The 143,092-nt window shown below is 43.6% G+C and overlaps 1 protein-coding gene across 4 annotated transcripts; it reads left to right on the top strand.

The window, feature by feature from the left end:
- Positions 1–28,502: 28,502 nt before the first annotated feature.
- DICER1 (dicer 1, ribonuclease III) lies at positions 28,503–95,203 on the top strand. Of its 4 annotated transcripts, XM_030883463.3 has the most exons (29): positions 28,547–28,768; positions 45,730–45,793; positions 47,091–47,191; positions 51,088–51,276; positions 51,923–52,085; positions 53,066–53,196; positions 54,115–54,249; positions 54,709–54,869; positions 56,730–56,898; positions 58,194–58,666; positions 64,404–64,536; positions 65,768–66,010; positions 66,590–66,744; positions 69,300–69,432; positions 70,404–70,479; positions 71,145–71,284; positions 73,532–73,711; positions 73,940–74,153; positions 74,357–74,510; positions 75,496–75,678; positions 75,957–76,062; positions 76,500–76,675; positions 77,640–78,420; positions 81,234–81,389; positions 84,406–85,291; positions 87,250–87,518; positions 90,005–90,167; positions 90,259–90,334; positions 90,687–95,203. In XM_030883463.3, exons 4-29 carry the CDS (start codon positions 51,133–51,135, stop codon positions 90,850–90,852), a joined length of 5,766 nt encoding a protein of 1,921 aa, XP_030739323.1. In that variant the 5' UTR covers positions 28,547–28,768; positions 45,730–45,793; positions 47,091–47,191; positions 51,088–51,132; the 3' UTR covers positions 90,853–95,203. The 4 variants fall into 4 exon arrangements, with proteins under 4 accessions (XP_060151231.1, XP_030739323.1, XP_030739327.1 ...); XM_030883467.3 differs by lacking the exons at positions 45,730–45,793; positions 47,091–47,191; XM_060295248.1 differs by lacking the exons at positions 75,957–76,062; positions 76,500–76,675; positions 77,640–78,420; ... (4 more) ...; positions 90,259–90,334; positions 90,687–95,203 and having other exon boundaries at positions 28,503–28,768; positions 75,496–75,682.
- The last annotated feature ends 47,889 nt before the right edge of the window (positions 95,204–143,092 follow it).

The raw sequence follows: 143,092 nt of genomic DNA, 5'->3' as shown, positions 1-143,092 counted from the left end.
ACAAGGACGTTGGCCTTCACCCTGAGTGAGCTGGATCCCCTGGAGGGTTTTGAGCACATGTTGACTTAACATTTTAGCAGGCTCACCCTGGCTGCCATGATGAGAATAGACTGGGGAACAAAGGCAGGGCATGGAAGCCAGCTAGGAGGCCACTGCAACAGTGCAGGGGAGAGATGACGATGGTACAGACCAAGATGGGAACCGTGGTGGTGATGAGCAGTGATTAAATCTGGATATATCGATACTACGAGAGCAGACCCTCTGGATTTGCTAATGGGTTGGGTGTGGGGTGTGACAGAAAGGGTCGAGAAAGGCTCCAAAGTTTGGCTTGAGCAGCAGGAAGGGTGGAGGTCCTCTGGGCTGAGACGGGGGAGATATATGAGGAAGAGGTTTCGAGTCTGAACTTGCCACGCTAAATTGAGATGACTGGTAGATGTCTCCTTTCCCAAGTGTACACGATCCTACAGTGTGGGGAATGCCCGGGGGTGACTGACCACCTGCCAACCCCGGGATGGCCCGGCCCCGATGGCCCCTAGCTGCTCTGCTGCTATGTCACATTTGAGGCTTGGGAGTCCCTGATGGGTTTTGGAAGCCCAGGTCCCCAGTGTACCAGGAGGCCATTCCCAAGGAGCCCCCAGACTGGGTGCTCTCTCACTGCCCCCAGCTCTGCACCCCACCCCAAGGCAGGCCTTCCCTCTCCCCCTGCTGTCTTTAATCTTTCGAACACAGATGCCAAAAGACCTGTGATAGACCTCCCTTGACATGTGCAGAAGCTGGTCCGTGCTTGAATGGAGAAAGTGTAGGGTGAAAACACATCGAACTATCTGATCATATTAAAAAGGGGGCGGGAGGGTAACATAATAGGAAGAGAGACCCTGCAGTTGTTTCGCTGAAGCCTGTAACCAGCTGTGCATAATCATGTTTGAACTTGGGGGCTTGAGTCTTCATTTGGGCAGGGTGGCGATACTACGGAAAGCTCAAATGAAGGTGGGGTGATGTTTTAATTTCCATTAATTGTCTTAACACGTAGGATTAGTTTTAGCTGCCTCTGACAGAAAACCCACAAAAGCAGTGGCTTAAACCCAATGGAAGTTTTACTCTTGCCTCTCTGAGAGAGCGGCCATCGATCCAGGTTGGCTGGACAGCTTCTCGTCCTTCCCGCGGCCCCCAGTGTTCTAGCTGCATCCTCCCTAGACCACCATCTTTGTCCTCGTGGTCCAAGATGGCGTCTGTCCATCCAGACCACACATCCGTGTCCTGTGCTATGGAATGGGAGGAGAGGCAGAAGTGGGCCACCCCGCCGGTAAGACTTCCCAGAAGAACCACACATCGGCTTTCATCCCATTGCCTGAGCTGAGTTCCCGGTCACAGCTGCCAGAGAGGCAGGAAGTGGCTCCTTTGACCAAACACTCTGCTCAGTGAATTGCTAACAGGAAGAGGGCTGTAGGACAGCTGGCAGCTTTGGTGACACTGGGCTCAGTCCTGCCTGTCAGGTTGGGCCAGATGTGGGCAGTTTCTTCCTTACACAGTCTTGTATGGAAGCCCTTCTGGGTCCACGGGGCTAGGTGTCAGTGGTAAAGACAGGAATGAGGGCTTCCCTGGTGGCGCAGTGGTTGAGAGTCCGCCTGCCGATGCAGGGGACACGGGTTCGTGCCCCGGTCCGGGAGGATCCCACGTACCGCGGAGCGGCTGGGCCCGTGAGCCATGGCCGCTGAGCCTGCGTGTCCAGAGCCTGTGCTCCGCAACGGGAGAAGCCACAACAGTGAGAGGCCCGCGTACCGCAAAAAAAAAAAAAAAAAAAAAAAAGAGAGGAATGAGATCAAGTCCATCCTTGGAAGGAGCTCTCTGTGGAGCCAGAGAGGAAAGTGATGCCTATGGAGGGCAGCTACCGTTTGTTCCTTTCTTTCTTTTTTTTTTAAATAATAAGCATGAACATTTAATTGCATTGGAAAACATGGAGAAAAATTACACAACTGGATAGATGGTATCACTAAAAAATCATGATTAGCATTGCCAAATGGGCACTGCTACCATTTCTGGAGCGCTCTCCCAGATGCTGGACTAGGAACTCATTGCACGATCATAAATCTTTCAGAACATCCCGTGGGGTGGTGGCCACATCCTGCCCACGAGAAGGGGCAGGAAAAAAATGAAGGTGGGGGAAACGGGGGGCAGGACAAATGAGGGCGGGAAAAATGATTTCATTCACGTGCTGCCCAGCTGAGTGAGAATAAGAACATGGGGCCACCAGTCTTTCCCATCACGTCAGCCTGCCTTCTGTGCCTCCCAAGAAATGGCCCCCGAGAGAACGTGAACTGAGGCACGGGGTCCACGGCTGCTCCGTGACGGGGCTCACAGAGGCCCCGAGGGACAGAGCAGCTGCCAGTTCCGGTCTGAGGCCCACATCCTGCCATGGGAGGAGGAGCTTCCCTGGCCACCCTGTATCAGGGTCAGCTCTCCTAGGGACCCCAGGTAAGTCTCAGCGTTCCCAGGCCTCAGTTCCTTCAAATGTGAAATAACAATAACAGCCCCAAGGTAAGGCCTGAAATGAGATACTGTCTGTGAAAGTACCCAAGAAATAACCCAAAGGCAAATGTTCATGATATTAGAAGAGCATCCTTCTTTCTTTCTCCCTTAAGCAACAGAGTCCTAAAGTTCCAATTGCTTTTGTCTTATAACTCAGCCCCCTCCTACCCAGTATTCATCATTGGCAGACTCTTTTGTGCCACTGCCGTAACCCTCGAAATGTCCTGACAGCTTCAATGTTCTAGCTAGACAGCAGCATTTCTACCCTACAGTTCTCTCTGGGCCTGGGCAGCGATGTCCCAGCTACTGAGATTTGGCATGAAGGGGCAGAATGAATTCACGTAGAGAGCTCCACCACTGCCGACAGTTTGAGAGTCCTTGTGTTAAGTCAGCCCTACTGGGTTATACTGGCCGGTCTGCAGTGACCACAAAAAGAAACTAAAGGCTGAGTGTAGTCTTTCATCTTGTAAGTTGATGGTCTCTTTGGGGGCGGGGGTGGGTACAGTTAGCCTTCAAATCACATAGGTGCCATTTTATGTGAAATTACTCGCTAAGAAATACCAACATTAGCTCAGTCCCTCCAGACGACACCCCTTGCAGGAATGTGCACCCAAAGATGGAGCCTGGTGAGCACCGTGGACTGGAGCCCTGCCCATCTGAGCACAGAGTTCCCTAAAATCAAAATCTAGGCCTTCCCAAGCTATCTGGTAAAGGACATTTTAAAAATGTATTTATTTCCAGTCTATCATAGACCAACTTTTGTAAAATACAATACAAATTAAATACCCCAAAAATGATGTTAAAAAATGACGTAAAGAATACAAGGCCTAATTTTTTATTATTAGATTGAATAGACAAAAAATTATCCTGTTGCATCTCTGGAAGATGAATTTACCTCGTAGAGGCCCAGGTACCTGCAGGAAGCCAGAGACAACGTCCATGAGTAGCACTGCCTGAAACCACCTGTACCTCCTGTCTTCTAAAGGGAAATTATCATCTTTGTTTTTGTCTCAATGCAAGCACATAGTTTTTCATGAATAGTCACTACTTATCTAAGCTTCTAGGTCACAGCTGACTGGTTTACTTGCTAATAATTTTCAGTTTGCTTGCAAAGAGTACAAGGCACTTGAAGACATGGGGTCTAATTTTGTTTTGATGGTATCCCCCTAAGTTTCACAAAGGCCTGTGGTATTTCTTATTTGACTGATGGTATAGCTGGACTGAGAAAGGTCATTTGATTTGATGAAGAAGAGGGACGAGGGGCAGCCCCACCGCAGCACCCACTTGAGGTAGCCGACACCACACAAGCCCATCCCCACCAGGGCTGCCCAAGTGCCCCGGGAAGTGGCTGATGAAGGAGTCATAGGAGTTTTGTCCCAACCAGCCTGGACCGGTCCAGCCATGAGCCTCCTTCACCGAACACAGCTCTGGCAAGCAGGCCGGCCCGCCACTAGGAGAATTACATCCTGCCAGGGCGAGGCGCTGTCTAGGGCCCGTGGCTACCAGAGATGTAGGAGATTTTGTCCACCTGTCACCCTGCAGACACAGGTGAATGCCTGGCTTCAGTAAGCCTGCATCCTCCAGGATCATCAAGGCACCAGACAGGACTGAACCAAACCAGACTTCTCCCCACCTTTTAAACACTCAGGGAGGCCTGGACACAAACTGGGGAGGGGGTCAAATCCCGAAATGTCCTCCTATGTACGTCATGTGAAATAGTAGCTGATGTTGTGCTCCAGGGACCAATGAGACCTGTAACCAGGGATGGACACCCCAGTACATAGATGCTATGGGAAAGTGTTTAGTTTTTCTAAATCTATCAAAAAGTAGTCAGCTTTCACTTTTACCAACTGTGTGGTAAGTGGGATAAAAGTCTAGGCTGCCCTCCCCTTCTCTAGCACATTCTATAACTCATGTTTCAAAGTCATTATTAAGAACTAATTCATGAACTTCCCTGGTGGTGCAGTGGTTGAGAATCCGCCTGCCAATGCAGGGGACACAGGTTCCAGCCCTGGTCCGGGAAGATCCCACATGCCGCGGAAGAACTAAGCCCGTGCGCCTCAACTACTGAGCCTGTGCTCTAGGACCCGTGAGCCACAACTACTGAGCCCACGTGCCACAACTACTGAAGCCCATGCGCCTAGAGCCCCTGCTCTGCAACAAGAGAAGCCACCGCAATGAGAAGCCCGCGCACCGCAACAAGGAGTAGCCCCCCCCCCCCCCGCTCGCTGCAACTAGAGAAAGCTGGCACGCAGCAACGAAGACCCAATGCAGCCAAAAATAAATAAAGTAATTAATTAAAAGAAAAAAACCTAATTCATCCCTGGGTCTATGGTAGATGTGGTCTCCACATCATTTAGGGGCTACATTCAGCTGCGTGTTAATGGAAATCTGGCTATGATGCTTTCACCACACAGGGTTAATTTCTCACACAGGACATTGAAGCAGTTGGTCCTGAGGTGCAGTGGCTCCATGATGTCATCAAGGGCTCAGGTTTCTTCCATCTTCTATTCTGCCATCATAACATGTGGCTTCCCTGTCACGGTCTCTTCTGGTCACAAGATGGCCTCTGCAGCCCCAGCCTCACATCTCTGTGCCAAGAAAGTAAAAGGAAACTACAAGCAGAAAATAAAACAACAGACCCCACAGACTCTCATGTAAAACCCATTAGCCGACACTGTGAAATATGGCCAGCCCTGGGCTGCAAGGGAGGTTGGGAAATGTAGTTCTGTAGCTAGGACCTTTGCTGCCCCGTGAGAAAGAAAAATCTGTTAATAAAGAAAGGAAGAACAAATCCTGGGGAGGCAGCTGATCCTGTCTGCTCCAGCCTCCTCTTGTCCATCTTGGGAAATGGATTTAGCTCATTATTTTCCCATTGGAACAACTGATGATAATGACCACTAATTAAGTATCTATTATAAACCAGAAAGGTTGTCAGACACTTCATGTTCATGTTCTCCTTCAACCTTCACAATAATAACCCCGAATGTAGATTATTATCCTCCCCTTTTTATAGATGAAGAAATAAATGGAGACTGAGAAATTTCAAGTGCCTCGTCCAAGGTGGCACACAGGCAATTGACAATATCTAAATTTTAACCCTGATGTCTCTGTCGCTAAGATCTAACTTTCCACTGTAGCTGAACATACATCTAGATGATTGCTTCAGAGGAAAGGCTTGGGGCTGAGAGATTTTCATGCTGAAGATTATTCTTCGAAATTCAGCATCTTTTGTATCCTGGCTATGTTCCTTTGCTGCCTGTCTCATGGGTTAACTCACTGATATAAACGTTCCGGTACGCAGTCTCAGATGGCCATCTACTTTATTTTGGTTTCCACAGATATTTTTGTAGCAAAACTCCTGTAAACACAAGTGCTTGAAAATTCAGTTGTCTCTTGGAGTCCAGTGGAACCTGAGTCTTAAGGAAATTGATCAGTGAGAAGTCTTAGTTCCAAGCAAAAGAAATTTATTCTGGATGATTAAGGAGAAAGAAGTAAATTAAGATGATAGGGATGGAGTAGGAATAATGCTGGGGAGGGGCTGGGAAGGGTGTTGTTTGCTTATTCCATTTGTATAATTAGCCATAAATTCCTCCAAAATAAACTAAATAAGTAAATAAAAGGATATGGGCTTGTTCATAGAATTGTTGGGAGGGGTAGAGAACCAGGTTTGAGCCTAAAGCTTGGAGAACAATACCCAATTTGCTGAGAAAATCTCTGCAGGGGTCCTGCCCCACTGAGCCCTCAGGAAAGGCACCAGCCCCTACCCCCCGCTGCCCATTCAACATGAGGAGCTCAACCTTGCAGGCCCCCACCATGGTTGCCTCCCCCAAAGCCAGATGCCCCCACCACCACCACACCAGCAGCAATACAAGAGCCTGTTTTCTCACTTTGCCCACTTCCAAATCAGTTTTACGTGGGTGTGTCCATGCCATACGCTAGCTTCAATTCTCATAAGAGTTCTCGTTCTTATATTGGGAGCAGGACTCCATAGGCAGGAATTTCTCTAGGTGTAGAAAGACCATTCAAAAGATGGGGGACTTGGGCTTCCCTGCTGGCGCAGTGGTTGAGAGTCCGCCTGCCGATGCAGGGGACATGGGTTCGTGCCCCGGTCCGGGAGGATCCCACGTACCGCGGAGCGGCTGGGCCCGTGAGCCATGGCCGCTGAGCCTGCGCATCCGGAGCCTGTGCTCCGCAACGGGAGAGGCCACGGCAGTGAGAGGCCCACGTACCGCAAAAAAAAAAAAAAAAAGATGGGGGACGGGTAACACGAGGGATCCTTGCAGTGATGGAAATGTTCTGTATCTTGACTGTATCAATGTTAGTATCCTGGTTGTGATATTGTGCCATAGTTGTGCAAGATGTTACCATTGGGAAAACTGAGCTGAGGGTACAGAGGAGCTCTCTGTATTACATCTTACGACTCTGTGTGAACCTACAATTATCTGAAAATAAAAGTTTAACTGTAAATGGCATTAAGAGAATGAAAAGGCAGGCCACAGACTGGAAGAAAATATTTGAAAAACGTATCTGTTAAAGGACTTGTATTCAAAATATACAAAGAACTCTTAAAACTCAATAAGAAAACAAACGACTCAATTGAAACTGAGAAAAAGATCTGAATAGACACCCACCAGTGAAGATATACAGGTAGTAAATAAGCATATGAAGAGATGCTCAACATCATATGTCATTAGGGAACTGCAAATTAAAACAACATGAGATACCACTGCATACCTATTAGAATGGCTGAGATCCAGAACACTGACATCACCAAGTGCTGACAAGGCTGTGGAGCAACAGGAACTCTCATTTGTTGCTGGTGGGAATGCAAAATGGTACAGCCACTTTGGAAGACACAGTGGCAGTTTCTTACAAAATTAAACATAGTCTTACCATAAGATCCAAAAATCATGCTCCTTGGTACTTACCCAAGTGAGTTGAAAACTTATGTCCACAAAAAAAACCTGTACATGAATGTTTATAGCAGCTTTATTCATAATTGCCAAAACTTGGAAGCAACCAAGATATCCTTCAAGAGGTGAATGGATGAAGACACTGTGGTACATCCAGGCAGTGAAATATTATTCAGCAATATAAAGAAATGAGCAGGAATTCCCTGGTGGTCCAGTGGTTAGGACTTCATGATTTCACTGCTGAGGGCCCGGGTTCAATCCCTGGTCGAGGAACTAAGATCCCACAAGCCATGGGGCAAAACCAAAAAAAAAAGAGCTATGAAGAAATGAGCTACAAAGTCATGAAAATATAGGGAGGATTCTTAAATGCATATTGCAAAGTGAAAGAGGACAGAATGAAAAGACTACATACTGTATGATTCCAACTACATGACATTCTGAAAAAGGCAAAACTATGGAGACAGTAAAAAGAACAATAGTTGGCAAGGTTCACAGGGAAGGGGAGGAGGGGTGAATAGGGGAAACACAGGGGATTTTCAGGGCAGTGAAACCATTCTGTACAATACTCTAATGGTGAATATCTGACATTATACATTTGTCAAGACCCATTGAACTATACAACACAAAGAGTGAACCTAGTGTAAACTATGGTTCATCAATTGTAACAAATGGATGCAAGATGTCAATACTAGGGGAAACTGGAAGGGGGAGTAGAGTATATGGGAACCTCTGTACTTTCTCCTCAGTTTTTCCCTAACCCAAGAACTGCTCTACAAAATAAAGTTTACTAACTTTTTAAAAAATTTAATTAAAAAAAAAAGATGAGGAACAGCCATGATGATAACAGGGAGTTACTACAGAATTACCTAGAGGGGTTAGAGGGGTGCAGCATTTAGAGGATTAGAGGATCCGAACGATCAAGTCACATAAGAGAGAGCATGAATTGTAAATAAATGCGCCGGTGGAAAGGGCAACCGAAGAAACGTAACAAGTGCTACTTTAAGCATGTTACATTTATAAAATGTAAAGAAAGCTATTATTTTACACTTGCTAAATTAGCATACAATTTCAAATGCGCCCTGGTGTTCACCAAGCTGTGAGGAATGTGACAGGTTGATAATACCTAACTAGTGGCAGTTAGGTAGGTACTGAAGAAACACTTCTGCTTGTAAGTATCGTGAGCAACAGCCACACAGATGTTCACGCCCTTGGACCAGAAAATTCTAGAGGTTTATTCTAAAGAAGGTTTCCTGAGGACCTAATTCCACCGAAATTATCAGCTTATTGTGGGATATTATACTCAGGAAAAATGGCCTTGTCTCTCTAATAAATTGATGACATTTTAAAAAGCAGGTGTTGGGGAGATGTTACAGCATAAAGGAGACTTATAACAACAAAATGCAGTGTATGGACTTTGTCTGGACTGATTTGAATGAACAACTATAAAAAGCCTGGTGGGGTTTTTTTTGTTTGTTCGTTTTGGGTATCTGGGGTAACTTTAATATGGACTGGAAATTAGATGATATTAACAAATTATTAACATTGTAATGTATAAAAATGGCAGACGATTATGTTTTTAAAAATCGTTACCAGAGAGGCATTGTGAAGTATTTATGGGTAAGATGGCACGCTAAAGATAATCCAGCTTTTATGTACATACACAGTTGGCCTTCTGTATCTGCAGATTCAACCAGCTGCAGACTGAATTCCATCTGCGGTTGGTTGTATGCACAGATGCAGAATCCACGGATACAAAGGACCACTGAACTATGCTATTTTATACAAGGGACTTGAGCACCTGTGAAGTTTTGTATCCATGGGGATCCTGGAACCAATCCCCAGTAGATACCACGGGACTGTAACTTACCACAATTGTTTTTTAAATCCAGAAAAAAACCTGTAGGGGGTGGGGAAGTGAGCAGGATGAAGCAAGGTTGGCTAACGGTTGAAGATTTATGATGGGTACCTTGAAATTCATTATACGTCTTTTTTTTTTTTTTTTTTTTTTTTGTGGTATGCGGGCCTCTCACTGTTGTGGCCCCTCCCGTTGCGGAGCACAGGCTCCGGACACGCAGGCTCAACAGCCATGGCTCACGGGCCCAGCCGCTCCGTGGCATGTGGGATCTTCCCGGACCGGGGCACGAACCCGCGTCCCCTGCATCGGCAGGCGGACTCTCAACCACTGCGCCACCAGGGAAGCCCCATTATACATCTTTTATATGCTTGGAAATTTCCATAATAAAAAGTTTTAAAACATCCTATTGTGGCATACTACTAGCAGTACCTTACTATCTGTTGTAGGTATTTAGCTCAGCACGTCGCCTCTGAGTAAAGACAATTTCCCAGCCTTCCTTGCAGCTACGTTCAGCCTTTCCTGTTATCAACATCCTACACCAGAGAGGTACATTTGTTACAACTGATGACACATCATGATCACCTAAAGTCCATAGTTTACATTAGGGTTTATCTCTGGCTTTTAATAATGTCTATTACTTGTTCCAAATGCTTTTAATCAGAGTACAGTTTTTAGGGAACCTCTTCAATAACATTTTCTAACAATTTATAGCTAACAAGGATAAACAGGGCAAGTGAGTTCCATGGCTTTTAATTTATTTAAGCAAAAAGAACTGATTAGTAACTGCCGACATGTTAATAATTTCACATGATATATGAAGTACAGAGTAGATCACAGTGGAAATATATAGCTCCATCTACTGTAAATACTTTGAATTGGATATCTCTGGGTTTTGTACTTTATGGATTTTAGTTTGCTTTCATGATGAATTTAATTTAGGAGTTTTGTAAGTGATTTCATGCTCTGAGCATTTTGCAAGACTCTGAGAGATATAAACGTAATTAACACGAGGATGCTGCCGTCAGGAGCTCTGAACAGTTGAACAGTTTTAAGGCAGCCTCTAGCCCAGGCTGACATTTGGTGATCTGCCGATCCTGTGTTGCCCAAGAAGGGCTGAGGTTTCAAGATATAAAAGGAATTACTCTGCTTTCCCTAAAGCCACAGTCATTGGGATGGGATGAAATTAAATGACCCTCGAGAGGGGAAAGGACTTTTGGAAAGTGTTGGAGAGGTGAGAGGAAAATGGAAATCTAGGGGTGAGGGTAAGGCGAGGCCATGGTGTTCTCAGTTACCCTCAGCTGACCAGCGTTTCAGGGTAACAAAAGGACATGGTCAGAGGTGATGGTTCCACGCAGGGCCAGGTCACCATACCCTGTAATAAGTGCTGGAATAAAAGTATAGGCGATGTGCCTTGAAAGGAGAGAGAAGGAAGACTTTGTTCTGCCGCAGGGAGTAGGGGCTGGAGCAGAGAGGCATCAGGTCTCAGAACGGGGTCACCTCAGGAGGCTTTGTAAGGGCACAGGAAGAGAAGAAGGGCATTTCAGGCAAGAGGAACAGCATGAAGGACTGCACAGAGGTGTGAAATTTCATCATGCGTTTAGGAAACGGTAGGCTGCTTGGCCGAAGCTTAGTAAGACGGTGGGGCAGGAAGATACATAAGCAGGGACCAGCTTCTGCAGGACCTTGAACTCCAGGGTGATAAGTTTGCAAACACTGGGGAGCACTGAGAACTTCGCAGCAGGGCAGAGACGAGAACAGTCATCTGGAAGCAAAGCGGAGACAGATTGTAGCGGGTTAAGACTAGAGATCAGAGAGACTGGTTGGGAAACTATTATAACGAGTTCAGAAGAGAAATAGAGGATCAGAACCAGGGCAGTGACAGTATAAAAAGGACAAAACGGAATCTCAGAAGGAGTTCAAATTCGCCTCTGCAAGGGATGGCACTAGGCCACTAACTGGACTTGGGTGACATCTTAAACAGGACAGGATGTTCAGAGAAGGAGTGATCAGGCATCTGATTATGATCCACCTGTTGGCACAGTAAATGGCACATAAAAAGTGTTCTATCCATGTAATCTACTATTATTACCGCTATTATTATTATTCTTACTTATCTCAAAAACTACGTCATCTTTTGTTGATTTTTTCAGATACTTATTTTCATAGATACTTTGTAGGAAAGTTATATAATTGGCTTTCTTTATATTAAGCAAAATACAATCACTAGAATCACAGAGATCTCTAGAAAACCTGTTTTATTGCATTCAAGATCATTAAACCTTAAATCAGAGCCTTGGTAACTTAGTCTATGCAATGTTGCCCCATAAAGCAACTGCAAAGGATTAGGGTAATACTACACCTGGTTTACCTTCATCTCCTGCCCTCACGCTGGACCGAGAGCTTCCCAAAGTCAGACACTAGGACTTATTTGCCATTGTGTCCCCGGTGTTTAGGGGAATATTAGAATATGGCCAGCGCTCCAAAGACTTCTGTTGAAGAATGAATGAATAAATAAATGGATGGATGGATGGATGGATGGATGGATGGATGGTTGGTTGGATGGATGGATGGACCAGTAAAAAAATTAAATCCTTGAAAAAAAACCCCTTCTTTTGGATTAAATATAATGTGTGTCATACTTGAAATTGGTCAGATGATTCAGCAGAGGGATGAGTGGAATGAATCCTTGCCAGACACGCTGGAACCCACAGTGAACAAGGGCCAGTCAGCTGCCCACCCAGGAGCAGCTGAAGTAAAGCCACCCACATCCCCCATCTCCAGAGCAGTTTTCTCAGCTAGCAAGATTCATCAAAGAGGGCAGGTTTTTGCCCAAATAATTTAGATTCAGTTTCTAATATTGTTCATATTTTTCTGCAGACTTCACAGATTTTTGTATTGGGATATTGATACCTCTACCAGAATAAAACCCCAAATGCCAGTGATCTAAACAAGGTACAAGGTTATGTTTATCACCGAAGTTTAGACTCAACGGTGGCTCCAAGATACTGGGATTCCAAGTTCTTTCCATCTTGAAGCTCTGTCATCTTCAACATGCAGCTTCTATCATCTTGTCTAAAACAACAGATCTGGTTCCCTACCACTGTATGCCCCACCCCATTCTAGTCCCCAAAAAGGGAGAAGAAAGGAGGTCATGCCTAAAGGTTTGACCCAGAAGTTGCACACATTATTTCTGTTCACATCTCGTTAACCAAAACTTGGTCACATGGCCACAACTAGCTACCAGGGATGCTGGGAAATGAAGCATTTAGTTGGCTATCCATATGCCTCCCTAAAACTTCTATCATTCTAGAGCAGTGGTTGTTAGCCTTTCTTATGCCATGGACCCCTTTGTCAGTCTGATGAAACTGCTTCATAGAATTCTCAAACAAAATTTTTAATTAAAAAACGTTTAAAATAGTTGCATTAAAAATAATGTGGAAATAGTTGCAACCGTGCTTCTTATTATTGCATTGATAACAAATATGGCAGCAGGTTTTTTTTTTTTTTTTTTTTTTTTTTTGCGGTACACAGGCTTCTCACTGCCGTGGCCTCTCCCGTTGCGGAGCACAGGCTCCGGACGCGCAGGCTCAGCGGCCATGGCTCACGGGCCCAGCCGCTCCGCGGCATGTGGGATCTTCCCGGACCGGGGCACGAACCCGCGTCCCCTGCATCAGCAGGCGGACCCCCAACCACTGCGCCACCAGGGAAGCCCTAGCAGCAGGTTTAATCACTACTATAACTTCAAAGTCACGATGAGCATAAACGAAGCTTCAAGGTATCTGCAATCATAATGTGATGTAAAAATATCTGTGATTCCTTCTGGTGACAAAGTCACAGGCGGTATTAATCCTACTGTGACCATCACCTACATTGATAACTGAAGGAAATGCTAAATTTCAGTTAGAGGGTAGTCAAAACAAAGATGTGATTTTCTCAGCCTGGTGCACAGACACCCTGAATTCTACTCAAAGTCTTTTTGGGGTCTGTGAACCTAGTTTAAGGACCCTCACTAATAGTATAAGAGAATGGAGACTGGGTGGCATTAACAGAGTGCGCCACAAGCCCCATTTCAGTACATGCCCGGGCTCTGTGATCAAACTCTCTGTATTAATGAGGGTTCAGTGAGGAGACAGAAACCACAGAGGAATTTGAAAGAGAAATTAAAAAACAAATTTTTTTTTTAGTTTTGTAAATTTATTTATCTGTTTATTTATTTTGGGCTGCGTTGGGTTTTCATTGCTGAGCACGGGCTTTCTCTAGCTGTGGCGAATGGGGGCTACTCTTCATTGTGGTGCGCTGCCTTCTCATTGCGGTGACTTCTCTTGTTGCAGAGCATGGACTCTAGGCGTGCAGACTTTAGTACTTGTGGCACGCGGGCTCTAGAGCACAGGCTCAGTAGTTGTGGCTCGCGGGCTCTAGAGCACGGGCTCAGTAGTCGTGGCACACAGGTTCAGTTTCTCTGCAACATGTGGGATCTTCCGGACCAGGGATCGAACCTGTGTCCCCTGCATTGGCAGGTGGACCAGGGAAGTCCCTGAAAGGGAAATTTTAATATAAAGAATTATTAACTATAACAGGGATTGGTGTCACGAGGGATTGACTATTAAGAAGAGAACGCTAAAGGATTGAGGAATTGCAGGTATAAAAAGGGGTGAGAGCTGATATCTGGAAATTGTCAGAGGGCAGGCAGGCTTACTGGATGTCAGAGTAGCTGCTGTGGTGTCACACTGGCAGAACTTGCTGGAAATCCATCTTTTACGTGCTTGGGAAAGCTGTTCTTGGAGAGGTACCTCATGGAGGCACTATGAAACCACCAGTGGAAGGTGCTGGGTGCTAGGTGCTAGGTGCTGCTGACCACTGTGTCCTGCAGAAGCCACGCTCTGGGGAAGCTACTTACACTGTGAAGGAAACCAGAACGTGTCTCCCCAAAATATGCCACTTTGGCATATGGATTATTTTGAATTACAAGCATTCAAGAAACAGCAAGTATAAGGACATGCTGATCCCCCTTTTTTCTTCCTAAAAGCAGGAGATAAAACTCCTATGTGAAAGGTACCCTCCCTGGATGAGGAGGAAAGAAGACATTCTTATCAGTGCAGAGGTAGCACCAGAGGAATCTGCAAACGAACATCAGTCTATGCATTTCCTCCCATGTATTTACCCTCCCACCTTCCAAGTTTGCCTTCCTTGGGAACCTGAAACTGCTTTCCTTTGTCCTGTCATTTCTCTACAAATTTATTGTTTTTTATTGAAGCTGCCATATCTTTGGAATTCTAAATCACCACTTTGAGTTACTTTTGGTTTGGGTTTCTCCCACGTGATGTGTGCTGCATGTTTTGACAAACTATCTGTTTTCTCTTGTTAATCTGCCTTTTAGTACAGGAGTCGCAGCCAAGAACTCAGAAGGTAGAAAGAAAATTATTTTTCCTCCCCTACAGCTGCCAGGCTGGGCACTGGGAGAGCTGGGAGCTGGGGGACCTGCCTGCTTTGCTGTAACTGGTAATGCTTTAAGCTAGATGGCTTGTCAATAGTCCTTGTTTGATCACCAATTTGAAAATTTGCTCCATATTCCAGCCTTGTTTGCCCCCAATCTATGGTTCTGGGCTTCTGCCCAAGTTCTTGGTTTGTCTCCTGGTTCTCTAAGCAAAGGTTCAAAAACAGCCCTGGGGGCTTCCCTGGTGGCACAGTGGTTGAGAGTCCTCCTGCCGATGCAGGGGACGCGGGTTCGTGCCCCGGTCCGGGAAGGTCCCACATGCCGCGGAGCGGCCGGGCCCGTGAGCCATGGCCGCTGAGCCTGCGCGTCCGGAGCCTGTGCTCCGCAACGGGAGAGGCCACAACAGTGAGAGGCCCGCGTACCGCAAAACAAACAAACAAACAAACAAAAACAGCCCTGGATCCTGCCAACTAGGCTAGAACTTGGCTATTTTGCTCAGCCTTTTCTATCTCATTCCTTGGAGCCCCACACTATTATCTAAGTATCCTCACTTACCAGTTGGAATCTAATCACAAACTAGAAAATTATGTGAAGTGATGCTGTCTGAGAATCTTATCTGCTACTGGGCCCCATGCAACAGATTTAAGTCCTGTTGGACCAAGCCCAGACCTGTCAACATCTTTTGCATCCTGGGAACCTCGCTGACTCTAGTTTACAGGTGCCCTACTCTCACAACCCCCGACCCCATCCAGTTCCTACTCTGCCTTTTCTCGTTGGTCCACTGCTGAGACCCATGATGACTTGCCATTAAGGGCATCAGATAGCCAACAGCAAAGGTGGGAAGATCCAAGACTAAGACTAGCCTTCGGGAATGCAGAGGAGTTTCTACTGTTGTGGTTTTTCATGAGATGTATAGAAATACCTCCACCTAAAATATTCTTTCCTTCTGCTGTTCCCCTGCGTCATCATTCCTCCACCCCAAACACACACCTAGCCCACAGGCTCTCTCAATACTGGAAATACTATCATTTGTGATTTTCTCTTTTGGAGTGAAAATCATTGTGATTCCAGAAATCTCTTTCAGAATACTAATACATACCCCTGAGAGGGAATGTATTATCCATCATTATCCGTTAAAACTTTGCAGTGTCCTATTTCCTTCTTGCTTTCAATGAGCTGCCTGCAAATGGGGCCCTGAGGAGAGAAATCACAGAACACACAAGTGTGCGTTGACTATACACCCAGCTTGCCTAGGACAGTGCCAGTTTACAAGTATCGTTCTGATGTTATTTTTAATAGTGTCCTATTTCACTATTGCCCAGGTTTTGACAATAATTAAATAGTCACCTTAACGAAGTGGGATGAGTCAGGATCATGTGTTTTTATTTGGGGAAGGGAAATCTGGAGGAAGGATTGAATTTACCAAGGAGCGGCATGAAGTATTGGGAAAAGGTTGTTGGAGAGGAAAAAATGTCATAAAGAGTGTTGAAGACAACTTTGTCCACTTTAGAATTTGTCCTTACAAATCTCCCAGTGTCTCCCATATGTCAATGAACCTGGAAACATTATGGATTGGCTTTGGGAGAGCATAGCCTAGGGATAAAAAGTCTAGTGACTCAGCCCTTGAAGTCAGTCTTGGGTTTAAATCCCAAGTCCACTACTAACTGGTGTCTGACTATGTCCTTAATTACCAAATCTTCTATTGATAATCTGTGTCCTTGTCTATGAGCCAATTTATTTGCAAAATTGGGATAACAATAACAGCCGCTCTTAAAGCAGCAGTGAAAGTCAAATAAATTAATGTATGTAAGGTATTCAGCATAATGCTTGGGGCATAGCCATCACTTGATTTCATCAGTTGATACCACAGGAGTGGGTATCTTTGGGATGATTTGTCCACCTGTCATTCTCTGAAAACCTATCTCACTGTGGTAGACTGAATAATGACCTCCAAAGATGTTCAAGTCTGAATCCCTGGAACCTATGAACGTTACCTTAGGTGGCAAAAGGCACTTTGCCGATGAGTTTAAGTTAAGGATCCTGAGATGGAAAGATTATCCTGGATTATCTGGGTCAATGCTAAAGGTAATTATAAGTGTCCTTACAAGAGGGAGGCAGAAAGAGATTTGACTACAGAAGAGGAGAAGGCTATGTAATGTTGGGAGCAGAATGATGCCCTTTGAAGATAAATGAAGGGGCCATGAACCAAAGAATACAGGTGGCCACTAGAAGTGGAAAAAGGCAAGGAGATGGATTCTCCCCTCAGAGGTTCCAGAAGGAACCAGCCCTGCCAACACATTGGCTTTAGTCCAATGAAATTGATTTCAGACTTCCGACCTCCAGACTTGTAAAAGAATACATTTCTGCTGTTTGAAGCCACTGAATTTGCAGTAACCTGTTACTGCGGCGATAGGAAACTAAGACACCCACCTATAGTGGGAGACTCAACAGCCCTGGTTCTTTCACTCGGTCTAAGAGTGGACACATGACTTAAGCTGGGCCAATCAGGTTCTTTCTCCCAGGTCTGTGGAATTTTGAGCTGGGACTTGTGGGTGTTAAGTCACATACATGGCAGAATGCCAGAGAGATGGTGTGCGAACTTCTGCGGCCAAGGTTCTCATACCTCTCCTGCTTCCTGCCCTCCCCCCAGATTATTCAGCAATCCTTCGGATACAACAGGGATATATTGTGGGATTTAACAGTATCCTTCCAACAAAATCCCTTTGTCAATTAAGGTAGCAAGTTTTGGTTTTTATTAGTTGCCACCTCCCAAAATTGATTGATACAGACAAGCTGTAATGAACAATCAACTAAGAAAACAGCATGTCTGCAACAAATCACCGGGCTGCAGCCTTTCTGGCAGCACCAGTTCAGGCTTCTGTGGCTTTAAAGCAGACAGCAATGGCTCCCGCCAGAAGATGCTCTGCAGCACATCTGAGCTGCAATGCCATTCCCAAAGCAAAACTCCGAACAATGCTGGACTGCTGAGGAAATAGCTCACCTTGGCCTGGCACAGTCAAAGGGGGCCTGGTGCAGCTCATTTTGGGGGGAGGCCTCAAGGAAATGTCAACTTGAGTCAAGGTGCACATTCTTGAGACGCTACTGGATTTTTGCTGAGAGACCGTGGGTGGGAAATTGGAGAAACATTTCCACTGCCCAGTCGCCAAACCGCACGGGAAAGACAAGACGTGGATAGTTTCACCACCCTAAAAACTCATGGTTCCACAGAGCACGCGGTAGAGCTCTTCAAAGTGGGTCTACTTCAGTGAAGAAGCCTGCAGCTGAAACCTGGGGCTCCACGAGAGGCGGCCACAGATGAAGCCTGTGGAAATGCATTTGTTTCTGCTTCCAGCCTAGTCTATATTATTTGGTATCTGTTCAAAAGCCGGTTCAGTGATGGTCACTTCGAAAGGACAGATGTCTTTGCCTTCAGGGTTCATTTGTTCAGCAGGATTTTACTGAGCTGTTGCTTTGTGCCTGGAATGATGCAACGTGCATGAGGTACAAAGAGGAATGTAGCACATTCCCTGCTCCCAAGGGGCTGCCAGCTCAGGTGGGGAGACATAGCGCGAAGGGAGTGGTGAGTGCCACTCATGCAAAGACTTGAATTCTCTTCTCTCTCTCTCCCTCCTCGCTCCCCCACTCTCTTTCTTTCTTTTTACTTTTGCTGTGTGTGGACTTTGGAGATACAGGGATGAGTAAGACACAAGCACCACTATTTGTGTCCTTGAGGAGCTCGGCTTAGCGGGGAAGTGGGCTGGGGGACCAAGGAGGAAGCATGAACTCGCTTTGGGGGAGAGGAGTCAGGGAAGTGACGTGATGAGGTCATAATCAATCAAAGTTTGGAAGAACAAGGAGCTCTGCAGACAGAGACAAGGGGAGAAGGTTTTCCAGCAAGTACCTAGAGAATAACTCCATTAATAAGTCAAAACACAGGGACCCAAACACCCTGCCTTTGGAAAGGAGAGTGTTTTCCCAGCAGCACGAAGAGGTCAGTGTTGCTGGAACCTAGGCAACAAGGAGTCCAGGGAGCAGGATAGGAGGCCAGAAACCCAGATCGAAGCTGGGTCATGGGGGGCTTGAGTGCCATGCTCAAAAGTTTGGATGAGGTGCAACTGAAGAGTTTGAGCAGTGGGACGAGCTAATCAGATCTCTGTGTCAGAAAAAAACTGGCCTAGAAGCAATGTGGTATATGACTTAGAGACAGGTGCCCCTAGATCTGAAAAGAAATGAGTTTTTAGGTGCTAGAGATTTCAGGGAATTCACACCTAATAGCCTCTCTTTCTCCTCTGAATTATTAAGTAAGAGAGAAGGTGATAATAGGACACTGAACAAGCAAAGGAGGTGACTGCCACCAGTGTTCAGGTCAGGATGGCATTCCGGGGGTCAGTTATGTGCATCCTGAGACCTTATTGATGGCAGAAGCATTGTATAGTGTTATGGGCTGGACTGTGTCCCCACAAAATCCATATGTTGAAGCCCTAACCCTCAGTACTTCAGAATGTGACTGTATTGAAGATAGGGCCTTTAAGGAGGTGACTAAGGTAAAATGGGTAAATAATGGTGGGCCCTAATTCAATGAGTGGTGTCATCACTAGAAGAGGAAATTAGACATACAACAAGAGACACCAAGGGTGTGGTACACGGAGGAAAGACCATGTGAAGACAAAGGGAGAAGGTGACCACCTCCAAGCCAAGGCGAGAGGCCTCAGAAGAAACGAAACCTCCTAACATCTTGATCTTGGACTTCCAGCCTCCAAAATTTTGGGAAATAAGTTTCTGTTGTTTAAGCCTCCCAGTTTGTAGTATTTTGTTATGGCAGCCATAGCAAGCTAATACAGTATGTCAAAATTCTCCCAGATACTGGATGTACATAGGAGAGTCTTAGTCTGTTTGGACTACTATAACAAAATACCACAGGCTCGTAGGGATGACGAGAAATTTATTCCTCACAGTTCCAGAGGCTGGAAATCCAAAATCATGGTGTTACCATGGCCAGGTTCTGGTGAAAGCCCTCTTCTAGGTTGTAGACTGCTGATTTCTTGCTGTGTCCTCACATAGTAGAAGGTGAAAGCAAGCTCTCTGTGGCTCCTTTTATAAGGACACTCATCTCATTCATGAGGGCTCCACCCTCATGACCTAATCACCTGTATAGGCCCACCTCCTAAAACCCATCAACTTGGGATTTCAACATACAAATTTTGGGGGACACAAACATTCAGATCACAGCAGGGAACTACCCTGGTAGTATTTTTATTCTGATTTGCTTGGCTCGTGTCACACGGGGAAGATGTAAGAGAATTGCATGGAAGAAAATCTGTGAGGGTGAGAACTAAGAGGAAAAACCATAATAAATTTAATTTGTCTAAGAAAATAGGTTGGTGAGGGGTAGTGAAGAGAGAAAGAATGATAAAGTTATTTAAAATCAATTTTAAAGTCTGTAGTTTGGTTTAACCACATTAAAAAAAATCTGGGCAAACTTGATTTTGTAATTCTTAGCTCCTTTAGAAAATCATTTATCAGAAGTACTAACACCGCGTGAATGTTGTTTACTAAGTAAAATGCAATATAAATTAAGATTACGTGTTTTCCAAATGAAAAAGAGCTGATGCTAAGGTAGAGGAAAATTGTTTTATTCCAGTTGGTGGGAAAAGTCAATCAAATGCTGTGACACTGATGTGAGTACCACATGGCTGTAATTTTTCTGTTGTTTTATTTTCCCCTGTAGGAGTGAAAAGATACTGAAACTCTGTAGGAGAGCTATTCAAGGTACTGGGAAAAGCAGAAGGTAGTTTTAGATAACTTCCTGGTAAAAGATTGCACACTCTGGAGGTAAAGGTTCTTTAGTTCTAAATTAAACAAGCCTCAGGGATTCAGTACTGATGTGAAGGCAAAAGACATCATTGGAGTAAAAGTCGACTTGAAAAAGGAGATGCCAAGAAATACTGAGTTAATTTCACTTAAGTCTAAAGAGAGGCATGACATAATTATGATCTGGGGCAATGAAAAAGATATTGAATGTGCCCCAACTGGTATATTTTTTCCCCACATTTTATTCTAACTGAAGATGCTATTTGAGTAGATTAAGTTTCATGTTTAGCTGTTTTAAGTATTTTGTTAAAAACAGAGCAAAATAACAACAAAATTTTAATCCTGTGACAAAGACTGCTAATCTTAATCACAGTTAGCAAGGCTTTTTGGTCAGGTGGAAAAGCTCCACTGCCTGGCAGTGTTCTAATTGCACCTTCAACTTTCTAGAAAATAGAGCCTTGGTGGTCTTGAAACCACAACTATAAAAAAGGAGAGTAAGACACTTACATTCTTGCCCCCCAAATGTGTCTAACTCAGCTGCATCTCTCTCCCGTTAAGCCTAACCTCATCAAAGCCACCACGCCTTTCACACTACTGCAAACACACACTTCCGTTTTGCTCTTCTCCATTTTCTACACTGGCTGAATGAAGTTGACTTTTTCAAACGTACATCTGATCACATCACCTTTGGCTTAAGAACTTTTCTATGGTTTCTATGAAACAGTAAATCTTTAACATGATACACACGTCCCTTTGTGTTCTGCTGCCATTTTCCTCTCTCTCATCTCTTGCTCTCTGTTTGGGTCAATACTGGACTTTTCAATTCCTTGAATGAGCCATAACTCCTTGTTTTTGGGGTTTGGGCATCCTGTTCCTTCTACCTGGACTGCTTCCTATCCTTTACCTGGCTACTAGTACTTCAGTTCCCTGGAGCCTTTTGTAGTCAAACCTCTCCTTCTCACCTTTTGCCCCTAGCAACCACAGATGCGATTTCTTTCCCTATAGTTTTGCCTTTTCCAGAATGTCCTATAAATGGAATTCTACAGGATGTAACCTTTTGTGTCTGGCTTCTTTCACTTGGCATAATACTTCTGTGGTTCAACAGTGTCATTGCCTATATCAATAGCTCGTTCCTTTTTTTACTCTTGCATAGTCTTTCGTTCTCCGGCTGAACCACAGTCTGTTTCTCTATTTGCCAACTGATAGACATTTGGGTTGTTGCCAGTTTTCAGCTACTGTGAATAGGTTGCAATAACATTCACATACAGGTCTTTATGTGGGCATTTGTTTTTATTTCTTTAAGGTAAACATCTAGGAGTGAGATTGCTAGGTTATATGGAAGGTATATATTTAATTTTATAAGAAATTGACAAACTGTCTTCCAGAAGGGTTATTTGCATTCCCATCAGCAATGTATGAGAGTTCTAATTGTTCTATATTCCGGTCAGTCCTTTCAGCCATAAGGTTAGTTTTTTTTAGCCATTCTAGTAGGTACGCGATGTAGGTTTTTTTTTTTTTTTTTTTTTTTTTTTTTTGCGGTACGGTACGCAGGCCTCTCACTGTTGTGGCCTCTCCCGTTGCGGAGCACAGGCTCCGGACGCGCAGGCTCAGCGGCCATGGCTCACAGGCCCAGCCACTCCGCGGCATGTGGGATCCTCCCGGACCGGGGCACGAACCCGTGTCCCCTGCATCGGCAGGCGGACTCTCAACCACTGTGCCAGCAGGGAAGCCCCGCGATGTAGTTTTAACTTACATTTTTCTAATGACTAATGATGTTGAGGAACTTTTTATGTTTTTGCTGTTTGTATATTTTCACAGATAATGCTTCTGTTCAAATATTTTGCCCATTTATTTTAGTTGGGTTGTCTTTTTTATTATTGAGTTGTAAGAATTCTTTATATATTCTGGATACAAATAATTTATCAGGTACATACTTCAGAATTATCTTTCCCAGTCTGTGCTTGCCTTTCATTTTCTTAGCAGCATCTTCCAAAGAGCAGAAGTTTAAAATTTTGAGAAGTCGGATTTATCAATTTAAAAACTTTTCTGGTTTACAGTTTTTTCGTATCAAAGAAACCTTTGTCTAACCCAAGGTTACAAAGATTTTCTCCCATGGTTTGTTCTAGAAGTCTTACCCTTTTAGGTTTTACATTTAAGCCAATGATCCATTTGAGTTCCTCCTCCTCCTCTTTACCCTCTCCAATCCCCCTACTCTTCCCTCTCCTTCTTCTTTGTCTTTAAGTGTCTAATTGTCCCAGCACTATTTGTTGAAAGGACTATCCTTTCTCCATTGAGTTGCCTTGCCATCTTTGGGAAAAATCAATTGACTATATATGTATGGGTCTTTTGTGTGTGTGTGTGTGTGTGTGTGTGTGTGTGTGTGTGTGTGATGTTCTGTTATTTTCCATTGATCCAGATGTTTGTCCTTACATCAGTACCATACTATCTTGATTACCGCAGCTTCATAGTAAGTCTTGAAATCCGGTAGTTGCATCTTCCAACTTGTCAACTTGTAAACTTCTACCCGAAAAAAGCCTGATGGGATTTTGATTGGACTCTATAGATCAATTTGGGTAGAACTGACATTTTCATAATACTGAGTCCATGAACATGGTATCTCTGATTATTTAGGCCTTCATTATTTTCTCTCATCAATGTTTTGTATTTTTCAATGTAAAACTTGTGCATGTTTTGTTAGATTGATCCCCAAATACTTCATGTGTTTGATCACTGTGATATTTTAAAATTTCAATTTCCAATTCTTTACTGATGCTATATAGAAATACAAGTGATTTTTGCATATTAACCTTGTATCCAGTGATCTTGGTGAACTCATGTATTAGGTCTAGAAGGTCTTTTGCAAATTATTTAGAACTTTCTACAGTTTTCCTTGCTTTTAATTTTCACTTTTTATTTGAAAATAATTCCAAACATAAAAGATGCAAAAAATTTGTGATGTTTAATTTTATGTGTCAACTAGACTGGCCTAAGGGATGCCTGGAGAGCTGATAAAACAATGTTTCTGGGTGTGTCTGTGAGGGTGTTTCTGGAAGAGATTAGCACTTGATTCAGTAGACTGAGTAAAGAGACCCCTCACCCTCACCAATGTGCGTAGACATTATCCAATCTGTTGAGGGCCCAGATGGAACAAAAAGGCAAAGGAAAGGCAAATTCCCTCTCTTTTCTTGAGCTGGGACACCTACCTTCTCCTGCCCTAGACACTGGAGCTCCTAGTTCTTGGGCCTTTGGACTCTGGGACTTACAAAAACAGCCCCCTGGTTCTCAGGCCTTTGGACTCAGGCCGAATTATACCCCTAGCTTTGTTGGTTCTCCAGCTTCAGACAGCAGATTGTGGGAGTTTTCCATCTCCATAATTGCATTATGGAGCCAGTTCCTAGAATAAATCTCCTCTTATGTCTGTCTATCTATCTATCTGTCAATCGATCAATTGATCTATCCATCCATCCATCCATCTATTATTCTATATCCTATTGGTTCTGTTTCTCTGGGGAACCCTGACTAATACATAAGAACAAAGAACTCTCATATGCCCTTCACCCAGAGACTCCATTCACCTTTCACCGGTGATGTCAATAATATCTTTTAGTGCAAAAAGTGCCAAACCAGGATTATACTTTGTACTTGTCATATACCTTCAGTTTCCTTCATTCTGAAACTGTTTTTTAGTCCTTTTTTGACCTTCATAATCTAAAATTTTTGAAGATTATAGGCCAGTCATTTTGTAAACTATCTCTCAATTTGGGTTTGATGTTTCCTATTAAGATTCAAGATATGCATTTTTGGCAGAAATACTGCAGAAGTGATGCTATAGCACCAGGTGTCGATTTGTCCCAACCCTTGTGACATTAATGCTCAGAGACAAATCTGCATGTCTCTGGAGACTCGTTTCCTTCCCTCTTTTCATAGCAGAGGTGAGAGCTGGCTGAGCTGCACTGAGCAGGGCTGTGGGGAGACAAGACATCTGGGCTGGGTAGGCAAAGCTCTTCCTAGGACCCTCTGAGCAGACCTTTGCCCTTGGTATGCTTATTGCACTGGACACAGGGTTTCCCTTGATGTATTCCTTGCTAGAGAAACTGGGAATTCCCTAACCCCAGTTAGGCTAACATATAAATATTAATGCAGTGTGGGCGTGGGGCACGCTTTCTGTCTTGGGCTCTGGCTCTGTCTGTCCATCTGGCTGCTGGCTAAGGCAGGCCTCGTCCTGCTGGAACTGTGGCCTGGAAACTTGACCGTGGTACACACACAACAGCTATGCCTGGACTCTGCTGCGTCATAAGGAAAGTTCAGGGGATTGTGTGCATCCTGCCACTTGTCTGCATGTAAGTTTCCCTCAATAAGCCCCAGTTATAGCTGCACCACATGGCACTAGTGGGGTGTGTGTCTGCGACTCCTTGTATGTCAGTTGACTTTGAATACTTGAGTAAGGTGGTGTCTGCTAGATTCTCTTTTGTAAAGTTCTCATTTTTTAAATAAGAATTTTATGGGGAGATGCTTTGAACCTATGTAAATATCTCATTCTTTGTTCAACTTTTACCCACTAAATTTAGCAAACACCGATACTTCTTGTCTGATGATTGCCAAATGATGATTTTCTAATTCCATTATTCCTGCTAAATTTATTAGTTGTGATCTACTTTAAGCAAGAGTTATCTTTTCCCCCTATTTGATTACTCATTTAAAAAACATCAGTGTGGACTCACGGCTTCTATTTTATTCCATGGGATAGAATCTCTTACTATCATAATTTTGATGCTAAAATTGTCCCATATTTGGCCATTGGGAGCCCCTTCAAGCTGACTGCTTTGTCCTTTTGAAATTCTCCATCATTACTTGAGCATTTTCATACTTTCTAGCACAATAAGGTGTTCCAGGCCTATTTATATATGATGCTTTCACATGTATATTTATTTTTATATCTATATATATTGAAAACTTTGAATTCACATCAATACTTCCAATTCTGATCCAATCACTCAAGTCTTCTTGCTGTTCCCCTTTCTGCATTTTAACCCCCTTCTCCAACAGTGAGAAATCTGGCTCGTCTTATTCTTAACATAGTTTTTCTTTGTGAAGTCTCCCTGTACATGATAAGTCACCTGACTTTGCTGGACCGACTCCCCGCCTTGTTTGGGCTCTGACGCCCACACTGAGCTGACTTCCTAGCTGAATATGGGGGTGCCTATATTCTCCTGTGTAGATAGAAGAGTAGAGAGAACCAGTCACTACAGAGGGATGCACAGATGAGACAGGCACACAGAAAATAATCACAGAAGAAGGACACAGAGAGTACCTTCTGGGTTCCTGGAAGCTTTCCAACTCCTGGTTCTAGCCTTTTGCTAAGGTGCAGCTGTATGCCTGCTCGCAGCTTTTGTGAGAAGCTCCTACATCCTTATGATAAATTCTTCCGTTTTGGTTAAGCTACTTCAGGTTGGTTTCTGTTACATGCAAATAGAGTCTTAAACGAAGGTATATTTATATCCTGGCTTGTTCTACAAAAAATAAAACAAATTGTGGAAATAATCAGGGAAAAGGGAAAATAAAAAATTAGCCCACAGAAAACGCATACCACATGGTACTGTACTGTTGCTTAACATGCACTGAAATATTAGCTCTAAGATTTCTTGTGATCCAAACGAAGTGTGAAACACTATCCCTTACAAGGTTTTACGTCTACAGATTTAAACAAACCAGCAACTGGAGCATGAATAGATAGACCACTGGAAGAAAACACAGAATCTAGAAGTGAACTCTTCAACAAATGGCCAATAAACGGCAAACTATGTAGCCATCTGGAAAAAAAAAAATTGGATTCATACCTCACACCATATACTGAATCAGGTCCAAGAGGATTAATGTTTAATTGCAAAAGACTGGAAGTCAAAACATCTTTCAGTAGAGAACTGGTTAAATAAACTATGGGCATATCCCTGCCATTAAATGTTATGGGGACTGAAAAAAAGAGCGAGGAGTTCTGTATAAATTGCTACAGACACGTATTCTTGATATACTAAGTTAAAAAAAAAAGCAAGGCATAGTAAACGTGTATGGCACACTACCACTTTTGTAAATGAGGAATGTCTTGGCTTGTACTGCATAAAAAAATTCTCTAGGAGAAGGAGCAAGAAACGGTGGTTACCTGTTTGGAGCATGGGGACAGGTGTGGGGAGAATTCTTTTTACTGTATACCTTTTTATGCTTTCTAATTAATGAACCATACACATGTACTTCTCTTTTTAAAAATTCAAAAAATGGTTGAAAATCAGACAAACCTGTTGATGGAGAAGCTCAGCTAGTCTTGACAGATTGAGACGACTGTAGGAGGGGATGGGAATTTTACCTGCCCACAAATTTCCACTGTAGTGAACCCCAGTGCCTATTCCCACCCTAAGAGGCCATCCTTCTCATAAAGGATTATATCCAGAAAGGCTTTATTTATATTACTGGGGAGGTCTTCTGCCTACAGTGCAATATAAGTGCTGTATATACTTAAGAAAAGTTATTTTTATGGAGGTCCGCCAAGTGCATTCTGACTACTTCCTAATTTTGCCCATGAACATTCTGTTTATGTGAAACGTCTTGCCAATTCACAGTAAATATATGACCAAAACGTGGGCGTTGTAGTGATTGAATACACCAGCCCTGAAGCCAGACCGCCTGGGTTCAAATTTCAGTTGTTCGCTTATTAGCAGCTTACTTGCTGGAAGTTATGAATTGTCTTCATCTGTTAAAATGGGGGGGCAATCAGCATCTACTCACAGGGTCCACATATCAATCAAAGCTTAGAACAGCCTGTCCAATAGCAATATATACGAGCCACAAGACATTAAAAACTTTCTAGTATTTACACTGAAAAAAAAAATGAAACCCATATGTAACCTAATATGTCAAAAATACTATCACTTCAAAACGTAATCAATATAATAAATATTAGTGAGATGGTTTACATTCTTTTGTGGTAAAGAACACATACATCTGATTTCCAGCTATCATATCTCGACCAGGACTAGCCATATTGGAAGTGCTCAATAGTCACACGGAACTGGTGGCTGCTGTATGGACCAGCGCCGCTCTAGACATGTCCAGCACGTAGTATGTGCTAAGGGCTAACTCTTAGCAGAAGCATGGTCGCTGTTACCATACCTCGCCTGGAGTAAAGCAATCTATCAGGTGAGTCATCCGGAAGACAGGCCTACATTTGGGGATAAATTAATAGAATTTTCTTTTAGCCAGTCACTTACTGGATCTCTGTATTTTAATTCACAGCTGCAAGATAAAATACACTGTTCTGACCTACGCAAATGAACAATTTACATAAATGGGGCCGCTGCCCCCATCTCATTTTCTGGTTATCCCTGTTCCGGGGTGGGGCTGGGGGGGTGGGATTAGTTGTCTCCCCACATGTGGAGGGCCCTGGACCACTAGCAGGGGAAAAGCAGGCGAGGGGGTCGGTCCTTTAAAAAAGGTGCGGGGGCGGCGAAAGGAAATCCGAGCCCTGCGCACAACAATTACGACCATGGGGAAGGGCCTCGTTTAGGGGGCCGGGGGCCGTGGGTGCCAGAAGGGGCAACAATGCAGGCGGACGAATTCCGAGAGCCAGCAGATTCTGCCGACTCAAGCGAGCGTCCGCAACCCCGACGCGCGGGCCCGGGATGGTGGCGAAGGTGCCGAGCGGCGGGCAGTGGAACGTCCGGGTACCGTCCGGGTACCGTCCCGGCTCTGGGCCGCAAACACCGCCTGGGCCTCCGCCGCTCGCCTTCCACTGTCTCCCGGCTCCTGAGTGGCTGGGGGGCCGGGATTAACCTTTCACCGCCGAGCTCTGTCCAATCACAGGCTCGCTCTCATGCCGGCGCGGGGCGAGTGGAGCGTGGGGGCGCGGAGGGGGCGGTGCGGACGCCGGTCGGATTCTCCAAGCCGCTGTGCGCAGTTGCCGCAGGCCGTGCGCGGGCTGCGGGCGAGCAGGGCGCTGCGCAGTCTCCGCAAGCGCCGGCGGGAGGGGTCGCGGCGGAGGCGCGGCGCAGCGCGGCGCAGGCTGCTTCAGGCCCAGGTGAATGGAGTAACCTGACAGCGGGGACGAGGCGACGGCGAGCGGGAGGAAATGGCGGCGGCGGTGGCGGCGCCGGGCGGCAGCGGGAGGCCTGGGCTGTGACGCGCGCGCCGGAGCGGGGTCCGATGGTTCTCGAAGGCCCGCGGCGCCCCGTGCTGCAGGTGAGGCGGGATTCCGCGGAGCCGCTTTGTGTCCGGGGAGGGGAGCGGCCCCGCCTGGCCCCGCGCCTGCCTGGGCTCCGAGGCCCGCGTGGGCGCCCGGCCTGGGGCCTACGGTGGCGAGACTCGCGCGGACAGATGGCGCGGCCTCGCCTGGTCCCGGGCGACGCGGCCTGTGGGCCGGACGTCCACGCCGCCGGGCTTTGCGCCTCCCCGACCCCAGCGCCCATCCTGATTCGGTGCTTCCCAGGGACTTTGTGCGGTCGCCCTGGCACCGGACGGGGACGGGGACGCGGGCGCCTCCGCTCCCGGAGTGGAGCGGGTCCTCGCAGGTCGCTCCCGGCCCGCGGAGAGTGGGGGTTTGACAGGTCCGGTTACGCACACGACGGTGGTACGGAGTCAACCGCCGCGTCTCGGGAGCATCCTCGGGAGCCTGCTTGGTGGCGGTGGCCGCGTTGGGCCTCCTGGGTGGACACCTTCGAGGGGGCGGGAGGAAAGGAAGCCGGGCCGTCCGCGCTGGCAGGAAAGCGCGAGACTTCGGGGCGCGCCCGGCGAGGATTGTTCGTGTTTATTGGCAGGTGACCAGATCTGGGTCCCCAGGGACGGGTGGCCGAGGCCATCTTTAAGCCCCTCCTCTCCGGTGTTTTTGTGCCAGCACGCCTGGACTCTGCAAAGGGGCTTTCTTGAGGGTTTTCAGTCTTTGGGGAAATCAGTATATGTTTTAAGTTGGCACGGCAGATTTTTTGTAGATTTTCCGGAAAAGCTGAGCTGCCCGATAGCTTTGCCCGCAGTACAGAACTAACAGACCACTTAATGTATCTTTAATGGCCTGAAGATTTGCAAAGACAGAGATGAGTGGGGCTCCTTGCTGTACAGTGTTTAGTCAGTGCTTTTGTGAAGAAAGTCATGCTTATGGGGACACGTTACTTAACCCAGATGATAAGTCTATTGTTGTGACTATCACGGTTTAAAAAATACTCATCTGATTAAAGAATATTACTTTGAAGTCTTTGCTTCTTGACGTGCTTTGGTCTTTAACTTTTCTGAATCTTCACAATTCTGATTTTCAGTTGTCTTCGTGTTGCTTCTTTTTCAAATGCAGCACACTCAGTGAATGGAAAAGGGTACAAATTAGGAGTCACTCGGAAAATACTTTTAAAAAATGTGCTTCAATAAAAGGTTAACTCCATTGCAAATATAGTGTCCTAAACATTAAATTTTTGAAATAAAAATATCCATCTTAACCCAGAGCTCCAATAATTTATTAGAGGGTGGATGATGGTACAAGATGCTGAATGAGGCTGCTAGTGAATAGTAATTTTAGTATTAATATCTTTGGGAACTAGGTTGCCGTAATCAGCTTATTTTGCAGTGTTGTCTTTAAAGCTAGCTAGTAGCTATCTGTGGCATATGTATATTATATGTAATATATGCTGTGTATACTTACATATATAATTATTTCAAAATTTTATTTTAGGACATAGTTTATAAAACTTTAAAGATTAGAAACACTACAAAGATTGCTTTTAATATGATCTTTATGAACGTTTAAATGGCAGTGTTGGATAATGGACTTACTCAAGGCATCAAAATGCTGATTTAAGAAAAGATGAGCACATTTAATTTGGGGAGAAAAGACCTTCTTTTCCTGTAGTTATTTCAATAAGGGCTTGTTTTACTTTTTATGCTGTCATCTCATGATTAAAGGTTAAGTTCTGTCTGCTGTATTATATCTGTGGCACTGTGTATGTGTTGTAAAGTGAGGTGGTTTTGCCATTGCTGAATTTTATTGTCTTGATTTAGAAGACATTGTATTTTGATGTGGCTCATGATTCTTATTTGATAGTGATTTTGTGGTAGTATATAGTGGGTAGTACTTTCAGTGTAGTGCTGTCTTCAAAGGAGGATGACTTTTATGGCATTGAAAGATTTATTCCCTGCCACTGTCTGATGTGTGAGATGCTTGTTTCGTTTGAGAAAATAGGTATTTCATCAACATTCTCTCCCTTGTGACCCTAACATCCTGTGGTCATTACTTGTGGCAGAGGAGAGAAGGGAAAACATTTATTCATAAGAAGTTCCTCCTTAACTGTGTGCCAAGATGTTTCAGATGCTTTTATGTGTGTTCTTATTTAATCCTCACCGTGACCCTGAGACAGACTTGGTATTGTCTTATTTTACATGCAAGGAAGCTAAGACTCAGAGAGTTATGAATCTAGAAGTGGCAGAGCCAGGATTGAATCATGGTTTGATTTAAAAATCTTTGCATGTGGGCTGTCTTCCTTACGTTGCATTGCTGTTCCAAGTGGATTTTAGGGAAAAAACCTGTGTAACTTGCAGGTAAGTTTTTAGTTAATACTTGTTTAATGAATGGAACTCTGTCTTAAATGTTCAGGTGACCTTTGGTTATCTGAATAATTAAGATTTTTAACTTTTTTTGTGATAAAATATAACAAAATGTACCACTTTAACCATTTTTAAGTGTACAGTTTTGTGGCATTAATTACGTTCACATTGTTTGCCTGCCATCACCACCATCCATCTCCAGAACTTTTTCATCTTTCTCAACTGAAACTCTGTAGCCATTAATCACTAACTCCCCATTCCACCCTCCTCCCAGGCCCAGGCAACCACCATTCTGTTTTCTGTCTCTATGAATCTGCTACTCTTGGAACCTAATTGAAGCAGAATTGTACAACATTTGTCCTTTTGTGACTGGCTTGTTTCACTTAGCATTGCATCTTCCAGATCCATTCACGTTGTAGCATGTGTCAGAATGTCCTTCCTTTTTAAGGCTGAATACTATTTCATTCTGTATGTATGCACCACATTTTGCTTATCCATTAATCCCTTGATGGACACTTGGGTTGCTTGTGCTTTTTTGGCCTTGTGAGTGATGTTGTTATGAACATAGGTATACAAATACTTGCTCGAGCCCCAGCTTCTGCTTCTTTTGTGTATACCCGGAAGCGGTCGGATTGTTTCTAGATCATCAGAACACTAGTCTCAGAACTTACTGCAGTATGAGTTTTCTCAGGGTTTTTCCAGGTGGTTATACTTCCCTACAAATAGGAACTTTTTATTAATAGAAGACTTTAATCTTCCTGAGGCCCAGGATTTACTTGTTTTTATGATCTCGGTTCCCACCAGTGTTTGGCAAGTAACTGAATTCATTCAGTTGATCCATCATGGAGCTATGTTCTGCTCTGTTGATGTCAGAGGAAGGTACTGGTCAGGTCCCTTTTTAACTTGTGTAAATAGTTAAGTTGGAGCCAAGTGATTTATCCTTGTGCTCTGCATTTTGGACATTCAAGAGTTCAGCTCATTCTCAAAGCCCGATGGATGTATGCGTTTTATTATTTGTCTGCTTTGAGAAAGGATTTGAGATGGTCTTACGATAGATGTTTGAGAGGACAGTGAAAATAGTGGTGAAGGTTGAGGGGTAGAGTGTGGAGGGAATTAGATGAGAAGCTCAGCGCAAGGATAATTAGCGTCTGCATGTCACTAAAGTTTTTTTTTTTTAATATTTTATTAGTCAAAGCAAAAGAGGAAACAGGACTAATTATAGTTGGTATTGATTGGTGAAAGGAAGTATAGCAGTTAATCAGGAGAAGCAGACTTTTCTCTTGTATGATGAATAAGCATTTGAATTCTTATGTAAAATGACATTAACAATATATGGAGAAAACGTTTTACATTTTATAAATGATGGAGAAATAGTTTTCACATGCCCTTTTAGAGAAACTGGATAAAGGCCTCAGACATAATGGAAAAGTGTTAGTAATGTAGGTATACACGTTCTGGTGATTTGATTCATGACTTTAGTTAATTTCTCTTTCAGACGATGTCCATCATATATCAGTTGTCTCATTCAGGCTTTTGACAGACGCTGAGTAATAGTCCATTCACAATGTACTCTTTTCTGGATAGTACAGGCAGTCAGGATTTTCCAGATTCTCTCTGCCTGTCTTTAGGAATTGTGTGTTGGTCTAAAAAGCAGGATTGCTTGTATAGTGGTATAGCCTTATTTTTGAGGTCCAGCTGATGAAATTGAAATTTTCAGTCATGTAAGAAGGCCTTTGTTAAAATAAATTTTGAGTACAAAATGGCTTTCCTATTTTCCTAGAATTGTCAGTGGATTGTTGGTTCTCCTTTAATATGCAAATTTGCTATACATTTTAAGTAGGTGGCTAAGAAGATGCCACAAGAAAACATTGTCTGAGGCTGTCAGTAAGACTTACTAGAAATAAGACACGAAAGACTTGAATTTTGGCCTTGCTGTTCTGATGTTTGAAGCTCATCGTGACACTAAATGTGCCGTGTCAAGGTTTATGGAATGGTAAGGATAGTAAGGGTAGAATAGAGCAGTGCTGGCGTAAAGACAGTGCTCATCTTTGTTGAGTGAATAAATTACTTTTATATTCGTTTTTAAAGGACTTAGAAGCTAACAGTTTTATGGAAAATAATATTGCTTGTATATTAAGGCTTTTAAAAAGATCATTACTGTTCTGATTTTGGACAGATCATGCTGCCTCATTCTTCATTAGTGAGGACTTACTATGTACACAGAGACATTGTGGATGGAGAGAAGAATTTCATAGAAGAAAGTTGCTGTGAAATTGGGAGTTTTCCTGGTATTGTAGGCTTTCTCATGCCGAAGCTGGCTAACCCTCGGTTCTTTCTCAGGTGACGGCTCAATGTGTGCAATAAAGTAAGAATTTAGAAAACACATTTGGAAATTCTTTTTTGATTAGAATATGTCAGCACACCAGTTCAGAATTTTAAAAATAATGTGCTTAAAGAACTCAGATAATGAGAGAAGGATCTCAATTTAAGAACTGATCTTTGACATGATGTAGAAAGGTTCTTTGATTAAGGAGTTAAATCAGTAACTCTGCTTGAAGGGAAAGAGAAAGGCAGTAGACTTTGAGATATTTTTTTTGAGAGGGCGAATTTAACATGCTGAGCCCAGAGCTTCACGTGGCCTCTCCTCTCGCCCATCCTGCTACACTGCCATCACTCATGGGTAGCTCTGATTAGTGGTATTTTAAGCTTTTTCCATTTTGCAGAATTAAATATTAGTATTTTATCGAAGCATTATAAGGACGTTTAAGAGCAAGTTTTTGGTGTCAGAGAGACCAGGGTTCAAATTCTGATTCCTCCAGTTTAGCTGAGGAGCACAGGGTGTCTGGCAGCCTTTCTGAGTCAGCTCCCTCATCTGAAATCCGCTCATAATAATAGTACCTACTTCTTGAGGTTGTGAGGAAAAAGTGAGTTTCTTAAACTCTTAACCCAGTTCTGTCACATAACCACCATTTCATAAAATTTAGCTGATGTTATTTTGCTTCAGATACGTACATTAGAGGAAATTTTGCTCAAGAATATATTCTTAATGTGATTTGATGATATTGTGATTTCCCCCAAAATTATGAATATTGAGATGTTATGCTTAGCTTTATAATGGAAGATGAAAAAGAAAAGAGGGCTTGAGTGCAATATTTCACAGACAGGTATTCTATATGAGGATTGTCTGTATTGGGTCAAATGGTTCAGCTACCTTAGCTGGGTCTCTATAATAGTGACCAAACATAATAGTGCCTTAAGTATTGCTCAGTTTCCCTATATAACTATCATTCTTCTATTATGTATGAATAAATGCATCATCCTTGAATCTATATTTTGAAGCAGCATAAACTTTATATATATATATCATATGTACTTGATATAGTCCAGTGATTCTTATTCTTTGGAGACTCCTGATTTGACAAAAGATACGAATCTTATCCCCAGAAAAATGTGCATGTGCATATTCAGAATTTTATATACAGTTATAGGAGGTGCAGGGATGCCTGCTGAACCCCATCTGTACACGCTGATGTAGCTATATGAACACAAATAAAGACAAGTAATAGGTTAACCAAGGATAAAAAAATTTCAAATAATTGAGGCAGACATGATTGGTGGAATGAATGAACAATGTAAAATAACGAGTGGTTAGGAAACCTGTGTTCTAGTTTGGCTTTGCTTCTAAATAACTACATATGTTAAGGGCAGGTCGCTCTGGCCTTTCTAGACTTAGTTTTGGTTTTCTCACTTTTAAAATGAGAACATTTGTAAGACTCCAGGCTGTCTTATAGTCGGTAATCTTTGAAGCATCTGTATAATTCAGGGACTTCTCCATTTCAAGCTGAATCTAAACTACGTATGAGACTTGGAAAAGAGAGGCTGCATTTACTGAGCATTGAGGTTTGTATGTAGTGACTGTAAGAAAGTAGGTGATGGAATTGTGAGCTGTTCGGAGCAGGAAAGGTAAGGTGAAAACCATGGGAAGTAAGGCTTGGAAAGTAGGTCAAGTTGGATTGTGCCTTGAAAGGACGGCCAAATCTTTCAGAGACAGTTGAGTCTTTTCATCTTTTATCTCTGCGTCTAGTACAGCTTAGTGAATGATTGTGAATGAATGAGAGTCTGATGGGAACTGTTTAAACTCTTGATCTGATCAATATGATGAAGAGCAAGTAACCCACTGAGAGGCCTCTGGTACTATTAAAGACGAAGAAAGTATTTGATAGGCACCTTCGTATTTTAATTGTAAAAGCTTATTATATTTTTGTATGGGACTTCCCTGGGGTTTCAGTGGTTAGGATTATGCGTTCCAGTGCAGGGGGTGCGGGTTCCATCCCTGGTCAGGGAGCTAAGATCCCACATGCCTCGTGTCCAAAAGGCCAGAACATAAAACAGAAGCAATATTGTAACAAATTCAATAAAGACTTTAAAAGTGGTCCACATTAAAAAAAAAAATCTTAAAAAAATGCTTATTATATTTTGTACATAACACTACCGGGATTACCTGCCTTTTCCAAGGGTCTTGTATATTGTATAGCTAAACATTAAAAAGAAAAAACCCCTAATTTTAAAATCTTTATATGTACCTGTTACATATAATAAACTCAAGTAATTTATTTATCTTAGACCAAACATAATTTTGGTGTTCAGAGGAAAATGCATAATTTGTTGATTAAAAACATACGAACAAATAATAGAACAACCTAAATTAGGCATTTAAATGTAGTGTGTAAATTCTACTGGAGTTAAGGCAAGCTATAATTTCCAAATGCTATTAGTGCTTAAAAAGAGTAATTCTTTATTGCTTACATAACACATGGACTTCAGTTTCCAAACCTTCTTCAATAAAATATGTGAAATGAAGCATTGTCAAAGGGTGCTTTCTTTTGGGGATAATTTGTAAAAAAAAGTTTTTGTTGACATATGACAGAATTCTGAAGGAGAATATTTATTGTTATTATTTAAAATCAATCTTTGTACATCTCTAGCTTTTCTGTTGCTGAACATTAGGAGAATTCAGGGAAGTTTTTTTTTTTTTAGATTTATTTATTTATTTTTGGCTGTGTTGGGTCTTCGTTTCTGCGCACAGGCTTTCTCTAGTTGTGGAGAGCAGGGGCTACTCTTTGTTGTGGTGCACAGGCTTCTCATTGTGGTGGCTTCTCTTGTTGTGGAGCACGGGCTCTAGGCATGTGGGCTTCAGTATTTGTGGCACGTGGGCTCAGTAGTTGTGGCTTGCGGGTTCTAGAGCGTAGGCTCACTAGTTGTGGTGCATGGGCTTAGTTGCTCTGCGGCATGTGGGATCTTCCTGGACCAGGGTTCAAACCCGTGTCCCCTGCATTGGCAGGCGGATTCTTAACCACTGCGCCACCAGGGAAGTCCCCGGGAAGTTTTTTTACATATGAATTGGGTCCATATTTTGGCCAGGAGTAGGGAAAAAAATAATTTTCCTGAGGCCTCTTTAGCATGCACACGCTTATACATGTGCACGTGCATGCATGTACCCACACATACATGTACATATGCAAAACATAACTTATACCTACATATATACATGTATGAAATCTGTGTCTTGCCTCAGCAGCAAATGCTCTGGCAAAATGCTTACCTGTGTTGTCTATATTGAGTGAAGAAAAAGTTACATGGTACATTGTAGTTTCTATAATATTAATTAATCTAGTTTATTTCACTATGTCTGAACCCCCTTTATAATGATCTGTCTTAAGGTAGCACTTAATTCATTTCACTAGAGAAAGAAGTCATTATGTAGTTTCTGTGTCAAGCAGTAAATCATGTTTAGTCTTCAGTTAAATGTAATAAAGGTATTGAAAAAAATGGTGAGATACATAGTCTGTTATTGTGTATTTATTGAGCACCTAAACTAGAAAGGCCAAGAGAAATATCCATAGTCAGGGCTGATTTCAGTTGCTAAGGCTTTATAATTAAAGCAATATTTACTTATATGTGTTTATGCAGATTCAGTTAAAAGTAAAATATTCAGTGGGCATCTGTTAATCTTAAAATGGATACATTCTTTTTCAATCCCCTGAGGAGATCAAGGGGAACATATCCAGATACATATTTTGACCGGCAGATCAGTGTAAATGGGCACTTCCTTTGAGACCATAGTGTTTTGTATATTGTGAAAATAAAAATAGGAATCAGACAAAATTTTAAGCAGAATTCTACCTCTCCCATTCATTAGCCACATGGCCTTGGGCAGGTTATTTCAAATCCCTTTAAAATGGAGATGATAACTTGTCTTAGTGTTGCTTTGTGGATTAAACCAGATAATAGAATATAAGTGCTCAATAAAGGTAAATTTTCTCCCTTTCCTTCTTTACTCTGGGGGCTTTTGATATTTCATACTTGCCATGGTATATGAAGAATTTTTACACATTGTATTAAGGATTGTTTACTTCTCTTTTATTTTATTTTTTATTTTTAATTTTATTTATTATTATTTTTTGTGGTACACAGGCCTCTCACCGCTGTGGCCTCTCCCGTTGCGGAGCACAGGCTCCAGACGTGCAGGCCCAGCGGCCATGGCTCACGGGCCCAGCTGCTCCGCGGCACGTGGGATCTTCCCGACCGGGGCATAAACCAGTGTCCCCTGCATCGGCAGGCGGACTCTCAACCACTGTGCCACCAGGGAAGCCCCATAAGCAGTTTTTAATTAAATTTCTTTAAAAGCTATAGGCTTCTCCACATTTTCTCTTTCTTAGATGGTAATTTTGGTAAATTGTATTTTTCAAGAAATTTGTCCATATCATCCAAAGTGTTCTCCAGAGTAAGATATAATTGATATTAAAACATAACCAGGGCTTCCCTGGTGGCGCAGTGGTTGAGAGTCCGCCTGCCGATGCAGGGGACACGGGTTCGTGCCCCGGTCCGGGAAGATCCCACATGCCGCGGAGCGGCTGGGCCCGTGAGCCATGGTCGCTGGGCCTGTGCGTCCGGAGCCTGTGCCTCGCAACGGGAGAGGCCAAAGCAGTGAGAGGCCCGCGTACGGCAAAAAAAACAAAAACAAAAAACAACATAACCAGATAAAACTTTGCTCTGTGTGGAAAAAATTACAACTTTTTAAGAGAGTCATTTAATGATTTAATATAAATAAATACTCTTTGTTGTGGTGTATGGAAGAATAGAAGTGTTTAATGTCACTGAAATTAGGTTTTTTATGTCCTTAGAATTTAGGCACAAGTATGATTTATATGGACAAATTTAGTTCCCTGAAAACTAATAGAGTTAGTTTCATGAAAATGATATTCAAAAGCTGTCAGTATGTGACATCTTTAATTAGATTGGAAGCTAAATTTTTAATCTTTGGCCAAAGTTCACTCTGGATAAATTTGACTAATGAATTATAATTTAACATATTCTTTGTTGTTCTTGGAAGGATTGTTTCTAAGTGATAGTAAATAAAAATAAGTAGTTAAGGTATGAAACAGTAGTATTTTAAAAACCTTCCAGGAGGTGGGGGGCAGTCAGTATTCAAATGGCCTCTACCTAAGAGTTGCCTATTAGTGGTGAGAATTGTCAGCCTTTCTTCATGTATTCAGATAGATCCTGCTTGTGCCTGGTACTCGGATTGGTTCTGGACATATGGATTATATATATTACATTACTGACTTTTAACTGATATTGTTAACTTTGTGAAAATGTGACACTGGAGCTGAGACTTGAAGATTGAGGAGCAGATGGCCAGGGGATGGTGTGTGCAAAGGCTCTGAGGTAGGAAAGAGCTTGGTGGAGGGCCTAAGGCCCTGTGACTAGTGGGAGACGGGGGAGTTACCCAGCCCCAGTCAGGGAGAGGGAGAGGCAGGGTCACACATAGTAAGGATTTTAGATTTTATCCTAAGTGCAAAGGGAAGTCATTGAAGGTTTTGAGCTGTCTTGCTGTCCTGGTTTGATTCATCACGTTTCTCGTACCCAGAGTCACCTGGAGCTTTACGCTCCATGAGTACTATACTTTTGATTTTAATCCCTTTGTTTTTTTTCTGGAACTGATGCTTGTTGGTAGTCCTTGGTGAGAGGTTGAGTTTGGCAAATGACAGCTACTACTTCTGCTCTTAGTGTTGGATACTGTGTCTCAGTCACATTGTCTGTTTGCCATTCAGACAGTTTACTTACTGAGTAGGTCCCTTAGAGGTGCCAGACTTTATCTTTGCAATCATGTGTAAGCAGATACATATGGGGTATCCTCGTGGCTTTGCTCATGTTCAAACAATGTAGGATTAAAAGCACTAGGATACGGTATCCCTGCAGGATACGGTAGCCGCCAGTTTTGTCCTTTGGTCCAGTGTGGGCACTTGCCTGTTTTTTTAAAGAGGACTATAACAATTCTGAAAGGTGGGACCAGTTATAGTTTTGGTTCTTGCTCTTCTTCCCATTCTCAGTAGTCCCCAGATTTGTGAACCATGTAGCATACTCTTAATTGACTCTCAAGGAGAGGCTCTGAGAGTCTTTTTGAGCATGGTTCCCGCAGTCTCTCACCTCTTCTCTCCAATATGTGCAATTCCTTTTTCCAGAACAAACATCTTACCTATTTTTTTTTAGTGATTTGTGTAGTTGACTTACGCTAGAGTTAAATGTGTGTGTTGTGGATTATGTAGGGAGAAGGAGGAGCCAAGGGGCTGCCATCTGTGTAGGTGCCATTGTAGAAATGAGGTCGTTTGCCCGCAGTCTTAGAGCTAACGGGCTCATTCACCACTGTGACTTCGGAGCCTACTTCCTTTCCTCTCTTACCTGGATTCTTTCTATAATATATGTATATTGGGTTTAATTGTAACATAATTGAGTGAAATCAGAGCTGTTACCTTAGGAGACTGCATTTATTTTGATGCTGCTTTTCTTTCTTGAAGCATCTCTGGAATTCCTGTAAGAATGGTTGTGTGAGGGGGTGTGTTTTTAATTGTATTTAGCAGTAGCAGATCTTCATCTTTCTTTTTAGATTAATTGAATTTTTGGAATTTTTGGAGAAGTTCCTTTGATCTCCAAGTGGAAATGTACTGTAGGCAGTCAGGGATAGTGAATGGGAGCTAGAGATGGGGTGACCAGCCATCTTGATTCTTCCGTGGTTGGACTGGGTGGGTGGGTGGGTGGATCCTGGGACAAGGGATTTCAGTGCACCAACAGGGACAGCTCCAGCCAAACCTGTATTCGTAGAGGCAATGATTGTAACCAGGAAAAAGAATGTCCCCTGTAAAGGAAAGAGTAAAGTTCAGGAGTCTGTTACTTTGTTGTATTCAGATGTTCTTGTCTGTGGGCCTTGATAGAGAGTCATTCTTAGGCTGAGATTAGGTAGGTGACAACCCTTGGTGTATGCTGAGACTAAAAAGGCCCACAGGGATTCTAATCCCTTTAGAGCTGTGTATAAGGCCCTTTATGGTCTCGCCCCTGCTTATCTTACCACTTTCATGGTCTTGCTGTTGTCCTGTGGGACACTGCGCTGCAGCACACAGCTTGTAATTCCCTCAACTCGACTTGCCTGGTTTCTGTTTAAATGCTGCTTCACATGCTGTCTCCCCGTCCCCACGATGTCCTGTATTATCTTCTCCCTAACTAGTGCTAATACTACACATTCTTCAAAACTGAACTCAGGTTCTCACATTCTGCAGAATACGAGTTTGCATTAGGGATGTCTTGCTTGATTAAATATGTGTTGAATGAATGAACAAATAATTTGAGGGGCAGGAGGTGCAGTGAGAATTTTTTAAGTGGGGAAAACCACTTTAAATATCACTCTTTATACTACTCATCTGTGGAGGCTGTGATACACTCGTCGTGGAGTTACAGGGAAAGCAGAGAGCATGAGTGGTTGCACGTGGCTGTGGTGTAGGCTCTGCCTCTCACCTGGAACTTTGATGTGTTTGCTTCCTGACTCAACATTGACTAAGCGTCCATCCATAATCATACGTTTCTTAGGCTCATTTTGTCTCAGAACTGACCTCTCTTTAGTAGTGAAATGTTCACATTGTAGCATCTTAAAGCAGCTTGACATAGAGAGTTGTGGACCCTTTTCCCTCGTGGATGTTCTTATGTGTTGTAAAAGGTAGAATTGAGTAACATTCTAGCACTTGTTGAACAATATTTTTGAGTAAAGTACAGAAACTTGGAATCAAACATTAACCTTAAAACTCACCTTGGAAGCTAGTGATGTATTAAATATTTACCTTTCTGAAAACAAAATTGCAAAGTAAGGTCATTATAGGTGACTTGAAGGGCAGGGGCGGGTATCTGTGCCATTTTGATGTGTTGGAATGTTGTCTTTTTAAGAAGTATTCCAAGTAAGTGGGCCATTGGCTGGCAGCCTAGAGTGACTTTCTATATGGAGATTTTGGTGGATGGAATTTGTTAAAATGGTATTTGACCTGTATTCAACTTCAATTTTGGACAAATCCCATTTTAGGCATAATTACATGGAAATGTAAATATAATATGTTTATGCTACAGATTTTAGAGAAATGCAGAAATTTGTTTGGGTCATAGAGTAGTGCAGGAAAAGAAGGCTGGTGAATTTGTGGTTTAAATTGTAGAAACTGGGGTAAATTTTACCACATTCAGTGGCTTAAGAAGGGAGTTTTTTCCCCCAGTACTTAAGACAGAGTCATATATCTTTATTGTCTTCATCCTCAGTTTAAGAGTGTGTTTAATTCTGAAAGTAATAAAGTGTTCAAATTGTAGGGGATTTTAAAATGCAGAAAAGTTTTAAGGAGAAAGAAATTACTTATGGTAGTAATCCCAGCCTCAATTTTGGGTGCAATTTTCTTTCCCTCCATTCCTCCCTTTCTTCTTTTCTTTAGTTTTTAACTTGAGGACACAATCAGATCTTCCTGCAAATGAAAGTTTTTTCATTGAATCCCATAACGTAAGCATTTTTGTTTATTATAAACTGTCATCATTTTAATAGCTCAGTTGAACTGTAGTTCATATAAAGTGAGCCATCCATGGTTTACCAAACCATTCCCTCACTCATTGTTAGACATTTAGAGTTTTTGGGGGAGGTGGGAGGGACATTTTTTGCTATTATAAATGGTAATGCTGAAGGGTGCATATCTGAATGTAGTTTGTGTTAATGTTGTAAGCTAGATTTATATGCAAGGATTTCTAATTAATAATGACAGATATGACAAAAGTGAAAATGGAAATATTTCTTTTGTGCTGTGTATTTAACTACCTAAGACTAAAAATTCCAGTGTTTAAATTTTTGAAATTATTATCCCTTTTCTCTTTGGTCTGTCACTCTTTGGTTTGACCTTAGTCATTTCATAATCTATATTCACCAAATAATAGTTGATAAATCCTTGAAATATTTATTTTATGTACAATGGGTATTTTGGATGTTTCCTATCTTTTTGTTTTCTCTTTTCTTGCATTTTATATTTTCAAAACTTGTCTGATGGTGATGATGATGATGACGACGGTTACTTGCCCAGCTGTGTACCATTTCATTGCCTAAGAAACAGTTCAGTCATGTTTGCAGTGATGCCTGGGGAGCCAAACAGAAGTAGCACGTAGTATTTTTTTGTTTTTGCTTTTAAAGAGGACTAGTGGACACAAAGGTGTTTAATTTTATTTTACATTATATACCATGTTTTGTGATTTAAATTTGTTTGATTTTCATCGTACTGGAAATTCATAATGACTAGGTAGTGTGGTTTTTCAGGTTCATCTGATTAAAAATACTGTATAAAATCTTGTATAGTACTTTAACTTTGTATGAGAATAATTTTTTTATATTGAATCTTAGGATTGATACAACATTTTAGGTTCTTTAAGGAGTTCCTTAAAGTCTTAAGAATTGTATGACAACAGTGGTTGTAGATAGAGATGGTATTGTGGTTTCTTTAAAACTATCTTTTTTTGAACATTTTCTGTGCAAGGACTTTTGCTCTACCAAGGTTATTATGTGTTTAATTACTTAATCGTCATAATAGGTGCTCTATTTTATAGGCAAGGAAACAACCTTAGAGAGAGGTAGTAGAGTCTGATAAACCTTGGTCTTCCTGACACTGGACTCTGCTAGCATTCAGATTATTTTAAATGAAAGATACTTAAAAAGAAAGAAAGAGAAAAGACTGCTTTCTACATCCCCAGTGGCCTTACCCAGTGTCCCTCCCACATCAGAGGGCCTCGGTGAGGAGGGAATGACTATATTCCAAAATATTAAGAAGTGAGAGCATTGGCTTGACTTAGGAATTAACTTAAAACAGCCTCCTCTCTTTCTCCTCTAACTTCAGTTTAGAAAAGGGAGGTTGTTTGGAGTTATTTGTAAATACCTTGGATCCTTCTTGTGTGCAGATTCCTTTTTAGGAACAAGAGGAGGTGTTTGCGCACTTAAGTTCTATTTTCATTTTTAAAACTGCTCTCTCCAGTGCAGTTGAGCAGTATATTTTAGGATTTTTCTACTGTTTTAAGTTTCAAGAAGTGGATTTTGTTATTTGGCGTGAATACTTTTTGAGAATTGGACTATTTTTTTTTCTTTAAAGCTAATGTTGGGGAAATATAATTAAAAACAAAATCTCCTCCCAACCCAGAAAATCTCTCCAAAAATGTAGAAGGGAAGGAAGAAATTTTATTGAGTAAGCATTAAACTAGAATGTGATGTGTATCTCAGGCTATCCACTAAAGAGATTGCAAAGACAGAAACCTTATTCTTTTGTATAGCTAAGTGGTTACAACACGTTACACCCATGTTTTCAAGATAAAATTGCTACTTTTCTCGTATCTTTATGACTGGTGGTAGGTTTTGCAGTTTGGAGTCAGTTGCCAAATTAGGCCATCCTAGGAAACTGGGAGATTGGGCATTATCTTTCTTGGTGATGACATATCTTAAGGAAACATTCCTGAGAAGTGAGACTGGCTAGAGGCTTATTTGGCTTTTATAAAGATTCAAGTACAGCACAAAAGGACTGAAAAAGAAGTTCTGAAAAAAAAAAAGGAGGGGAAAGAGTCTCTTTCCTTTATTTTCAAGTGGGAGAATTGAACCGCTTATTTTTAATTTGCCCTTATGTCAGCAACCTGTATTATAAACCTGTTATTTTATATCCATAGCCAAGGATGCTCTTAGCATTTAGGCTTTGGCTGGAGTTAAAGTTAATGTCTTGGATCTCCATAGCATATTTGTTACTGTATTAGAGACTAAAAGCTCTTCAGACGTTTTTTAGTTTTATCTGTTAGCTTCCAGGAGTATTTTTGACAGTGTTTTAATGTCACAGTATTGATGTTGTGTGGGTGTGTTCTTTTGTTCACTGTGGAACTTCATGGTAGTTGCGCATTTTGGGCTTCATGAGAGTAGGAATGAAATCTGGACAGTAATATTTGTAAAGTTAGTAGTATCAGAATCTGTGACACATAATAAAATGAATGAGTTGGAAGTTTTCTGTTACCAATTTTGAAAATATGTACCAGGAAGCTCTAGATGCCTTTAGACTTCAAACTAGGAGGGTTAGCTGTCTGTTGTTACAAGCCTTTGTCTGAAAGAGTACAGCCATATATGGGATCTAGATGCTAAATTAGGTTAAGTTTGTTGGTTTATACTAGAACTTGACTGAGCATCTGGTATGTGGCATGTCTTTTTCAGAGTTATCTTAAAGGGACCTATCAAACATGAGTCATGTATGTAATTTAAATCGTAGTCATCAATTAAAATGAGAAAACTTGACCTGTTGGCTCCGTAGTATGAACATAAGTTGTCATTGTACTTGGCATGTTAACTTTCTAATTTATCTCTATACAGAATTGTCTAGGGAAGTAAGTTGGATAACTCAACAATAATTTTGTAATAGTGGAGTTGCATTAAGTTTTAAAGGATTATCAGCTTATTATTTTGGCTACGGTGTTTCTAGAAAAGAGGTGAATATGAATTGGAAAGATGTCGCGTGTGACACATCAGGCCAAGTTGGTGTATTGCATTTGCATCATACTAGGTGGCAGTACAGAACGGAATTAAAAGTCAAAGCATGAGGTAGTTTTTGAAAACACGAACTTACTCATTAGGAGAGTAAGGGGTTATAAGTTCATGTAAAATAAAGCATGGTACTGACTTACTGTAGTCTTTTAGTATTTTTTTATTTTATTTTTTTTGTGGTACGCGGGCCTCTCACTGTTGTGGCCTCTCCCGTTGCGGAGCACAGGCTCCGGACGCGCAGGCTCCGGACGCTCAGGCTCAGTGGCCATGGCTCACGGGGCCCAGCCGCTCCGCGGCATGTGGCATCTTTCCGGACCGGGGCACGAACCCGTGTCCCCTGCATCGGCAGGTGGACTCTCAACCACTGCGCCACCAGGGGAGCCCTCTTTTAGTATTTTTAAAGCCAGATTTTACTGGGGGGAAATGTAATTTACTTCCAGGAATTCTCCTTATATCTAATTGGATTGTACTAACAACTCTTAAAAATTCCCAATTGTAATAGAACATAATAAATACTAATTTTTAAAGGGCAGCCCTTTCATACATACACTGTTTTCTTGATTCCCAATAGATAAATACAAAAATTGTTTTTATCAGAGATCTTATTCTGATAAGATAAATATCAGAAAAGTTTGTCAAGTAGGAAATTTCTTAAAGTTGTTTTTTAAAAATGAGTTGTATGTTCTAAAATATTCTCTCTGATTGCTTTTAGGTTACCTAGGGTATGAATTAATACAGACTTGGAAACTGAAAGAACTTAGAATCAGCATTTGGAGGTAAATATGTACATACTAAAGTAGTGTTAAGGCTTCCCCATTCTGCGTTGTTACCTTATTAGCAAAACCAATTTGTGTATGAAATGAGAAAGTTTAACCTCCATGCACGCACTGTAGACTAGACTAGACTAGACACAAATAAGTGAAAAGAAACCACTGCCAATTTGTTTTTCCTGAGCTTGTGGTAGTAGAAGCATTGCAGTTAAGGAGCATAAATGAAATCCGGTATCAAATCTAAAAAAAGCAGCATTTGTTGATTAAATCAAGCTTTTCACCTCAGTACTTTATGCTTCCTCATTTATTTTTTTTATTAATTTATTAATTTATTTTTGGCTGTGTTGGGTCTTCATTTCTGTGCGAGGGCTTTCTCTAGTTGTGGCAAGCGGGGGCCACTCTTCATCACAGTGCGCGGGCCTCTCACTGTCGCGGCCTCTCTTGTTGCGGAGCACAGGCTCCAGACGTGCAGGCTCAGTAGTTGTGGCTCACGGGCCTAGTTGCTCCGCGGCATGTGGGATCTTCCCAGACCAGGGCTCGAACCCATGTCCCCTGCATTAGCAGGCAGAGTCTCAACCACTGCGCCACCAGGGAAGCCCTACGCTTCCTTATTTTTTGACTTATAATTTTGATTTTGATTTATAATCTCTTAGGATTATTTAGGACCACCCCTAAATTTAAATTTCTCCACAGTATTGACATTGTTGAACTGTGTTCTTAAATTTTTATTCATAAATGAATTTTATAAAAGAGTTTATCATTAGATTAAATTGTTCTTTGAGTTCGTATTTTTAATTTCCTTTGAGAAGTTGAAATTGCTGATAGATTTCATACTTGTAGTGAAAGCTTGCTGCCGGGTGATGTGGATTACTCAGCCAGGTACTCTTCTGGTGATCTTCTTTACTTCTTTTGTGTGTATGAATTTAGGAAATGACACATCTCTGTCCTTTTATTTATTTATTTTTTCCATTTCCCTAATCACTGTCTTTAGAATTTATGTACTTTGTTTGATTTCCTTGCATTCATTTTTAAATCTTTCCTCTAACTTTTCTCAAGACAGCCCACGCCCCACCCCAGTCTCTGGGAATTAGGCATGCTATTGTTATAGCTCATTCTCTTGTTCTTTGTTTTAGAATACGACTTAGTATCCTAAAATAACCCAGATGTCTTTTGTTTAAATTTTAATCCAAAGTAATGGCCTTTTATTCAGCTTTTCATATCCATAAGGCTTTCTTGTAGATGCGTTTATATTTAGTTTAAGTACAGGAGTCTTAAACTTGGCTATTTTTGCATTTATTTTTAGAGCAGAAGCTTGGGTATGCTGTGATTTTCCAATAAACTGCTATCACAATGTCAAAATGCAGTTCAGACAACAGCAACACAGAGATCTCAAACATTAAGACGGTAAATCTGGGCTTTATCGTATGTGGAAAGAGGAAGAGAGTTTTTATTCATGTGTTTTACTAAGTTATTTCTAAATGAACCATATAAAAGCTATGAAACAACCTCACAGCTTTCATGAGTGTTAATTGTTTGACCAGAAATTTGAAATCTATGATTGGAAAATAGTCATGTGGATTACTCTGTTGGCTCTGCTGAAGCAGTTAACCATAGTCAGTTAATCTGTGAAACTATAGAACTTTCACTTACCAGCAGGGATTCAGAGCTTTTCATTAAGACCAAGTTAAGAAAAAAAAATCTATTTAAACATGCCAAAGAAAGTAAAAATTGGCAAAATTATAGGTTTTTCAGTTTTCACATTATTGGATTACTTGTTGAGTTTTTTAATGTTGGATTTGCTTTCTTCAGATAGATAGTGTATCGCTGGGGCCAGTCACTGTGTACTAAATGAATGAAAATTAATTTAAATATTGTGACCTTCTGGAAATGTAACGGGCTGGGTTCAATTGCCGTCCTCCATTTCCCTGCAAATTCTCTGTCTTGTATCCACCCTTCAGGGTGAGTAGGAGTGGTGCGGGTATGGATTTCCAAACCAAATACTGTAGAAATAACTTTTGAACTATGATTCTGTTCCGTATGGTATTGTGTGGACATTCATGAATCTCTGATTCAGTTCATCAGATATTTATTTAAATGTACATATGGTACATTATACCAGGTAATAAGAGCTGCAAAGAATGAGACACACATCTAGTTCTCGGGGAGCATGTTTGCCAGTGTGCCAGTAAAAGGATAAGTCGTGTATGTATGTGTCTCTGTGAATGTCTGCAATGTGATGTAAGTTATAAAAGGCAAATAGAAACTGTTTGAAGGTTTTCATGTCACGCACATGGACAATATTTGCATTTTACGAACCTGTATTTTTTGTTTGCCATGTCTGGGGTGTGATTTGGTTCAGTAGGTGGTAGGAATATGTGTGAGACATACAGCTCTTGTACTCAAGGAGATCCTAGTCTAATGGGTAATATTTATTTATTTACTTTTTAAAACTCTTTATTTGGAAGTAATTTCAAACGGACAGAAAATAAGATTAGGACAAAGAATATGTGCTTTACCTATTTTGCCCCATTTGCTTTATCAGTTGCACCCATTCTCTCTCTGTGTATCTACGTGTAGTTTCTTCTTCTGAACCATTTGAGAATAAGTTGCATACGACATGACCCTTTTACTCCTAAATATTTCACTATATAGTTGTCAAGAATAAGGATGCTCCCCTGCATAGTCATGGTGCGGTTATCAACTCAGTGAATGTAACACTGCTGTATCTACAGCCTTATCAATGGACTCTGTAATGGTCTTTATGGCATTGCTCTCAGGAAAGGATCCAGTCTGAGGTCAGTTACTGCATTTAGTTGTCATGTCTCTAGAGTCTTCTTTAATCGGGAACATTTTCATAGTTTTTCTTTGTACTGATACTGATAATTTTGAAGAATATAGTTCCCCCTTAAGAAAATGGAACAACAGCAGCAAAAAAGGAACATGCTTCTATTTTTTAGACTATTCTAAAAATAGACTTTATTTTTAAACTACTTTATATAGTCTATAATAAATTTTTAACTAAATATTTATAAATAGAGTATTTTTAGACTATTTTTTAGACTGTTCTAAAAATAGAACATTCATTTACTTTTTAGACTATTTTCTGGCACTGTCATTATTATTAATGTTGTCTACATGAAAAGAAATGATGACAGTGATAGGAAGGAGGGTTCCTGCTGTACATGGTTTCTGGAGGTGGAAGAAGTGTGTTTGGGGATTTACACTGCTGCCCTCTTTTCTCCTTTTAAAATTTCCATCCACCACCAGGATTTAGGCTTCTTTCCTGATCCCTTCCACCATGTCTTTGTTTGGTCTTGGATTAACATTTGGGTTGGGTGAAAAGTGAGGTGTCAGGCTTAACAATGATAAATCATCCTACCAGTAAGCAGCCTGGAGTAATGAAGGAGAAGTACAGTTGTCCTTCAGTACCCACGGGAATTGGTTCCAGGTCCCCTGCAGATGCCAAAATCCGTGGATGCTCATGTACTATGCCCCCTTGCATAGTGCAGTTGGCCCTCCGTATCTTTGGATTCATCCAACCAAGGATAGATTCGACCTGCGGGTGTGGAACCCGTGGATAAGGAGGACCGTAGAGATATCCCAAGAATGGTAGGCAGGTGGGAAGTGCCTGCAAATCTCTTGGGCCTTCAGCGTGGCCTGCTGGGTCTTCGGAGGTTAGGTATAGCCTTCCGCTTCAGGTTCTCTGCAGCGGCGTTAAGAAGCTTGAATGATCAACCTGAGGGTGTTTATCCTGTGGGCCTGTAGAGTTGGGAGAAGTGAATGCTGAGTGTAAAAGGGGTAAAAGGAAAGGCTGTTGGGACTTGATTCAGTAGAGGGTGAGCACATTATTTCTCATGAAAGACATAGTTCTGCTTGACCCAGGCAAAATAATGACTTGATAGTTTTTCATAATGTACTCTGGAATGCTGTGCTTGCCATCTTCCTCTGAGAGGGATAATGAGAATGGTTGTGCTGTCTGGTCCACGGACACGCCTGCCTTGCTGAGGTCCTTGGCCCTGGAGCCATTTGCCCCTTTACCATTTACTTGAGATCCTACTTGTATTAGCTGGATGTTGAATTCTTGTCAACTGAATTGAGCTCTGAAATCAGAATTTGGTATTATACCTATGCATAAAAGAGACTCTACTCTTGAGACTTCTTGTTGGATTAGCTGCAACAATTTAAGTCACTGTGTTGTACAATGGTTATAAATTTAACATGTCAAGAGATTCAGAGTTTTTGTTGTCAAGGAACAAAGAGTGGGGATTCTTTCTTTCCAGTGTCATAGAGTAATAACAATGAACACTGCAAAGCAGTACAAGGGAGAAAATTCCCTTCTACAAGGCAGGTAAATTCTGATGATGATGGACTTTCACGTAGAGATTTGAAACCCTAACCCTCTATCTGCAGGTTAGGAATTTTAAAAAGACTGAATTATTATTTTCTCATTTTACATAATCATTTTTATCTTTGGGGAAGAATATATGCAATATAGAAGAGTGCTTAGATACCATGAAATAACTTTTATTTCACAGAATGGTGTTGCCTTGTTTTAATTTATCTAGGATATGAATAATTTTAAAGATACATATGTAAATAGTTGAGCAGCTGTGCAGTTGTGATAGGTTATCAATTGAGAAGAATGACCTTCTGTGTTTATGGTCCTTCGATAAAATGACCAAACGTTGGCAGGCATTTGAATCCTTCCTGTGTGCAGGCACAGTGCGAAGTGCCTTCCGTACAGTTTTCTCATTATTTTATCAATAGTAGCATCATAGAATTTACAAAGAATGTTTGAAATATATTTACGTATGTATTTACATGTTTTGTATATATACACGTTATTTTAAAGGGCATCGATACTGTACATATTTTCTCTTAAAGGTATATTATGGACACAGTTCTGTGTCAGTAAATACAGATCTGTCTTATCTTATGGATTTATAGTATTCTATTTTAAGACTAGACCATAATTTACTTAGCTAATTTTTGATTAATTCATTTTAAGGTTATTTCTTGTTCTTAAGTAATAATGCAGCAATAAATATTCATGTGTTTACCTCTTTGTGCAGCCGCCTGATTCTTTTAGACAGGTTTCTAGGTGTAGAATTGCTGGGTTGGCGAGTACAGAATGCTTGACTTTTAAAACGATCCTCTTAGATCACGAAAAAGCTAAAACAATTATGAAGAGTTTGAAAAGGCCCATAGGAATGATATTCTGATGTTCCTCTTGTTTCCGTGCTTTCTTTTGTTTTTAACCCTGCATGGTTGTGTAATGGTATTCTTTTTCCCTTTTGTAGTAAGCTGTGCTAGAACAAAAATGCAATGAAAGAAACACTGGATGAATGAAAAGCCCTGCTTTGCAACCCCTCAGCATGGCAGGCCTGCAGCTCATGACCCCTGCTTCCTCACCAATGGGTCCTTTCTTTGGACTGCCATGGCAACAAGAAGCAATTCATGATAACATTTATACGCCAAGAAAATATCAGGTACTAATGAGAACACTAATACTGGAGCATTTTCACTAAAATGGAATAAATTAGCATACAGTTGACACAACTTATATAAAACTCCTTTACCTTTTCAAGCTTTCCTCTTCTGATTAATTTTCTCATTCCAGATACTTTTTTTCTTAATAGTCCTTTTCTTTTCTAACATCTGCTGGGTAATTGATTTGATAGTTTTATTGGTGAAATTTCTTTTTCTTTTTTTTTTTTCCCCCTGTGAAAACTTCACTGTTCCTTGGTATCTATTTGGGTGTGTCTGTCCTCATGATCTGGGTAGGAATTGAGATTGGTTTGAACAACCTTGGACTGGCAGAAGAACCATGGTTATCGTCATTTCAGTTCATATTATTCTAGAGAAGTTTTCTGTCCCTGTGAAGATAATTCTTAAAGAAATTGTAAGTGCCACTTCAACACATTTACACAGCACAGCTATGTGTAACCGGTATTTTAATGCCTCTGATTATTATTCTCATATAAAGATGTAGAACGTATGCTCTTTGAAGGGGCAGATTTGTTGGAGGAAGATTTTAGAAAACAGTGAAATTTTCTGAATTAAAACAAATCCAATTTTGTAAATTCTGTACTTAGATAAGAAGTGTATAATCTCTTTTTCCCACTGTATTTCTAGGTTGAACTGCTTGAAGCAGCTCTGGATCATAATACCATAGTCTGTTTAAACACTGGCTCAGGGAAGACGTTTATTGCAGTACTACTCACTAAAGAGCTGTCCTATCAGATCAGGGGAGACTTCAACAGAAATGGCAAAAGGACGGTGTTCTTGGTCAACTCTGGTAATAAAAAATTATTTTATCAAATTGTGTGGAGGAAAACTGGATGAGATTTTATGGTTAAGGAGATTTTTTCTGTGGGTATTAAGTTAAACTCTTGAAAGTATAGAGAGGTTGATGAATAATGTTTGTTGAAGCAGAAATATCATTCTGTCTTATTTCTTAACTTTATAGTATTTCTCTTAAATGTTAGTCATCTTACTTCATAGGTGTTAAACTTCAGCTTTTTTCTAAAACGTAATTGCATTTAATTCCGATTCTGCATTTTTTTGAAGGATTACTTTCGGAATATAATCTGATCTAAGTAGTTATTTTTGTTTTTGATGTTTTAGCTTCACACAGTGTATCAAAAGGTGCTTGATTATGAAATAGGTAACTTTGATTTATGATCTTGCTATACCAGTTGTAGAAAGAAAGTTAGATGCTTAACTTAAAAGTTAGATATTCAGTAAGAGTTTAAAGTACTGGGTTTTATGTGTTTGGGATTAGATATTAAACTAAAAAGTATAAAATGTGAACATAAACTGCTCGGGTACTAATATAACCATGTCACTCCTCTTCTTTTTTTTTTTTTAGATTGTCTCAGCATGTGATGTTCTCATGTGCTTTAAATACATATTAGTCTGTCTTATTTCTTGGTGATACAGTCTGATTTTATTGAAGAAAATAGGAAGGGTGGATCTGGAGTAGTTGCCATTCCAACCTAGAAATTATATTCTTAGATTGGGGAAAAATCACCTTTAAAGAAGGAAGGTGGTATAAGGCTCTCTGAAGTGAATGACAGAGGGTGGGGTGGTGAGTCTAATAAGTGTGTTTTGGAGATTACTGTGAAAATATGATTTTAAATTGGCTATCTAAAAAATTGGTGGTCAGGTGTAATACATAATAATAAGGATTTCCTTAACTGTTTAACTGTTAGTAGTCCAGAGAGCCATTTAGGGAAGAGTTCTCATATTTACACGGAATATTATATTTGTAATCAGCAAACCAGGTTGCTCAACAAGTGTCAGCTGTCAGAACTCACTCAGATCTCAAGGTTGGGGAATACTCAAACCTGGAAGTAAGTGCATCTTGGACAAAAGAGAAATGGAACCAAGAGTTTACTAAGCACCAGGTAAGACTTGTAGAGAATTTTCACTTAATAAATCTGTACAAGTCCTTGGTTTATAAGATGATCTGTAGCCTTGGTTGTCTGAATTAGGTTTGAAAACTCTACTTTTCTGTACTTTGTCAGCCTAGAAGCTAGCCCTCATGTGTTTTCTTACTATAATCTCATCCTAAAGCCAGGTAAATTACTGACATGTATTGCTCTTATGCGATAGAAAAGAAACAGCTTTTACAGTATGATTTACTTGCTTGAAAAACACAAATTCCTATGACCTATTTCCATCTTGCAGATAACTTGCTTTCACAAAGTTTATTCTTGAGTTAAATGTCTTGAAACTGGAGACGTTTCTTGGTTGAGATCTTAGCGTCTTTGATGGAAGACTTCCTCGTAGACGTTTCCATGTAGCCAGCTTGTGTTGAGGGCCTTTCGTGTGTTGGATCTGAAGTGGTTAAGAGATGCTTCCTAACTAACCTAAGCAGTCCCCAGTTTGCTAGTATGTCTTACATATTGGGGTAAAGCCCTCATTAGTAAAGCACTTAAAATCCACAGAATGATAAGCCCCTGTCTGCTTCCAGAAAACCTTGTCAGTTTGATGGGGAAAAACTGTGATAAAACTGATAGGTCTTATCAGTCAAAATTATGGCTCTAGGAACCTAAAAACCTGAAGTAGATTTAGTAGATTTATCATAAAAACATGATCTCCATTATCAAAATTTTCTTTCTTGTCTCTTTCCGCGTTTTCCTAATTTTACACCTTGGTTCTCAAGTACGAGCTTCCATACGTTGAGGATTTGGGTTTTAATTTTTACTGATGAGTGTCTTAATCTTCACCTAAAATACAGGGGTTTCATAATCTGATTTCATAGAAGTGTGTCCAGGCAGGTGAATGGCATGTGTTGTATACTGATAGCAGCTTTATTTTAGGTTCTCGTTATGACTTGCTATGTCGCCTTGAATGTTTTGAAAAATGGTTACTTATCACTATCAGACATTAACCTTTTGGTGTTCGATGAGTGTCATCTTGCAATCCTAGACCACCCCTACCGAGAAATTATGAAGGTAAGTTTTTAGATTTTATCAGTCTTAATAATGCAGGTCAAATTACTGAGTATAAGCAATGTTTTTATAGATCAAAAGCAGTATTAGTTACCAGTTTGGGGAACTTGGTTCCAGTGTAGGAATGAATGAATGAATATTAAATTAATGTTCATTTAAATCTATAACCTATAATATTAAACTGTAATAAATTTATAACAAGTTCTAAATCTATAATAAAAATTTAAACATAATATAAATCAATAAATTATATGATCTATCATAAGTGAATTCATAATCCATCATAGCATATTTAAATGTTCCTTTTTGATAAACTGATCTTTTAAACAAGCTACAGTAATTCTATAAGTGATAATTTTAGTATTTGTTAGGTCTTCTTGACATGTTTTATTAGGATGCTGTCTCTTTGGTTAGGGCCTTGCAAAATGAATCCCTTACTGTCAGTATCTTTTGTTTTGTTAGCTCTGTGAAAATTGTCCATCATGTCCTCGTATTTTGGGACTAACTGCTTCCATTTTAAATGGGAAATGTGATCCAGAGGAATTGGAAGAAAAGATTCAGAAACTGGAGAAAATTCTTAAGAGTAATGCTGAAACTGCAACTGACTTGGTGGTCTTAGACAGGTATGCACTTCGTATTGACTTGGCTTTAATGAGACCTGCTATGACAGTTTTAGGCCTTCAGTCTCAGTGCTTTGCAGATAGTCTCTAAGAGAACAAATGGCTATTAAAAGGAAAGAGCAAGGCTAAGAATTCCTTATCAGGATAGTCATCTTCGAATGCAAGAATCTGACGTTATTTCCACAGAGAGTAACGGAGGTGTTTCTGCCTTAAGAGGAAATGCCTCATAAGCGCGGGCCCATCCTATTTGCTGGTGTTGACGAGGACTGGGGAACTCAGGAAATCGGCATCCTTTTCTGCAAGTGTGGACACTTTGTTGTTTTGACCCACGTGTCCCACATGATGCTTTGAAAGAGCATTTATTTATTTACAGGATTCAATATTTTACAACCTGCTTTAAAATAATAGGAAACACCCTCTAGTTTTGAAAGTGGGTGTAAATTTCTGAGAAGATGTTTATGACTTTGAGGTTTGTCTCTTTTCGAAGGGGTTGCTGTTTCGAGTTTCATTAAAACGTGCAGACACAAACAGCCTTTTTGATCTAAGTTGGTGGAAGTGAGCCTATATAAATGAGGTTTTTAAATAAATATAACGAATTCAATTCATATTAAAATACCCTTATTAGATATAGCCTTTAACAAGGTTAAAGATTACCAAGCGGTGGTTCTTAGAACAGTTATAATAGAGATGACTTATTTCTCAGGTTATGAAGTTAAGTCACACATGGGTTTTGAGTACTGGCTCCACTAATTGTAAGCCATGTGACTTCAAGTGAGTCATTTATTGTTCCTGAGCCTGTAAAATGGCATTAGTGGTTTCAAGGGATTCTTTGATGGCATGGAAAACACCTTGTGGTGTACCTGTCATTTAGTAGGATTTTGGAAAGAGTTCTCTTTGTGGAGTGAGGTGAAAAGGTAACTTGTAGATTCATAAAACTTATGAATCCAAATGTAAGGTGAAATACAAATCTCATGGCCTTAAGGACATGCTGTTTTCTGATTTTCCTGAGCTAAGACAGTCTGTGATGTAGAAGTGAAAGGCTGTACTTTTGCTTTTATCTGACCTGAATTAGATTGGTAGGCCTGTACTACTTGAAGTCTTTAGGAGAAGCAGTGGTATTAGAGTGTTTGGGTAAAACTGGTAAGTAATCTATTGAGTCTGGCATTACCTAATTCTCAAAATGTGACTCTTAAAAATTCTCTTTGGGAATAATGAAAACTGTAGTATTTAAATATGTCTTTATTGTGTTTCTTTTCCTTAATTAATTATTATATGTGCTTTTAGGATTTTGTGTGTTGTTCTGGTTGTCGTATTATGAAAGTCATGAAAGATCCAATTACGTGAATGATAATGTAATTGACTGAAGTTTGGGGGAGGTTTCCTTATGAAGATATGTTAAAAACACATTAAAAATAAAATTGACATTTGCAAATGCTAAACGTTTTCAAATAGTGTGGAAATGGATAAATTTAATGGTAACACTTCCTCTCTATGATCTTCTCCCCTCCCCCTTCCCTATTTCTGCTTCTGAGAAATCATCATTATTGAGTTTCTTGAGTATTTTGACTAACATTGTTTCTCAGTCTGGATGATGCCTAAGGGGGCAAAAGATGAAAGGCTAAACCTAAAAAACCAAATGAAAAACCTGGGATAATAATGCAGTAACAAAATTCATATTGAGACCTAACAGGCAATCACAGTACGGATAGAAGGAGTACCACTTTAGGAATGCTTGTTGTGAGCCTGCTTGTTACTCCAAATGAAAATAGGAAGTTTCTTTTTTGGTTTAGATACATAATGGATTGTAATGCTGGAGTGAACTTGTGTATTGTGTGTTGACAACTTTTGTTTCTGATATTAAAGATATACTTCTCAGCCATGTGAGATTGTGGTAGACTGTGGACCATTTACTGACAGAAGTGGGCTTTATGAAAGACTGCTGATGGAATTAGAAGAAGCACTTAATTTTATCAATGACTGTAACATATCTGTACATTCAAAAGAAAGAGATTCTACTTTAATTTCTAAACAGGTAAGCGTATACAAAGTAAGTATGGGGAGTATAATAAAAGGCTTCTATTTATTTTTAATGTTGAAATGAATATTCTTCTAATGAGGCTGTTTTATATACATTTTAGTTTAAGGCCTTACCTTCTTATCTCTGGACATTTTTTGTTGAATGTATCGCATTGGGTTGAGTGTACTATTACCCGACAGACAGTTATATTATTAAATATAGACCTCCCTGGTTTAAGGAGATGTCATGATTATTTAAGTATAAGAAGTGAGTCCAGTTTTTTTTTTTTTTTTCTTGGTCAGATGAATTAGTTCCTGATCAAACCCCCGGGCTGAATGAATTCTTCGGCTCTTTCTTTGTATGTGACTGGATATGAGCTCGTCATCCCTGAACAGTGCAGCTTTGAGAAGCAATTCCTTAGGACGGTGGCCTTCAAAGTGTGGGCCCTAGATGAGCAGCTTCCCTCTGGAACTTTTTAGACATGCAGATGACAGGCCCCACCCTTGACCTGCTGAATTTGAAGCTCTGTGGGTGGGGTCCAGCAGTCTGAGATTTGACAAGCCCTTCAGTTATCCCGATGCCATTAAAACTTGAGAACCATTGTCCCAGGACTTTGCAGCCAGTTGGGAACGGTAGCACTGTACTGAATCTAAGTCTTAATTCTCTCCTGCTGGTTTTCTTCTGGAGCAGCAGTGCCCAGGCTCTGCTCAACACTTGTCTTCTCATTAAGTCCATGTTCAACCCAGTGTGTCTTTTACTTGCCTGCAGAACTGGCAGTCCCTCAGTTTTTAGCTTTAATAAGGATTTACATTCTGCTCTGAGCTCGGCTTGTAAGATGTGGCACTCTGGGCATAGATAAAGTTCAAGGAAAATTGTTTTGTTTTTCTTTGATACCTAGAATAAAATTACATACTCTGTTGCATTTGCATGTACATGTATATGTATATTCTGCTACATAGTTCTTTGCATATTTACCTAGAAGTAAATGACTCAGTTGTACTTTGAACTAATCACAGTTCTAAAATTGCTTTATTAACTGTATACAGTTGCATCTTTTAATTTCTCTTATTTGATTATTTTCGCTGGGGAAAACAAAAGGATGGTTCTGGGCATATATATGAAAAAGTAGAGCTTGAAAAGACCATTGGCCCTTCCCCCTAACCTTGGGGAATTAACCTCAGTGTTTATATTAGAGGGGTAAATTTATTTTGAAGGGGCAGACTAAAGACAACTTAAATCCCAGTTAAACTCCATATGAAAATAACTACATGATTATTGTTTAGCATTTGGGCCTTTACATTGTTTTGTAGATACTCTCAGACTGTCGTGCGGTATTGGTAGTTCTGGGACCCTGGTGTGCAGATAAAGTAGCTGGAATGATGGTAAGAGAACTACAGAAATATATCAAACACGAACAAGAGGAGCTGCACAGGAAATTTCTATTGTTTACAGACACTTTCCTAAGGAAAATCCATGCACTATGTGAAGAGCACTTCTCACCTGCCTCACTTGACCTGAAATTTGTAACTCCGAAAGTAATAAAACTGCTTGAAATCTTACGCAAATATAAACCGTATGAGCGACAGCAGTTTGAAAGCGTTGAGTGGTATAATAATAGGAATCAGGATAATTACGTGTCTTGGAGTGATTCTGAGGATGATGAGGAGGATGAAGAAATTGAAGAAAAAGAAAAGCCAGAGACAAATTTTCCTTCTCCATTTACCAATATTTTGTGTGGAATTATTTTTGTGGAAAGAAGATATACAGCAGTTGTCTTAAACAGGTAAATCTCTTAAGATTAACATTTTTCCCATAGTAGAACAGGCAGCTCTTTGTTTTGTGAAGTGATATGTTGTAATAGCTTTAAGAGCTACCAGAAGGCTTTTATGTAAGTGTCCTGTACTTTTGGCACCATCCTCGTAACTCATGTGTTACGCTCTACTGGGATTGACAGGATGTTTATATATACAGTAGCTTTCCCCGAAGGCTAGATTTGATATGACTGAGGTTTTTTCCCCTAAAGGGTGCTAATCTTTTCTAATCCATTAAAATAGAGTGCAAGTGTAGAAAAATTGTTACATTACAGTAAAGCATTCCTTGTTTTATATTAATTGTTAGATTCAGTTAGATATTTACTAACCTGTGACTATGATGTGTTAGGCATTGTGTTGAGCATTTCACACCAAGCTTTCTCCTTCAGGTAAATCTTAAAGATAAATTTTATCGGGGTGTTACTGTGGCTAATTTTTCTGTGTTAGCTTTTTTCCTTACCAAATGTCGATTCAAGTTGGCACGTTTGCAGTGAAAAGTTTTCAGCAGCTGGATTTGAAATTTGGATTGGTTCATAGACTACATATTAAAATTTTCTGAATCAGAGGAAAATAAAAATGTTAGGGAGGAATTCAGAGGATATTGGCAAAGGTGACAGCGAATGCCAATTAGGTTGTGAATTCCCACCCTACTCCCTTCTTCAATAGAAGTGTATTTTTCCTGAATATAGACCCAGCCAGCTGAGGAGCTACACTTCAGATTTGTGTCAAATGGTCACTTACTGTGTGGTTCTTTTGACTTGTGGATGGATGCTCTACTGTTTACAAGGGCCAAAAAGGGTCCTTATTTTGCACTTCAATCTACTTTTCTACAAGATCCATTAATTGGCCAAAGTTGATCCCTAAGAGCCTTTTCTGCAAGTATTGATCTCTGAGGAGAAATTAAGCTTTGTTTCCTGAGGTAATTTGGGGTTTTTTTTTTTTTTTTTTCAAACTGCTCTGACTGTTTGGGGGCCTCGAGAACTTACTTGAATAACGAGAAATTGGACTCTGGGGAAGTCATCTGGCGGTTTTCGGTCTGGTAATTTTCATAGTCATTGGGCCTGATCCTTGTGATGAATAGGACGTAAAGTAACTTCAGGTAGGGAATTACATTGGAATCAGAAGTTTAAGGTTGGAAAGGGACTTCACTGACTATCTAATCCAAGCCACTTACTTTTATAAAAAAGAGAAAGGCCTCAGGAGGAAAAGTGATTTGCTCTGAGTTAAATTGCCAGTCAGTGGCAGAGACAACTCTAGAATCCTGATATTCTGCCTCCTAGTTTTCAGTTCTTTGTGTAATCATAATGCCCTTGGGTATGACAGAACACTAAAAACCAGTGCTTTCCAGTGGGAAGGCTGCCAGGAGACAGTCCAGGGAGTGCGTATCTGTTCGGGTTGTTTCTTAGAATGGGGGAAAGGCATTTTGGGGGTCAGAAAAGTTTAGCGTTGGCACAGTTGTAAGCTGAGTTATAGACGTACTCCCTGCCCCTATACAGGATGGTTTAAGAATTAAATAAATTTTCTGGGGCTTGGAGAGAAGTCGGGGTTCATTTTCTTCCTTTCCCCGCTTTTCTGCATGCGTTTTTAAGTGTAGAGATGTACTCGCTTTCACTGCAGGAATATTAGCCTGAAAAGGTTTATCAGAAGTCAATGTTACTTCCTGTTGACTCTGAGGATCAGATTAGTTGTGATCAACTTTCATAAAATGTGGCTGGAATTCAGTGTTGGATGATGAATCAGGAGCGGTTTGAGGCTTGGCTTTATGGGCAGCTAATTAAATATACAATAGAGGTCTTGTCCCGGTAAGCTTTTTAATAAGCTTAGAAAAACTTCCTGAAATCCAGATTCTTTCCTTCCATCAGTTTAATGGGAGGAAAAACCCTTCTTCAGTGAACAGTTTAATGGGAGTACAAGCTATTGTAATACACAGGCAGTTTTCTATTCTCCTAATTAAAAAAATAAATCACAGCTACTTCTATAGATAATGTAGTATGTGTACAGTCTTCTGTTTATAGTTTTTCTTTTGCCTTTTGTGTTTAGGGCCTTATCATTTATAATTTACCTTTATATATTTTTTAAAATTTCAGAACAGTCCATGAGGGAAGAAGGTAGATGTTTTTACTATATCATAGATGAGGAAAATAACACTCAGTTTGTGACCTCCTAAAGTAATGCAAGTATCAAGTGGCAGAAAGTGGTTTCCACTCTCCAAGTCTAGAGCTCTTTTCAGTGTGTAATTTACTAGTATTGTGTGACTTTCACCAGTTTTTCCATTAATGTCCTCTTTTTTCTAAAAAAAATAATATATATATTTATTTATTTGTTTTGGCTGCACTGGGTCTTAGCTGCGGCACATGGGATCTTTGTTGCGGCATGCAGGATCTTTAGTTGCGGCATGCATGTGGGATCTAGTTCCCTGACCAGGGATTGAACCCAGGCCCCTGCATTGGGAGCGCAGAGTCTTACCCACTGGACCACCAGGGAAATCCCTATTAATGTCCTCTTTTTAATCCAAGGTGTACCAGAGTTCATTTAGTTGTTTTATTTCCCTAATTTCCTTTGGTCTGTTACAGCGTCTTCTTTCCTTGTTTTTGATGACTTTGATACTCTTGAGGAGTACTGATCAGATATTTTGTAGAAGGCCTCTCAGTTTGAATTTGTCTGATGTTTTTCTCAGGATTAGACTGGGTTTTAGGATTTGGAAGAATACTACAGACGTGAAGTGCCCTTCTGGTCACTTCGTCTCAGAGGGATTCATGGTATTAACACAGAGCATCACTGGTGATGTTAGACTTCATCATGTGATTATGATTGCGTTTGCCAGTTTTCTCCACGGGAAAGTTATTGTTTTTCTCTTTTCTTACTTAATTCTTTGGAAGCAAGTCACCAAATCTAGTTTATTCTGGGGAGGGAGGGATTCAGTTTCATTCCTGGAGAGGGGCTTATATATGTATGTTACAGAAATTCTTCTGTAAGGAAAGTGTGTCTCTTTTATCCTATTTATCTGCTTATATTTGTTGAATCATGTTCTTTTATCATTATGAACTCGTGTTTGTTTATTTTATACTTCGGTTGTAATCTGATACTAGTTTTTTTTTTTTTTTTTTTTTGTATAAGTCGTTCCACCCCGGGCCGTTGGGGGCTGTTTGAGGTTAGCTCCTGTGTCCCTTTGACATGCCCTCATCCTTTTGTGTTTTGAACACTTCCTTACTTTCTGGCACTGCAAGATGTTCCAGGCTCATCTTGTATTTTTCTTGCATAGGATCAGCCACTTCTCCAAGGAGCCCTGGTTCCTTTTATTTCTACTCACTTCATAGGTGTATGTTTCGTGCAAGTTATTTACCTTTTTAAAGTCTCAGCATCTTCATCTATAAAATAGTAATAATACCTCCCTCTCTTACTGGGTTGTTAATAAGAGACACTGTATATAGAAATGGCAGTCTTTCCACCTGACATTGTACTTGGGGCGGCTGTGTGCACACACACATGCACTGTGAGCTGTGGGTCTGTGCCAGCTGCGTTGAGTGAGATACAGAGATTGAGGGTAAGCATAAACTCTTAGTTTTAAGAGTAAATTATGTCCTCTGAATGTCATACAGTTATATTCATAAACTCTTAGTTTTTTATGTCTGCTGAATGTTATACAATTGGCCATTGAATTTTAATGCTTTTAAAGTTACATTTTCTTAGTAGTTAATTTTCGTGGAATTTTACAAAAATTTTGGTTTCGGGTGAGTTTGAAATTAGGAAAAAGATAACCGGTTCTTTGCTATAGATTGTTTGAGAAACTCTGTGCACTAGAGAACAGCATTCTTTATCAAACAGCTTGCTTGTGGAACAACTCACATAAACTCAATATAAAATTAAAAGAAACAAATAAGACTCTGTCCCAGCAATTCTGTGGTACTGTGAGATCTCTAGGCAGTGTGTGTTACTCAGTAACAAGCTCCCTGACAACAGTAGACCTTGTTTTGTTTCTCTGGAAGCCCGTAACTTTGCAGGGATTTCTTAAATTTATCTGATAGAGAAACTTTTCTCTTTGAACATTGTCAGCGTAGGTGTATAGAATTCAGCTACTGCTTATAAGAGACTTTTCCTTATTATTAACGTGCACACTGCTTCTCTGCCCGGCATACTGGTGAGAGTCTGATTAAGGACAAGTGGATGCACTTGCAGTGCTTCTGTTTCTCAGCTAGTTGAAGTCTACCAGATTTATTTTTTTAGGCAAATTAAAATACATTGTATACCTAATTAGGAGTAACTTGAAATGCATTTTTTTAAACCTCTGTTATGTTCAAATTGCTGCTAATTTACATAAACTAAAATTTGGAAGTATATATTATTTCTAAGATAATTAATTTCATATTTTAGATTTGGGGGCATGCTGTTTGCATGTAGCACTGTTTTCTGTTACTGACATCATAAGTTTATAATAACTAAACGGATCTTGGAACATATTAAAGAAGTTTCTGATTTTGAACTTTTTAAGTACTTAAACTATAGAGCAGACTCTCAAACTAACCTAGACACACAAGTGTTTTACTGATTTGGAGGCAGGAAGATATTCTAGATGGCCCTTCAAGGTTTCTTCCAGGGCTTTGATATTAGCCTGTTTCATGTACTTACTGGGGAAAAAAAAAAAGAATGGTTTGACTTAAAAATGCAATTTTCTATTAGGAATTTATACTATGTTGTATGACTTCAGAAGAACCATATGGAATCGCTTAGGTCAGGTGTGGAACCATTTATCCTGTGTGCTGAGTTTTTGAATGTGGATATTTCCAAAATAGCTGTAATGGCAACACTAACTGTTAACCTTCTGCACCCATGTAACGTGAGCCCGTCCTGTAGCTCTTTTCCGTTTCTTAGTGGAGGACCCGTCTGAGGGGACAAGCGTTCTGGGTTAATACAGAGGTGCAGGCAGAAAGGGAGATGAGCTCGGGAGTATGTGCTCTTTCCTGACAGGATGGGGTGGGAACTCTCTTGGCCTTGCAGTGCCGAAGCTCAGTGGCCTTTTATGCAGAACTGTGGTCAGCGGCCTGCCCAGGGACATGAGTGTTGGGAATGGAGATGCTTAGCAGTGGATGGAGGCATCGCTTTCCCTAGAGCCGTGCTTCCAGTGGTACAGCGTGCTGGGGTAAATCTAAAAGAAATAACGCACTTCTTTTCATGCACAGCTGGAACTCTCTTACTACGTGCAGAGGAGAATGAAGTATTCCTTTGGGGTATTTGGTACTTTGCGTAAGTTTGGCCGTGGACACAAGGGCATGACCATTGCTGCAAGTTGTGTGTGTGCTTAGGGAAGTGCGTTGAGAAAGAGTGTGTGGTTTTTTCATTATAAGACTTGGACTAAAGCCAAAATACATGAGGAATCCATGTTTCTCTTTGCCTAGCGCTGTCCCCTCCTGGGCCACATTTCTATGAAGGTCATCACTGCCAAATTAGAAAGTTTGAGGGACTGTGACCATTTCATTCATCAGTGTAAATCAGCCCTGTATTTGGTGTTATAAGTATTTGGTCCACAGATCGACTCAGAGAAGAGCGACAGTGATTTCTTTTTAAGCTGGTTGAAAAAAAAATACCGACTATTTTGTTAGGTATGTTGGCAAAAGGATATGTATTTCCATTTTAAGGGAGACCTTAGAAACAAAAGTTTAAATTTTTTTCCCTCAGCAGTGCTTAACTTCCAAATGTGTATAATTTTCTTAGATTGATAAAGGAAGCTGGCAAACAAGATCCAGAGCTGGCTTACATCAGCAGCAATTTTATAACTGGACATGGCATTGGAAAGAATCAGCCTCGCAACAAACAGATGGAAGCGGAATTCAGAAAGCAGGAAGAGGTAACTAAGTTCAAATAATTGTACAATAACAATTTTCAGAACATACACAAACTTTGCCCATAGGAACTTCCTTTCTTCATAGTTCCTCTGCATTTTTTGGGAATATAGAGTACTTGTTCATACAGAAACTAGCCATCTCCTTTGTGGTAGCTGTATAGTGATTCATACGTTGAGAATCTATCTGGAAAATCAATTGTGTCTTAATCGCCATCACCCATTTTGTCTTCCATTATCGGGCTGATGGCACATAACTGCATTTTATAGGAAAAGAAAGCTTGTGTAAACTTAACTCCTGTTGACTCCATACGACTCTGAAGCAACAAACTGAAATGTTTTCCTAGAAAGTGTTTTGTTTTCTACTTAAAGTCCTGCCTTGGTTGAATCCTTTAAAAATAACAATACATTTTAAAGATTTTGGCCTAATTTTTTTCATGCTTTTTAAGATTTTGGTATAGGAAATAGCATTGTAAAGATGCTAAAACTTAATATAGTGTTCCAGCTTGCAAGTAAAAACTTTTTATTTAAAATTTGTTATTTAACTTAAAAGTAGCAGAATAATTCACGTTGAAGTCATTTCTATGTGATAGCTCTTTGGTAATATTCCAAGTTTGGGGAGTCTAACAGCCAGAGTCTGACAGATCAGTCTAAAACCCAACTTACTTTCGTATTTAACTTATTCTAGATTGGGAAACGATGTTACCTTAAATCTGGTATGAAAACATTTTTCACTTTTAAAAAAAATCATTTCTGATCCCTTAAATGTGTCCCAAGATGCCAGAAGATAAGTAATGCTTTGCTTGTAATTTTTAATTCCAAGTGATTTAGGGATTTTAGTGAAAGAGTTTTGACATCTTTGGAGGGATGTTGGCACAAACTCACAGCCATAAGATCCCATTACGGAGGCTCAGAATGGCAACAGGACGCCAGAAGGGGATTCGTTTGGTCACTTTGGTTATTAAAGAAGCCAGCGCCTTCATCTTGAAGGCTGTGATTTGTCCGTGGGTGCTTCTGTAAAATAGAAAGGCACTTGGATTTTTCAAGTCATATTCAGTTAAAAATGTCACGTGTTCATGCGTCTCGAGTTTTGTGAGGTGTTATCATCATCTTCAGCCTGGCCTGGATTAAGCGTGCTCAGAGTATTGTCAGAAATGACAGTTGTCCCTTAATTTTACTACATTGTTTTCTTTGGAAAATTTCTTAGAATTGCTATCCTTGGTGGATTTTTTTTCAGGTACTTAGGAAATTTCGAGCACATGAAACCAACCTGCTTATTGCAACAAGTATTGTGGAGGAGGGTGTTGACATACCGAAATGCAACTTGGTGGTTCGTTTTGATCTGCCCACAGAGTATCGATCCTATGTTCAATCTAAGGGAAGAGCGAGGGCACCGATCTCTAATTATGTAATGTTAGCAGATACAGACAAAATAAAAAGTTTTGAAGAGGACCTTAAAACATACAAAGCTATTGAAAAGGTAAGATTCATGTGTTATCTTTAAGTTGTTTTTATGTGTTTAGAAATAGTTTTATCTTCAGAGAATAGTCTCAACAGAGCTGTGCAGTGTGTACACTATTAGAAAGTTGAGAGTAATTACACAGAGCCAGCAGTATTTTACAGGAAAATAGCAGTGAAAATGGTCATATGGATTACTGGGGAGGAAGACCTGCGAAGTGTACTGTTTATGTGGACAGTGTAGTAACAGTTGATTGTTTGAGATGCAGAGTGATTTGAGAGTGATGACATAGCCCCCATACTCATGAAAGACTGGGGATCACGTGTGTGTGTGTGTGTGTGTGTGTGTGTGTGTGTGTAGGTAGGTAGGTAGGTACAGTACCTTTTAAGCCTTGTTACCTGTATGGGGAACTTCTCCACATGATTGGAGCTGGAAAGGATTAATTAGGAGAAATTTTCAGCAGCAGGCAACTATGCAGTATTGCAGTGTATTTAGGAGAGATGTTTCATGTCAAGAGAGCTTTTTCTGTAGGCACAGAAGCAGACAACTAATGGCAGAAGAAGCATTTGTTCTCATAAGTTCTGTTTTTAAAATGTTCAGATCTTGAGAAACAAATGTTCCAAGTCAGTTGATACCGGGGAGACTGACATTGAGCCTGTTGTGGATGATGATGATGTTTTCCCACCATATGTGTTGAGACCCGATGATGGTGGTCCACGAGTCACAATCAACACGGCCATTGGACACATCAATAGGTATGGCATCAAATCATTTGCATGGAAAGCCTGTGAGAATTGCGAGATTTAAGTCTAAACCTATAAGTATTGTGTTGTTTACCTTTTGCAAACAATCACCAATCTTTCTGCTTATGGCCTGGGATACTTTGATGAGAGAAGGAAAAGAAGTTGCTTTTTTTGGTTCATTGTTCTTTTTTGTCAGAAGGCAAAACCAGTGTTGCATAGTAATAAATGTTTAGTTCTCATTGACAAGGCTGACATAATGAAGGCATGCGTATTTTAATTAGATTGAAATTAATTTTGCAACACTCACTCTTCTTTTATAAATCTTGAAACTTGTTCTGTGTCATGAATGTTGGTGGATGTTGAATTTTCCATTAGCAGTAATGGAAGATTATGATAAATTAACCTTTTTTTTTTGGAGTATGTTCTGTTTTACTTTGTCCTGAGTTGGTGATAACATTTCTAAGAACTAAGAAAAGCAGATACATAGCTAGATTATGTATCAGGATAAATTTTGTGCAGAGGCAAAATAAAGGAGCAGAAAACATAAGATTTTCTTTTTAACTTTTTATTTTGAAACAATTTTAGACTTTAAAATATTGCAAGAGTACTACAGAGAACTCACATATACCCTTCACCCAGAGAGACCCATTCAAGTTTCACGAGAATGTTCTTGGAGTGAAAGGGTCCAGTCCAGGATCGTGGGTTGTACCCATTTTCCTCATCTGTCTGGTCTCCTTCAACCTGGAACCATTCTTCAGTCCTTCCTTGACTTTAATGACCTTGAAACCTTGGAAGATGACAGGCCAGTCATTTCTCAGTTTGGGTTTATTTGATATTTTCTCATGATTAGACCCAGGTTATGTGTTCTCGGCCAGCATATCATGGAAGTGATGCTGCGTTCCTTTCATTCTCTCTAACGGGGTCACTCAGTGTTTATTTGTCCTCTTATTATGGTGGTGACTTCGATCACTTACGTAAGGTCTGCCAGCTTTCTCTACTGTAAAGTTGCCTTTTCCCCCTTTATAATTAGTGACTGTTTCGTGGGGAGATATTTTGAGATTATATGAAATTTATTCCTCTTCCCAGTTACACCCATCAGTGTCAGTACTCAATTGATATTTCTTGCCTGAATTGATTATTTCTGTGATGTCTGCAAAATGGTGATTTTCCGATTGCATTATTCTTTCTGGTATTTATTGTCGTTTTACTGTGAGGAAGAGCTTTCTCTTCTCTCCGTTTATTTGTTCCTTTTATTTTTTTATCCAATGTGAACTAATGGGCTTCTGTTTTATTCAGTCATTTATAGTCTTTTGCTGTCATTTATTTTGTTGTTAAAATTGTGTAAAATTTGGCTGGTGGGGCCCCTTCATTCTAGCTTCTATGTCTTTTTAACATGTCGCCGTTATTCTTTGAACATTTCTGTATTTTATGGCACACTAAGATGTTCTAGGCTCATAATTTCCCTGCCGCAGCCTAGATATTGGCTATTTCTCCAAAAGGTCCTGGTTCCTTTTAGTGGAGAATGAGTTGTGTTTAGAAACCAAGATCTGCGCACTAGGTGTGTTCATTGCCTCTGGAGTATTACTGCTACCAGGCTGTTTCGTAGATGGAGCTAGAAAATGTTTATACCTATTCACATACACGTTTATATAAACATTTATATAAATACACGTTTGTAGTTATTTCTGTACCTGACTACCTGTCTGTTGTTTACTCCATTTTTTAGCATGACACCAGAGGGTTTATTCTAGCTTCCCTTTTTTCCATCTTTTTTCCTGGCTTTTTTAATAGTGAGGAATCTGATTCCCATTGTCCTCAAAAGAATTACTTGACTGTTCAGTCTCCCTATATATAGCAGTCTGCAGGGCTGCCACCACGTTTAGGTGCCCTCATTGCACAGGTCCTGACCTTGCAGGGTTGCTGCCCATTCCGCTGCCTTCCTTGCGTGTGTCCTGGCCCCCACTGGGTTGGCTTCCTGTCCCAGCACCCTCCTGACTTGGGCCCCAGCTCCCTCGAGGCTGGCTTCTTGCCCTGCTTGCAGTGCTCTCCTTGTGCTGCTGCTGGCTGGTCGTCTTGTTCTGCTGCCCTCCTTTGTGTGAACACTGGGCCCGCTTCTGATGCCGTCCTTGCATAGACCCCAGCGGTTGTGGGCAAATGTAAGGTCATTAAGGACCAACACTGCCAGTTTATTCCCTTAACGGGTTCTGAGCAGTACTTTCTGCACAGTCCGGTCATAGCGCTAGACGCGTATGGCTATTTACATTCACATTTCAATGTAGTTCCTTCGCTGCCCTTGCCACATTGCACGTGCTCAGTGGCCTCCCTGTCAGACAGCACAGATACAGAAAGAACATCATTGCAGAATGTTCCATCATGTGTATAAATGTACTGTTCCATCTTATTGCAAGTTTGAAGCAGTGTAGCTCAGACTCCACACATAAATACCAATCCAGTAGAGGGCAAGAGGGGCATAAAAAAATCAAACTTTAGAATGTGAATATCAATAAAAAATTTTTCCTCTGTTTCTCAGTTGTAGACTCAGCATCAGAATTTCTTTTTCTTCACAGATACTGTGCTAGATTACCAAGTGATCCGTTTACTCACCTGGCTCCTAAATGTAGAACCCGAGAGTTGCCTGATGGTACATTTTATTCAACTCTTTATCTGCCAATTAACTCACCTCTTCGAGCCTCCATTGTTGTAAGTTTAGAAAAAGAAATGATTGTGCCTTAAAATATGTCATTAATAGATTTGTTTTCAACTTCTCTAAGGCTATGCAAGTTGCAGATAAATTTGGCTTTAAATCTACTTTAAAAAGTAAATTTGTAAATCTCTTTTGTAGTCAACTATATGTTCCAATCTTCAATAGACTATATAATTCGTAGACTCCCAGAATTAGATTAGATAACCTCTGAAGTTTCCTTTAAGATCTTACTGCTATAAACATTTCTGGCAGAATCATTGATCTGTGGCTTAGATACTTACAGTGACACAGAATTCATTAAATGCAGCTGGGTTGCTCTAGTTATTTTGTTGTTGACTTGAAAATCAGCCTTTGTGTAACTGCTATTCTTAGTCTCAATACTGATATATTAAGTTCTTACTAAAATTTAAATTCATCAAAATTGTAAAATCTTAGTTATAACTATGTAGGTTTTACTGGGCAGGCTTTTTTATTTATTTATTTTTGGCTGTGTTGGGTCTTCGTTGCTGCGCACGGGCTTTCTCTAGTTGCCGCGAGTGGGGGCTTCTCTTGTTGCAGAGCACGGGCTCTAGGCTCATGGGCTTCAGTAGTTGTGGCATGCGGGCTCGGAAGTTGTGGCTCACAGGCTGTAAAGCACAGGCTCAGTAGTTGTGGTGCACGGGCTTAGTTGCTCCGCAGCATGTGGGATCTTCCCGGCCCAGGGCTCGAACCCGTGTCCCCTGCATTGGCAGGCGGATTCTTAACCACGGCGCCACCTGGGAAGCCCTGGGCAGGATTTTTAAAGATGGCTCTTCAAATTATGGAGATTAGGATTTTTTTAAACTTGCTGACGTTTTTCAAAATGAAACATTGTTCTGGTAAATTTCAACTTTAAAGATTTCGGGGTAGAGGTTTCATATATGTTTTACGCACTAATGATAATACAGCTTCTTGCATATATAATGGTCACATTTTTTGTTACTTTCAGGGTCCCCCAATGAGCTGTATACGATTGGCTGAAAGAGTCGTAGCTCTCATTTGCTGTGAAAAACTGCACAAAATTGGTAAGAGTGTTTGAAAGGCACGTGTAAATAAAAATAAAGTTAAAAACACTGTAGAACAAAAGCACATCAAGGGCTTCATAGGTGCCTAAGGATTATGCGGGCTGTGAGCCTGTTGCTCTTGGTGTGCTTCGGTGAAGACAGGTGTAAGTATGGTGTAACTGAAGATCCCGTGTAAGGTGGAGGAGCTCTGTTTTCCACAGCTTAACAGCTACAATTTATTTGCTCCCGTTTCCTGACCTCTTTTCAGTATATAAGTACGTAAAGGTCTTCTAGTAACTGTTGAATCATGAACATTTGTGTTTTGTGTTTTAATGTATCGGTCTCAAATTAGTCTATGTTAGTGTACAAATTAAAACTTTTGTTTTTTAATGGGAAGACTCGTTTTCCAGTGGCATTTGTAAACGGATGACATGTGCTAGTTTTCTGTTCATGTTTTTATTTTTTAATCTTAGAACAGAATTTATAATCCTGATCATATTGAATATACAAATGTCAATAGACTTTAAGTATCACATCTGATAACTTTTGTATTATTAAAGGCACAGATGCTTTAGTTTTCATGACTTTTCCAGTTGCTTCCTAACATAGTGCTCCTCTGGATTATTCACTGATGAGTCAGAGAGGCAAAATCAGGATTGTTTGTTAACTCTCTTTACATTTCTTAGGCGAACTGGATGACCATTTGATGCCAGTTGGGAAAGAGACGGTTAAATACGAAGAAGAGCTTGATTTACATGACGAAGAAGAGACCAGTGTTCCAGGAAGACCAGGCTCCACAAAACGAAGACAGTGCTACCCAAAAGCGGTTAGTATTGGTTAGAACCGAGTAAAAATCTAGCCTTTCTGACTTTATTTCTTGCTATATCAAGTCCAGGTTCCTTTGCTTGGCTTCCAAAACCCTTGTAGTTTAGCCCACTCTGGATCTCAGCTCGTTTCCCTCCCTCGTTCACAGCTTCTCTCAGATCAGCCCCTTCGCTGTCATGTGGACACTGTGTACTCTTTCTCATTTCAGACATTGCTTTTGTTTTTCTTCTCAAAAGGATTCCTGGACTCATCTATCAGATTCTTTTTTCTTTTCTTATTGGCTTTTCATTTTTTATTTATTTTTTTAACATCTTTATTGGGGTATAATTGCTTTACAATGGTGTGTTAGTTTCTGCTTTATAACAAAGTGAATCAGTTATACATATACATATGTTCCCATATCTCTTCCCTCTTGCATCTTCCTCCCTCCCACGCTCCCTATCCCACCCCTCCAGGCGGTCACAAAGCACCGAGCTGATCTCCCTGTGCTATGCAGCTGCTTCCCACTAGCTGTCTACCTTACGTTTGGTAGTGTATATATGTCTGTGCCTCTCTCTCGCTTTGTCACAGCTTCCCCTTCCCCCTCCCCATATCCTCAAGTCCGTTCTCCAGTAGGTCTGTGTCTTTATTCCTGTCTTACCCCTAGGTTCTTCATGACATTTTTTTTTTTCTTAAATTCCATATATATGTGTTAGCATACGGTATTTGTCTTTCTCTTTCTGACTTACTTCACTCTGTATGACAGACTCTAGGTCTATCCACGTCATTACAAATAGCTCAATTTCATCTATCAGATTCTATCCAGAGTGTGTTAATGTCATTTAAAGGGACATTCTTTGTTTCATTCACTTTAGTGTCAAGGTTCTTGCTTTACCTTATGTTTGGAGCTAAAACGTAGAGGGTGTGTATGATAAAACAGGCAAGTGCCCATCCAGATGAGGGGCACACCAGCAGGTGCAAGCACAGTTACTTGTCGGGAGTTAGGATGTGGCTAGACTGGAGTTAAAATTAGTTTTTTCAATGTATTGTGTCTAGCTGGATCTGTGGCATAGTTCTAGCTGTAACCATACTGGGCTGAAATACTTATTTAAAAAATATTTGTCAATATTTTTACCTTATAAAAACCCCAAACAGAAGCAAAAATTTGCTGTGTACTTTGATCTTGGCCTAAATGTATGATTTTTTTGTTTTATTTTTGCAGTTTTATTGAGTTTTTACTTTTTTAAAAAGTTTGCACCCAGCTAAGCATTTTCAAGATTCAAAATCATGTCAGTTTTTCAAAAATCATGAATTAAGTTATCCGATTTTCTGAAATGCTTATTTCCTCATATCCAGTTTTCCTGCTCTAACATTTATCCTAGAGATTACTGGACTAGTTTCATATGGCATCATATGTTATCACCAATAAGTGTTTTGAGAAGCATAGTACTGCTTTGCATCCTGTTTAATTAATATGTGCATTCTGTATTATCTGATATTCTATTAACTATAATTATCCCATAGCCAGCATTTCTGTACCTTTTAACTGTGGGCATAATTATTTATATTATTGAGCCTCAGAAACTGCAAGACTATTGGGTGAGGTTGTATGATTATTGAAAGTTCAGAAGCAATCTTAGTTTAAGTCATGGTTTACGCCTTCAATGAGATGGCCATTAAAAATGATACTGATTTGTGTTGACCCTGAAAGATGTTCTCATTGTAGTAACTGGAGATAAAAATCAGGTTATGCTACAGTCTTTTTCTTGTGATTCCATTTGTAGTGAAAAATATGTATGTGTGTATGTTAATATACATTTATTCTGGAATGTATACATTTATTCCAGAAAAAGTCTGGAAGATGATACAGTATATCACAGTGTTAATAAAGGTTATCTTTGAGTTTCAGGATTACATGGGATTTTAAAAATTTGGCTACCTTTATTTTCTGGTATTCTACAAGTGAGTAAAGACTAAGAAACCCAAGAAAGAAAAGAGTTTGTTCTCTAGTCAAAAGAAATAGATCAAATGCACAGTATTGTGTTGAAAGACCCTGCAGTGTTTGACGGTTTTATATACTTTTGCAGACCCAGAAGTGCCGACTGTCCAGTGAGGTTAAGAAATTAGGAGGTCTCCTGCCTTGGATATTTTCTCAGTTTTCTCTCATCAGCTTTTAGTAAAGCCAGGAATAAATTTGTTATCTTGCCAACATCTGGAAAAGAGGTTAATACACTTGAACTTGATGCTTAATTTTTCTTTCCAATCCCAGATTCCAGAATGTTTGAGGGATAGCTACCCCAAGCCCGATCAGCCTTGTTACCTGTATGTGATAGGAATGGTTCTAACGACACCTTTACCTGATGAACTCAACTTTAGAAGGCGGAAGCTTTATCCCCCTGAGGATACCACAAGATGCTTTGGAATACTGACAGCCAAACCCATACCTCAGGTAGACATTTCATAATAACTGTTTATGGTGAACTGTCTTGTTCCTTTTTAAAAAAGGAAAAGCTACTTTAACTATCTTTTGTTACCTCCAAATGTTTAATATTTTAAAATTAAGGTATCTCTTCTGTTCCCCTGATACAAAGCACCATTCCTTTTCTGAAGTTAAATGTTTGTAATGGACTGAAACATCTGCTAACCTTGGGGGTGCGTTATTTTTCTTTTTGTTAAGATTCCGCACTTTCCTGTGTACACACGCTCTGGAGAGGTTACCATATCTATTGAGTTGAAGAAGTCTGGTTTCACGTTATCTCTACAAATGCTTGAGTTGATTACAAGACTTCACCAGTATATATTCTCACATATTCTTCGGCTTGAAAAACCTGCACTAGAATTTAAACCCACAGACGCTGACTCAGCATACTGTGTTCTACCTCTTAATGTTGGTAAGAAGGACCCAGACTCTAAAGTGTTTCTGTATACTAGCTAGAAAATGAAACTGTTGCTTAACAATGAGCTTATTGTATAAACTACAGGAATATCTTTGATAACTCTGAATTAGACACATGTAATGAATATATAGCTTGAGTAAAGATCTTACCTGTATTATTGTATTTTAACAAGCTAAAGGGTCTTTTTCTTCCCTAAGTTAATGACTCCAGCACTTTGGACATTGACTTTAAATTCATGGAAGATATCGAGAAGTCTGAAGCTCGCATAGGCATTCCCAGTACAAAGTATTCAAAAGAAACTCCCTTTGTTTTTAAATTAGAAGATTACCAAGATGCAGTTATCATTCCAAGGTAAGATTTTAAGTGGAAGGCTAAGTGGTGGTGATACGTCATTTCAGAAGATTCCCTTGTTCATATGGGGAATGTAAGTGACCTGTGACTTTGGCATTGATGTTACTAGTAGAAAATATAGGTATCTCTTCATGGTGGACCTGTTCTCTACAGTTTACTTACTTAAAAAACAAAACCCATAACACTGTTGATGAAGGGATTTGACTTTGTGAAGGTCAGATCATCTGAATGATGTTGATAGGTTTTCTTCTTAAAACCTCCATCCTTTTAATCCCCAGTCTTAAAGAATTCGGGTGTAAATAATAGTTTATTAGAATTGTTCAAAGACATAGTGTTATTAAGTGCAGTGAAAACAGTAAATTACTATGCTTTGTTTCTTATTTTGTAAAAATTTAGGGGATGGAGTTTTTAATCAATAAAATTAAACACTGCACTTTTTAAAGAAGTAAAGTACTGGCTGCAATTCAGTCTTTGGTTTTTGTTTTTGTTTTCTTTTTTCTTTGTGTACTTCAAAGCCATATTTTAAATGTTAGCTAACACCAACCTATCAATATCATAAATGCTGCAGTAGTACATTTTATGTGGCAAGTGTCTTTCATGTTTAGCATTAGTAATATACAAAGTATTTACTTGGTTGTTTAGATATTGAAAGTTTTCTATACTATTTATACTGATGAAATTAAGAGATATTTAAAGGTGCCATTTAGCTTTCATGTGTTATCAAAGTATAGATATTTAGAACAAGGACGGTAGTAAAATAGGGAAAGGGGGGAGTCAGTTTTTACTTGATATAAATGTAGTTCTTCTCGTCTTAAATCCACTTGAAATGTATTATTTAGAATTGAAGTTTCTTTAATGTTATTTATTTTTAACCTTTTTGAACTCTTTAAAATCAAATAATTTGCATTAACTGCATATTAAAACAGTTGTGTTTTGAGAATAGTTGATTTAAACCAGAAAGTCACTGATTGTTTTTCCTTTTTAGATACCGCAATTTTGATCAGCCTCATCGATTTTATGTAGCTGATGTGTACACTGATCTTACCCCCCTGAGTAAATTTCCTTCCCCTGAATATGAAACTTTTGCAGAATATTATAAAACAAAGTATAACCTTGACCTGACCAATCTCAACCAGCCGCTGCTGGATGTGGACCACACATCTTCAAGGTAAAGGAGCTCTAGAAATGACATTTTGATTTTACTTGTGGCATTATTTCCAGAGGTCAGTAGGCAGATGTGGAGGTTCACAGTCCACACAGCCCACCTGTATGTGGGCTCTGAACTCAGGAGGTCCTTTGCACACAGAGTTGCCCAGAGTGTGGCCCAGCGGCCTGCAGTTTAAATGAGCTCTTCGGGTGACTTGTAGACACACTGAGGTTTTAGAACCACTGTGAGAGTGTACTTGTTTTTGTCTGTTGGATAAAATTATTTTGAAATTTTTATAGACTGAATCTTCTGACACCTCGCCATTTGAATCAGAAGGGGAAAGCTCTTCCTCTAAGCAGTGCTGAAAAGAGGAAAGCCAAATGGGAAAGTCTGCAGAATAAACAGGTAGTGAGTTAATCGTGACTAGCATAACTTAATGTTTTGAAAGATAAGTTTGAATTTTATTTTATCAAGTGAATTGAGTGATTCGTGAGGTTTCTGGAAGTTGCCCAACCCTTAGGTTTTGTTTGGCTTTAATTAATATGATGTATTGACTTCCATTTGAATGTCTTTTTGGTAAGTGTGAGAGGTTTGGCTTTTATACTTGATCCACTGATAGCAATTATATCATGAAATCATCCATGTAAATCCTAGGATAAATCCCATTTTCCTTAAAGGGTTATTTTAAAGAATATTTTTAAGATTTCTTGCTAGTGTTTATGATTTTTGTCTTTCTTCATTAGTGAAATTGGCCTTAAGTTTCATTTTTTCTTCTCTTGTATGTTTGCTTTCTATTTGTCTATCCACAATTTATATTTATCCACATTTTTGCTTACTCAAAGATACTGGTTCCAGAACTCTGTGCTATACATCCAATTCCAGCATCACTGTGGAGAAAAGCGGTTTGTCTCCCCAGCATACTTTATCGCCTTCACTGCCTTTTGACCGCAGAGGAGCTAAGAGCGCAGACAGCCGGCGACGCTGGTGTGGGAGTGAGGTCACTGCCCGCGGATTTTAGGTACGCCTGTGCTGTGGGCCAGGAAGAGCTCGGCTCGTGAGGTCCTGCTGGCAGAGGAGCGGAATTAAGTTCACATTTTAATTGTATGTAGAATAATTTTGAAAAGATTAGAAAGAAAACGTGGATGCCTATCTAATACGTGAAATAAATGCATCGCTTGACTCATAAGTGAAAATCTATACATTGGGTCAATGAGTCTAACATTCTTGGGAAGTTACAGCTGGAGAGGAGAGCCTGAGGTCAAAAACAGTCATTCCCCCTTCAGAGATGGCAGTTAAAGTGAAAATGAAAACAGTTGTTTGCCACTGCTGACATTTTAAGACGCTTCCTTTTTTTATAAAATCAAATGTACATGAAAGAGCGACTGCCTCTGTGTGGTCTCTGTCTTCATTACTTTCTTCTCACCTGTCAGGACTCTGCATTGTAAAGAAATTAGCCAGTTGGCAAGACCAAGATGGTTCAGGAAACGAGGAACTTTATAATAGCAATGATCACGCCTACATTTATTGAGTACTTACTACAGCGTCAGACACTGGCTTAAATGCTGTAGCTCATGTCAGATGATTTCATTGTTAGGATCCTGTGGTGTAAGAGGTGTTAGTTCCTCTTCCAGGTGTGGAAGCTGAGGTACAGACACATGAAGTAAGTTGTCCCAGGTTACCCAGCTAGTTACCTGGCTGGCCTCGGGTCCCAGCCCTCGCAGTTGGTGGCTCTAGGTCCCGTAGGCTGGCCCCAGGCTTCATGAGCTAAGCCCTACGCCGTGCAGAGACCATGTCCCACTTGATGGTTTACACTGTGCAGAGTTCCAGGTGTGTTGGTTTCTGCCTTGGAAACTTATTTATCTGCTAAGGTAGGAGTATATTTATAGGGATCTTCGTTTATTTAATTTTTACTCAAATCGCTCTTGCTCTAAGCCTAGCCTTTTTGAAGGATCTGATGAAAAGCTATAAAAATGTCTTTGCAGATACCCCAACTTAGACTTCGGGTGGAAAAAATCTATTGACAGCAAATCTTTCATCTCAGTTGCTAACTCCTCTTCAGCTGAAAATGAGAATCACTGTAAGCACAGCACAGTTGTCGTCCTTGAAAATGCTGCACGTCAAGGTGCTAATAGAACCTCCTGTCTAGAAAATCACGACCAAATGTCTGTGAGCTGCAGAACGTTGTTCGAGTCACCTGGTAAGCTCCAAATTGAAGTTTCAACAGATCTGACAGCAATTAATGGTCTTTCTTACAATAAAAATCTCGCCAATGGCAGTTACGATTTAGCTAACAGAGACTTTTGCCAAGGAAACCATCTGAATTACTACAAGCAGGAAATACCTGTACAACCAACTACCTCATATCCCATTCAGAATTTATACAATTATGAGAACCAGCCCAAGCCCAGCGATGAATGTACTCTACTGAGTAATAAATACCTTGATGGAAATGCTAACAAATCTACCTCAGATGGAAGTCCCACGATGGCCGCCGTGCCTGGTACTACAGAGACTGGTAAGGCGCTCACGGACAGGACGGCTTCTGAGCAGAGCCCTTCTCCCGGGTACTCCTCGAGAACGCTTGGCCCAAACCCTGGACTTATTCTTCAGGCTTTGACCCTTTCAAATGCTAGTGATGGATTTAACCTGGAGCGGCTCGAAATGCTTGGCGACTCCTTCCTAAAGCATGCCATCACCACGTATCTCTTTTGCACTTACCCCGATGCTCACGAGGGCCGCCTTTCCTATATGAGAAGCAAAAAGGTAAGAAAGCGTCCTTTGATGTTGAGCAGTTATGTCATTCAGTGTGCATAAAAGTGGTCTCAAGCATCGGATAAATTTCAGAGGTTGAGGAAAGTGTTACCGCAGGGATTGCCACACCCCACAGGGCAGCTGGAGCCTCCTCTGTACCCCCGTGGGAGTGACACTAAATTTAGCGTGGAATTAAGATTGAGGGAAGAAAAGTAACGGAGATAAATATTTAAATGATGATGAAAGAGATGTCACAAGGCACCATGCACCGGCTTGACAAGTAACACACAAAACTGCTAAGCGCTCAGAAGAAAGGAATATCACTTGTGATCAGGGGAGGCGTTAACAGAAGAGGTGCGTTTGTAGTGTGTAAACAGGGAACATATGGCAGAGCGTGTCAGGACTCGGTGAATAAACTGTGGAGAAAGTGGGGAAAGATCCGAGAAAAGACTTGAAAAGGCGGGTGGGCTGAAGCTGTATTATGGAGGGTCTTCGGTGCCAGGCTGAAGAGTCGGCACTGTTTTGAATGAGGTGCGTGTTGAGGGTACTTCTTGTGTAAGGGACTATTAATATTAATAAAGCGGTAGTTTTAAATGGTCAGGCTGGAAGCAGAATGCGGCATGAGTTGAAAAGCAAAACCTAACCGCGCTGCGTGATCATTTGGGCCTTTGAAGAAGTCTAAGCTTAAGTGGAAAATAGACAGATGTAGAGTCTGGCAGCAAGGAAAGCACTGAGGGGAGTGAGATTTCAGAGGCGATGAGATTCTTAGCCGACACCTACGAGTACTTACTCTAGCCAGACAGTACCCTCGTCACCTTACATATATTAATTACCTGATTTAATTCTGTATACTTCTATTTATTTTATTTTTTTGTAATTGTGTATACTTTAATCATCCCCATTTTATAGCTGAGGATACTGAGGCAGGAGAGATTACCTTGTTCAAGTTAACATGGCAAGTATGTGGCACGGCCTAGACAGTCTGGCTTTAGAGACCTCGCTCTTGACCACTACACTGACCTCCCTCTGAAGTTGTCTGTAACACTAGGCACTGCACTGAGTGTTTACACACCTGCTCTTTCCAGTCTTCTCAGCGTGCCCCTCAGCGGTAGATGACATGTCCCCATTTTGCAGTGGAGGAAACTCTTGCCTAGGGAGTTTCATTGGCTCGTGCAGGTCATCCAGCTAGTCTGGGATGGTCGGGAGCGTGACTGAGGCCAGAGCCCATAGCCTCGCCCACTCTTCTCTGCTGCCTCCCGGTAGAGAGGGTGACGCAGAACTAACGACCATAGCGGCTGGGGCTGCTGACGGGGCTGCTGCTGAGGAAGACGGAAGTACAGGAGTAAGAGTTGGGGCTAGAGTTTTTAGACCTCATGGACTAGGAAGTGGAATGTTCAGGTAATTAAGAATTTGGACTTAGGTGCAGTCTGGGGAAACAGTCTTCGTAAGAGTGATGATTGAGAACAAATGAGATTTCCCAGGGGCGGTTGCAGGAAGAAAGTATCAGAGGCTGAGAATGAGCACAAAGTAACAGCACACTCTTAGGTAAGAAGGAAATTATTTTCCTTTTTGAAAGTTCATCCATCGTCTGCTCAGAAAGCTCTGACTCCTTACATGCTGCAGAAATCACTGTCGCTCCCGCAGCATGGTGGTGAAGGCCCTTTCAGGGTGCCCCCCGCCCCCAAGGGTCCCGGCCGGGCTGCCGCCCCTGGCTGTCCTTCGCGGGACCCGCGCACACACCTGCTGTCGTTCCTTCCCCGCTGCTCGCCCCGTTTCTGCGGGCTGAGCTCTGCCTGCCCCACCTTGTGCCTCACGTGGGCCCTTACTGAGCTCTTCTTCCTTTTCCACCCGGCAGACCATTTCTGCTGACTTTGAATGTGATTTCTGTCCCTTTCACGCCCCTGTCGTACTTTACCCTCTTGTTGGCATCTGTGATGCTGTGTTCCCATGGTGTGGAAAGGGAAGCCAGTGTGTACTTAAGCCATGCAGGCGGCGTGGGAAAGGGCTTCGGCCCAGGGTGAGCGTCATGGGGGGCTCCCGGCCCAGCCTGCGGGCTCCAGGGACCGCTCCTCTGCCTCGCTGCCCGCCAGCACCTCTCCGACGTGGGTGCTTGTTCAGGGGTATTGAGTTACGTGGAAAAAGGGCTCATGAAGTACTTAAATAAAAAGGAACCCAGTTTTTAGAAAATGAAAATGAGATTGAGCGTTCTAAACCTTGGTTTCCAAGTAAAAACGAGATGGAAACATGGCTTTGAGTAAATTAAGGAGGAGATGGAGGCCTTAGGAGAAACAGACTAGAGGGTAGACAGTAAAGCTGTTTTATTGATGACAGTAAACATGGAGCTTTTCTTTATTGCCTTTTGCTCTATTTTAAAATGGTTGAACAAAATATCTTGAAATGCCATCCAAAACTAAGGAATAATATTTGAGAAAGCATTGCAGTCGAAATCATATTTATAGCTTAGGTTCTAGGAACATAAAATTATTTTAGCTCAGTTCAGTGCCAATTTTCACTTTATAGCTAGAGTTTATGGTATTTCCTCCTTTTATTTCATTGAGAATATTGTGACATCTTGGACTTATGTGGAATTGCATTCTTTTCTATTTTGATAGTCCCAATTAACAGTTTGAATTTTATATCATCAGATTACATGAGAATTTAATATTTCCTATCATGAAGAGGTAGAGAAACTATACAGTCTGAATAATTGATGACCAGTTGTGGAATATGAAGAATGTTTAGCTAAAAAATTATGTTAATGCCTTATATGAATTTCAGCAATGACTGTTTATGGATAAGTATCTTATAAATTTTTTCTGCTAAAGGTCAGCAACTGTAATCTGTATCGGCTTGGAAAAAAGAAGGGGCTGCCCAGCCGCATGGTGGTGTCAATATTTGATCCCCCTGTGAATTGGCTTCCTCCTGGTTATGTAGTAAATCAAGACAAAAGTAACACAGAGAAATGGGAAAAAGATGAAATAGTAAGTTTTTGGTAACTGGATGGATTTATTTTTTGGTGAGGGACAGAGTCTTGTTCTATTAATTTTTTGTTTCTTTTCCCTGGTGTGTTTATAGTAGAGTAGAAATTCAATATATTGAATTAATTCCTTTAAACAGATGTCTTTTCATGAATTTAGAACAGTGTTGTAATTTTGATGGAGAACAATTTCTGTGATCTTCCTTTTCCAAAGGCAAAAGAGTATCTGATGCTGTGACTCAAAAAAAAAAAAAAGCAAAGCTCTGTAACATTTCACTTTAATATTACATATTACGATTTATTGTAGATCCTTAGCTCTGTTCAGTGAAATGACTTTTCAGTGACCTATGATCTCCAATCTGTATGTGCAGTAATTTCAGTAAAATCTTGCTTTTGCAGCTCAGGGCTTTTTCAGGACTATTTCTCCTCTTGTGACCTTAAAAAAAAATACATAAAGGTAGTTTTCTGGAAATAGTTTAAAATCTTGCCAATGACTTTAAGTCTCCAAACGTTAGCTGCAGCTGCTTCATTTTGTCCTGTCTCGAAGGCCACCAGAGGGCACCTCGGAGGGCCTTGCGAGCCGGAGAGCTGTGGAAGCAGTCTGTCCAGTGTGGTTGGCTGGGAGGCCATCTCGCAGGCAGTTTCATTTTTCAGGCATTTATTTTGCACTAATGATAAACTGGCTCGTTGTTACTTCATTTCCAGGTAGCATGCTCTGTGACTCTGTTTTGATTTTTACTTATTCATTGAGTATATTTTTAACTCGTGCAGTATTCGACTTACTACAGAAATTGAACTTATCTGGAAAAGCATTAAGAGAATATTTTAATGCAAGTTGGGTTAGAAAAATTATATATGTTATTAATTTAGAAATAGAACCTTAGAGGAACATGTATAAGATTTTGAGAACTTTAGAGGAAATATTGCATTTCTTTGGAGAACATTCCAGTAACACATATCCTGCCTTATAAATCCTGTTTCATAGTATCATTGGTTCTTTAAATTAAAAAAAAAAAAAAATTAGCATAGAGGTGATGTTAGCATGTCCTTTTAATTAAAAAATTTTTTTTTATTTTAAGATACAACATGAAGTTATTTTCCTTAACATTTCAAATGACCTGGCACTTTGGTTCTTAGAATACATTAAATACTGTTTATATTTTCATTTAATAATTTCTGCTTCTTGAAATGGACCATTATATGATATTGGAAAGCATATGCTGGATCCATTCCTGTTCTACCTGCCTCGCTCCTCAGCAGATAGGTTTAAGTGAAAGCTTTGCACACAGACGCCGAAGGTGGGAATAACGCAGGTGGAAAGTGAACTTGAACTGTAAAAGGAGTTTCATGCTGGTGGTTTTGCTTTTTGTTTGTTTGTTTGTGTTTGTTTTTTTTGGGTTTTTTGGGGGGTTTTCTTTGAGAGCTTGAAATGCTCTTGGAAACCATTTAGTGAGGCAGACTCCCACTATTTTGCAGATAAAAAAACCCCAAAACCCAAAGGCATTAATGAACTTTGCCCAAGATTACACAGCTTATTTGTTGATAAAACCCAGCCCTTGTTGTGAGTTTTGCCAGTGTCTGGTTATGATAGCATCTTACTAAAGATATATAAGGATTTTTTAAAATTAAAAATATTATTTAGTCTTTATTTATTTTTTTTTTTGGTTGCAATTTGGCCTTTGTTTCCTAAGGACCAGCTAGTCAAAAACATCTCACGTTACCTTGGGAAAGTGTAATTTTTATTAGGTAATAGTCCCTAGAGGTGTCCACCGTTTCAGGTTTTTTTTTTTTTTTTGGTTTTCTTCCTTATTCTTGAAAAAAATTTGTAAACTTTTTAATTAAAATATACAGACAGTTGTAGGTATATGGATGGCTTGGCTCATTGCACTTACTTCTTTTCAAACAAATGCACTGTTTGTATCTCTTTTGAGTCTGGCTTAAAATGAGAATATTTGCAGCATTTAAAAAAATGGTTGACAAAGTTTGAAAACCTTTTTATCAGAATACTCTGCAAAGTTGTCACTATTGAAATTGAAGCACACCCTCATTGAAGCACTCCCTCCCGCCTTTCCCCCCCAAAGTAGTCTTGTTTATTTATTTATTTTTTTATTGAACAACAGAAATTTGGTATCTTTCTAGCATTGCAAAAAAGTTACATCATTACTGAATCCTGGCCCATTATTAAGGTTGTCATTCACAAATAAGCTTTTGCCAAAGAAATTGGAATTAGCAAAGATCTTCTGACAGAAATTGGATTGTTGTGTTTCATGTTAGTCTAAATTGTCTTCTATTTTTGTCAGTTATGCTATAATCTGTTACCCTGATTACTCTAGCTCACCGAAAGGGAAAAGCATAATTTCTCAAATTCATAGCTTAGTTCACAGTGATCACTTTTAGTTTCCAAGCAAAGTAGTTTAGTTTTACATTGTAGCGAATGACCTTTGAAGTGGAAATAGGGACCAAAACTTTATTATGAAACCCCACTGTACATTTTTAATGTTACAAAGAAAATAATTTTATCTGTTTACATATTATTCTCTTATTTAATTGCAAAGATAATGCTTTTTCTACATCTGGAATTTAATTTTATTAATTTGAAAATCTTTTAAAAAACATTCTAAAACTTTGTCAGCCAACTTGAAGCTCTCTGTGATCAGCATATGAGAACTTTCCTTGTGTCTCCTGCTACAGTTAGAATTCTTAGCTGAAGTTTTGCCTTGTGGAGCTTAATTTTAAACTTTATATCCATGTATAAAATCCTTGACTTAAAGCTTCATACTGGATAAAGGTCATTTTATAACTCAGAAAATGAACATTCAAAGAACGTGTTTTACTTTGTTTATATGATTAAATAACTTATTTTATGTTAATTGAAAACAAATGGCCATGATTTGAAAGTTGCCTTTTAGTATTTGTGGTTGTCATTTGAAATTATCCATAACCCTTGCTTTTATTGAGTCTCAAGCCCTTTTAAAAACAGCAGCTATGTCTCCCCTCCTTCCCCATTCTCCCTCTTGCAGACAAAAGACTGCATGTTGGCTAATGGCAAGCTGGACGATGACTTCGAAGAGGAGGAGGAGGGGGGGGGCCTGACGTGGGGGGCTCCGAAGGAGGACGCCGACGACGAGGAGGACTTCCTGGAGTACGACCAGGAGCACATCAAGTTCATAGATAGCATGCTGATGGGATCCGGAGCTTTTGTCAAGAAAATCTCGCTTTCTGCTTTTTCAGCCACTGATTCCGCCTATGAATGGAAAATGCCCAAAAAATCCTCCTTAGGTAGTATACCATTTTCATCAGATTTTGAGGATTTTGACTATAGCTCTTGGGATGCAATGTGCTATCTGGATCCTAGCAAAGCTGTTGAAGAGGATGACTTTGTGGTGGGGTTCTGGAATCCATCAGAAGAAAACTGTGGTGTTGACACAGGGAAACAGTCCATTTCTTACGACCTGCACACCGAGCAGTGCATTGCTGACAAAAGCATAGCCGACTGTGTGGAAGCCCTGCTGGGCTGCTATTTAACCAGCTGTGGCGAGAGGGCTGCTCAGCTTTTCCTCTGTTCGCTGGGGCTGAAGGTGCTCCCGGTAATTAAGAGGACTGATCGGGAAAAGGCCATGTGCCCGACCAGGGAGAATTTCACCAGCCAACAAAAGAACCTTTCAGGGAGCCGCGCTGCCGCCTCTGGAGCTGGCCCCCGCTCCTCCGTGTTGAAAGACGTGGAGTATGGGTGTTTGGAGATCCCACCGAGGTGCATGTTTGATCACCCAGATGCAGATAGGACACTGAGTCACCTTATCTCGGGGTTTGAAAATTTCGAAAAGAAAATCAACTACAGATTCAAGAATAAGGCTTACCTACTACAGGCGTTTACACACGCCTCCTACCACTACAACACTATCACTGGTAAGGAGCCCCAGACCAGAGCTCACTGCTCTGAAAATGAGACCTTGTGTTAATGGAGTTGTTCTGTAGAATAATGTAAAAAGAATAATCTATGCATGTACATTAGAGTTTAGTGTGCACGGTGGGGGGAGGAAGCACAAGAAAGTGAAAGAAGCCTTTCTTTTTGGGAGCATGTACTGTTCCTTACCTTTGACAGCTGGGAGCAGAGCTATCTTAGCTCCTCGTGTCTCTGTCATTGATATGCAGCATAATTAGACAGGTTCGGGCCTTAGTATTTCGGTGTGTTTTTGCCATTTTATGCTCCCCCCCCCCCATGTCCTTCTGATGCCCGGTCACTGCTGCTTTTGGTTCTTGAATAATTTATTCGTATATTCTGGATGTCTTTCCATATCTTTTTATTGTTCTTCCTGAACAAAAAGTCCCCTCCCTTTAAGGTCTTTTAAAATCTAAAGATGAACCGATTAAAAGAAACTCTTTCACAGGAAGGTTTCATTGCTCTGACTCTGCTGTCACCTTCTGCTTTGCGCTGTGCTCCGTGTTTTTTTTCCTCCTTTATTTAATAGGCTCCCAATCCATTCGATTAGAAGGGAGAATAGGCGCCTAAAACCAAGATCGGCTTCAGGTTTCGAAACAGCTAAAGTCTGTATTTTTTCTCTGTGTCAGAGTAATAAGCGCTTGAATTCAGAAAACCAAAGCCGAGTATAAAGTTTGTATAAGAAAAACAGTGTAGGTTAAGATGATCAGAAAAATGTAAAACCAAAAGTGAAAAATCATCTGACTCTGGACTAGACAGGCTGGTGAAACTAAAACCTGTTTTTCTTTGTGGAGAAGAAACGAGGCCTCCTTTTCTACCATGCTGTACTGGCAGGAGCCCTGGGTTCTAGTCTGCCTCGGGCCCTGCTTCTGAGCTCATCGGCTGTGCGGGGGCAGCTCACTATCTCTGTTCCCGCCTCAGTTTCCACAGTTGAACGGCTTCTTTTTTTTTTTTAATTTTTATTGCTTTACGATGCTGTATTACTTTCTACTGTACAGCAAAATGAATCAGCTATACACACACACAGACACACACACACACGTGTGTATCTCCCCTCTCTTTTGGACTTCCTTCCCGTTTAGGTCACCACAGTGCATTGAGTAGAGTTCCCTGTGCTATGCAGTGTGTTCTCACTAGTTATCTATGTTTATAGCAGTATCAATAGTGTATATGTGTCAGTCCCAATCTCCCAGTTCATCTCACCTGAACAGCTTCTTTTTAATCACTGCGAGATGATAGAGGTGTTGATCAGTGTCGATAACTTCTCACATTTTGACATCGATCATTTTTGCTTAAGGTCTTTGCTCGCCTCCACGACTCTCCTTTCTCAGCCTCTTGGTTTGTGTGAAATTCAACATTTTTCATTCAAGTTGAGAAGAAAACCGTCTTGTACTAACTGTCATCTTGTGTAGCAAATGTAACCCAGGAGTGGCGAGGCATGGTATCACTCCCACACTTTCCAGAGTGTGAGTGGACAGTGTGCAGGGGTGACAGCAGAGTGTGGGGCAGGACTATGTGCAGGGTCTGGCGTTCGTTGCTAGGTGACGATGTGTGATGGAGCCTTTAGAAAGGTGCCCCAGCACCTGCCTGGCCAGCACAGTGCCGAAGGAAAAGGGTTGAGTGATGATGATGTCACGTGGGAAATGCTTTTTTCTTAACGAGCATTAGTCTTTTGGCCACTTAAAAATTTTCTGACCCCAATTTCTATGTAAGAAATACGCTTAATTTGTCATTAGAATTTAATTTCCAGAGGCTTCCGTATGATGTCAAATAATTTTGTCACTGAAGAATATATATGAAAACGAATCCCAATGAAAGTCTTTTCAGTGTGTCTGGGGGATCAGTTCTTTATCTGAGTTATTATTTGAAAATTGTGGAAACTTTTTTGCCGGAGCTCAGGGCTTCACTTTGGATCTTCCCTCAGATTGTTACCAGCGCTTAGAATTCCTGGGAGATGCAATTTTGGACTACCTCATAACCAAGCACCTTTATGAAGACCCACGGCAGCACTCCCCAGGGGTCCTGACTGACCTGCGCTCGGCTCTGGTCAACAACACCATCTTTGCATCATTGGCTGTGAAGTATGACTACCACAAGTACTTTAAAGCAGTTTCTCCTGAGCTCTTCCACGTCATCGATGATTTTGTGCAGTTTCAGCTCGAGAAGAATGAAATGCAAGGGATGGATTCTGAGGTTAGTGCCATTTTAAGATATGTTGAAGTCAGTGTTTAAAATAAGCCTTCCGACTAGGGTTCTCGACAGAGCTGTCTAGAGAGCCAGCCGAAGGCCAGGGTTGTGGTCCCCAGCACGCTCTGCGTTTTCCAGGGAGAAGTGAATGGGTCTCAGTCTTCAGGGGGAGGCCTTTTCAACTTGACCACTCATACTGTGGTCGTTCTGGCGAGGAGAGGGAGCCAGGGGGCTTTCAGCTGCTTCACCACCCCCAGTCCTTGATTCGGGCTCCAGGCCTTTAGGCACGCCAGAGCGGTGCAGCCCTCCCCCTGCCCCCAGAGAAGCTTTAACCTCAGTGAGAGCTCGGCGTGGCTGGTTCTGTCTTTTTTTCTGTTTAAAATAGGTCAGGAGTATTTGCTAATATCTCAGGTAGGCATCACAAATGTATATTCTGCTTCTACTTGAAATGGGAAAATCTCATTTAAAACCCAAACTTCTAAATTTTTAGGGACTGGAATTTGAGAGGTTTCTGCTGTAAGTTCAGCCAAAGGTTCTTTGGTGATGGAGCTAATTCTTATGTGTTTGTGAACTATTTTGAAATTTTGTAGGAAAGGATTTTGCTGAGATCTTTCCAATCTCCTCTAATCCTTCGCTAACATCCATCCACATACCTGGGTACCCAGGAGAGCACTTGCATTTCTTCTTCTCCTCATTCTGATTCCTTTGTGCTTCTTTCTGTAGATTTCTTGTAAGTCATGGAATTCATTCATAACTCCGGTAGCCATTTTAATTGCTCTTTCTAATCTGTACCTTCCTGTTTTTTAATCGCACAAGCCGTCGTTAGGGAGCAGTGCATTTCCTCGGCCTCCTGTGGGAGAGATGAAGAGCCTGGGTCTTGAGGTGTAGCCACGGGGCAGAAGGGTCAAGCGTGTTGAACGGGGTGGAGGATGTGCTGAAGGGGAATCAGTAGGCAGTGCCCTTCCTCTCCCCTTTCACCCTTGCACACCCTCCCAAGATTAACGGTCTGAGTTGGAGCACAGCTAGCGGTGAGACCAGGAATTAGAACCATCTCAGATATATTCAATATTATTTCTAGTCTCATTCTGTAGAAATATTTAAGCTTAGAAGTTGAGGAATTAGCTAAACCCAAAGTTCTCTTTTGATGACAGTTGGACATACTGGCTTTGTTAGTTTTTGTTCATTCTTTTCCTTCCCTTCATTTATATAAACATATGTATAGAAGTTACAAAAACTGATTGGGAATGTCATGGTCTGGCTTCTCTAACTTACTGTTTGATCTTGAGAAAGTCTCTCCACCTCTCTGGGCCCCAGTTTCCTCATTTGTAAAAGGAGAGAATTGAACTTGATAAGTTTAAAAATTCCCATCTACAACAGTAAGTATCTTATTTTTTCCGGTAGTCAGCATCTATTATAGAACTTTGTGTGGCTAAACCATCCATTTAGAAATTACTATCCCCTCTTCTTTTTATTTCTCTTTCACAAGTAATGTGTGTGTATTTTAGAAAATACAAATAACCGAAATTAACATTTTGTGATGTCTTGTTGCTAATGTACATAGACATAAAGTTATGTACGATATAAAATGAAATTATAGCATGCATAGTGTACCATACCCTATTCTTTTCACTTAATATATTGTGGATGACTTTTCCCGATCATTAATAATTGGGATTACAACTTTCAGTAGCTGCACGCTAGTGAGTATATGGCTATAATGTAATGTGTTTAAACAATCCTTTGCGACTGGGTGGTTAAGGTATTTTTTGTTAGGGTTTGTAATAAACGTGGATGCGGTAAATATACTTAAATATCCAGTTACCTCCTTAAGATGAATTCCTAGAGACAGAATTGCCACATCAAAGAATTATGAACTTTTAAAAGGCGTTTGATACGTATGTGAGTTTTTATTCTATTAATCTGAATACCTACTGTGTGTCAGGTTCTCTGTCATAGTGAACATTTATTAAGTGGTTTAATAAAAGGGGAGCTTGGAGGAAAATATCTTCCAAATAGAATTTCCCTGTCAAAGAAGTGGCAGTTTCCACTCCCCAAGGCAGCGTACACCCTTGCTTGCGCTGCCCCGATGAGTCTTCTGCCTGCCCCTTGCCAAGCCGCCAGGGGCTAGACCTGTTTCAGTGTGCAGTTCTGTGATTATGAGTGAAATATGAAAATTTTTTCCATCAATTTATTGCCTATTTCCAGTTTGTGTTAGGGTTGTTTTTGTTTTTATTTGGAAGTAATCTTTTTTCCTTTGTTGACAATGAATACTAAATAGGGAAGGGCTTTTTTTCTTTTTCTTTTTTTTTTTAAGGTAAGGTAACGTTTGTGAAGAACCTATTAACGGTGTAATTGGCATGTCATAAATGTTTGATGTTGTTACCCTTGTTAAAGATATAGTAAGAGTCATATCCAAGAAAAGAAACACATCTCTGTAGACTGCCTTTCAAAGCGGCCTTTTTGCTTACGAGTCACTTTTCTCCCTATAATAGCTTAGGAGATCTGAGGAGGATGAAGAGAAGGAAGAGGATATTGAAGTTCCAAAGGCCATGGGGGATATTTTCGAGTCGCTTGCTGGTGCCATTTACATGGATAGCGGGATGTCGCTGGAGATGGTTTGGCAGGTGTACTATCCTATGATGCGGCCGCTGATAGGTACAGTTGGCTCCCCTTCGAGAGAGGCAGAATCACAATTAAAAACAACTTCAAGGGTACTAATCACATTATTCTTTCATTTTGATTACAGAAAAATTTTCTGCAAATGTGCCCCGTTCCCCTGTGCGAGAATTGCTTGAAATGGAACCAGAAACCGCCAAATTTAGGTAAGCAAAAATATGCGTGGAAAACAGTTAAATTACTGAAAAACAAGGGGGAAGAGTTCTCGAAGATGCCATATACGAATGATTTTGAAAAATGTTTACCCTGGGACATGCTCTTGTGCAGTTGCTGTTTGTAGCCCGATTGACTTCGTTTTGTTTTGTAAAGTAACGCTGAGTGAGAGAAAGAGCTGCAGCCCTGTCTGTCGGTAGTATGTAGCAGTCATAACGCATGTTTCCTTCGTGTGGTGTCAGCTTGTATCGGGGACTCTCAGCCTGAGAGTACATACTTGGTGCTGACTGACTATAATAATAAATACTTCTGACTTCTAATTCAAGCTGTTTGGCTTTGTTACAGCCCGGCTGAGAGAACTTACGATGGCAAGGTCAGAGTCACCGTGGAAGTAGTAGGAAAGGGGAAATTCAAAGGCGTTGGCCGAAGTTACAGGATTGCCAAATCCGCAGCGGCAAGAAGAGCCCTACGAAGCCTCAAAGCTAATCAGCCTCAGGTTCCCAACAGCTGAAACCCCTTTTTAAAATTAAAAAAAAAAAAAAAGCAAAAAAAAGCAGAATTAAGGTGGAAAATATTTAAGTTGAAAAGGATGATTTAAAACTGATAGTGAGTGGAACGAATTGAAGGCAGAATTTAAAGTTTGTTTGATAACAAGATAGGTTACAGAATAAAACATTTAACACATGTATAAAAATTTTGGAACTAACTGTAGTTTTAGTTTTTTGCGCAAACACAATCTTGTCTTCTTTCCTCACTTCTGCTTTGTTTAAGTCACAAGAGTGCTTTACTGATGACATTTAGCAAGTGTTCAAAGAAATTATTGAGAGTTTTTTGTTTTGTTTTGTTTCGTTTTAGTTTAATTCTGTCAGCTTTGCTTAGAGTTCGGAGGCCAAGGAGCTTAAACCTGGAATAGCCCCCAGGGTTCTGTTGAGAGCTCTTGACACCCGACGGTGTGTGTGGCAGTGCCAGTCCCGCGTAGTTGATAAGCTGAGTAGAGCGATGCAGTTTGCGAGAGAAGTGTGCCAGTGTTGTCTTTCCTTTCCACGTTAGAGCGTGTAAGATGATGTTTCCTGGTCGCTGTTGCACTTAATAGTAAGGGACAGATTTTTAATTAACATTGGCTGGCATGTTGGCAAATCACATTTTAGTTTTCTCATGCCATGTTGTCTTGCATAAAAGAGGTTCTTGCCTTAAGAGTAAAACCCTCATGGATGTTCTTTCATTTCTGATCTTTTTGGAACAAACTGTTTTACATTCCCTTCGTTGTGTTTTTATGCATTAGACCTTGAGACAGCGTGATACTTACAACTCACTAGTATAGTTGTAACCTAACTTATGACGGGATTATATGAGAATTTCTGTCATATGTGTACTGAAGACATTTTCAAAACCAGAATAGGTAGTCTATGGAGTTTTTAAAATACCATCATAAAAATAATCGTTGGCTAAATACCCAATTTTACTGAAAACCTCCTGCTAGGTAGTTCCGCTGATGGAAATTGTTTGTGGCAAATAATTTTGCCCTGTAGGCTGTTGCTCTAACAAAATAAACTTTAGACATATCACACCTAAAATATGCTGCAGATTTTATAATGGATTGGTTACTTATTTAAAGAAGCAAAACAGAGCACCTTGCCCTTAGTCTTCTCACATACATTTCTTACTGTACTTTTCAGAGTGTTGCATGCGTATTTCACCTACCAAAGCTGTGCTGTCAATGCCACGAAAGTTTAACGTTTGCGATAAACTGCCGTAATTTTGATACATCTGTGATTTAGGCCATTAATTTAGACAAACTAGCTCATTGTTTCCATCTTTGGAAAAGGAAGAAAAAAAGGCATTTTTAGGCATTTGCCTAAGTTTCTTTAATTAGACTTGTAGGCACTCTTCATTTAAATACCTCAGTTCTTTTGCATGCATTTTTTCCCCTGTTTGGTGCTATGTTTATGTATTATGCTTGAAATTTTAATTTTTTTTTTTTTTTGCACTGTAACTATAATACCTCTTAATTTACCTTTTTAAAAGCTGTGGGTCAGTCTTGCACTCCCACCAACATACCAGTAGAGTTTTGCTGCAATTTGCCCCATTAATTATGCTTGAAATTCAAGAAGCTGAGCAGAGGCGTCTAAATAATTTCCAGCACATCATTGTGAACGTGATGCCTCATGCAATGCTGCATTTATGTTTTAAATTGCAGTTGAATACTGTACTTCTTGCTTTATCTGCACCACCTACCCCCGGAGAAACACCTCTGTGCGTGTGCACACAGAAAACTGTCAGCTCTGCTTTCTAAGGAGACCTGAGTGAAGGGGACGTTAAGCTTCTCCAGTGTGATTTGTTGTCTCCAATCTTAAACTTCAGTTGAGATCTAAATTATTAAATGAGCTTGAGAGCAAATCAGTTTGGGTGGACATGTTTTTAAAATATTTAATTCTGATTTGGAACCTTAGATTTCTATTTGTTTTTTTTTAAGAAATCTCCATGTAAGATCTCCTGGCAATTTAAAACCAAGCAATTGTTGGATTATGTAACTGTAAATGTATACAATTAACAAGTAAGGCTGGATGTGAATTTCACTTTTGAGGGTGATTCCTGATAAAGTTGTATCACAAATCTCTTGATAATTTATAAACTACCTGATGCCAGGAGCTTAGGGCCTTGCATTGTGTCTAATGCACTAATCCCAGTGTTAAGGGATTCACTGGCCTCCTGGTACCAAGATCAGATTGTTTGACAGTTACAATTCCCGTGGGGAGAAAAATGCCTCAGTATATTTTGTAACCTTAAGACGAGTATTTTTTGTTAATACTAAAAAGTTCAGACTTGGATGAGATTAGGTCACACAGTCTCAGGGGTTCAAATTTCCTGCTACCATTCAAAATGTTTTTATCAACAGCAAACTTCAGCTATTGCTTTTTTTATTTTTTTGGTTGGAGGACAATAGCTGATTTTAATTGTGACTCACGCTTTGAAGCAATCTGTGATCCCCTGGTTACTAAGTTAAAAAATAAAAACTATGAGTTAGACGTATGGAATGGTTATGAACGCTTTTGTGCTGCTGATTTTTAATGCTGTAAACTTTCCCCTAGTTTCGTTTATTGAAATGTTTCCCATCCATTAATTAAGGAAAAAAAAATCACTCTTGTTGCTCCACTTTACCACCTTGTCTGTCATCCTTTTGTTCCTGTGATTGCCATGTGAGACTGAGTGTGATTTGGAAACCCCCCCTGGCGTGGTTGTGCGGCCAGCACATGCGGGAAGGACTGGGCAGGCGCGTTTTGAAAAGCAACTGCAGAAATTCCTTACGATGATTGTGTGGAGGTTAGTTGGCATGAACCTTCATTGTAAATGTTTTTTGATTTTTTTTTTTTTATAATACACTTTCAGCAGTCCTGACTATGCTGCGTTTTGTAATAGCTTTTTTCCCCTCTGTTCTGTTCATGTAGCACAGATAAGCATTGCACTTGGTACCATGCTTTACCTCATTTCAAGGAAAATATGCTTAACTGAGAGGAAAAAATGTGGTTTGGCCTCGCTGCTGTTTTGATTTACCGAATTTGAAAAAGATAATTATAATGCCTGCAATGTGTCATATACTTGCACAACTTAAATAGGTCATTTTTGTCTGTGGCATTTTTACTGTTTGTGAAAGTATGACGAAGATTTGTTAACTGAACTCTTAATTATGTTTTAAAGATGTTTGTTACTTTTTTTTTCTTTTCTCTTTTACATTATGTGAAGTGATTAAATTTAGAATGACCTCTAACACTCCTGTAATTACCTTTTGAAATACTAATATTTTTCCTCTCTTAATAATAGCTTGCCCTCAGAAAGATTCAAATTGCCCTGCCTGAATAGTAAGAGACTGGAGGCTACTTTGGTTCTGTTGGTTCAGTTCATAAATACAATTATTCACCCAGCAGTCGGCTCTTTTAGTCATTACCTGACATCAGCCTGTGTAACTGCAGAGTGCAGAGACTAATCGAGACCCAGACCTACCACAGTTCAGTCTTAAGGCCCAGTTGATTTAAAACTTTCTGTCTTCCTCTGTTAGGGTGTCTAATCCTTTTACACAAAATTTAAGCCACCAAACGGAGACCTTGATGTCTTCATTTCGACTGCATCTGAAGTTCTTTTAGTGCCCCGAACCAGTTTGTGTTAGCTGCGGAATTGAAACTCATGTCTTGTTTATTACCTATATGGTTATTTTAATTACATTTAAATAGGTATATTTTTTCAACCACTGATTACTTTTCAGGAACTTAATTATTTCCAAATAAATTTCTTTATTTTATATTATACATGAGAAGTTTTTAAGATATGTTTAAGACCAAGAATATTGAAATGATTTTAAAAGTTGTTGGATTCGCCAGTAGCAATATCTAGGGAATTTGCATTGAGACTATTGTATTTTCCACTAGCAGTGAAAATGATCTTTTGAAGCTAACTTGTAAATATATTTTAATCGTTAATTGTTTTTTTTTCTTTAGTCCATTTTTATTTGGACATCACCCACAATTTAAATTTTATAGATGCACTCAGAATTCACTGCAGCAGCAGGTTACATAGCAAAAACGCAAAGGTGAACAGGAAGTGAAATTTCTGGCTTTTCTGCTGTAAATAGAGTGAAGGAAAATGACTAAAATCAGGTAAAACTAACACATATATAATTTGATTGACAAAACAATATTTACCATCACGTGCTGCAGCTGTTTTTAAGGAACATGATGTCATTCATTCGTACAGTAATCATGCTGCAGAAGTTCGCAGTCTGCACCTTATGGGTCACAATTACCTTTAGTCGTTTTTTTTTTGTAATAATTGTAGCCAAGTAAATCTCCAATAAAGTTATGGTCAGTTCACTTTGTGTCCTTTTGTCTTTTTCTTTTCTTGTTTTGATTCAGATCAAGTTTAAATAGTTGTAGCAGAAATGTCTTTAAAGTGTTTTAATTCCATGGTCATCTGAAAACGCATACTTTAATATGATAAAACGTTGTTTACCAAGTTATGCTTCCCATCTACTGGTGGAGTTATCTACTAACAATTGCCTTGTTCTTTTTCTGATTTAAATAATACCAGTGTGTTTGCCTGAAATTCTGCCACATTGACTGATGTTTTCCAGGTCCTGGATTATTTGTGACACATTTGACACATTCCTTAAGGGAATTTGGTTATTCTGAAGTCAAGTGGACAGAATGTTCGGCTTCCAGGTTTTTAGGACCCACTTCCAATATAGTATTGGTTAAGAAAGAATTCCGTTATTTCAAGCTTTGACCTAACCTTTCTGTAACTCAGTAAACCAAGCACTAAAAGGAATGCCTTTGCCGTAGGAACAAGATGGTAAGTATAAGTTTCTTAGAATGAGAAAAAAAATTCAGTTTTCCTTTATAAGAGTTTAAATTAATCTCTTCCTTTCCCCTCACTCTGACTTCTCGAAACTGAAGGAGAAAAAAGTATACGTATTTTAATCCTGAGGAATTTGGTTGAGTTCTACGTACTTGCGTTCGTTGGTGTTACTGCCCAGAATTCACTGCGTGGTTCAGGCCAAGCCTGGGAGCCACAGCCCTTTCCCGCCGCCTCGCCCTGCCTTCCTGTGGCTGGAACAGGGAACACAGCCAGGCCAGGCCAGGCACATCAGCTTGCAGGTTGTGATGTGCATGAAAAGATTCCAGATGGAAGTGAGCTTGTTTCTTTTTGTGGATCCGTAAGTGTATAATGTAGGTATTGGATGGAATGGTGGGTGCTGGGTGCAGCCCGCTTAGGCGTGGACTGAGTTGTGATCCCCGCAGAGACACCAGGGGCCAGGGAGTGCCCTCACGGTAGACGCGCGGCCAGGAGCGTTCCCGACCTGTGTGCAAGGCAATGTGGGAACAACTCATAGATCTTTTTTATTTCTCCTTTTTCTTTTTGTGGTAAATTATACATAAAACTCACCACAGAGCCATTTTTAATTGTAGAGTTTAATGGCATTAGGTACATTCACATTGTTCTGCAACCATCACCACCATCTAGTTCCAGAACTTTTCTTCATCCCAAACTGAAACCCTGTCCCCGTTAAACGCTAACTCCCATCTGCTCCGTCCCCCAGTCCTGGTATCCACCATTCTGCTTTCTGTCTCTGAATTTGACTATTTTAGCTGCTTACAGGTAAGTGGAATCAGACAGTGTTTGTCCCTTGGCGTCTGGCTTATTTGTTAGGGTCCAGCCGTGTTGTAGCGTGTGTCAGAATTTCCTTCCTCTCCAGGGCCGAGTAACCTTTCGTTGTATGTATATCATCTAGAGCACATTTTGTTTATCCGTTCATGTGCCGATGGGCGTTGGGTTGCTTTCACTTTTTGGCTGTTGTGAATATTGCTGCCGTGAACGTTGGTGTACATTTACCTGTTTGAATCCCTGCTTTCGTTTCTGTAGCGTCTGTATCCAGGAATGGACTTGTAGATCACAGGGTAAATTCTCTGTTTGATGTTTTGAGAAGCTTCCCTACTGTTTTCACAGCGTTGCACCATTTTACATTCTCGCCACCAGTGCACAAGGATCCCAGTTTCTCTCCACATCCTCACCAGCTCTTTATTTTTATTTTGGATAATAGCTCTCCCGGTGGGTGTGAGCTGGTATCTTATTGGAGTTTTGTGCTCATTGGCCATGTGTACGTCTTTGTAGAAATAACTCTTCAAGTCCTTTGCCCAGTTTTGAGTTGGGTTGTTTTTTGTTGTTGAGTTTTAAGGAGTTCTTTATATATTTTGGATATTAAACCTTTATCAAGTTCGTGATTTACAAATACATTTTTCCATTCTGTGGGTTGCCTTTTTACTCCCTTGAGAATTCTGTCTTGAGGAATTCTGAATTGCAAGACACGTTGGCCTCAAGGATTTCAAATAAGGGCTCTCGGACCTATACTAACTAAGATTTATTGAACGGGTACGAGGTGCCTGATCTGTCCTAAATGTTTTACACATTTTACGCCATTTACTCCTCACCACGATTACAGAAATGGTAGCCTTTGGAGGGAGGTAGAGTGTAGTGCATCACACTGAGAACTGGGGTCACAGTGTCTGGCTTCCGGCACGGTGCAACTTCAGGCAAGTTGTTAAGCCACCCTTAGCCCCACGTCCTTGCCTTTACAATGAGGGAGAGTCATTTGGCTTCAGTGAGGGTTCGTGTAAAACGCTGGGCTCAGGGCCCCACACATCCTAAGCCCATAATGAACGCTCATTGTTACTATAATCCCCATTTTACAGATGGGAAAAACGCCTAGAGAAGGGAAGTAACTTGCCTGAGGTCACAGCAAGTCAGGGCTGGCCCTTGAGCACCCATCTGCCTAAATCAAAAGGAGTGTTTAACCGTCATTCAACAAGTCCCTAATTTATGTGGCTCCTTTAAGATAAAGATGAAATTAAAACATGTGAATGTGTGTGTGTGTGTCATAGATTTTTCACGCTGAGAAGAAAACCAGATGGTGACTTATAATGAACATGGGCGGCAATTGTGGGATTTGTTTCTTTGTTTTGTATGTAACCCTAGTAGCTCCTGAGGAGAAGATTCATGGTCTTTGTTAGAGAGCCCGAGTTAAAACCTACCATTACTCTGTTACCCAACTCACATTAGTCTGAAAAACTAGGGATGTGCCCAGCGGCTGTTTAAGGGCTGTGCATGAGGCCAGTAGTCTTGGTAAGAGAAGCCATTGGTTCCCCGTTTTAAATAACACTCTTCCTGGTCCAACAAGAAATAAGCGTTTATTTTAACCTCTCTGCTTTTTTCCCTCCTGCTTTTGCATTCACTGTATTTTGAAAAGAAAGGAAAGCCCTTTTACCTCAGTAAAGCCACTCCCGTTATGCTGTAAGGTGCCATTATAACAGGACCAAAATGAGTGAGTGAAGTTGGGCTGCAGTCCAAAGTGTGTGTTCTTTGCACGCACGCATACATACACGCGTGCATGCGCGCGCGCACACACACACACACACACACAGCCTTGCAGCAGAAGTGTGGCCCACGATGGCGTTTATGCCGTGCACAGTGAAGGGGATGTTCCCTGATCTTGGTGACCTCCTCCCAGTTTTCCGTGGTTGTGGGACCGGGTGTGGTGGTTGGTGTGTGCACAACCTCGAATCTGTAACTAGGAAGTTATCAGGTGATGAAGCAGCACCCGAGTGCTATTGGTGTCTTGAAATGTTTTTCTAACATTTTTAGGGAATAATTTTTGATTAGCCTCTTTCTAGTTCTGAGTGTTGCCTGGGTTTTTTGTTCTGAACATTGCCTCTCATTCGTAACACTCCCTACCCACCCCCACTTTCCTATCAGTGCCTAAATCTGCCTTTGAGATGGAGACTTGAGTAGATTCCAGGGATGTTCATAGATGTGATATGGCAAAAAAAAAAAGGTTCCATGGTTCGCTAAGTTTGGGCATTTATGGGTTAAACATAGTTGAACAGGATTCTTTGCGGGGCTTCTCGGGTCCTTTATTATGCTGAAGTGCCTTGGGCCTGAGAGAGGGCTGCATTTCCCAAACTTATTAGACCACAGACCCCTTCCCAGTCGATCTTAGGTACCAGCATTCTGAGCGACACACTTGAAGACATGCCCTGCCGAGCCCAGTGCCGTGTGCCCTCTATCTGCAGGTGTTAATGGTCCTTCAAGAGGTAAGGGCAGGCTCAGGAGAGGGTTGAGGGTGGAGGCAGCAGAGAAGAGAGTGGGGAGAATCCCCGCTTTGCACAATGTCTTCACCGAGGGGAATGGGACCTGGGTCCTCCTGACTCTTGTGTCATAGTCTGGGGTGAAGAGTGGGTCTTCTGGTCCATCGGACACAGTTGGTTCATGCAGAGCTGAAAACCCAGTCGAGAAATGTGTGGAAGAGCCTGTGCTTTTCCTGAAGATCTGGTTTGAATGGACACTGATCTTGTAACTGATCTTTTTTCCCCTTTTTGCTTTGACTACTCGGAAGCTCAGAGCCAGATTTGCAGCAGGCCTATGGGCCACCTGTTCACTGAAACATTTGTGGGCACCGTCTGTGTGCGGCACTCTTCCAGGTACTGAGGACAGAGCTGTGAGGGGCACGAAGACCTCGTCCTCATCACAGGCTGTCACATCCCACGGCCAAACCAACGGGTGGTTGCTTTCTGGGAATAAAACCCTGTGTTTGTATTAGTTTCTCATTTCCCTTTGCTCTCATCCCCCTAAGTCTCCATCCTATCCTGTTATAGCATCTCTACCGTCGCTGCCACAGATCTTGGGAATAAGATGGGCTGTAACAAGCATATCGATACGCCTTGGTCTAGGATATGCATTAAGCAGCTACTAAGTATTCGGCCTGAAGCTGACCTAAATGAGTTAAGGTAGTTCTTGAGAAGGCCGGTAGCCCAGTAGAGTCACAGCTTTGAACTTTGTTCCGGTTTTGCTGTGACGTCCCAGTGGGCCAGCCTGTTAAATGGGTACAGCCGCAGCCCACGCGCTGTTTTGTGAAGACAAGCAAGGCGACGGCCAGCCGTGCTCTCCCATGACAGGGGGCGTCGTGCTCTCGGTGTTCCCCCCGCTCCCAAGCCCAGGCTCAAATGTGGGCAGATGCAGTGGGACACAAGTTGATTTTATGGGAAAGTGTGTTTGAGCTTTAAGTTCTCTTAAGAGCCGTAAGGCCACTTTGGGTTTTGTTTGGTGGTTAGTTATTTTTACTTATATTTACCTATTTTGGAGTAAAGGGCTGAATCAGTCCTTAACAAGCCAGAATTCCAGCTTGAGGCTGTGTTTATAAATAGAAAATCAGAGCTTTCCAGAACTAAACTCACTAAAACCAATTCTGTTGACAAAGGGGAGGTACTGTCAGCTAGTGGTCTGAGCATTTCTAGGCATCGGGAATTCCTGAGTCCCAGACACGCCCCCAGGGTGATCCAGCTTTAACCCTCCTGTACCAAGGATGCTGAAAGGAGCCGTCAGCTGGTCCTCGGGAGCCTGCACTGTGGCCAAGTCATTAGCCTCCCAAGGCCTCTGCCTCCTCTCTCTACAGTAAAGGATCCAACAGCTGATATAGCCACAAAACTTGAACTTGTGAATGCACAAGTAATAGATATCTGAGTCATGGCTGGTCGAGATCATGAATTCTTGGAAGCCAAGACCATGTTCTTGTTCTTTCGCTCGACTCATCAGCTATGCAATCATCCGCGAATGTCCGGGCCCCCGAAGTCAATGGGATTCAGTCAGTTAGGTCTCTCACATTCCGGTCGGGTGGGGGTGGGAGGGAAGACAGATCTGAAAGAAATCTGATAGTTTTGGAGAAAAATTGCCTGGAAGACAGTGAAACAAGGTAGTGTAAGCGAGCGGCATGTGCAGTGGTGTGGCCAAGGTTAGATTACAATGATAGATAACATTTATTGAGTGCTTACTGTTCTAAGCACTGTCCCTGTGGTTCATACAAGAGGAGGTTCGACCACCAGTTTACAGATGAGTAAAGACACGCAGAGATGCTGCTGATGTCCTTGAAAATGAGTAAAACACAAGATGCTGCATTCAGGGCTCAACGTATGGTGGGGACAATTGTGTATAACCAAATAACTTCAATCCCGTGTCCTCTCCGATGAAGCACTGACCAGGGCAAAGTGGAGCAAAGCTGGAGGATTAATGGAACCTTTATGGTAGGAAGGGGCAATACTTGAGCTGGGTTTTGAGGGATGAGTAGAAGTTCTCACAGAATGTCTCCCTGTGGGAGCTGTTGGTCCATGGCACCGTGGATATTTGCAGGCTCTTTAATAGACCACGTAATTCTTTGGCATGATGGATCCAGGGAGGCTCCTGAGACGTGGGTCATGTTATATGGCCATTTCATAAAGCCCTGAATGTTTTTGAGGAATTATTTAAAGGGAGTGATCACTATAAGTCTTCAAAATTAACTCACACATTTTAACCCAGATTTATAATGTCGATGTGGCTAATTACATCCCTGCAGACATTCTGGGAGCAGGCTATATTTTTCTGGGTGGGAGCTTTAAACCTGTACTTCTTTCAGCAAATCTCACGGTCTCAGGTTCCTCAGAGGTAAGGTGGTGGTGGTGGTGGGGGTTCAGCCAAACCAGTGATTCTGAGTTAGTATCACACCGAAATCAGAATGTCTGGGGTGAGGCCCGGGTGTCTGCATTTAAAAGAAAGTTGCCCAGATGATCCTAATGTGTAACCAAGGTGAGGGGCCACGGGAGCGGAAGCAGGGTCTCCCCGGTGTGCTGCGGAACACTGATGAGGCCCCTGCTTCTTTCCTCGGCCAGAGCCATTCCAGTTGGCTCTGTTCTATTCATTGGGCTTTCTTAGAACATTGTGTGGAAAGAAAGGGCCCTACTGCCAAAACGCATGTTTGAAAACCATTGGCCCAGAAGCCTGCTCGGACCCTCTGACTCTACATCTGCGGTTCTCTGTGGGATTTCCCCCCGAGGGCTGGATCTTGGTACCATTTCTGCACTTTGTAAAGCAGCTGCCTTCTCTCCCAGATCTGGCTACCTTGCCTTGATAGGTGAGCTAATTCCCAGATGTGGCAGCGGCAGCATTACAATGAGTTTTGATTACCTCGTTGTGAATTACAGCACAGTGCCCTGGTGAAGGGTCAAAGGTATTTGAGATCCTTTGGGATCAAATGTGAGATATTACTAAAATGAGGCTCCATTTAATAGGTGATAAATCTTGATATTGTAAGTTTAATATAGTTTGATGGCTGTAAATCCAGTGAATCTACTGTAGGAATTTGGTGTGTGTTGCATTTATGAAATATTTAGTCAGGTGTTTTTAAAGGTATGATTTTACTCATAAGGTACTAATTTTTATGGGCTTAACAAGCAAATTTCGTATTGGTGTCAAGAAGGCTGCTGTTTGCGGGCCTCTGAAATGAAAAAAGAGAAGGTATTGTAGTTTTGTTTTGTTTTTTTTTTTTTTGAATTATAAGAAAGCTCTTCGAAAAAAAAAAAAAAGAAAGCTCTTCGGTAATATTCACAGTAATAGTCAAATCAAGAAGTGGATTTTAGTATACTCTAGAGTATATTTTAGGATAAGAAAATGGCTGAATAAGAGCAACTTAAAAGTAAGTTTATATTTGATGTGTAGACTGTATACATCTGGGGTGGAAATATGGCCACAGCGTAGATGTCGGGGCAAGTCTACCAGGTTGGTGGGCAGGAGGCCCTGAGTTCATTACTAGTCATGCATGTTTGTTTTCTACTGCTACAAATAACCATGCATTTGATGGGTCAAAACAACATGCATTCGGGACTTCCCTGGTGGCGCAGTGGGTAAGACTCCACGCTCCCCATGCAGGGGGCCCAGGTTCGATCCCTGGTCAGGGAACTAGATCCCACACACATGCCTCAACTGAGGAGCCCGTGAGCCACAACTAAGGAGCCTGCCCGCAGCAACCAAGACCCAGCGCAACCTAATTAATTAATTGTTTTTTAAAAACACGCATTCGTTATCAGGTTCTGTGGGTCAGGAGTCTGGGCACCAGCTTAGCTGGGTCCTCCGCTCAGGTCTCGTGAGGCTGCAGTCAAGGTGTTGGCTGGGCTGAGGTCTTATCTGGGCTCGGGGTGCTTCCAGGCTCACATGGTTGTTGGCAAAATTCATTTTCTTGCAGATGCAGAGCTCCTGGCAGCTTGCTGCTTCAAGGCCAGCAGGAGACCTTCTCTCCCACGTCAGTCCTTCTTTTCGGGGAAGGCTCGGACCCACCTAGGATAACATCAACTGACTCAGAGTCGACTGATTAAGGACCTCAATTACATCTGCAAAATCCTTGCACCTTTGCCACGTAACATAACCTGACCGTGACAACGACATCCCATCGTATTCCCAGGTCTCGCCCACGCTCAAGACGAGGGCGTTATAGAAGGTGTGTATGCCAAAGGGTGGGAATCCGGGGGGCACCTTAGAATTCTGCCTGCCACACCACACATGTGACCCTACACAAGTCTCTTCACCTCTTTAGCTTTCCTTCTGATGTACTGTCAAATGGGGAGTAATTCCTACCTGTCTTGGAGGGATGTTGGCAGCCTCAATGAGATAATGTGTAGGAAATCAGGGGGTAAACTGGGCAGCCCCTGGTGCGGTGCCCAGGCAGTGTGCTGCATGCCACGGGCACTTAGAGGTGCCTGAGTGGACGTATAAGATGTGGGGAGTGTTACCTGCTTGGGGCTGCAGGTACCACTGAATACACTGAGTGGGTGTAAAACTGAAGACACCATGGACACGTCTTCTGTTCCCCTTCATGTGATCAGTGACCTGAATGGGCGCTGAAGTTGCTTGTAGTTCATTTTTCAAAACACTTGCTTTTCCAAATCCTCACACTTTTAATAACGACCACTGACATCTTTTCTGGATTGGGAGTGGTTGCAGTGTCCAGTCGTTTACTTTGACTCCCTAATCTCCTCCCAGCCATTCCCCAGGTTCAGAAAGACACCATGATCAACAACCCTGTGATTTGCCACATGAGGGCCATTCGGTGGGACGCATTTGCCCCTCCTGCCCACCTACCTACCCTCTGGCTTCCTGGTAGCCCTCCCCCAAATAGTCCCCGTCCATCACTTTCCATTTCACAGCTAACGTAGAACCCAATTGGAGACAGATACGGACAGACGAATTTTTACACAGTTGCTGCAGGTCACTGGTTAAGTTATTGGTCAAATAATACTTGCAGTACAGATAACTGCTTTTGCCATTGCAACCTGGCTCTGCACGGCAGTAATTACAGATGCAGGGAAATGGAGGGAAAATCCATCTTATTTAAAAGTGTTTTAGTGTCAGCAAACACACTGTGATGCCATTAAGAAAGTTTTTGTTAAGGACACGCTCGACTTGAGGTTTTTAATTTGTTTGAAGTATTTTGCTAAAACAGAATTATGTTGGAGTTTACATAAAAGTAGAGAATGACATGAAAAGTTTTAACTTAAGCAGCAAAATATAAAGGCTAATCTTATTTAAAAGTAATATGTATGTCTTGATTGAGTGCCCAGATACGCTCAACTGGGACTTTTTAGTGGAATCGGGTCTAAGCAGTTACACTGAGTTATACTGAGAAGGTTTTCCCTGAGCTTCTATTGCCAGACCTGAAATACTCTCGTGGCTGCATTTAATAAAGAAACGAAAGTCTTGAGTAAGGGGATATGATTTTTTATGACAGAAGGAATGCAAATAACTTTTAGTCTCATTGCCTTGACCGGGGTTGGTTTGATTTGATGGAGTTTAATAATGACTTATAACCTGTGCTGACAATATGCAGGCCCGCACAACGTCATTTAACTCATTTATTCTGCGTGCTGTAAAAACAAAGAGATGGCAAATAAATATAGGGAACGTTCATTGTTTGTCAGAGGGCCCGAGCCAAGAGTTTTCGGTGACCTTTTAAAATATGGTCCCAGGCTAGTACTAAAATGTCTGTCACTCAACACACACACTTGCATGCTTTGGCCTTTTAACCCATGCATCTTGCGTTTTTCTCTTTCAAATGGGTGTATGAATTTCCAATCAGCTGCGGCGATGTAGGCTTTTGCATCAGAGGATTACTGTAAATTGCAGCCTGACAATTACAATACGCAGGGCACCGGCGAGTTATTAATGGGCTCGCCTACTGATGGCCTTTCAGCACAGCCTCGGACCTGCTGAGCCTCAGCCTAATTAGATCCAGGGGTAGAGGACCCGGTGGATGCGGCGAATGGGGAGGGGGCTCACCGAGACCCCGCCTCCAGCAGAGGAAGATATCAATTGATTATGGATGGCTCCTGTCCGCCATGTCGGATCTCTAATTCACCTCCTCCTTAATGACTTGTATTGGCTTAAGGAGCTCTGCCTGATTTGACAGCATCAAGCTCAGCTGACAAAGACCAGCAGATGACTTTAATTGAAGACTTCTATGGCAAGAGACTTTATGCAAGACAGAGCAACAGTTCAACAGACACAAAAGAGGCTTGTAAAAAAAAAAAAAAAGGGGGGGGGGAAGTCTGCAGCGGTTGTAGGAGGAGACTGGGACCAGACCTGGAGTTAGCTACTTGCTTGCGTTTAGTTTACACTTTTTTCACCCCTTCAGTGGTGGGATCGGGAAGGGAGACCCCCTCTCCTACCCCCCGCCCCTGGCAATTCTGCAGCCGTCTCTCCTCTCTTGGGTTTCAATATTTATCTTTAGGGATGAATTATGTCCAGGCATAAATTATGTTTGACACATCTTGATGCTGGGGTAAAAAATTAAATTTTTCACTGCTCGGAAAAACATTCCCCAGAACATATCACACTCCGAGTGCGTCCTGAAAGAACTCAGCATGCTGTTTAGTTTTACAAAATTAAATGGACGGCCTGTCTGAAGCGTCGGAAGGGTGGAGGATAATGATCACTGAGTGAATGAATGAAAAAAAAGAAAAGATGACTGATAGGATCGCAGACTTGGAGCGCTGCGAAAGGAGGGGAGAAGGAGGGCTAAGCGGGGTCCGGCCAGAACGCTCCTCACTGGTAGGGTCACTTAGAAAACTCTTTAGGACATGCCTTGGTTTTTTGGAGGGTCGAGACATTTAAAGGTATCGTGTCATCCAGGTGGCTGCACGGCCAGCCTCTGCTGGGGGACCTCGGATGTGGCTGCCTTCTTAGATACCCTGTGGGCAGTTCATCTGATCCAGCCCCCAGGAGCTCCATGTCCTAGTCAGCCAAACATCCTATACTTCGCCTCACCCAACTTCTTACCAGGATCTGAATATGCCAAATATTCTCATACCTCTACCCTTTGCTTTTGGAACTTTCTCTGCCTGAACTTTCTTCCCTCCTCCCTCCTTCTTCATCTTGCAAACTCCTATTCAGCCTTCAAGACGTAGTTTGGTCACCTCCTCCAGGAAGCTTTCCAACTCCTCCCTTGCCCTCCCACTGGAGCGTTCTGACTCCAGAGCCTGCGCTCTCGCCCACTATGCTGTGCTGCCTCCTACAAAGGGGTAAGGAAATAGTTGAACATCCGACTAACCAACTGGAACACAGTTTGCACCCCAAGGGAGGTACCAAAGGGGTCCCAGAGTCAGAAGGGAGTGATGGATTGTGGGGAAGGTGGGTGGAGGCGGAATCGGGGGCACCTGGGAAGGGAGGTGGATGCTGGCAGGACCCTGGAGCAGTGGTAGGAGCGGGCTTTCCAGGAAGCTCAGACTCCGGAAGTCAATTGGGCATCCGTGCCAGACAGTTTAAGGGCTGGGAATGTTGCCCAGAAGAACTGATTTGGAATGACAATGTGATTAGGAAACTCCAGAATCCAATAAGGCTAATAGCCTAGCTTGGTCCATATGTTATGAACAGATTGGCAGATGCCCCAGTCCCCCCACCCCCACCCCCAAACAAGCAAATCCATACTCTTCAGCCTCCCCACACACGCCACAGTCATGGCCTCAACTTCCTGGCTTCTGCTCTGCAGAACAACTTTCTCTCTCTACCTGGCTGGCCCTACCCAGCTCTCAAGGAACCCCCCCCACAACACACACACCACCACCACCACCAGGAAGCCTTCCTGGATTCCTCCTCTTGGCAGAACCATTCCTTGGGTCTGCCTGCCTCACACACCTATCACATGTTATCAGTCTTACTCTTTGCATTCCTGGATCCCCCTGGGAGCCACTTGGGGGCAGATTCATTTCTGTGTCCGTACTCAGGGTGGCCACGTCTGTTGCTGAATGAATGTGAAAACAAAATGGGGGAGCTGATCCCAAAGAGTTATCTTCAGCCACAAATTTGGGAAGTTACATTGCTTTAAAAAAACCCAAAACTTGGAACAGTTCAATGATTATTTGTCAGTGGGGATCTTTATTTGGTAACAAAGAGGCACCATAATCAAGGTTATCTTATTTGCTTACTGCGCTTCTACTGTGCGATGGGCCCTGTGTGTGTGTGGGGTGGGTGGTGGCTCCTGCCACAGAGATGACGCCAGTCCAGTTGGGGAGGTGATGCACAGAGGCAACCAGAGAGTGACGCAGTGAGACGAAACCCGTACCTGGACCAGGGAGACGCAGGTGATGGAGATGGAAGTGGATGGAGATGGGGGAGGAATAGAGACAGGGGTGGTGGAGATGGGAGATAGGTGGAGACAGGGTGATGGGGGCAGATGGAGGTGGATGGAGATGGGGATGAGGGAGATGGAGGTGAATGGAGAAGAGGATGGATGGGGAAAGGGGTAGATGGAGATGGGGGAGTCTAGATAGGAGATGGTTGGAGATGAGGGTGGTGAGAGATGGGGGTGATGGAGATGGGGATGGATGGGGAAGGGGGTGATGGAGGTTGGGGGGTAGATGAAGGTGGGGGTGATGGAGGGTGAATAGAGATGGGGATAGGTGGAGATGGGAGTGATGGAGAAGGCGATGATGGAGATGGGATAAGGATATGGGGGTTATGGCTATGGGGTGATGGAGAGGGGGATGGACCGAGCTGGGGGGTGTTGAGATGAGGGCATCCTGGGTCTTGTCTCAGAGGAAGGAGAAGGTGAGGACTCTGAACCGTCACCCCTGCTGCGGGGATGGGGGAGTCTGAGCTCCTGCAGCGCAAGGACCATTGCAAAGTCATCTTTGTCTCCCTCATTGTCTAGTCCCGAGCCTGAAACAGGAGGTTGTTTCAATGCATATTTAATGAATGAAGGAATGAATGTTGAATGTGCAGAGTGGCTCCTAAATCCACATTCCAGCCCTGACTTTAAGCCCCAGGTTGATTTTCCCGGCGCCTCCCCAGCCTTCCCCAAACCCAGCCTGCGCCCAGATGACCCATTTCTCCTCTGCTTTTCTCCATCTCCAGAAACATCAGGCCACCTTGCCCTGCTCCTGTCCTCAGCATCCTTCTATGACCGTTCCGGGCTCTGCCCTCCACTCGGGCCCACCTGGACCCTCCTCTTGGCTCCTAAGCCGCAGCCCCGTCTTCAGTCTTCCTGTCCTGCCATCCCTGTCCCGTGCAGCTGGCAGAATTTCTGGCAGCTCAGATCATGTCCAGCCCTCCTCAAACGTCTTCCGCCGCCTCTCTCTTCATCCGGCGCCGTCCCCACCTACCCCACTCCCTGGCCTCCTGGCTCACTCCTCAGCTGGCCCATCACCGCCGTTGCCTGGCTGCGGCCTTCCTCCTTCACCTCCTCGCCATCCACCCGCCTTCACGTGGGCCACAGAGGACTAGGCCCCATACATTTGCTGGGTGATCTGTGGAAGCCACTTACCCCCGACTTCGGTTTTCGCATCGCTGTGATAAGTAGGTTGTTTGGAGCGAATGGTCGGAGATGGAGTCGACATGACATAACAGGGAGAAGCATAGCTTTGGACTAAGGCAGCGCTGGGTTCGAACCCAGATTGTTCTTCTTAGCAGCTGTCTGACCTCACCACACGAGAGTGACTGTGACCACACCGTAGCAGAAGTTCTGGTGCCCAGCACAGGGCCTGGCACAGTGCATGTGCAGTAAACGTGCCTGTCCTTACTGAAGTCTCATCTGTGTCTGGAAGACAACCGTGCATCCCCTTCCATCACCCCCAAGTGAGGGGAAGGCTGCTCTGGGCTGCACCTCCATTTATTTCGGGGCCACCTGGCATTCTTTCTCCCGAAAGGGCGCAGCCCTTGGGAGCCGTGAACATCCGAGGAGACTAGAGCTGCCAGGCTGAGCTGGGGATGGGTTGCTGGGACGAGGCGTGGCCAGGTCCGTTGTCCAGGACCGAGCTGGTCCCCCGGTACCCTCAGAGCTTTGGCTTCCTCTCCTTGCAGCCGTTCACTGGAAGCGCCTCATTAGGCCGCCTCGGGGAAGGCAGCCCGGCCGGCCTGTCAGACTTGCTCTGTCGGGCATAACTCAGGCCTTGGCTGGGCCCCTTGCCCTGGGCTCACGGGGGCCCCCCAGGCAGATTGAAGTCATCTGTCCCTTCGCTCATCACTCTGGGGAGGAGAGTGGAGCCGCCTTCCTCCCGGCTGGGAGGCTCCTGGAGGACAGTTTGTGGATTTCATTCTCCTTCCAAAGACGCAGCTGTGATGGATGCATATTTTCTGGCCAAATCCAGCTGAAGTTGGACCCTGCATTTTGAAGCGTCAGGCTGCACAGAGCAAAGGCTGGGAGGGTGGAGCGTAGGGAAGAGGACGTGGGGAGGGTGGAGGCAGGAAGAATACAGGCTGGAGATTTCTGCACTCAGGAGCTGGCCCAGGAGGGCACAGCCTGGAGGGTGACCCTGCCGGGGTGGCTGTTCTGCAGAGATCAGGACACTGATGCCTCCATGAGTGAGCCCGCTGGGCCCCACGTAAGGAGGCTCCAGTGAGAGGCATCCAGAGAAAGGAAGGGCCTGTCAGGAGAGCTGGGAGCTGAAACCCTAATCCCCCAGTGGGGTGTGGAGATGCAGCCCAGATTTTAGAGGCTGGGGGCTGTGATGACAGTTTCCTCTGCCCTCTTCAAGGAACGCCCAGACTAGGGCCCCCCTCCCTCCTCCCTCCTTCTCATGCTCTTGGAATCGTGCAATGTGAAAACTGCATGGGGCTTTCAGATCTTCCAGCAAAGTCCTTCCTTCCTTCTCCTCAGACCATTTTCTGAACGAGGAGACTGAGGCGCAGAGATGGGAAGTGGCTTGACTGTGTCGCCACCTGCCTGGCCGTGGAGCTGAAGCAGCGGCTTGCCTGGGGCCCTTTCACTTTATACCACATGCATTTCCACTCCAGCCCCCATCCTCTGTGTTTTACATGTTCCTTCTCCAGGATCCTTCTATTTTAGCATCCCCAAAGCAAAAGGAAGAAGTAGAGACAGAGGGGATTTGAAAAGAAGGTCATACATGAGAAGTAACTGGAAAGGGGGTAGGAGAACTGGAGGGAAGTTCCTAGATGACAGACAGAAGGCATCTCCTGGAGTGGGGGAGGAAGAGGCAGTGTAAGACCTGCAGAAAGAGGGGGGGATGAGATGGGGGAAGGAGGACACCCAAGAAGGAGTCTGTAGACCCAAGATGATGGTGGCTAAGGTGCCCTAAATCCTTTTTGAAATAATGTTGGGTATAAACAGATAAATGGTGGTGATGGTGATAGTGACAGTGATGGTGAGGCCGATGGTAGTGATGATGGTGATGATGGTAGTGGCGATGATAATGATCGTATTAACTCGCTGTAGGACCTTGGGTAAGTCTTTTATCCTCACTGGGCTTCAGTTTCTCCATGTATAAAACAAAGAGGTTGAACTTCCGCCTCTTTTTTCCTCTGAGATTCTGTTATCCAAAGAAAGGATCAGCAAAATGTAGGAAAATCTTTTAGGGAAGAAAGAAAAAGGGTTGGGGGAAAACAGGCAAGTGGGGGCCAAACAAACAGAAACAGAGGAAACGTTTGTGCAGTCGTGACGCAAAAGAGCCCCCTCTCCTGAAAGGCTCTCTCCTTCCGGGACTGGGCAGGCTGTCCCTGTGCTTCTGGGAGATGAAGAGTTGGCTCCGGCTGGAATGGAAGTGGGTTAACAACGGCACAGCCCACTGTGCGCCTGACAGCACCTGATTTCCCAACCCAGAGAGTCCTGCCTGCTAATTACATCTACCAGGCCTGCCTCCGCAGGGAATTTGGCTTCACACAATCACCGCCCCACGCCCCAAAGGGTCTGGAGTAAATCATTAAAATATCAGGTTTCCCGTCCCTGGGGGATGAGTAGGTGCTAAAAAGAGGCCAAGCTGGATTTGTCAAAAACCAATCAGCTCTCACACACCAAACAGCCCCACTCAGTGCAAGTAACCAGCTCAGGGTTTAGGGGCGTGAGACGGGGGCAGACGGGGGCTCTGGGAAAGCGCTTAAGCCCAGGGCACCCGTTAGTTGCCCTCAGGGCCAGACAGAGCTTTGGGGAGCCAGGGAAGGGCCCAAGTGTCCTGCCCGGCTGAAGGCAGGAGAAATTACCCCATGAAGCACCTGTAAGTTCAGTTCGCCACCAACTGAGGAAGTTTTTGGAGGCCCGGGGTCAGTCTTGCTTGCCCCCTCCAAGGGTCAAATGGGCCCAGAGCTATGGCGGAACTTCGCAAGCTGCAAAGCACTAAGGAAATGCAATTCATTCGCGCACTTTTTCAATCAAAAAAGTCGTCTTACAGAGAAAGACAAATACTGTATGATATCACTTATATGGGGAATCTAAAAAATACAACAAACTAGTGAATAAAACAAAAAAGAAGCAGACTCGCAGATACAGAGAACAAACTAGTGGTTGTCAGTGGGGAGAGGGAAGGGGGAGGGGCAAGATAGGGGTAGGGGGAGAAAAGGGTAATTATGGGATTATATGAAACCATGTGTGTGAAACTCGTGAAAATTGTAAAGCACTACAGGATTTAAAGAATTTTTCATTCAATAAAAAAAAAAAAAGTCATCTTAGAGCAAGACTGTGTGCCAGCCCCAGGGAGGCTCTGGGGACCCTAACATTCTGCCCTCGACCACCTTGTCCTTTGTGATCCAGGTTGTCCCTTGGCCACTGTGACCACCCTTAGTCGTCATACTGGCTCATCCTCTGCCTGACCTTGAATGTGGGAGCTCCTCTGCCCCGGGGTCTGCTCTCCCCTGCCCTTTCCTCCTTCTCCCTGGGTGATGTCTTCTACCCTCATGGTCATAATTACTCTCAGTAATTATGGCAAGGGCTTCCCAGGTCTGAGTCCCCAGTCCCACCAGTCTTCCCACTTCCAGACCCATCTATCCGTCCATCTGCTGGACTCTCCCCTCGGATGGCCCTCAGCGTCAGCTCATGAAGCACCGTCGTCTTCTGAGTCCCTCCAAAGCCACTCCTCCTGTGCTTCTTGTCTTAACTGAGGGCACCTCTGTCCATCCAGCGCTCCAAATTGGAAACCTGGGAGTCAGGCTCCTTCCCTCCCTCCTCCTCCCCTGCCCCCGTCCAGCGAGCCCCGGTCCCGCCAATTCTTCTGTTAGAGCTCTTGCTGGTGGTCCTCCTTCTGAGCCTAGCTGGGGCACCTGTCTCGGCAGCCCCCCTCTGTAGCCTGTGTGACAGACGGGCTTGCAGCTGCAGGGCCACCTTCCAGAGGTTTTCACCTACTTTCTAGCTGAGGTCTAAGCAAGTCAGTCACCCCAAACCCTCGGTCTCCATTTCCTCATCTGTGGGGATAAAATATGCCTAATGCACAAGATTGGTGTGAGGTTCACACGAGGTGAGATTGGTCCTATTTTCACAAACTGGGTCATGGATATCTTGGGGTGTGTGTGCGTGTGTGTGTGTGTGTGTGTGTTTATCAGCGTGCCAGGGAGTCCAAAGAGTTGCAGGGTAAAATGAAGCACTTTTTAATAATGCCAGATTTGCTCAATTCTTGGGGCCCAATATATACATTTTTCTAAATACTTTTATATTAAAATAAACACGGACCTATTATGGCATTGAATACAAATCTTGCCTCCACGTAAAAGAGTAACAAGAGCTCTAGCCGATGCGGTTGGTGTCCTGCCCAGATCTCCTCACCTTCAGTCCTTCGGGTCTGACCACCCAACACCCAAATGTTGGCACCCGCATTTCTCTGGCTGCAGAAGCCCACACCACCCAGCCCCATGCAGGCCAGGAGATGAGCAGTCTCTGGGGGTCGGCTCAACCTATGAGCAGCGGGCATGGGTGTGTCAATACCACAGCTCCCAGGCTCACGCAGGTGGTGGGGGGAAGGGTGGACACTGTGAGGCCTGTGGGCTGCATTGGTCCCGGAGGCCCCAGCAGGAGTGGGGGGCAGTTGCCCACAGTGATACAGGGCTTAATCATGCACCCCTTCTTGGCTGCCTTGGCCTCCCTGTCTCCTCTTGCCACCCCTCCCCCCCACCATGGTGTGTCTTGGGATCCTTCCTTCCCACCAACCATCTGCCTCCTGATCTCAGAGTCTGCTTCTGGGAGAATGAAACTAAGACCTGGGATGCCTACCAACAGCAACAGCAAGAAAAACACCGTAACAGCAATAAAAATAGCTGCCACTTAGCCGGCTCCCCGTTTTCCGTACATCGTCTTCGCTTACTCTCGTTTCCCTGCAGTAGGTACTATTTACAGAGGAAGATGCTGAGGTTTAGGTCACACGCTTGCCCGAGGCCTCACAGCCCGTGAGAGTGGAGCTGGTATTCCAGCTCCTACAGAGTCAGAGCCCACGTTGCAACCTCTAGGCAAACAGCCACTTTGACTGGTGCCCTTGGCGGAACCGTCTGGGAAGAGCATTGCCGGGGAAAGTGCTGGTGGGCTGTAATCCAGGAAGTCTCCACGTGGATGCGGGGCGCACCTGCGACTGTTGAAAAGGAGTCCTACGAGCCCAGAAGCTCTGCAGGCCGTCCCTCCCATCCCACTACTCTTTTTGAAACACTGCCTTTCTTTTTTCTTTTTAATTGAAGTATAGTTGATTTACAATATTGTGTTAGTTTCAGGTGTACAGCAAAGTGATTCGGTTATACATATATATGTATATACCTATATCCTTTTTTTGATTCTTTTCTATGTTATTACATGATACTGAATATAGTTCCCTGTACTGTACAGTAGGTCCTTGTTGTTTACTTTATATATAGTAGTGTGTATCTGTTAATCCCATACTCCCAATTTATCCCTACCCCCCCTTTGCCTTTGGTAACTATAAGTTTGTTTTCGATGTCTGTGAGTCTGTTTCTGTTTCGTAAATAAGTTCATTTGTAACATTTTTTTTCGATTCCACATATAAGCGATATCATATGATATTTGTCTTTCTTTGTCTGACTTATTTCATGTATGGTGATCTCCAGGTCCGTCCATGTTGCTGCACATGGCATTATTCCATTCTTTTTTATGGCTGAGTAATATTCCATTGCATATATGGACCACATCTCCTTTATCCATTCCTCTGTTGATGGACACTTAGGCTGCTTCCATGTCTTGGCTATTGTAAATAGTGCTGCTATGAACATTGGGGTGCATGTATCTTTTCTAATTAGAGCTTTCCTCTGTCCCGGATATACACCCAGGAGGAAACATTGCCTTTCTAACTGATGTCTTCCTTTCCCACTTGATACAGGCACCGGGCACGGGAACCACCGTCTTTTCAGCTTGCCGGAAGGAAACCCCAGCACAAGGGCGGATGCTTGTGGCCTTTTGGGAGGCGGTGCTGGCTCCCCTCGGCCAGATGGGATATTTTATGAAAAGCGTGAAATCCAGATTTCCATATGAAATTTCCTCACTTTAAAATATTGGCCACTATCTAAAAATGCTTAAAATCCCCCATTTCGTAGCCCAAATAACCCCATCTGGGGGCTGAACTTTGCCCAGGACCCACCAGCGAGTGACCCTGGCTGAGACATGCCACCAGCCCCGGGGCTACAAGGGTACACGGGCATCCATGTTTCCGAGGCCCCCCCGACTTCTGTCACGGAGAAGGGAAGGACCTGTTCCTGGACCAGCCGCCCGAGGGATGGCTGAACGGGACCTCCCTGTGCAGCCCGGGAAACCGAGGCCGGCAGGGCAAGGAGGTGCCGAGTTGCCACCCTGCAGGCAGCGTCTGAACCAGAGAGGAACCCGCCGTCCCCGGTCTCCTTGGTGGCGTCCCCACTGCTGGTTTGGCCCCGGCAGGGCCGTGGGAGGTGCTCGGTTTGGGCGGCCCCCGCGGGCACCCCTCACTGGCCTCTGTGGGTGGCTCTGCCCATTGGTTAGTTTTCAGGCTCTGGGACTGTGGAGTTTGCTGACAACTACCAGAGCCCTGAGAAGTGGCGAGCCACCAGACTTCGGGACTGTGGCTGTTTATTTAAAACCTTACAAACAGTTTACAGCCAACAGAGCAGAGTTGACAGGCCAGGACCTCACTGCCCGGCGGCCCTGAGGGGCTGCGGAGAGAGCAGACTTCTAGCCGGTCCGCACACTTTAGGACGCGCCTGCTGCTTGGGGCCGCCTGGCTGGGCGTCTCCGGGAGGCCCCTGGTTCCCGCCTGGCTTGACACACTCTCTGGGGTCCTCCCACGGATGTGGGTTGAATGTGTCCCTTCAAAAACGTGTTGAAGTCCTAACGTCAGATACGCGATAATGTGACCCTATTTGGAAATAGGATCTGTGCAAATGTAATTGAGTTAGAACAAGGTCATGCTGGAGTAGGATGGGCCCTGAGTCCCACGCCTGGTGTTCTGATGAGAAGGCCAGGCCAAGACACAGAGACACAGAGAGGAGAAGGCCATGTGAAGACAGGCGCGAGGATTGGCGTTGGGCTGTCACAGCCGAGGACCACCGCGGATTGCCAGGAGCCAGCAGAAGATGCAGGAAGCAAGGAAGCATTCTTCCCAAAGCCCTCAGAGAAAGCCTGGCACTGCCGCCACCTCGTTGCTGAACTTCCTGCCTCCAGAACCGAGAGAGAATACGCTTGTGCTGCTTCAAGCCTCCCAGCGTGTGGGTTCTTCGTTACGGCCGCCCTACGACACTGACTCACACATCCACCTCCAGGCCTGTGCTAGGGTCCCTTCGCGGCTCACGCCCGCCACGCACACCTACCTTAGTACCACTCGGCCGTGTCTACCTGGACGCTCCTCGGGCCCCGCAGCTCAGCTTCCCTGCAGCAGGACCTGGTCGTGCTCCTGTGGTGGCCCCGGGCTCCTGGAGCAGGTGAGCAGAAAATTAGCAGACACCTGGTGGCCAAGAGGACGTGGTCCTGAGCACGTCACTGCCAGCCTACTGGGACTCCCGGGGACAGCCAAGGATGGGGTTGGGAGAGAGAGAGGAGGAAAGCCTGTCTCTGAGGGTGGGGACAGGCAAGAGGAAAACTGTTTGGCGGTAACTGTGCTCCTGGTCGGCCCAGGCGGGGGCCGGCCGGCCTGCCACTCAGCCCAGGCGGAGTTTGCAAACGCCTCGCTACTGGGTGTGGTCGCCGACCAAGAGCAGCGGCTGTTTGACCTCAGGTTCTCAGGCTCAGCCCAGACCTACCGAACAAGAACCTGCATTTTACCAAGATGTCCGGTGACTTGCAGGCGTGTGGTGTTGCAGAAGCTCCGGGCCTGGGACGAGGAGGGTAGCAGGAGGGATGGACTTGCTTCTCCAGTGCCTCTAGCTCAGCTGGGTTTTCCACAGGAATTGGGGTGACCGATCCAAACTGGGGTCTGCAAGGGCTGATGTCGGGAGGAGAACATTCTGGTCTTCATGGGCTCCAAACTTGTCTTCCTCCACTGCTTCTACCCAGGTGCTTCAAGCAGAAACCTGGGCGTCACCCGGAATCCTTCCTTCTTGACCCTCCACCCAGCCTGGTCACCAAGCCCTGGGGATTGTAAAGGAGGTCTGTTCTCTCTCCATCTCCGTGGGCAGTCTCTCCTTCTTGCCTGGACGACTCGTAGAGGCCCTAAAGTTCTCCTGTCCTGTGCAGACCTACCTCCTCTAAGCCACTGTCCACCTGGTGGGCAGAATGATGCTAAAAACTCTAGTTTCCACCAAGTCAGGCTCCTGCTTAATTCTCAGAGCCCCAGCCCCTTGGCCCATCTTCAAAGAAGGACCCAAATCCTCACCGCGGCCTGGAGGCCTGGCCTGAGCTGGCCCCACCTCATCTTGTGCTGCTCTGCCCACACTCCCCGCTGGCAGGTACCACACCCCTCTCGTCTGCCAGAGCTCCCTGCGCACCCCTTATCCATGCAGGGCCTTTGTCCATGCAGTTTCCTCAACCTGGCATACCTTCCCCCACCCCTCTTTTCCTCTGGTCAATTGCTATCTCATCCTTGAGATGCCACCTCCTCCGGGAGGCCTTCCTGCACCCCAGACAAGGCCAGGCCTTCCTGACCTTCGCGTCCTGCGTCCCTGCTTTTCCCCTGCAGCACTTGTCACAGTGCTGATTGCAGTGCCGTGTGCACCTGCTGGAGACTGGCGTATGCCAGGAGGGCAGAGGCCAGGTGTGCCTGTCTCCTGCATCCCCTGCCCGGCACCGTCAGCACCGCAGCCTCCCCTCTGGCCCCTCCTCCCTCTCCACTGGCGCCAGAGTGGTTTGGCTGAGGTGCCAGCCCGATCGCGCGGTGCCTTGCACCAAATTCCCTCGTGGAGCCCGAGGGCCACTGAGTGGATGAATGAACAGTTGAGTCACGAAGGAATCTACGCAGGAGAAAAACGTGCCATTTCGAGGTAGTGATCAAGGCAATGAATGAAACACCCCACAGTGTGTCGGCAGTGCTGCTGACCTCTGCACAGCAGCCGCTTCTGTCGTTGTCATTTTGTTTTAATTGTTTGTTTTGTTTGTTTAATTGTTTGTGTCGAGGCCTGGTTTACAAATACTAAAGTGCAGGAAACTTCAGGGTAGAGCTGGATACATTGTTACCCATGTAGCAGTCAGGGACCAGCAACCAGACCCAGATGTGGGGTATTTCAGGCCCTCCCCCTGTGGGTGCCCTCTCAGCCCCTGCCCCACCCCAGAGGCAACCACTGTTCTGGCCCCTATCACCCCCAGAGTTTTGTCTGTTCTTGAGTTTCACAAAATGGAGCAGGCCTCTCTGCCTGGCCTCCTTCACTCCACCCACGTCTGGGAGATTCAGCACGTCGGAGGGGAGTGTGTGTTGTGGGGTGGGGGGGCAGTTTGCTGTGTAATATTCCATTGTACAGAGCTGTCACCGCTTGTTTGTCTGTCCCTGGCATCTTACAAAGGACAAAGGTGGAACGTAGAGGCATTTACTAGCATGTCTGTGGTCACACGTTTAATCAACTGTGATGCTGGAAACCGTTTTCTGTCCAAACTTGCGCTTATTCCTTACCTTCCCACCGTCTTTCTGGACAAAGTAGGTTGATTGGGAAACAGCCATCCAGGGCAAGGCAGCGGCTTCCCAAGAGCAGAGAGAAGGAAGGAAGCTTGGACCCTGGACATGATGACCTTGGGGACATCAGGCCGTCTCCCCAAACTGCATTTCCTTCCCTACAGCGATCTGAATGGCCTCCTTAAAAAATTGGTGTGCGGAAAACTCTAATTCGAAAAGATACGTGCACCTCTGTGTTCATAGCAGCGTTATTCACAATAGCCAAGGCATGGAAGCAACCTAAATGTCCATCAACAGATGAATGGATAAAGGAGATGTGGTCCATATATACAATGGAATATTACTCAGCCATGAAAAGAACGAAACCATGCCATTTGCAGCAATGTGGATGGACGTAGAGATGATCATACTAAGTGAAGTAAGTCAGACAGAGAAAGACAAATACCATGTGATATCACTTATATGTGGAATCTAAAAAAACAGTACAATTGAACTTATTTACAAAACAGAAACAGACTCACAGACATAGAAAACAAACTTGTGGTTAACCAAAGGGGAAAAGCGTGGGGAGAGATCAATTGGGAGTAGAGGATTAACAGATACATATGATTATATATAAAATAGATAAACAAAAAGGACCTACTGTATAGCGCAGGGAACTATATTCAATATCTTGTAATAACCTTTAAAGGAAAAAAATCTGAAAAAGAATATATATATATATGTATAACTGAATCGCTTTGCTGTACACTTGAAGCATTATAAATCAACTATACTTCAATTAAAAATTAATTGATTAATTTAAAAAATCATTGTGTCTTCAATAAATAATATCAAATCTCCAAACAAGTGAAGAAAAGAGCAGACTCAATCTTGTTGTGTGATCTTGGGCAGGTCCCCTTCCTGCTCTGGGCTTTGTCACCTCCTCTGAGAAGCCAGAGGTGGGCTCTGGCCTGGGGTCCCAGCCGCCATCAGACTGTGAGGCTCTGCGTCCCGTGGCCTCTCAGGAGACTGCGTCGGGCGACCCGGTCTGAGATTTCCTCTGCTCAGCCGGGTCAGGCAGGGGCCACGCTGGGGGCTGTCCGGGGCCACGTTTGTTTGACTTGAGTCCATCCCCTGGTGTCCGCAAATTCACTTTTGTTTATTTTCCTGAGAAGCTACGCACGCCAGTGAGACTAAGCAGTGCAAGCCAGACGTGCGTTTTCGCTGTAAAAATATTTTTGCGGGTCAGAAAATTGCACCAAAATGTTTTTGTAGGCAAAATGCTGCCGTGAGCTGCTCGGCCCCGTGGCTGGCTGGCTGCGGTGGATGGGGTTTCATATATGAAATATGTCCAGGAACACATTTCAATAATAATAATAACAACAAACATGTAAGAAGCACTTATTATTCGTCTGGCAGTTTGCCGGTAAGTACCTGTGTGATGTTTTCACCCTCACCTCTCTTTCTGTGGTCAGTGTGACTGTCATCAGTTTCATTGTGCGGATGAAGGAGATGAAGCCCAGAGAGGTCGAGTGACTTCCTTAAGGTCACACAGCCTGCTAGTAGCAGAGCCAGGATTAGAAGCCAGGTCTGTCTGACTTCAGAGGCTGGGTTCTTACACACTGTTGGTGCCCATCTGAGGCCCTAATTCATGTCTGGGACAAACCCTGGGTTCTTCTATCAACAATTTTTGTGTCGCTATGGTTTCTAGCAGTTTTCTAGGATGACGTTACCTGTAAAAGTTTCATAAGCTACAACTTGCTGCCAGTCTAGAAGGAATGTAGAACATTCCCTGTGTATAAGACTAACAGAGCCAGAGTGGCCTTGAAGGTCAGCTCCTGTAATCCAAGGGGATTTGTTTAACCATCCTCCTCCCTGGGGACAGGGCCATGGTGATCCATCTCAGTGTCTCTGGGCCTGGTACAGATTTGCCGCTCATGATGCTTGGTCACAGATGACGTGGGGTTAGGGTCCTGCCGCTCTCTGAGCGATGGGGCCCCACCTCTGGCTCTGCAGAGAAGCATTCCCAGGGCAGAGGAGGGAGGCAGTCACAGACCATGCCTGGAGCTGGGGCTCCTGCAACACTGGGGGCGGGACAGCCCATGGGACCCGTCCAAGGGGCAGCTCATGGCTGGGACCATGACGTGCTCAGGTGGGAAATTTCAGAGGGGTCAGTCAAGCCCCCAGGACACGGGTAGGGGCTCAGTCACCGTGGGATGAAGGAAAGTGCCTTGACCGTCGGCCCCTTTACTGTGCTGAGCGTCCGTCTGCTCCTCGACCACATCACCCCTGAAAGTAACATCGTGACGCTGAGAAGATTACGTCCCACATTCTCACTGTTGGGTCTATACATGCATAATGCCGCGCTGGCCCGGGCACAGAGCAGGTCTCTGTAAACAACTTCTGAACAAAACTGTATAATATTTAGAACCATTTAGTTCAGGATGACAGCCCTCTAAGAGGGCTGGATGTGACTGGCTCGCATGTCAACCTGGAGATGAAAGGGGATTTCATACGCCAAACGCTTTCTTTTAGAAATCAGGAGAGGAGAGCTGCTCAGTTCTGGACTGTGCGTGCATATGTGTGTGTGTGTGTGTATGTGGGTTGGGTCGTGTGCGCATGTGTGTGTTTAGGTGCCTCTGTGTGTGTGTCACACGTGTGTATGTGTTGGGTGTGTATGTGTGTGACGGGGGAACGGGGATCAGCTCCAGGGTGGGCTGTGTTGGTGGCCACATGGATAGATGCCAGGGAGGGGTCCAAAGGGCGTGGCTGAATCAGAAGCTAGGGGCTGAAGCAACCAGAATTGAGTGGAGAAGGTCAGCAGTGACGGATCAGCCCCCAGGGAGGCGGGCAGGGGGTCAAGCTAAAGGCTCAGCAAAGGGCAGGTGTGAGACGCAAAGAGGCCAGCGGAAGAGCAGTAGGGGAGTGGACGGTGTGGGGCAGGCCCTCGGCACAGTAGCCAATGGGGCCATGCAGCTGCTGCAGAGAAACAGCGTCTCCTGGACATCCCTGTGTGCGGGCCACCTGCCGAGCTCTTACCAACACTGTCACATTCAATCCGCCCTGGCCTCAAGGTACAGGACTCTTACTCCCATCTTCAGTGGACACATGAGATGACTTCTCCAGGTCCCACAGCCGGCGAGGAGTGGCGCTGCGGGTGGCGCCTTAGCTCGAGCTGCTGGGTTGTGTAAGCGCCAGCTGCCTGCTGCGGGGATGATTCCACCTTCTGGGACGGTTACTCTATGTGTCAGCTGGGCTGGGCCACGGCATCCACATACGTGACCAAACGTTATTCTAGATGTTTCTGTGAGGGTGTTTTGGGATGAGATTAACGTTTAAATTGGTGAACTTTGAGTAAAGCAGATTGCCCTCCCTAATGACCTCCCCCAGCAGGAGGGAATTCCGCAGCAGACCGCCATTGGACCTGAGCTGAAGCACTGGCATGCTCCTTGGCTCTCCAGCCTGCCAGCCCACCCTGCAGATGTTGGACTTGCCAGTCTCCATAACTGTGCCAGTTAATTCACCTATATATACATATTTGTATATCGATATCTTATCGGTTCTGTTTATCTGAAAAACCCTGACTCAGACATCTTCTTGGGAGCAGAAGTCACCATAGGAGTAATAGCCTGAAATGGGCTCCCTGCATGGCCCAGGAAGGGGGTCAAGCCAGGGAGCTGTGGGGGGTGAAATAGGTTGCAGAGCAGGAAAACGGGGGGTGTCTGGGCAGGGACAGGGCAAAACGCCCGAGATCGGGCCCACCTCTGCCATGTTTTTGCTCTGTGACCACGGCCAAGGCATTTTCCTGCTATATGCCTCAGTTTCCCCATCTGTGCTGGTCTCCCTGTGTAACAGGTGGCCTTTGGGAATCTCCCTGTCTGGAATATTCAAAGGTCTCCAGAGGAGCAGAGCAGAAATTGGGACCCCACAAAGGCCCGCCTCGTCCTGCCTGCAGCTCCTTCTACAGGTGCCTGCCAGTGACCCGCCCTTCCCGCCGCACAGTGTGGAGCTGTAGAGACAGGGTTGGCAGGAGAGCAGGGTTCAGGTCCTTCTCCACCTTGTACTAGCTGTGTGGCCTTGGGCAGACCAGTCTGAACTCAGCCTCCATTTCCCCAGTCTACAGGATGGAGTGGTGATGCTATCTCACTGGTTTGTTCTGAAGGTTAAGTAGGTGAGAATGTGGGCCTGGTATTTACTATACATTTGTAAAAACATCACACCAGTGATTCTTGCTGATCTCCTGGAATGGGCAGGCGTGAAGTATTTGGCCTTGCCTTCTTTTTATAGGCTCCCAAGCTGCATCTTCTCATGGCTCCCTACGGCCCTTGGGGGACACTTCCTTCAGAATGGGGTCACCACAGTGTGAACGAGCAGGGCAGGTGTGGGGTGGGATCTTGCTGTCCTATGTGACTGCAGCATGATGTCCTGGACCTTGAGAGCCCATGGTGCATGGGGGACGTGCACCTAACGGGCCACAGCCCAGTAGGTGGTGCTCTGCCAGAGGTGTTAGCTGAGGGCAGACGAGGGATAACAAAGTTTGCCAGTCTCTTTTTCTGCCCCAAGATCCATTGAAGATGAAAAGAACACAGCTCTTGGGACAACAGCAGTGTGACACACAGGGAAATGGGCTCCAGTGCAACTCAGGGAAGGGCTTTGTGTCCATCCCTTCTTTCCAATGGACAAGGGCTGCCTCGGAGGTGATGAGCTCTACGTCACTGATTTTCATTCATTTATCCAACCATGCCTGTTACCCTCTAACCTGCCATCCATCCACCCACCTCTCCAGCCATGCATTCATCAATCCACCCAAACAGCCATCCTTCTACCCATCTATCCATCCATCCACCCATCCACCCATCCATCCTTCCATCCATCCACCCACCTATCCCTCCATGTAACCATGCACCAGTCCATCCATCCATTCATCCTTCCATCCATCTACCCAGCTACCTATCCATTCATCAATCCGTCTAAACATCCATCCTTCCATCCATGCATCCATGTAGCTACCCACCTGTCCTTCCATCCATTCATCCATCCGTCCATCTATCCATTCATCCACCTAACCAACCATTTATCCATCCACCTGATCCCAGGTGGCCTTGGCCTGCAGCGGCTTGAAGCAGGATTTCGGTTCTCCAGTCAGAGACTGAAGTCAGGCTGCAGCAGTGAGAGTGCTGAATCGTAGCCTCTAGACCAGTGGCCAGTGACAAGACCCTTGGCCTGTCAGCTTTGTAGAAAGTGAATTTCCACAAAGAAACGGAAGTAGTGAAACAAGTAAAGTGTTTATTAGGAGGAAAAAGAGTACGTATGGATAGACACGCTGGTGGGCTCAAGGGGGAGAGTTGCGTCCTCGTGGTAGTTTGAATCACTTATGTGGGATATTTCTTCCAGGTTTCCTTCGGCCAATCATCTTGCTTTGTCTGGTTCTGAGTCTGTATTTGGTTTATCTCAGGGTCCTTCCATGTGTGTGCACGCATCTCTTAGCCAAGATGGATTCCAGCAAAGAGGTCTATGGGTAGGTTGACATCGCTCTGTTTTTGACGTCCTAGGAGCCTTTCTGTTCACATATAGTCAGGAAGGTCTCCTTGACCTCGAGAATAAGCAATACGTGGACTCTATCTTTTATCTGGGCAGGGCTCAGCCTCTCCTCCCCTTCATCTTGGAGGATCTGTCCACAGGGGACAAATTTCTGCTTCTCAGCCTGGGTCCCGTCTATCTTCTGCATCACCCCCGTCTATCCATCCAACCATCTAACACATCCATCTATCCATTCACCAAACTACCTTTCTTCCATTCATCTACCTTTCCATCTACCCAACTATCCACCTATCTATCCTTCAAACGTATACTGAGAGCCCAATCTATATCAAGCTGTTTATTGGAATCCTGACATTCAAAAGATGACTATGTTGTCCTTGCCACTGAGGGAATCCTGGGATAGTTGGGGAAATTCAGCTCTTCAACCTGAGGCCAGGTGGACCACCTGCCGTACAGAGCACTGAGGGGATTTCTGGGTGGGCAAGGTGGGGCAAGGCAGGACAGGGCGATCCTGACGGGCCTTCCAGCTCAGACATTCGCTGGGAGCATATGTGTGTGTATAACTGATTCACTTTGTTATAAAGCAGAAACTAACACACCACTGTAAAGCAATTATACTCCAATAAAGATGTAAATAAAATAAAATTCACAGCAGATAGGAAAAAAAAAAAAAGAACCACTTAATGATTTTCCTCATGTTTCAACGTCAACCACAGATCACTCAAAGGTGTCTATTCAACCCTGACTGTGTGTACCTGGCCTCCTGGGCCGGCCAGCTGTGGGGATGCAGCCAGCCTACGTCCTGTTCCCACGGAGCTGACACCCTCGTGGGGAAGACAGTCAGCAAATGAATGTGCCACAGGCTGTGATCAGTGCTTTGCAGAAGCGCGCAGTCAGGGGAGGATGGAGAGGTTTGTGGGGGGATGGGAGCTGGGGGGATTGGGGTGTTATTGAGGTAGTAGGGTCAGGGAGGAGCTCTCTGATAAAGGGGCGTTTCCGCCAACGCCCGCAGGCAGTGAGGGTCTCTGGGTGACATGTGCAGAGGGCGTGGGCCCTGAGGTGGAACTAGCTTGGCACGATCCAGAAAGAAGCAGGAGGCCAGCGTGAGGGGAGCGGCCTTAGCGAGGGACGGCTGGCAGGAGAGGCGGCCAGAGGCATCGGGAGCTGGAGCCTGAGGGGCTGTTGGGCCGCCCCAGGCCGGCTCAGCTCCCAGGAGGTGAAGCCCTGGAGAGTGCAGTGTCAGGATCTAAATACACATCATAAGCGTCACTTGGGCTGCTTAGTGGGAGAGAAACTGTGCGGGGCAAAGATGCAAGCAGAGTCAGTGGAGAGTCAGGCGCGCTGGCGTAAGGAAGCAGAGTCAGAGGGAGGGTGAGCTTAGAACTTGCCCCACTCCGGGCTTTGAAGACGGGGGGAAGGGCACACAAGCCAAGGAATGTGGGTGGCCCCTAGAAGCTGGAAGAGGCAAGACAATGGATTCTACAGTCTCCAGCACGAACCAGCCGTGCTTACACCTCGCTTTGAACCCTGTAAGACCCATCTTGGACTTCTGACTTCCAGAATTGTAAGAGAATAAGTGTGTATTGTTTTAAATCACTGTTTGTGCTCATTCGTTATTACAGCAGCAGTAGGAAACACATGCCTAGATTGGTTTCCTCTGAGGCCTCTCTTGTTGGCTTGTAGATGGCTGTCTTCTTCCTGTGCCCTCACCTGGCCTTTCCGCTATGTGTGTCTACATCCTCTTCTTCTCAGACACCTGTCAGACTGGCTTAGGGCCCACCCATATGGCCTCATTCTAACTCAGCCACCTCTTTAAAGGCCCTATCTCTGAGCACAGTCACATTCGGAAGCACTGGGGGTTAGGACTTCCATGTATGAATTTGGGGTGGACACAATTCAGCCCATAACCCTTTGTAAGGTACAGGCTTGTTCCCCACTTACGAACTGGGAAACTGACCCTCCAAGCGGCAAATGACCTCGCCCAAGGCTTGTCACCGGCATGTGACTGGACTACGTCTTGCCTACCCTGCCCCACAACTCCTCTAGCCACCAGCCCACGCTGCCTGGAAAGCAGACCGTCTCATTTCCCCGCTGCTGGGTCCCATCCCCCCAGGTGCACCTCGTCAGCAAGGGGGAGCCTGGCGAGAGCGGGGCCGCGGTCCTGCTGCGCGACCTCACACCACATCATGCGTCGTCCCCTTGGCGGTGGCCTCAGTGTAATCAAACACCCCTGAGTCAGATGTCGCAGAATTAACAATCCTCCACATGGTATAAACAGAGTCTAAGTCAAATGCCAGCAAAAGGATATTGCCTTTTAAATAGGTCCTGACAGCTGTGGAAAATATTATGCCCAGCTAGAATCCTTACACACGACAGACAGTAATTCTTAAAGAACGCCTCGACGGGTCTTCTGGACGGTTTGTAAGATTTTATTTTATTATGGGCTGGATGTATTGAAGTAAGACTATAATCTTATTGTGCTCTGACCTCTGTTTTTATAGCTCTGTATAAACAGCAGTTACTGTATTAGATGGAGAGATGTTTACAGATGGAGAAATAAAAACATGCCGATTTACTGTGTTGTAGAAACCTGAAACCAGCCCGAGGCAGGGCCTGGGTTTTGTACGTCAGGGGCCCTGTCCTGATGGGAGCAGACAGCTTTGACGGGCAGGAACACAGAGCAGGGCACAGGGTCTGGGTTCCTTTCGGTGGGAGGACGCAAGCTCGTGGCTCCAAAGTGTCAGGTCTTTACCGCCAACGTCCCTCTGAAGATGCTGAGATCCAGGCGTTTTGGATTCCCGGGCTGGACATGAAAAGAAGAAGGCTTCCTTGCCGAAAGGGTTTGGTTTCTGTCTTTTGTGATCGTTGCTTCGCAGATGCAGAGGCTGTGCAGAGAGGACCCGGGCTTCAGAGCTGGGCTGACTCTGCTTAATGATTCTGTGCCTTTGAGCTTCAACCCTCTGAGCCTGGGATTTCACCTCTGGAACGTGGGAGTGAAAACACCTGTCTCATAGGTTCTTGGGAGGAATGAAAGAGATAATAGACAGAAGGTGCTGGGCCCTCGGGAAAGTTCCTTTCCTTCGGCTTCCGCTTTCCTTTAAAATACTGTTCTATTTTCGTTAGGGAGGACCTGGTAGTCCTTGGGGAGCAGCCTTCTTGTGGCGGCCATAGGCCACTGTATGGCATCCACTTGGCTCCCCAAAGGAGGGCCTCACCCTCTGCTCCTTCCTTCCCAACTCACAAAGCATGGAAGGCCAGCTGGGGCCCCATGCAGGGAGAAAACGAGGCAGAGGGGCTGTCAGCAGTGGGGATGCTAAAGCATCAGGAAGGGCGGCCAAGGCAGGTTTAACTGGGAAGTTAACCTTGGAGTGAAAACCCACCTAGTTTTCCACGTAGAAGTAAATGTATGTACTTGGGAGAAGAGGACCCCTGGCAGGGGAACCAGCGGAGGCAAAGGTCAAGGGACAGGTGCAGGCAGGGGTGGGATGAGGGGACAGTGATGGGGATGAGGTCAGGGACATGGTGGGGTCACGTGGGGTCAGGTGTCCAGGTGGGTGTGTGGTCCGGTCACACAGATGGTGCTACTGTCCACCTGCTTGGCACCAGGGTCCTAATGTTTCTCGATGGCAGGCCCCTGGGAGAGTTTGTGGGTGCTATAAACTGACTGTTTGTGTCCCCCCACCAAATTGGTATATTGAAGCCCTAATTCCCAATGTGATGGTGTTAGGAGGTGGGGCTTTTGAGGGGTGATTAGGTTTAGATGTGCTCATGAGGGTGGAGCCTGCATGATGGGATTAGTGCCCTTTTAAGAAGAGTCACCAGAGCTCACCCTCTGCTCACACACAGAGAGCTCCTGTGAACACACAATGTACACAGACACCCAAGCCAGGAAGAGAGGCCTCACCAGGAACCAAATCTACCAGCACCTTGGACATGCAGCCTCCAGAGCTGTGTGAAATAAATATCTGTCATTTAAGCCACGCAGTCAGGGGTATTTCATGATTGCAGCCAGGGCTGACGAAGGCCCTAGTCAGGCCTAGTCAGGGCCTTAGTTTGACAGGAGGTTCCCCATGTCAAACCATGCCTTGGACAGGGCTGTCATTTAGTTAGTAACAGCCAGGTCAAAGGATCGCTCAACAATTGTTAAAAATCAACCGTCCATTCCTAATAAACCATAATGGAAAAGAATATTTAAAAAAGAATGTATATAGATGTACAACTGAGTCACTTTGTTGTACAGCAGAAATTAATATTGTAAATCAACTGTACTTCAATAAAAAAAATTAAAAAGAATCAACCGTCCATTGAGTAATTATTAGAACGATTTGTTGAGCCATTTCTACTATAATTAATAACATCTGGTTTGTTTACATACACTCACATATGTTAAAACAAATTAAATGCTTTTCAAAGTTGTATTTATATATCGATTCATGTACTAATGTATGTTGCCATGGTAGTTGACACGTATATAATCCCGTGTGCATAACGGTGGCAGCTGGAGCCTCTAAGTTTGCTGTCAAGCCTAGCATTCTACGTTTTCTTCTTCTGTCCCTGTGTGTCTCAAGCCCCCAGCACCAACGTTCTAAATGTCACCCTATTCACCCAAATCCTCACCACCCCAGCTCATTGGCAGCTCTGGCTACGTCCTCCATCTTCACTTGGCTGCCTTCCACTGGCCATTTCCCCAATGAAAACTCACTCAGTGTCTCTGCCTTCATGTAACAAGAGTGGTACATATATACAATGAAATACTACTCAGCCACAAAAAGGAATGAAATAATGCCATCTGCAGCAACATGGATGGACCTAGAGATTGTCATACTGAGTGAAGTAAGTCAGAGAAAGACAAATATCATATGATACCGCTTATATGTGGACTCTAAAAAGACTGGTACAAATGAACTTATTTACAAAACAGAAATACAGTCACAGACGTAGAAAACAAACTTATCGTTACCAGGGGGGAAGTGGGGGGAGGGATAAATTGGGAGGTTGGGATTGACATATACACACTACTATATATAAAATAGGTAACTAATAAGGACTTACTGTAGAGCACAGGGAACTCTACTCAATACTATGTAATGACCTATACGGGAAAAGAATCTAAAAAAGAGTGGGTATAACTGATTCACTTTGCTGTACAGCAGAAAATAACACAACATTGTAAATCAACTATAATCCAATAAAATTTTTTTAAAATAAAACAAAATTCACCAAGGGAAGCACAAACTAATTCTCATGATGGGAATAAAGAAAATAAATACCGAAAAAAAAGAGTGTATTGCACATCCTCTCGAGGTACTGGGGAGATGGCCGTGAGCAAGACAAAGACCCCAGCTCATGGAGCTGACATTGAAGGGGGAACGTGATGTGTACTCCCTGCCAGGGGACAGTGAGTGCCAAGGAGAAAGATGGAGCAGGGCGAGAGGATAGAGTTTAGGATAGAGTTCAGGCTGGGAGTGTTCCAGGAGAGCCTCTCTAATAAGGCTTTGTTCCTGCTGACATAAAGGATTTCTTGGGTCATCCGTCCTGGGTAGTTTGTGACTATTTCTTGTCCCAGATCAGGGCATTTGAGATGCAATAAAATGTCTGTGGGGAAAGAGGAAAACCCTGAAAGAATCACACCCATTTCTACAGTGTTTTTGGTTTATACTCATTTCTAGGGCTTCATTCACATCGACCCACGTAGAGGGCAGGGCAGGTAAGGACACTGTACCTAGGGAGGCTATTAGTGACCCTCCAAGGTCGGTCGTTAACCTAGCAGTGAGGCAGCAGGTCCATCGCATTAGGCAGGTGCCATTTCTGGTTGTCAGGCTCTGGAGCAGTGGGGCGGGCTCACCTTCCCGGAGCCCAGTGGGGGTCACTTCTTCCCCTCTACATCAGTCCTTCCACCAGCATGTGCCCGCCCTCTCCCAAGTGTGGCATTGGACAAGAGAAGGGAAATTATGGTTCTCTTCAAATAGACAGTGGCCTGGAACACAAGGGGTGGCACAGACCACTTCTGGATGGTCCTAAACAGTGATGGACACTACAGTTCCATTCAAAGAGCCCTTTTCACTGGGGAGTGTTGTCCTGGAGGGAAGGACTTCGCTCCAGAATTCCCAGAGCAGAGGATGTTGGAGCCGAGATGGAAGGAAGATGGCCCGATGGAGGAGGTATACAGGCTCCGCCCTCAGGCAGGTCTGGACTCTCCAATCCTCCTTGATTTGAGCGTCCGTGAGTCTAGGGCAGTGGTTCTCCATCAGGGACGATTTTACCCCCAGGGGACATTTGACAACGTCTGGAAACATTTTTGATCATCACACTGTAGGGGGAGAGGGGCATATTTCTTGGGACCTAGTGGGCAGAAGCCAGGGATCCTGTTAAACATCCTCCAGGGCTCACTATTTCTCCCCCCACCCCCCCAACAAAGAATGTTCTGGCTCAAAGTGTCCATAGTGCGAAGATTGAGAAACCCTGGGGCGGGTAGATGTTTAGATCTGAAGAGGACTTCAGAAGTCAGGGCACTTTGAAGATGGTGAAACTGAGGCCCAGGGTGGGGAAGGGGCTTATGGAGGGTAACATGGTGAATCGGGGGCAGAGCCGGGGCTAGGACCCCATGGAGTCCTTATCCAGTGTGCATTCTCCTACTCCAGGCCAGCTCAGTCCCTCGCTTCACCCCGGAGACCCCCGTCTCTGCCCGCACTTTGCCTGTGTAGGCATCAGTGCTCGGTCTAGCCAAGGGTTAAGGCAACACTGTGCCCACAGCCCTGTGTCAGTGCAGACGCAGTCCCTGCTCTCTGTGTGGCCACAAGCCGGGAACTTACTTTTACTTTTCCAGTTTTCCCCACTAGAATCTGGACCAAACTCAAACCAGACCCGCCATCTCTGAGCCACAGACCCAAGCGGGCCTCCGTGTGCATCCCTCTTACGGTCTAACGCAGCCGGCACAGGCAAGGGTTCACCCTCAGCAAAAACCAGCAGCTTTTCTGCCTGTGGCCTGTGACACAGTTGATAGATAAAAGCTTTGGCCTCTCTGGGACAAAGCGGTTCAGTTAAAGACTCCTCATTCCTAAATTGTCAGGGAGGGGTCTACAGGGAAGGTTTCCAGTGTGGGGTTTGCATGTGGCCATTTCCCCAGATGCTGCTTCTGAGACGTAGAGGCAGGGCTTCGGGTGTGAGCAACAAATAATCAGAGGAACATGTTCTCTTACTGGATCTCAGATCACACCAGAAACATATGGGATCCTCCCTCAGAATCTGGTGCAAAAATGAGACTGTGTAGGGTGCCCGACTTACATACGTGTTATCCAACCACACCGGGGGGTGGGTCTGAAGGGTCCAGTCCCTTCCTCCTGGGGGAGCCTGGTCCATGGCTCTGGGTCGTCTGCAAGTTCCTGGCTGGGAGGCAACCACCTGGGGCAGGTGTCACCTGGTGTCCCAAGGAAGGAAGGGGGAGAAAGGTGGGTATGGAGAGCCTGAGTCTGGGGTCACACATCAATTCTACCTTTTTTAATTTTAATTATTTTTTTACTCTTTATTTTGAAATAATTACAGACCCACAAGAAGTTGCAAAGATAGTCCCAAGAGGTCCTGTGTACCCTTCTCCCAGCTTCTGCCAGTGGTGACAACGTGTATTATCAAAACCAGCACGTCATTCGGCACATTGCAGGGACCAGGACTCTAAGCTCTGCTTGGATTTCCCCAGTTTTTACATGTGTCCACGTGGTTTTATTTCTTGTGTGTCTTTGTGTATCATTCTATGGCACTTTATCCCATTTGTAGATTCATGTAACCGCCACCAAGATCAAGATCTAGATCGTGTGCCTCAAGGAACTCTCTCCTGCTTCCCTGGGTTAGTGACACCCACCTTCCCCGTGCCGGATCCCCCAGTACCTCTTATCTTTTCTGCGTCTCTATGATTTGCTCACCTCGAGGATGTCATATCCGGGAGCCATATGGTATGTGACCTTTCGAGACTGGTTTTTTCACTTAGCACAATGCCCTCGAGATCCATTCAAGCTGGTTCCTTTTTTATGACCGAGGCATAGGCCACGGGGTGGACGTACCGTGGTTTGTTTCATCCGAAGCCCATCAGAACGGTCGAGTCTGCCCAGTTGGTGGTAGCTGCCTGAGACACAATGACAAGGAATGGCCAGGCCTCGTGCCGGTCAGCAGAGGACGTACCATGGTGACTGGCAACCCTCTTCCGATTCACTGATTCACACATTCAATCAGCGCATTTATTTGGCACCGACTCTATGCGTTGTGAGCAACTCAATGGTGAAGAAGAGACCCAATTCCAGAGGCCAGTGAACTAACGGCTCAGTGAAGGAGACGATATTTAACAAATAAACAGGAAAATAGATAGTTATACCTTGTGATAAGGCCTTTAAGGAAAAGAGCCAGGATCTGGGAGAGAAGATAACTTCGGGTAGCGTGGATGCCTCAGTCTTTTCCCAGCAAGATGAAGAGGTGTCGGTTCATGGAGGGGAATGGCATTCCAGGCCCAGGAACAGCATGTGCGAAGACTCAAAGGCTGGAAAGAAGAAGTGCACATTCTGGAAGGATAGAAGGAACGCAGAAGTGCTGAAGCGTGATCCAGGGGGCGGAGGTCAGGTTGGGCTGCATCGTGTGAGTCCTCATGGGCGGAGCATTTTGCCTCCAGGGCAAGGGGAAGGCTTCAGATTTAAACAGAAGAGAAATGTATGGTCTGTGTCTTACAAACACCGTGCTTGCTGGGGTGTGGACACTGGACCACGGCGGCGAGAAGGGAAGCCAGGCGGCTCTTTGGGAGGTAATGGGGGCCTCCTGGGACCACAACCATGGGGGTCTGGTCTAAGTCTTTGGCAGTGGAAGTTAAGACAGGTGGACAGCTTGGAGAGGCTGAGAGTCAGGAGGTGGAAGAGATGTGATCCGCGTGTGGAGACACCTCAGGGCCTGACACTATCTTGGGCTAAGCGATGGCGCTCTGGGCTTAAGGCTATGGAGAAAAGGCTACTTGAGGTGGTAGAAGGAACACAGACAAGCTCTGGGGACAGTGGCTCAGTCCAGGTTCTGGCTATGCCTTCTATTGGCGACCAGTGCTTGAGGTCACTTAGCTTCACCCAGCCTTTATTTTCTCAGCAGTAAAATGGGTATAATCATTATCTATAGGAGCTGTTGCAAGGACCAAACGGGATACTCTGTGCGTGGTACCAAGCACAGTGGCTGGTGCAACAGGCACTCAGTGGGTTGTCATCATCTTCTCACCTCCTCTCTTTGAGGGCAGGAATTGGGTCTCATTTAGCCTGGTCATGCCAGCATCCAGTAAGTGCCTGACCCGGGGCAGGTGCTCCATAAAGGCTTGTTCATTTCTTCCCTTTCCTTGAATTTCCTTGAGAGTCTCCTTGTCCAGGGACACATGGACAGTGCTGGGAGGCTGTGAGGCATGGGGGTGGCAGTACAGTGGGCTGAGGGGACGGATTGGACTGCCTGGGACCCTTTGATGTGTTGGGCCCGCAACGTTCTCTCTTTAATTTGTAGAGTGTGTGATTCATACTGCACGTTGGCTACTGGACCTCTAAAAAGCATGACCCAGGGAAAGGGGCTGGAAACAAGACTGTGGGTCTAAAGGGGCAGCCATCTACCATAGTTCCTTCATGTGAAATGGATATGATCTTTCTCTTTCCTCCTACTTTGCAGCGTTTTTGAAGTCAGGGTACATCTTGCATCTGTGTGGCTACTCACCCCCCAGCCCCTCGCTGAACGGTTGGTAAATCTTTCAGTTGATGGTATTTTATATCGAGGAAATCTGGCTGTGCTAGGCTTCCTGGCCCCGCCACCCCTTCCCCATGATGTATTAAGTCACTATGAATTAGGCTGGACGAGCCAGACAGATCCTGTCTGAAGGTTTTCGGAGTCCCCTGGCGGTCTCTCTTTGCCGTCCAAAGCTTCTGAAAGTAGAGGCAGATATTTTATTATTTGGTAGCAGATAACTTCCTCGGCGTGATCTCCTGGGGGTTATTACTGATGAACTCAGAGACATTTGCTACTCATCAGAGTTTGCCCTCTGACAACGCAAACTGTTAGAGGAGAGGAATTCCCGTCAATGACATGTGCACCGCAGAGAGGGCATAAAAGAGATGCCCGTTGCCAGGCGACCAGTCAGGGGAAACTAACTCCCTTGCACCCTGTCCCCTGGTGATGGAGAGTCATGGCTGTGCTTTCATGAACAGTGCGGGGTCCAGATGACCTCAGAGAGAGGTCAGCGTCCAGGTCAGCAAGGGCACGAGCTCCCGTCTGGGTGTCCAGATGTGTGGGGTAGAAGGGGAGGTGAAGGGATGCTGGAGGGAGAAACCCCCTGGGCTCTGGGTGCACAGGGCTTCGGGGTGGGTGGGAGCCCCCGACCCTGTGGCCTCTGGTCCCCTGTGCTGCTCTGGGTCAGTGGTGTTGGACACCCGGCTGTGGGTGGTCCTGACTGTGAACATGGCTGGCCGTGAGGCGGGCCCTCCCGGTCTCAGTTCTGGGGTTTGAGGACACACTGGACCAGCCTCTCTCTTTTCCCAAGGACAGCCCTCAGAGAGGTGGCAGTGCCAGGCATGAGTCTGAGTCCTGGGCTGTCACACTTTATGTGCTCCTCTTTGATGGGGGGAGGACAGGGCCCATCTCAAGGGATGGGGAGGTGCCTGGCACTGCAGGGGCCTCGCAGGACAGGGAAGTAGACCTAGAACCCACTTCTATGTTGTCAGGATGTTATGATCGGCTCATGGCAGCATGTCCCATGAGGACCCAAGGGGGACATTTCTCTCTTCCTTTAGTCCCAGGCAGAGCTTGAGTTGCTCCAGCCCCAGGGGTTTGCTGTGAGCGCACAGGAGACAGAACCAACCAGTGTAGAGGTTTCCAGATGGTGGGAGCTGGAGCCTTCTGGGGGGCGGCTCAGGGCAGCTGTGAGGGGCAGCGGGAGCGGAGAGGGTGGAGCCTGGGCTCCTGAGTTCTCCCCTCCCCCACTCCCATCTGTTTTAAATATTGTGGCTCTTGGTGACAGGACTTGCAGAGAACTTTGCTCTTTGGAAGGTGCAGTTCCAACTTGCAGGTCACCACGGCCCAAGCGCCCGGGACCTCAGTTTCATCTTTGTTTCCTGATCTGACTCTGGGCTTCATCTTGTTCCTCCTGTTCTGGTTCCCTTTGGCTGGTTTCTTCACAGCATTTTCATATTACACGTTATGCATCTTTTCATGCTGCCCCAAATCCTTTTTGGTGTTGAGCCAGGCACGATGAATTGACTAACAGTGTTCACTTCTATGCCCTCTGTGTCACTCTCATCCTTCGGGTCAAGGTCCAGGTCTATGAGCGCTAAGTCAGGAAGCGAGAGGGTGTGGGATGGTCCTGAGGCCACCGACCTGGCATTCCCCACCCCTCCACGTACTGCCACATATCCTGACACGCACACAGTACCCCTCCCGGGAGCACAAACGCTCCCCCTACCCTTGCCCAAACTATCTGGGAGACCCGAGGCTTGGGGACCCCTGCTCCAGCCTGGGCCACATTCCTTTTCTAGAATGTTTGTTTGGTTTTTCTTCTGTCCTGTAAATACCTGGGGAGCCCGAGGGCGTGGTTGGTGCTGTTTAAAGAGAAGCAAAGGGTAAGTCTCCAGCTCAGGGGTGGATTTAGGCTGGAGCTGGTCTTTCCAGCAGAGGCTGAAACCCTCAGTGGAAAAAGTGAGGGGTCTGGCCGTAGGAAAGTGGTGGAGCTGACTGACCAGGGGTCCTGGGCTGGACCTGGGTTGGGAGCCTGAGATCTAGAGCTGTGCCGCCTGCTTTCGGAGCCCCTCTTCTGGGAAGGGATGTGTGATGGCCCAGTCCCCTCCCGGGTGTGCTGTCCTGGAGATGAGGACACGGGGCCACAGGGTGGCCCAGGGCCGAACAGGACTGCAGCTCTGTCTTCAAGCCCCTTGGCCAGCCATGGTGCAGACCTTTCCTAGATGTAGCCTTGGGCAGCGTGGCCCATCTTGTCTGGCTAGCGGTGAGGCATGTGGGTGGCCTGTTGTGTCCACTTGCGGCTCTGCGTCCTCGGGGCCATCCGGAAGCCTCAGGGAAAGACGGGGGAGTGGCAGGACCCCGTTGCGTGTCCTCCTGGCTGGCCAGACTCCTCCCACCATGGGCACCTGCAGCCACCCTCAGACCCCTCCCCCTCCCTCGTCCCCCGCCCCCATGCCCCAATACTCACTCCCATCCCATGCTACGCCCACACATGTCCTTTCAAACACACACACACACACACACACACACCCCTCCACAAGGACACCTCTCACTCTTTTCCTCCCCACAGAAGAGTGAGGGTGGGTGTCCCCTCCTGGAAGCATCATCATTTTGCCTGTGAGCCCACTTCCCTCCTCTACCCCGCACGTGTCGGTCCTCCTGGCATCAGCAGCCTGTTTCTTTGGGAACCTGCCTCTCTCTGGTCTCAGTACACACGGCTCGGTTGGGGCTGAGCCCACCATGGACCCCAGACAGTGAGCCAGGTCAGGCAAAGCAGAGGCCAGCCTCCTTCTGGCACATGACCCAGCTCGGTCAATTGGAGCCCTTGGCCGGAACCTTCCGGAAGGAGGACGTCCCCTTGGCTGCGCTGGTGGACTGAGGATCCAGAGCTGCGTGGAGTGAACCCACACGGGGGATGCAGCGTCCAATCCGAGGGGCGTGTTCCTCTGACACCCTGGGGCTCCCAGGGAGCCTGTGCCCGGTACCGGAGCCACCCCTGAACTCCCCTATAGGTACCCATCAACCCTCTTTTGGTCCAAATCAGTTTGGGTTGGGTTCTATCCTTTGCACCCAAAGACATCCCAAGTGTACGAAGGGGACTTAGACGGCACCCGGCCTTGGGGCTCTTTCCTGGATCCGCTGGGTGGTCAGGCTCTGTGGGAGGAAAGTTGGGGCACGTGGCTGGTTGCACGGTGGAAATCAGGGCTCCGCTCTCGGAGTCCTTACTCTTCCTTCGTTTGTCCCCCTTCAGGGCAACTCCATGCCAGCTCCCCTAATGCCAGCCCGTCAGGCTGCTTGGGGTCCCTCTGAAGAGTAACCAGCGCTTAGAAAGGGGGCAACCTGGCTGTCAGGTTGGTGAGGGCCCCGGCCATCCTCGGTTCCTCTGCTCAGAAGGCGGGTGGGGTTACCAAGGCCCAGGGCGGGGAGGGTGCCGGGACCTCAGCCAGGACCATGCATAAGTCTCCCAGTTTTGTTTTGCTTATAGATATTTCTCAATTGTTCTTCAACACATGGGATGGTTTGACATAAAAATAAACGATATACAGCAAAATCCACCCCCATAACAGCTGTCATCTCTTCCAGGGGGCGTTTCCAGCTCCCACCTGCCGAGTAGGAGCCGCCCTTCTCCCGTGTTACTTCTGTCCTTGCCTTCAGGTGGCATGTGTCACTCAGGGCTGGGGTTTGCTTGCTCACGTCCTGCACGACATCCTTGGGGACACGGACTGTCGTCATCATATCTGTTTCCCAGCCTTCAGAGCCCATCAGACACACAGTAGGTGGTGAGTAAACATTTGCTGAGGTTTATGTACGTTTTCTAGGCAGACAAACCTGGACAAGAGCTGATCTCTTCTCTAGACCTCAGTTTCATCTGTGGCAAATGGGGTTCATAAAAATACTTATCCAAAAAGTGCTGTAGCAGATTTTGTTGATGCCAGGGTCTGTATCTCCTCGTCCCATCTCCAAGTTCACCTTAGTGGTGGTGGACTGTTTCTGGCTGGAGGATAGCTCTCCTTGTCAAGAGGCTGGGTCGCCCTGCTGCCCTGCCTACGGGCGTTGTCTGGCTCCAGGTCACCATGAGGGTTGTCCCCAGCTGGCTACTGCAACTCAAGAATTGCAGGGAAGTTCTCGCCCTCGGAGAAACCCTCCACCAATGGGAGTGGGGGGTCCGTGGATAAATGCACCAGCCTCCACGTCATCCAATGGGGCACTTCTGAGGTGTATTCCATAATCCCCGAGAGGGTCCCCAACCAGGTGGAGCCCCAGTGCCTGTAGAGGTGACATGCATTAGCACACACTTCCTGCCCTGCTCGGCTTCTCCATCCCTTACTTACTGTTCCTGGGACAGCCTCCAAATAAACAACCGCACCCGAGTCCTGGTCTCGGGGGGTCTGCTTTTAGGGAATGCAAATGGAGACCGTTATTTTGAGGGTAAAATGAGGCAGTCCATCTCAAGAGCTTAGCACCATCCCCGGCATGTAGTTAAGGCTTAATAAGCATGGGCCATTGTAGCTCTATCATTCCCCTGCCACATCATCAACACTGTTACCGTCAAGACCCTGTGATCATCAAAGTCAGGTCTTCTCTTTAGGAGAAGCCTGCCTGATTAATGAGGAGAGATTTCCCCATATTTCCACCCCTCCTCGCCCCCGACTCCCCTGCACAGAACCTTGGCAGCGGGCACTTGGCACACTTGTGGCCAATCAGATGTCCCAGGATCTTGTCCCCAGTCCTGACACCTGCCAGGGACCCTGCCACAGCTGCTCTTTCTGCTTTTCTGCCTTTGAACTGTAAGGTAGAGAGGTTCAAGTGTCCCCCTTGGAGCAAGGCCAGGGAAGTCCGCCCCTCCCCACGGGCCTGGCAATCCCCACCAGCCGCGTTCCAGCGGGAAGATGCAGTGAATCGCAGAAGGCAGTCATTTTCTGGGCCCAGATGGCTGCACCACCCCCGCTCCAGCCCCTCCCCAAACAAGATGCACATCCCTCCTGCTCCATGGTCCAGTGATTAAAGCAAACATATTCAAAGCAACGAGTTTGCCAAATCAAAGGAAAGACAAAGAATGCATAAAACCCCAGCAGTTTCAATTTCATATTGGAATATCAAAGGAATATTGAAATATAGGAATATCAAATACCAATTCGTTATTTTTTTAATGTTTTGCATTTACAGACTCAATTTCAATGGGCTAAAGCCTGCTGCCTTTAAGAGGCTCCCGTATAATATAAACTTCATTGGTTTTAAAGGAAACAGATTGGAAACCTGGGGCACAGATAGGTTTTCTTTTTCCCTTTCTTGCACAGCTGCGAAGGGTCCATATGCAAGAAGATCCAGAGATGTTTGTTGATTTATTAGTCAAGTCATCAAGGCCTCATGGAGGAGCTCTTGTACGCTTGGTGTCACGCTGGGTGCTGGGGAGACGTGGAGAAATGGAAAGTGTGGTATGTTATTGTTCCTGCCTTTGAGGAATCTCAGTCCTTCTCCTAAAGTAGGACCGACTCTTATCATATTAGTCTGAGTTCTCCAGAGAAACAGCCCAACAAGATGTATGTGTGTATATATGTACATATGTGTGTGTATTTCTCTCTCTCTTCCTATCTCTCTACTGAGAGGCTTATGTTAAGAAATTGGCTCATGTGATGGTGGGGATTGATAGTCTGAAATCTGCAAGTCAGGACAGCAAGGTGGGAATCCCAGCAGGAGTTAATATTGCCATTCTCGAGTCCAGAGGGAGTCTAGAGGCAGAATTCCTCCTCCTCAGGAAACCTGTCTTTGTACTTAATGTCTTCAACTGATTGGATGATGCCCACCAACATTATGGAGGGTAATCTGCTATCCTCAAAGTCTACTGATTTAAAAGTTAATCTTTACCCAAAGTCTACTTGTTTAAGGATTAATCATATCTAAAAAGTATCTTCACGGCAATATCAAGACTGATGTTTGAATAAACAATTGGGCACCATAGCTTAGCCAAGTTGTTGTGTAAAATTAACTGTCACACTTATCAAACTACCTAAAAGGAGTATAAAATCCAGTGCTGAATTTGGCTGGTTGCCAAGCCCCTCCAACGTGTCTGGCATTGTTTCAAGTACTGGAGAAAAAGTGGGAAATAGGATGGCAGGCCTTCGGATTCTCTACTGGTGGAAAACTGATAATGAGAAAGTGAAAAGATACATGAATGAGATAAGTTCAGGGAGTGGGGGGAGCCATGGAGAAAATGGACCAGGACAATATGATGAAGAGAAGTGACATGCAGCTCTGGGTGGAGGGAGAGCAACTTTGATAGAATGGATGGTCACCTCTTTGGGGAGGTGACATCTCAGCTGAGACCTGAATAACAGGAAACAGCCAGTGATGTGACAGTTGGAGGCAAAAGTGTTCCTGGCAGAAGGAAGAGCAAGTGCAAAGCCCTGAGGTGGGAAACAGTCTGGCATATTCTGAGATCAGAAAGAAAGCTCATATGGTCAGAATGAGGAGAGGAGTGATGCATGGTGAGGTTAGAGGGATAGACAGTAGCTGGAATATTCTGGAATAAAGAGGCCACTGATACTCTAAAATTGATGGGAAGTCTTTGGAAAGTGATAAGTAAGAGAGTGACATGACCTTATTTATGCTTTTTGAGAATCAATCTGATTGCTGGTAGAGAATGGGTGTAGGGGAATAAGGTGCAAATGGGGAGCCCAGTTACCAGGTTGTTGCAAAAATTCATGGCAGAGGAAATGGCTTCCTGAATGGCAGTGTGAGAAGCTCTGCAAACCCCCTCCCTAGTGAAATAATGACAACTAGTGAAAATCATAAAAACACAACAATTAAAATCTCTGGAAAACTCTGGAAATCTCTGGAAAAGAAAAACTCAGGATCCATGGTGAATTCCACCAAACACTTAAAGAAGAGTTGATAACAAATCTTCACAAAGTCTTCCAGAAAAGAAGAGGAGGGAACACTTCCCAACTCATTCTGTGAGGGTACTATTAGCCTGATACCAAAATAAACACAGATATTACAGGAAAACTATAGATTAATAACTCATAAATATGGATGAAAATCCTCAGCAAAATAATAGCTAACCAAATCTAGCAGTGTATAAAAAGGATTATATACTATGACCATGTGGGATTTATCTTAGGAATGCAAGGTTGGTTCAACATCCAAGATCAATTGTTATATCAATGGAGTAAAGGACAAAAACCTACATGAATATCTCAATAAGTGCAGAAAAATTATTGACAAAATCCAATACTCCTTTATGATAAAAACTCGCAACAAACTGGGAATAGAAAGGAACTTCCTTAACTTGACAAAAGCATCTATGAAAATCTCACAGTTAACATCATACTTAATGGTGAAAGACTAAATGTTTTCTCCCTAAGATCAGAAAGAAGACAAGGATATCTTCTCTTGCCAATTCTGTCTACCATTATATTGAAAGTACTAGCCAGGGCAATTAGGCAAGAAAATGAAATGAAAGTCATCCAGATTAGAAAGGAAGATGTACAACTATCAGTATTTGCAAATGACAAGATCTTGTGTATAAAAATCCTAACTAATCCTTTGAAAATTTATTAAGACTCTAACAAGTCCAGCCACATTGCAGGTAAAAGATCAGTATACAAAAGTCAATTGTATTTCTATAAATTAGCAGTGAATAACCTGAAAATGAAATTAAGAAAACAATTCCATTTACAATAGCATCAAAAAAATAAAATAGGGAGAAGTTTAATTAAAAAGTATAAAATATATACTCTGAAAGGCACAAAACACTGTGGAAGAAATTAAAGAAGACTGAAATAAACGGAAAAATATCCCACATTCATGGAGCAGAAGACTTAATATTGTTAAGATGGCAATACGATACATATTGATCTATGGATTCCATACAATCCCTATCAAAATCCCTGCTGGTGTTTTTTCAGAAGTTGATCCTAAAATCCCTGTTGAAATTCAAGGGACCCATCATAGCCAAAGCAATCTTGAAAAAGAAGTACAGAGTTGGAAGACTCACACTTCTCCATTTCAAAACTTACTTCAAAGCTGCAGTAATCAACATAGTGTGGCATTGACATAAGGACAGCTATGCTGAACAATGGAATAGAATTGAGAGTCCAGAAATAAACTCTCAAATATATAGTCAATCGATTGTCAACCAAGATACCAAGACAATTCAATGGGGGAAAGAATAGTGTCTTCAATGAACAGTATGGGGACAACTTGAAATCCACATGCAAAAGAATGAAGTCAGGCCCTCACCTCACCCCTTTTATAGAAATGAACTCAAAATGGATAAAAGATTTAAATGCAGGAGGTAAAACTATAAACTTGAGAAGAAAATACAGGAATAAATTATTGTGAACTAGGATTAGGCAAAGCCTTCTTAGATACAATAGCAAAAGCACAAGTCACCTCAGAAAAAAACCGATAAATTGGACCTCCTCAGAATTAAAACATTTTGTGCTTCAAAGGATAGGAAAATAAAAAGGCAACCCATAGGATGGGAGACAATATTTGGAAATCAGATTTGGCAAAGGTCTTGTATCTAGCATATATAAGGAACTCTCATAACTCAGTGATTAATAAAAAGACAAAGAACTCAATTAAAAAGTGGGCCAAGAATTTAGACATGTCTCCAAAGAAGATATACAAATAGCCAATAAGCACATGAACATATGCTCAAGATCATTAATCCTCAGGGAAATACAAATCAAAATTATAGTGAAGATACTGCCTCACACTCGTTAGAATGAAACACTCATACATTGTTAGGAAAATTGTAAAATGGTGTAGCTGCTTGGAAAAACAATCTGGTAGTTCCTCAAATGGTTAAACAGAGCTGCCGTGCAACCCAGCAATTCTACTCCTAGGTATATACCCAAGAGAAGTAAAAACATACGTCCACAAAAAAACCTATATGTGAAAGTTCATAGCAGCTTTATTCCTTTAAGTCAAAAAGTGGAAACAACCTAAATGTCCATCGACTGATGAATGAATAAACAAAATGTGGTCTATTTATATTATTATTTATATTATTATGCAATAAAAAGGAATGAAGTGTTGACACATGCTACAACATGGATGAACCTTGGAAACACTATGCTAAGTGAAAGAAACCAGTCACAAAAGACCTCATATTGTATGATGCCATTTATATGAAATGTCCATAATAGGCAACTCTATAGAGACAGAAGACAGTTGTTACCTGGAGCTGGTGGTGGTGGATGGGGGTGCTGGATACCGCTATACTGTAGGGAGTTTCTTTTTTGAGTGATGGAAATGTTCTAAAATTAGATTGTGGTGATGTTTGTACACTAAACTGAATGATACACTTTAATGGATGAAATGTATGTAAATTACATTTCAATAAAGCTGTTTAAAAAAATTCCAGGGTAGAGATGAGGGTGGCTTGGACCACACAGTTTAGACAGCTATTTCCAAGCATTTGCTGATGGGTTGGATGCAGATGAGAAGGGGAAAGAGGTAGAAATCAAGGATAACTCCAAGGTTTTAGCCTGAAAAATGAGGAAACTGAGGCGTGGAAATGTGAAGGCACCAGTATAAGTGACACTTTTTTTTTTTTTTGCGGTACACGGGCCTCTCACTGTTGTGGCCTCTCCCGCTGCGGAGCACAGGCTCCGGACGCGCAGGCTCAGTGGCCACGGCTCACGGGCCCAGCCGCTCCGCGGCATGTGGGATCCGGGGCACGAACCCGCGTCCCCTGCATCGGCAGGCGGACCCCCAACCACTGCGCCACCAGGGAAGCCCAAGTGACACTTCTTAAAGGGACCCCATCCTGGATGGAAAGTGCGAAGGAACCAGTTATTTGATGCAACATTGGACATCTGTATTCACCAAACCAGGGGCCACCCTACAGGGGCTTCTGGTTGGATAATAAAAATC

The sequence above is a fragment of the Globicephala melas genome, chromosome 2, assembly GCF_963455315.2.
Source record: "Globicephala melas chromosome 2, mGloMel1.2, whole genome shotgun sequence".
NCBI lineage: Eukaryota > Metazoa > Chordata > Mammalia > Artiodactyla > Delphinidae > Globicephala > Globicephala melas.
Note: the sequence above shows the minus strand (reverse complement) of the source record. Positions and strands in the feature narration are given on the sequence as shown.

Bases quoted from the DNA above. Each gene is read 5' to 3' on its own strand.
- DICER1 (XM_030883467.3), top strand. From the start codon at position 51,133: ATGAAAAGCCCTGCTTTGCAACCCCTCAGCATGGCAGGCCTGCAGCTC. The intron at 69,433-70,403 runs GTAAGTTTAGAA...TGTTACTTTCAG, and splicing joins CTCTTCGAGCCTCCATTGTT to GGTCCCCCAATGAGCTGTAT. The intron at 73,712-73,939 runs GTAGACATTTCA...CTTTTTGTTAAG, and splicing joins CAGCCAAACCCATACCTCAG to ATTCCGCACTTTCCTGTGTA.